The sequence below is a fragment of the Salmo salar genome, chromosome ssa06 (assembly GCF_905237065.1).
Source record: "Salmo salar chromosome ssa06, Ssal_v3.1, whole genome shotgun sequence".
NCBI classification, from domain to species: Eukaryota; Metazoa; Chordata; class Actinopteri; order Salmoniformes; family Salmonidae; genus Salmo; species Salmo salar.
The window spans coordinates 69,626,900-69,771,078 of record NC_059447.1 but is presented as its reverse complement, the minus strand read 5'-3'; the positions used below and the strand labels follow the sequence as shown (position 1 = coordinate 69,771,078).

At 42.0% G+C, this 144,179-nt stretch overlaps 4 protein-coding genes and 1 long non-coding RNA gene across 7 annotated transcripts; 3 read left to right on the top strand and 2 right to left on the bottom strand.

Moving 5' to 3' along the window:
• The first annotated feature begins 24,434 nt into the window (after window positions 1-24,434).
• LOC106608022 (uncharacterized) lies at window positions 24,435-28,712 on the top strand. The gene is made up of 6 exons (XR_001329360.2): window positions 24,435-25,232; window positions 25,737-26,079; window positions 26,689-26,742; window positions 26,884-26,964; window positions 27,121-27,195; window positions 27,772-28,712. It is a non-coding gene; the product is annotated as an uncharacterized lncRNA (long non-coding RNA).
• Window positions 28,713-31,861: 3,149 nt separating this feature from the next.
• On the bottom strand, window positions 31,862-44,973 carry acp1 (acid phosphatase 1). 2 transcript variants are annotated; one of them, XM_014205655.2, is made up of 6 exons: window positions 44,728-44,973; window positions 43,564-43,637; window positions 41,512-41,625; window positions 38,219-38,280; window positions 36,170-36,275; window positions 31,862-32,171 (listed from the first exon to the last, which is right to left on the bottom strand). In XM_014205655.2, exons 1-6 carry the CDS (start codon window positions 44,768-44,770, stop codon window positions 32,094-32,096), a joined length of 477 nt encoding a protein of 158 aa, XP_014061130.1. In that variant the 5' UTR covers window positions 44,771-44,973; the 3' UTR covers window positions 31,862-32,093. The 2 variants fall into 2 exon arrangements, with proteins under 2 accessions (XP_014061130.1, XP_014061132.1); XM_014205657.2 differs by lacking the exon at window positions 41,512-41,625 and adding an exon at window positions 41,335-41,448.
• Window positions 44,974-72,780: 27,807 nt separating this feature from the next.
• fam110c (family with sequence similarity 110 member C) lies at window positions 72,781-75,114 on the top strand. The gene has a single exon (XM_045720947.1). The coding sequence runs from the start codon at window positions 72,974-72,976 to the stop codon at window positions 74,051-74,053; it is 1,080 nt and encodes a 359-aa protein (XP_045576903.1). The 5' UTR covers window positions 72,781-72,973; the 3' UTR covers window positions 74,054-75,114.
• A 15,683-nt stretch (window positions 75,115-90,797) lies between these two features.
• fbxo25 (F-box protein 25) lies at window positions 90,798-118,269 on the top strand. 2 transcript variants are annotated; one of them, NM_001139897.1, is given in 11 exon segments: window positions 90,860-90,910; window positions 91,316-91,450; window positions 103,868-103,971; window positions 104,165-104,200; window positions 104,202-104,214; window positions 104,413-104,503; window positions 104,684-104,777; window positions 105,547-105,731; window positions 107,829-108,011; window positions 108,296-108,439; window positions 117,485-118,266. In NM_001139897.1, coding segments are annotated over 10 exon segments (1,068 nt in total). In that variant the 5' UTR covers window positions 90,860-90,910; window positions 91,316-91,322; the 3' UTR covers window positions 117,575-118,266.
• A 357-nt stretch (window positions 118,270-118,626) lies between these two features.
• On the bottom strand, window positions 118,627-141,804 carry si:ch211-225h24.2 (testis development-related protein). Its single transcript, XM_014205658.2, has 4 exons — window positions 141,394-141,804; window positions 132,066-132,119; window positions 122,189-122,304; window positions 118,627-120,881 (listed from the first exon to the last, which is right to left on the bottom strand). The coding sequence occupies exons 1-4, from the start codon at window positions 141,478-141,480 to the stop codon at window positions 120,452-120,454; spliced, it is 687 nt and encodes a 228-aa protein (XP_014061133.1). The 5' UTR covers window positions 141,481-141,804; the 3' UTR covers window positions 118,627-120,451.
• Window positions 141,805-144,179: the final 2,375 nt, after the last annotated feature.

Sequence of the window (144,179 nt, the reverse complement as noted above, 5' to 3'; positions counted from 1 at the left end):
AGCATATAATGTCACTGTCACGTCCTGGCCAGTATAAGGGTTAATTGTCATTTTAGTTTGGTCAGGACGTGGCAGAGGGTATTTGTTTTATGTGGTTCAGGGTGGTGTGTTAGTTAGGAGGGCGTTTGATTTATTATTTCCGGGTTTTGAGTTATGGTCTATGTTGATGTATTTCTATGTGTAGTCTGGTTGATCTGTTTCTATGTTGAGTTAATTGGGGTGGACTTCCAATTGAAGGCAGCTGTGTGGTGTTGCCTTTGATTGGAAGTCCTATATTAGTTGGGTGTGTTTGTCTGTGTATTTGTGGGAGATTGTTCCGTGTTTAGTGTGTGTAAACCTAACAGGACTGTCAGTGTATCGTGCGTTCATTTTTGTTATTTTGTATGTTCGTTTTGGAATTTATTAAAAGTTCAAAATGAACCATCTCAACTCTGCTGCATATTGGTCCTCATTTTCCGATGATGATTTCGCTATATCGTCCTCCGACGAAGAAATCCCTGACAGTCACAGAAACCAAAACCACAGCTAAATGCAGCACTAACCTTTGATGATCTTCATCAGATGACACTCCTAGGACATTATGTTATACAATACATGCATGTTTTGTTCAATCAAGTTCATATTTATATCAAAAACCAGCTTTTTACATTAGCATGTGACGTTCAGAACTAGCATACCCACCGAACACTTCCGGTGAATTTACTAAATTACTCACGATAAACGTTCACAAAAAACATAACAATTATTTTAAGAATTATAGATACAGAACTCCTTTATGCAATCGCGGTGTCCGATTTTAAAATAGCTTTTCGGTGAAAGCACATTTTGCAATATTCTGAGTAGATAGCCCGGCCATCATGGCTAGCTATTTTGACACCCACCAAGTTTGGCACTCACCAAACTCAGATGTACTATAAGAAAAATTGGATTACCTTTGCTGTTCTTCGTCAGAATGCACTCCCAGGACTTCTACTTCAACAACAAATGTTGGGTTGGTTCCAAATAATCCATAGTTATATCCAAATAGCTGCGTTTGTTCTTGCGTTCCGATTTTGCAGGTTATCAAATACTTGTTCTCCCCACTGTATGTAAACATTATTAAAGTGCCATTATTTAAAGTGGCATTGTTTAAAGTGACTAGTGATCCATTTATTAATGTGTCCAGTGATTGGGTCTCAATGTAGGCAGCAGCCTCTCTGAGTTAGTGATGGCTATTTAACAGTCTGATGTCCTTGAGATAGAAGCTGTTTTCAATCTCTTGGTCCCAGCTTTGATGAACCTGTACTGACCTCATCCCTACCTCGCCTTCTGGATGATAACGGTGTGAACAGGCAGTGGCTCGGGTGATTGTTGTCCTTGATCTTTTTGGCCTTCCTGTGACATTGGGCGCTGTAGGTGTCATAGAGGGCAGGTCATAGAGAGCGATGCGTTGTGCAGACCGCACCACCCTCTGGAGAGCCTTGCTGTTGAGGGCGGTGCAGTTGCCGTACCAGGCGGTGATACAGCCCAACAGGATGCTCTCAATTGTGAGCATCCTGTCGAAGTTGTACTTTAAATATTTTTTACCTAAGTACTATACACCACTGATGTTTTGTATACTCAGTGTATATTTCCACACTATGAGGTTGGAATAATACTGTGAAATTGTGAAAATTACAATAAAGCCCTTTTAGTATAAGAGCTGTTTGAACAGATTGCCTTTGTTGGTGGGATGGAGAGTTTGCTTGTATGGTGACATCACTAATAGTTAATAGACCATTAAGAAAAATAGGTCTAAGCCAAATCAAATGTATTTGTCATATTTTGTAACGGTCGTCGTGAACACAGGACCAAAACGCAGCGGGAATATGAATGCTCATCTTTTTAATATTAAGAAAAGTGAACACTTACAAAATAAACAAAACAACGACTACACAGTTCCATAAGCCAAAGTAGCTATACAGAAAACATCTACCCACAAAACCCAAAGGAAAAACAGGCTGCCTAAGTATGACTCCCGTCGATGAGAATGGGAGTGTGCCCAGCCCTCCTTTGTCTTGATCACATTGAGGGAGAGGTTGTTGTCCTGGCACCACACTGCAGGTCTCTGACCTCCTTCCTATAGGCTGTCTCATCGTTGTCGGTGATCAAGCCTACCACTGTTGTGTTGTCGGCAAAAGGCAGTGCGGAGTGCAATAGAGATTGCGTCATCTGTGGATCTGTTGGGGCGGTATGCGAATTGGAGTGGGTCTAGGGTTAGGGTTAGTATAATGTGTCCCTGAACAAAGGGAGGGTCAAAATCAAAAGTAACAGTCAGTATCTGGTGTGGCCACCTGCTGCATTAAGTACTGCAGTGCATCTCCTCCTCATAGACTGCACCAGATTTGCCAGTTCTTGCTGTGAGATGTTACCCCACTCTTCCACCAAGGCATCTGCAAATTCTCAGACATTTCTGGGGGGAATGGCCCTAGCCCTCACCCTCCGATCCAACAGGTCCCAGACAGGCTCAATGGGATTGAGATCCGGGCTTGGCATTCCTATCTTGCAGGAAATCACACACAGAACGAGCAGTATGGCTGGTGATATTGTCATGCTGGAGGGTCATGTCAGGATGAGCCTGCAGGAAGGGTACCACATGAAGGAGGAGGATGTCTTCCCTGTAACGCACAGCGTTGAGATTGACTGCAATGACAACAAGCTCAGTCCGATGATGCTGTGACACACCACCCCAGACCATGACGGACCCTCCACCTCCAAATCGATCCCGCTCCAGAGTACAGGCTTCGGTGTAACGCTCATTCCTTCAACGATAAACGCGAATCAGACCATCACCCCTGGTCAGACAAAACCGCGACTCGTCAGTGAAGAGCACTTTTTGCCTGTCCTGTCTGGGCCAGCGACGGTGGGTTTGTGCCCATAGGCGACGTTGTTACCGGTGATGTCTGGAGTGGACCTGCCTTACAACAGGCCTACAATCCCTCAGTCCAGCCTCTCTCAGCCTATTGCGGAAATTCTGAGCACTGATGGAGGGATTGTGTGTTCCTGGTGTAACTCGGGCAGTTGTTGTTGCCATCCTCTACCTGTCCTGCAGGTGTGATGTTCGGATGTACGATCCTGTGTAGGTGTTGTTACACGTGGTCTGCCACTGCGAGGACGATCAGCTGTCCGTCCTGTCTCCCTGACGGTACATTTCAACTGTGAGAGATGGAATCTAAAACAAAAATCCAGAAAATCACTTTGTATGATTTTTAAGTAATTCATTTGCATTTTATTGCATGATATAAGTATTTGATACATCAGAAAAGCAGAACTTAATATTTGGTACAGAAACCTTTGTTTGCAATTACAGAGATCATACGTTTCCTGTAGTTCTTGACCAGGTTTGCACACACTGCAGCAGGGATTTTGGCCCACTCCTCCATACAGACCTTCTCCAGATCCTTCAGGTTTTGGGGCTGTCGCTGGGCAATATGGACTTTCAGCTCCCTCCAAAGATTTTCTATTGGGTTCAGGTCTGGAGACTGGCTAGGCCACTCCAGGACCTTGAGATGCTTCTTACGGAGCCACTCCTTAGTTTCCCTGGCTGTGTGTTTCGGGTCGTTGTCATGCTGGAAGACCCAGCCACGACCCATCTTCAATGCTCTTACTGAGGGAAGGAGGTTGTTGGCCAAGATCTCGCGATACATGGCCCCATCCATCCTCCCCTCAATACGGTGCATTCGTCCTGTCCCCTTTGCAGAAAAGCATCCCCAAAGAATGATGTTTCCACCTCCATGCTTCACTGTTGGGATGGTGTTCTTGGGGTTGTACTCATCCTTCTTCTTCCTCCCAACACGGCGAGTGGAGTTTAGACCAAAAAGCTCTATTTTTGTCTCATCAGACCACATGACCTTCTCCCATTCCTCCTCTGGATCATCCAGATGGTCATTGGCAAACTTCAGACGGGCCTGGACATGTGCTGGCTTGAGCAGGGGGACCTTGCGTGCGCTGCAGGATTTTAATCCATGACGGCGTAGTGTGTTACTAATGGTTTTCTTTGAGACTGTGGTCCCAGCTCTCTTCAGGTCATTGACCAGGTCCTGCCGTGTAGTTCTGGGCTGATCTCTCACCTTCCTCATGATCATTGATGCCCCACGAGGTGAGATCTTGCATGGAGCCCAAGACCGAGGGTGATTGACCGTCATCTTGAACTTCTTCCATTTTCTAATAATTGTGCCAACAGTTGTTGCCTTCTCACCAAGCTGCTTGCCTATTGTCCTGTAGCCCATCCCAGCCTTGTGCAGGTCTCCAATTTTATCCCTGATGTCCTTACACAGCTCTCTGGTCTTGGCCATTGTGGAGAGGTTGGAGTCTGTTTGATTGAGTGTGTGGACAGGTGTCTTTTATACAGGTAACGAGTTCAAACAGGTGCAGTTAATACAGGTAATGAGTGAAGAACAGGAGGGCTTCTTAAAGAAAAACTAACAGGTCTGTGAGAGCCGGAATTCTTACTGGTTGGTAGGTGATCAAATACTTATGTCATGCAATAAAATGCAAATTAATTACTTAAAAATCATACAATGTGATTTTCTGGATTTTTAGATTCCGTCTCTCACAGTTGAAGTGTACCTATGATAAAAATGACAGACCTCTACATGCTTTGTAAGTAGGAAAACCTGCAAAATCGGCAGTGTATCAAATACTTGTTTTCCCCACAGTATCTTACTTTACTCATAGCACATGTATATACTGTATTTTAAACCATCTACTGCACCTTCCATATGCCACTCGGCCATTGCTCATCCATATACTTATGTGTACATATTCTCATTCACCCCTTTAGATTTGTGTGTATTTGTCACGTCGTTCGTCGGAAGGAGCGGACCAAAGTGCAGCGTGTATATCATTCCACATATTTTATTGAACTGTGAAACTATGCAAGATACACAAATAAACTAAAGAACAAAAACAACAAACCGTGACGAAGCGGTGCAACATACACTAACTCAAAAACAATCTCCCACAAACCCAGGTGGGAAAAACAACTACTTAAGTATGATCTCCAATTAGAGAAAAGATGACCAGCTGCCTCTAATTGGAGATCATCCCAAAAAAACAACAACATAGAAATACAAAAACTAGAACATAACATAGAAAATCTAAACTAGAAAAAAAACCTGTCACGCCCTGACCTACTCTACCATAGAAAATAACAGCTTTCTATGGTCAGGACGTGACAGTATTACCGTAAATTCCGGACTATAAGTCGCAACTTTTTTCCCAGGCTTTGAACTTCGCGGCTTAAACAATGACGCGGCTAATATATGGATTTTTCCCGCATTCAAATGTTTTTTTACAAAAAAACACATTCTGTGACGTGCTCAGTTTTTTGGCGGCATGAAGCTTTCATTAGACCAATGAAATTGCCGAACGGGTTAAGGTCAAACAACTTTTTTGTTTACTGTTTAGATTAAATTGAGCGCTCTCAAACTTCCCATCATTCTGATTACGGTAGTTATTTTGTCACCCTCATCATGGCAAAGACACGGAGAAATGCATATGATGAGTTGAAGGCGATTGATCTGGCTGTTGGAAAAGGAAATAGAGCCGCTGCACGGGAGCTTAGTCTTAATGAGTCGATGATAAGATGTTGGAAACAGCAGTGTGAGGAATTGACTCAGTGCAAAAAGACAACTAAAGCTTACTGCTAATTTTTTATTTTTTGTTACAAGCCGTGTTTCGTTAAAGCCTATTTATTTTTGTTACAAGCCGTGTTTCGTTAAAGCCTATTTATTTTTGTTAAAAGCCGTGTTTCGTTAAAGCCTGTGTAAAGTTAATTTGTTTCAATGTACCGGTAGGCACCTGCGGCTTATAGACATGTGCGGCTTATTTATGTTCAAAATAATATATATTTTTAAATTCAGTGGGTGCGGCTTATATTCAGGTGCGCTTAATAGTCCGGAAATTACGGTAGGTAGTTGTTGGGGAATTGTGAGATTACTTGTTAAATTTGTGTGCATTAGGTAGTTGTTGGGGTATTGTTAGATTACTTGTTAGATATTACTGCACTGTTTAAACTAAAAGCACAAGCATTTCGCTACACTCACATTAACATCTGCTAACCATTTGTATGTGACCAATACAATTTGATTTGATATGACTTAAGTCGTTTTTGGAGAGATTATTACTTTACTTTACTATTCATATTTTTGACTACTTTTACTCCACTAAAAGTTCCTGAAGAAAATGGTAGTTTTTACTCCCATACATTTTCCCTGACACCAAAAATTACTTGTTACATTTAGAATGCTTAGGCAGGACAGAATTATGGTCCAATTCACGCACCTATCAATATAACACATTGTCATCCCTACTGCCTCTGATCTGGCAGACTCACTAAACTCAAATAAATAGTGTTGGAGTGTTCCCCTGTCTGTCCATAAAAATTTCAAAAATAAACAATCGTGCCATCTGTTTTGCTAAATATAAGGAATTTGATGTATTTACTTTTACTCAAGTATGACAATTAACTACTTTTTTCCACCACTGTACTTAAGTACATTTAAAACCAGATACTTTTAGACTTTTACTCAAGTAGTATTTTACTAGGTGACTTTTACTTTAACTTGAGTCATATTCTCTTAAGGTATCTTTACTTTTACTCAAGTATGACAATTGAGTACCTTTTCCACCATTACAAAACATTAAGGACACCTGCTCTTTCCATGACATAGACGGACCAGGTGAATCCAGGTGAAAGCTATGATCCCTTATTGATTTCACTTGTTGAATCCACTTCAATCAGTGTAGATGAAGGGAAGGAGACAGGTTAAAGAAGGATTTTTGTGCCTTGAGACAATTGAGACTGATTGTCTATGTATGCCATTCAGAGGATGAATGGGCAAGACAAAAGATTTAAGTGCCTTTGAACGGGGTTTGGTAGTAGGTGCCAGGTGCACCGTTTTGTGTCAAGAACTGCAACGCTGCTGGATTTATCACTCTCAACAGTTTTCTGTGTGTATCAAGAATGGTCCACTACCCAAAGGATAATCAGCCAACTAGACACAACTGTGGGAAGCATTGGAGTCAAAATGGGCCAGCATCCCTGTGGAACGCTTTCAACATCTTTTAGATTCCATGCAACTCAATATTAGGAAGGTGATCCTAATGTTTGGTATACTCAGTGTATATAAAACACAGGAATATCATGTTTTTGACTGCACTTGGTCTTTAAAGAAAAATACAATGTAATTAATCTCTTAGTCAGAAAGTGTTCACTCAGCCTGAACGTTGACAGTGATGCTGCTGTATCATATCCCAACTCATCCCTCCCACCAAGCTAGCATTAAGCAATGGCAGAACAAGGAAGTGTTGGCTCAAGCACAAACAGACTGGCACCTAGACAACCCCCAAGCAGTCCATAACATTTGGTTGATATTCATTATTAAAGTACATGCTCATACAAAGGGGAATCATTGTAGTTTTCCACAACAAGTTCTTCCAAACCAGCTTTAATTTGAGGGTATTTTTATCCATATCAAGTGAACCGTTTTGTACATAGTCCCCGCATTTTAGGGCACCAAAAGTATTGGGACAAATTCACTTATGTGTTTATTAAAGTAGTAAAAAGTGTAATATTTGGTCCCATATTCATAGCATGCAATGAGTACATCATGCTTGTGACTCCACAAATGTGTTGGCGCATTTGCTGTTTGATTTGGTCGGTCCAGATTATTTTGTGTCCAATAGAAATGAAATGTAAAATGATACAATACATTATTTACCATTAATTTCTATTGTACACAAAATAATCTGGACCAACCAAATCAAACAACAAATGTGCCAACACATATGTAGAGTCACAAGCTTGATGTAGTCATTGTGTGATAGGAATATTGGACCAAATACAAGAATAAGTGAACTTGTACCAATACTTTTGGTGCCCTAAAATTCTAGGACTATGTACAAAAAGTGCTGTACGTTCTACACGGTTCACCCGATATAAGTGAAACTACACTCAAATTAAAGCCGACAGTCTACACTTTAACCTTATAGTCATCGTTTGATTTCAAATCCCAATTTTTGAAGTATAGAGCCAAAAGAAGAAAAAATGCTTCGCTGTCCCAATAAATATGGAGGGCACTGTATACATATGTGTATTAAAGTCGTCAAAATTTAAGTATTTGGTCCCATATTCATACCACACAATGACTACATCAAGCTTGTGACTCTACACATTTGTTGGATGCATATGCTGTTTGTTTTGGCTGTGTTTCAGATTATTTTCTGCCCAATAGAATAGAATAATGTATTATAATAAGTATTGTCCCAATACTTTTGGAGCTCACTGTATGTTCAAATACTTTCAAACACTTCAGCTGTGCTTGAGTGGGTATGGTAAAATAGAACCAATGGAATAGTCCCAAAAGTGCAAAGTGCATGTACTTGACTCAGGTCTAGATACTGTTCTATATACGGTTCAGGAAGAAACCGTTGTTTGTGACTTCAGCATTCTTCCATAACTGTAGAATCTGGGGGAAGACAGTCAGAGGAATGTTCTTTTTATTGTCATGGTGATTTTGGAGTTGAAATGCAGCGTTGTGGAATGGAATGAAGGGGCTATTTCACTTCTGGCATCTCTCTTGCTCTCTGCTCTCTCTCTTTCTCTTGCTCTGTCTCTTGCTAATTCTTTCTCTCTCCCTCTCTCTCACACACACAAACACAGACACACTTTATCCCCCACTTTGTCGCTTGCTGTTTCCACCCTCTTTATATTCTGTGCCAGTGCTTATTTGGCAACGGCAGCCAAATATTGTACTTGTTGGGGGGCTGAAAGCAGAGCTGGTAAGCCTCCTCAACCTCAACCCTTTAGCAACAGGAGACAGGGGCAAGACAGAGAAACAGTCTGGCCTCTAATCGAGCGATCCAATTCTTCAGAACACACAGTATATAACAGCATCAGACAAAACACACAGGAATCAGGTAAAATAGGTGCTTGGTGCTCACACACATAACTATCGCATAAACATGCTTCCAATGTATGTACGTTTTAGGAAAGGAAGACAGGACTTGACAGGGGTTAAGATATGGTTTGATTTCCAAGGTTATTATCAAATGAGATTTTTATTTACAGTCAATCTGTTAAAAAAAAGGAGAAAAAAAGGAGAAGATACAACTCTGTATTGACTAGAGCAGACTTCTCGTGGACTAAAGATTATTTTTAGACTAGGTAACAGCCTTTCACAACAGACAACTCATTTACTTATAACTCTTGGATTGTCTTAAGCTTTTGCTTGTTTTTTCAGTTTAAGTAAACACCCAAGAGTGTAAACTTCCAAAACTTTTGGACAGGAAGACAAAATGTCCAAAAACCAACAAATCCAGACAGTTGTCTGATTTGTTGCAGGATTGTTTTACTGCACCAATAACCAGTCTCCCCATTCAGCAACCCTTCATTCCTTACTCAGCTCCAACCACTGTCTCCATCTTCCATGCAGATGTGAGAAAAACTTCAAAGACTCGCGTGCAAACACAAAAGATGTCCGCCAATGACTGCGTTCTAATCACGTCTTCTTCATCAAAGCTTGAGGAGGCTCTGACACCTGAGGCTCTGCATGACAGGCAACAATGTTCTGATGACTAACACATCTTAAGATATATTATAAACAGTACAGTCACATAATCATATTTCCATGATCAAAAGATTTAGTCAGTTGATTTTGGGCAGTATGATGAAAAACAATGATGACTGAGTACACATGCCCAATTTCCCAGTATTTGAACGCACAGTATGCTGTATAAAACACCATAAATGAGGTATGTGGTCTGTCTTTTAGCTTTTCGGGTGGAATTTATATCCTTTGAGTTTCTCCGCACCCACTGTGTATTTATCATGAAGCCTAATGGACTCAGTTTTAGCAGAGTCATTTGTCCTCACGTTTGCCAGTTGGGACAAGACAATATTTAGGGGGGAAAGGCTGCCAAGGCTTTCTCACATCCATCTCTCTTTAAAAGCCTCATCATTGTTTTTCTTCGCTCAACACCAATGCTGAATTGAAATCCCTTTCATTCTTGTAAACAAAACGTTTTGTTTAGTCTTTGCGGCCGCCCCAGGTCTCTTAGATGGTAAGTGTCGAGTTGAATTGACAACATGCTGTCCTAACATGTTTCCTTTTTAACTACACGCCTCTGTGTATGTTTCTGCACTTTCCAGGTCACTAAACTAAAGCCGCAAAGCCCTTAATAATGACAGCATCACAGCCTTTGTGTCCTGTGTGCATGCTGATGCTGTCAGTGACTCATACCAGGTGAGTGACTATGTGTGTGTGTGTGTGTGTGTGTGTGTGTGTGTGTGTGTGTGTGTGTGTGTGTGTGTGTGTGTGTGTGTGTGTGTGTTAGGAATTGAAAACTGGTCAAGGTGTGGAGAATTGCTGAATGCAAGAGATAAGATGTAAACTTATACTAAACAAAGATGCGCACAGGGAGACAATCCGCCACCCTCCAGAGAAAAGGGGGGACCTAAATACTCATGTTTGTTGTTTCATCCTTCCGTGCCTAGTTCCAAAGCATTAAATCAAAGCTGAGACCTTGGGGTTAAATAGACTATACATTTGAAACATCTTAATCGCTTAAGGACATCCTTGGATGATTTTATGGCTCAAGGGCCCAGATATCAGTTTCTAAGACCTGCTTTATGGTGACCTCTGGCCTTAGAGAGGGTACCTGGAGGCCAGAATTCCAATAGGGAATAATCATCAGAAAATTATTCTTAACAGTGTGTGTGAGGGGGCCGAGTTCACACAGGTTATAACCAGGAGGTGGTGAGAAAGTATCAGTGAGGACTGGTGTTGACAGGACCACTGAAGACCTCCGGAGTAACTGGTCTGTTAGACAGGTGTGTTATGGAGGTGAGTTAAGCCTTGTTCACATTAGCAGTTTGAAGTGAATCCATTTTTTTTGCATATCCGATTAGAATCTGCTATTTTTCCTGCAGTCTGAACAGCCAAAAAGCACATGGAATTGGACATTTGAAGCCACATTTTAAACCACCTTCGTAGGTGGTTTGAATTCAGATACAAATCTAAGTCCTGGCCATACTACTTGTGTCTGAACAGTTAAATCTGATTAATTTGACCTCAAGTGGTTTTTAGACTGTTGGCATATCTTGTTGCTCGCTAGCGAGCTACTCTGTTGACAGTTTGACAAGAACATGCGGTAGCTAACTACCTTTTTAATTGTTTACAAACAAATTAGTGAATGTGCTAGACAGCTAAACACCTACCTAGCTAGCTAGTTGACCGCTGCAACTAGCCAAAGTTAAACGTTGAATCATCTTATCCTTTGAGGCTTTAAAAGTATTATTAAACTATGATTTTGAACATTCAAAGCAACAGGGAAACATCCATGGCAGGCATTGTTGTCACCTCAGCTTGTGACATAACTTTTGAGTGATAGGAAACACAAGCACCACCACCAATCAGCCTGCACCACTGCACACACCGTTACTATGAAAACTAGCGTAGCCATGTCAGCAAATTACTGCTGTCTGAACACACACAAATCCAATTTGGTCAATTGTAACTTGCTGTTGGGACAGTCAGTATTCCAAAACGGATTTGAAAAACAAAACTGATTTGAGCATTAAGGTCTGCAGTGTGAACAAGCCTTTAGAGAAAGAGAGAGAGCATTAGGTCACATTACTGTGACTTCACTTCTGAAGGAGTGACTGATGGTTAAAACATTAATTTAGATAAACGTCACGATCGTCAAAAGGAGTGGACCAAAGCGCAGCGTGGTAAGTGTTCATCGTAGTATTTATTTACCTCAGAACACTACAAACAAAAGGACCAAACAATGATAACGACCGTCACGTCTTGTCGGCTTAACGAGCAGTACAAAAATAAGATCCCACAACTACAGGTGGGGAAAGGCTGCCTAAGTATGATTCCTAATCAGAGACAACGATAGACAGCTGCCTCTGATTAGGAACCATACTCAGCTCAAAACAAAGAAATAGACACCATAGAATACCCACCCCACACCCTGACCTAACCACATAGAGAAACAAACCCTCTCTTTCAGGTCAGGGCGTGACAATAAAGGAGATAGATATTTATCAAAAGTCTATATTTCACTTTTGACTGGACTAGACTAGATTGAGAATAGAATAGAACGGAATAGAAATCTAGAAACCAACTGGAGAACTGTAAAAAAAAAGACTTATGAAATAAAATCTTAATAATCTCTATTGTTTGCTGTGAAAGGGAGATCTGCTGTGATTGGTCAGACTTTTGTGGTACACACTGGCCTGTGGATTTCCCCATTGCAATTTAGGGAGGTACTCTCTTCACAGCTATTCCCCATATGCCTCTCTGTCATCATTAGAAACAGATAGAGAATCTGTCAGAGGGAAATAGTAAAAACACTTACAGAGAACATAGAGAGAAAGAGAGAGAAAGAGAAAGCGAGAGAGAGAGAGAGAGAGAGAGAAAGAGAGAGAGAGAGAGAGAGAGAGAGAGAGAGACCGCCAACAGAGTGATTACACACACACACACACACACACATTTAGACAAACTGTCAGCCCTTCTCATCAGTTTCTTCTAACAGAGCCGGTCGGTGAGATGGGACCAACTCAAAGCCAGTTCCCATTATATCTTTGTGTTTAGGAAGGATCCTAAACACAAACCTCTGTTTTTGTCATGTAACATTTCCTCTAGATGACATTAATGTTGAAGATTTCTGTTGGGAATAAACCCTTCCAATCCAATGAAGAATAGCCAAGGAGTGTCATCATGCTAATACTGAGGAGCATGTTCTGAATCGGTCCAAGCTAACCGGGATCCTTGGGACGTCCCTACCCCATTGAAGTTGACATTTAAAATGTTTTAGGTAAGAGTTAAGGTTAGGGTTAGGTAAGGTTTCTGGTTATGGTTAAGGTTAAGGTTAGGGTGGTGGTTCAAGTTAGGGTTATAGGTAGGGACGTCCCAAGGAACCCAGATAGCACTTAGAATTCTGAATCCCATCGAGGCATTATGCTAACATGGGGATGATACGACCTTCAATAATAATACAACAGAGAGCTGGGACTGGCTGTATCGACACTACAGAATCATCTCAATCACTGTTCTGTTCTGGTTTCAAAGCGTACTGTCTGGAAACTATTACCTCCTTGAGTGTCATTTTAACTGGCGTTCACTGCTCCAAGTACAAGCCAAATAAAATGAAGCAAAGGATTTGGACTTGGGTTTTGTTTCAAAGAAAAGCAGATACTAGTGGCACGCTTGCGGAGGGAATTATCACCTGTCAAGGTGTAAGCCTGATGAATTTACATCTCAGAAATGACTTCCACTTTACTTTCTGAGAACTTGAACTGTTCACCTTTTATCCCCAGGCCAGCCCTATCTTGGTTTGTGGGCTGCTTGTGTGGGAGAGGGATTGTGTGAGGTTGGTATGGGGGCGTTGAAACAGTGAATAACAGCAGATTTAATTTATCTCGGAGTAAATCGTGCTTTAGACAGGCTGCGGTGGGTTTCGTTGCCTGAAAACAAAGATGTCATGACCGAGTGAAGGCTGGTCTCCACCTCCTAAAGGTAACCCTGTGCCAGAGGTCACCGCAGCCATTACAACGCACACAAATTCCAATTCTACCGACACTTACAGCCACAACACCATCCGTGATATGTGAGCTTGGTCGATTGGAGGAGAGATTGTAATCGCTTCCACATTGATAATCTCCCTTTCTAAAAATCAGTAGCGCCTTTCATTGCACATAAAAATCCCCCAAAAAAGGATGGGCCATGATACTGCATGTGTTTACAGCATGATACTGCATGTGTTTACAGTATGATACTGCATGTGTTTACAGCATGATACTGCATGTGTTTACAGCATGATACTGCGTGTGTTTACAGCATGATACTGTGTGTGTTTACAGCATGATACTGCATGTGTGCATGTGTTTACAGCATGATACTGCGTGTGTTTACAGTATGATACTGCATGTGTGCATGTGTTTACAGCAGGATACTGCATGTGTTTACAGCAGGATACTGCATGTGTTTACACCATGATACTGCGTGTGTTTACAGCAGGATACTGCGTGTGTTTACAGCCTGATACTGCATATGTTTACAGCAGGATACTGCGTGTGTTTACAGCAGGATACTGCATGTGTTTACAGCATGATACTGCGTGTGTTTACAGCAGGATACTGCATATGTTTACAGCAGGATACTGCGTGTGTTTACAGCAGGATACTGCATATGTTTACAGCAGGATACTGCATGTGTTTACAGCAGGATACTGAATATGTTTACAGCAGGATACTGCGTGTGTTTACAGCAGGATACTGCATGTGTTTACAGCATGATACTGCGTGTGTTTACAGCAGGATACTGCATGTGTTTACAGCATGATACTGCATGTGTTTACAGCATGATACTGCGTGTGTTTACAGCATGATACTGCATGTGTTTACAGCAGGATACTGCGTGTGTTTACAGCAGGATATTGCATGTGTTTACAGCATGATACTGCGTGTGTTTACAGCATGACTGTTTGCACAGTTTAATTTGTTCTATTTTGCATATGGTCTAATAAAAAGCATGAGCTGGCGCACACCCAGATACATTTATTTCGCGTAGAGGTACTGACTAACAGTGAATGAACTGTAAGCTACAAAAATAAAGAGTCACACACTCTATATATAAACTCCCAGTAATTTATTGTGTAAAACACCAACGTTTCGGCATCACTGTGCCTTCTTCAGGGTGTTTTGCATATGGAACGCTGTACAGGCTATTGCACATCATATGAAATGTGGTTGTATAAAGTGTTTATCATTTACGCATGTTTCTCCTCAGGCTGCTTCCTTTTTGTTTTACACACTGGCAGAGTTAGTTCTGCATGGTGGATGAGAGAGTCCAAGGCTGGATCCAGACAGGGGGGACTGTGGCTCATGGCATCCAGTCGCCCTAGCCTCCCTTTCAGGTTGCTGAGTCCGGGTTTGTACGAGGACACCAGGGCGCATGTGAAATGCATTAAGGCCAATTCACCCGCATCCTACACTTTCTCTAGCTTTTTCTCTCCCGGTCTCCAAACTCTGATAACAAACATGTGTGTTTAACATGGAAGAAAAGCATTTGTTTCATGTCAAGTTTTTTTGGGGGGGGGGGCGGGGGTTGAAACATGTATTCCATTAATTCCTTATCGGATAGTAGTTAAATATTGATCATTCACTATATCATATTGAGTTTTATCCTTCGACTTCTTGAATTCCTCTCCCAGTGTATTATTCTCCAATATACACTACATGACCAAAAGTATGTGGACATTGTATGCTGTATCGTTAAGATTTCCCATCACTGGAACTAAGGGGCCGAGCCCGAACCATGATAAACAGCCCCAGACCATTATTCCTCCTACACCTAACTTTACAGTTGGCACTATGCATTGGGGCAGGCAGCGTTCACCTGACATCCGCCAAACACGGATTCGTTCGTCGGACTGGCAGATGGTGAAGTGGGATTCATCACTCCAAAGATTGTATTTCCACTGCTCCAGTCCAATGGCAGTGAGCTTTACACCACTCCAGCCAACTCTTGACATTGCACACGGTGATCTTAGGCTTGTGTGTGGCTGCTCGGTCATGGAAACCCATTTCATGAAGCTCCCGATGAACAGTTGTTGTGATGACGTTGCTTCTAGAGGAAGTTTCGAACTCGGTAGTTAGTGTTGCAACCGAGGACAGATGATTTTTACGTGTTTCACCACTCGGAGGTCCCGTTCTGTGAGCTTGTGTGGCCTACCACTTCGCGTTCCTAGACGTTTCCACTTCACAATAACAGCACTTACAGTTGACCGGGGCAGCTCTAGCAGGGCAGACATTTGATGAACTGACTAGTTGGAAAGGTGGCGTCCTATGATGGTGCCACGTAAAAAGTCACTGAGCTCTTCAGTAAGGCCATTCTACTGCCAATGTTTGTCTATGGAGATTCCATGGCCGTGTGCTCGATTTTATACATCTGTCAGGAACGGGTGTAGCTGAAATAGCCAAATCCACAAATTTTAAAGGGGTGTCCACATACGTTTTGTTATGTAGTGTATTAAAGTTAACATTATAAGTACTTATATGATCATACATGGAGAATATTGGATGTGACATTTGCAGCAGTGAAGTATGTCTAGAGAGAACATGCAGGGTCACAAGATTCTACAGTAATACTCAGGACCCAGTTTAAAAAAAGTTATCAATCTGGATTTCACTTATCGGATAGGATTAAATGCATATACATGTAATTAATAGAATGGGAGTCCCCATTCAGGACAATTATTTGTCCGTTGTATTAATACTATTTCTATGCATTTAATCCAATCTGATAAGCGAAATCCAGATAATTTTGAAAAACTGGGCCCAGGTGATTGACTGTTCAAACAGCTAGTCGGTGAGCCCACTACCCCCTACCCTCAGCCTTCACGCACACAGTACCCCTGCACATTGATCTGGTACTGGTACTCCCTGTATATAGCTCCACATTGATCTGGTACTCCCTGTATATAGCTCCATATTGATCTGGTACTGGTACTTCCTGTATATAGCTCCATATTGATCTGGTACTGGTACTTCCTGTATATAGCTTCATTCTTGTGTATTTTATTCCTCTTGTGTTACTATTTTTTTTTTATTGTAATTTTTAAACGCTGCATTGCTGGAAAGGGGTCGTAAAGCAAGCCCATTGTATACGGCACATGCGACAAATACAATTTGATATCTACGAACCTAATCCCTCCCCACCCTCACTACCCACATATATGTGATTCAACTGCTTAAGATGTGAAAAAAATGTACATCAGAGGAAAGTGTAAGAGTGACCGGTGTGCGTGCAAGCACACCACACACACACAAATCAAACTCCTAAATAGCCTGAGATGACAGTGCCAAAGACAAACCCTCCGGAAGAGATACCTTCGAGGAACTTCTTGACCCAAAAGAGAGGGCTTAGTTTCGTTATATATTCAACCAGAGGTGTGGACTCGTGTCTTTCTCATGGCTACCCATGTATTTCCATGGAAATATAACGTTTATTGGAAAGTAATAAATATATAGATATTTTTAAATGCATTCATGATTTGCATAAATGTAATATACTAACTATTACTCTTGTTAAAAATATGAAATGGTATTACATTTGGTGAAGAGCACATTATGACTTGTTTAGGACTCAAAACTCAAAGTTTAGGACTTGAGACTTGACTTCATACTTGATGGTCTTGACTTGAGACTTGACTCGGACTTGCCTGTCTTGACTTGGGACTTGACTTGGGACTTGAGTGCTAAAATTTGAGACTTAATTGTGACTTGTAAAACAATGACTTGGTCCCACCTCTGTATTCAACATCTTCTCTACAACTTCTGTGAGTAACTGAACAGGGTTGATATATATAAAACATTTTGCCTGTGTTTTGAGTGGACATAGCATTGAGTACATGTAAATAAGACCTTTCAACACAAGTCCATATTTTCTTTTCAACATTATTTTCATTTTGTTGGGGAATGTTTTTGCATTCCCCCATCCACGTCCCTGGAGTGAAGAGCACATTTTTTCATTGGCACGTTGGTGTGAACTCTGCAACTGAAAACCTGCAATTTTGCAATCAGGAAACATTTTTCATTTTCTCATCATGAAACAAAGACGCCTCACAGTTTATTGATATTGAATAACACTTTATAAAGTATTAGGACAACTGCATGTTTGACAAGACCAGCGGTATTCTGCGAGAGGATGGGAGCTGAAAGATGAAGCTAATTGGTTGCGATGTATGGTTGTTGGTGTTTTATAGTCTGTTAACCATAAGTACAGAACACACTCAAAGCAGAAACATTTCAGCTCAAAGTATTGGTTTACTCTCATTTCTTCATCTGAAAATTATTGCATGGAACAAATCATATCCAGCACGACTGTGCCATGATTAGACATTATTGTTTTTCACTGGGGACCATAAACAAACAACAAAATCCAGAAACACTCAAGACAAAGTTGCTCGCACTCTGTCTCCAGCTTTTACCCAGCTCATACCATATTTTTATGTGAGAGGCCAGAGGCCCGATGTGACTCAGCTAAAAATTGAAAAACGTACAATCAATATGAAACAATTAAATCTCCTGTAAGACCACAAGAGGGACCAAGTTGGTCGGACAAATAGGGGATTTATTATTAGAGAAAAATCATGTCTCAGTGGTTCCCAAAGTGTTTGTGTTGAGACCCACCAATATCCACTGTCCGGTCCCCTGGAGGGAACAAAATGCAATGAGAGACAGTGGAATTCTGAAGCTGGCAGTGGGAACCATTTGTTCCACCATATAACTGATGAAAATTGAAGAGGTGAAGGGAAAAGAGAGACAGAGATTAAGATACTGGCACAGAAACAAGAAGGGCATGTGTGTGTGAGTGTGTGTGTGAGTAAGTGAGTGAGAGAGAGAGACACAGAGAGAGAGACTGCTGCACCCGGTGTAATGCGGGTCGTCTAATGGGGACCAAGACGCGGCATGTGACGTGCTCATAATTACTTTTATTTAACTCAAAAATCAAACGACCGAAAACAGACCCGTCAGGTGCAACATACACAAAACAGGAAACAACCACCCACAAAACACAGGAAAAAAAAAACACTCCTACTAAATAGGACCTTCAATTAGAGGCAACGAGGAACAGCTGCCTCCAATTGAAGGTCAACCCAAGAAACTTAAACATAGAAATAAACACACTAGAACAATAATAGAAATATACTAACATAGAACATAAACCAAAAACCCCGAAACACATAAAACAAACACCCCCTGCCACGCCCTGACCAAACTACAATAACAAATAACCCCCTTTACTGGTCAGGACATGACACCCGGCCTCACCCTACTAGAATCTGAAGTCAAATGTCTACTGTTTGCTGATGATCTGGTGCTTCTCTCCCCAACCAAGGAGGTCCTACAGCAGCACCTAGATCTTCTGTACAGATTCTGTCAGACCTGGGCCCTGACAGTAAATCTCAGTAAGACAAAAATAATGGTGTTCCAAAAACGGTCCAGTTGCCAGGACCACAAATATAAATTCCATCTAGACACTGTTGACCTAGAGCACACAAAATACTATACATATCTTGGCCTAAACATCAGCACCACAGGTAACTTCCACAAAGCTGTGAATGATCTGAGAGACAAGGCAAGAAGGGCCTTCTATGCCATCAAAAGGAAAATAAAATTTGACATACCAATTAGGATCTGGCTAAAGATACTTCAGTCAGTTATAGAACCTATTGCCTTTTATGGTTGTGAGGTCTATGGTCCGCTCATCAACCAAGAATTCACAAAATGGGACAAACACCAAATTGAGAAACTGCATGCAGAATTCTGCAAAAATATCCTCAGTGTTCAATGTGAAACACCAAATAATGCATGCAGAGCAGAATTAGGCCGATACCCGCTAATTATCAAAATCCAGAAAAGAGACGTTAAATTCTACAACCACCTAAAAGGAAGCGATTCCCAAACCTTCTATAATAAAGCCATCACCTACAGAGAGATGAACTGGAGAAGAGTCCTCTAAGCAAGCTGGTCCTGGGGCTCTGTTCACAAACACAAACATACCCCACAGAGCCCCAGGACAGCAACACAATTAGATGCAACCAAATCATGAAAAAAACTAAAAGATAATTACATTGGAAAGAATTTACAAATTTTTTTGCAAACTAGAATGCTATTTGGCACCAAACAGAGAGTACACAGTGGCAGAATACCTGACCACTATGACTGATCCAAAATTAAGGAAATCTTGACCGTGTACAGACTCAGTGAGCATTGCCTAGCCTTGCTATTGAGAAAGGCCGCCGAAGGCAGTCCTGGCTCTCAAGAGAAGACAGGCTTTGTGCACACTGTCCACAAAATTAGGTGTAAACTGAGCTGCACTTCCTAACCTCCTGCCAAATGTATGACCATATTAGAGACACATATTTCCCTCAGATTACACAGACCCACAAAAATTCTAAAACAAATCCAATTTTGACAAACTCCCATTCCTATTGGGTGAAATACCACAGTGTGCAATCACAGCTGCAAGATTTGTGACCTGTTGCCACAAGAAAAGGGCAACCAAGAACAAACACTATTGTTGTCACGTCCTGACCAGTTAAGGGGTTATTTGTTATTGCAGTTATTGCAGTTATTGCAGGTCAGGACGTGGCAGGGGGTGTTTGTTTTATGTGGTTCGGGGTTTGTTGGGCTATGTTCCTATGTAAGATGGGTGTTTGTTTAGAGTGTTTCGGGATTTGTTGGGCTATGTTCTTGTTAGTTTATTTCTATGTTAGTTCTAGTCTTTCTATTTCTATGTTTAGTTAATGGGGTTGACCTTCAATTGGAAGCAGCTGCTCCTCGTTGCTTCTAATTGAAGGTCTTATTTAAGAGGGGTGTTTTTTTCTATGGGTTTTGTGGGTAGTTGTCTCCTGTTTTGTGTCTGTGTGTCACGTCATAACCAGTAAAGGGGTTATTTGTTCTTATAGTTTGGTCAGGACGTGGCAGGGGGTATTTGTTTTATGTGGTTCAGGGTGTGTTTGTGTATGTGTTCATGTAGAGGAGGTATTTGGTTTATATGGTTCGGGGTGGTTATGTATGTAGAGGGGTATTTGATTTATTAGTCCAGGGTTTTGGTTATTGTTCTATGTTAGTTTAGTTCTATGTTCAGTCTAGTCGTTTGTATTTCTATGTTTAGTTAATTGGTGTTGGGGCCTTCAGTTGGAGGCAGCTGTCTATCGTTGCCTCTGATTGAAGGTCCTATAAATAGGTATGTGTTTGGCATGGGATTTTGTGGGAGATTGTTTCTTGTTTTGCTGTGTGCCTGATGAGAGTGTCCAGTTCGTTTGTTTTTTGTATACGTTGTATGTGTTTTTCCTTCTTCACTCTATAAAAAGATGATGAGTATACATTTTCCCGCTGCGTTTTGGTCTACACCCTACGACACTGTGCACCTGACAGGACTGTTTAGTGTCGTTTGTTTTGTATACGTGTTTTTTTGTTTTTCCTTCTTTTAATAATAAATAAAGAAGATGAGTATACACGTTCCCGCTGCACCTTGGTCCAATCCTTATGACACCCGTGACAATTGTAAATACAACCTTTATTTTCCCTTTTGTACTTTAACTATTTGCACATCATTACAACACTGCATATAGACATATGACATTTGTAATGTCTTTATTCTTTTGTAACTTTTAAGTGTAATGTTTACTGTACATGTTTTTGTTTATTACACTTTTGTTTATCTATTTCACTTGCTTTGGCAATGTAAACATATGTTTCCCATGCCAATAAAGCCCAATAAATTAAAACTGAATTGAGAGATGGCTGGCTGGCCCAAAAACATTTTCACCTAAGCGGAGGACCAAAGCAGGAATTAAGGAGAGATGATGGGATCCAGAAGGAGGAGTGGGAACGGTTATCACAGTAAGAAACCAACATCTGGGGGTTATGGATGATTTTAAGAGAGGATTACTAGTGTGAACAATGAGTGGAAAATGTATGAATAGATAAGATGTAACGAGAGACAGATTGAGAGAGAGCTGTATAGAGGGTGAGGGAGGGAGACAGAGTGTGAGATTGAGAGAGAGATGTATAGAGGGTGAGGGAGGGAGACAGAGTGTGACTGTGATGGAGGGAGGGAGGGAGGGAAAGGCACAGTAACAGCAGTCTGTATTATATCTGAACAGGATTAAGACTGACCAGAAACACATGCAGAGAAGATCTTGTAATGGTTTACAATGGTGTGTACAGCAGTTTGTAATTTGGGATAGGAAATGGGGCTAATATTTAAGATAACAGGCGTACGTGTGGAAAGGGGGAGGAAGACATCCCAAAAGCACACATATGTTTTAGGGTGGATGCCATTCTCCTTCCTGCATTTATCAGAGCTTAAGAGCCCTATTCAATTAAAATGACAGTTTCTTTACTAAGAGGATGAATGTATAACTTTTATCTAGATTAAGTTCTGAATTACTGTTTTGCTTTTGTAACAGTTTCGCTAGCTAGCCATTTCACGCTGGTTACACTCACCCCCCTTTTTACCTCCTCCTTTTCCGCAGCAACCAGTGATCCGGGTCACGGCACCAATGTAACGGTTTTGCTTCCATCCCTCTCCTCACTCCTACCTGGGCTAGAACCAGGGACCCTCTGCACATATTGACAACAGCCACCCTCGAAGTATTGTTACCCATCGCCCTAACGTAACAGTTAGTGGATTCCAAAAGCCAAAATCTTAAAAGTGTCACCAACCCTCACAACTGAAGATATTCCAACATTCCTGATTACGACAACATTGGTTCCTTTGCTGTGGCGCCAAGTGCAGAGGACATCTCATTCATTATTCTGACAAAGAACAGAGAACCATCTCAAATATCACCTTGAGGAAGTAAAAAACCAACTGATGATGGGACACCCTGAGGAGAAAGGTGCATGACAGAGGTATAATGTATAATATCAAATGTATAATATCATCACCCAGAAAGAACACGCACAGCACAGAAAAGGGAGAGGGGAAAAGGGAGAAGAAATTAGAGGCCTCCCCCAAAACCCACCAGACAGAAAATCAGGTGACCAGCAGAGGTCACATATTGTGAGAACAGAGGTTAATCATAGTGATTTAGACATTCAGCATGTTCTGGACATGTAGGTCATCACTCTAAGAGAAGATATAAAAATCATTCATCACTGTGGTATGAGTATAAAAAAAAACATTAGTTCAGAAAGGGAACATTTGTGGGCAAGTAAGGTGAACAATGACTAATCCTCATGTGAATATGTTTGTTCAGGGTGACTAATTCCCAGGGGTGCAACTTTCCTTGGGTTACATTTTTGTCGTCCCCCCCCCCCATTGTTATCGTTGGAATGTGATAAAAATGAGGCAACAGTGTGCTTTAGGACCATGCGGATGCCTCTGGGCGGTCGGGTAGACTGTTTGGAGTGTTAATCAGACTGGATAAAACTTTTTTTTTTACTATGCCCCCCCCACTTCTAAAACCAAAGTTGTGCCCCTGCTAATTCCTATGAGTCAGAAGAATGTTTAAGAGTTTAACCTTAACAGGGTTAAATAGGGTATTTCACTACAGGCAAACACTAGGCTACTTTTATTCATTGAAATTATAGCAGACTGGGACACCAACTGCCTAAATTGACCTCTTTATTCCATCTCTTTATGCATTGACAAAGGCCTTGTGACTGAGACATGGCATGTGGCTGGCTGTATGTGTAGCTTTTACTCCTTATCACTCACTCTTCATCAGGACAGGTAGTTGTCACATTGTGACATATGGTGGGTCTGTCGCCTGGCCAAAAGTTCCAGCGGAATGTGACATGAGATGTGGTGTTATTAGCGGGTATAAGGCATATTTGTGGAGGGGATATGAATACGACATTTTGTTATAGGGAAAGGCACGAGGGCTCACACAGAGAACGGCTAAACGCACTCTTCTTCGGTTGATTGAGTTGACTCGCTGTGGTTGTTGGTGGTGGTAGATACGCCCAGTATGCAAGGTGTTTCAGGATCGCATGAGAGCGTTCAGCGTTTCTGTTTCAACGCCCGCCTTCGTTCATTATAGAGCTCACTCGCTAGTCACAGACTTGATACAGCGTTCACAGCAGTAGATTTTAGTTTTAGTTTAGAACCTATTAACGTTATATATTAATGTTACCTACACGGATGCGCTCTCTATATCAGAACTCTCCTTCCCTCCCTAGTAGATTGATAGCCTGTATCTGTATGCCCAAAGAGATAATACCGGTGTGTGTTAAAGGTATAGTGTTGATGTCATGTCAGTGAGTAAGCTATAGGGATGAAGGCGAACGGAATGGTCACTCAGACATGTTTGATTGATTTACATAGTTAATAATAGGCAGAAAGATTGAAAAAAGTGATAAAATAAGTGAAATATAATAATAACGATATATTATTATACACAACCCTCTAGCCAATTGTATTTTTACACACCAGTCCCCACTCCCTTCTGGTGAAGCAGCAGCTACACTTGAAGGTGCGCACTGCAGGTGAGCGCTATCCTTTCAGCACCACACTGTCCTTACGCACGGCAGTAACATTTAACCTGGGCGTTGCCTTTATCGAAAGACACCAGATGTCGTGTCAATTATCGTTATATAGGCCTGCTATAATTTGAACATCCGATAAACGAAGGAGTCTTGGCAACATTTGTTACTGGCTGTCATGAAGACTCCATAAACACAAATAAAGAGACACATGGGAAAAGTTTCAAACAGGTGAAGGTTTTGCAACAAATTGATAAGTAGGCTATTGGTCATCATCTAACAAATCTCAAATTTCATCCAATAGATTGAAACCAATTATGAGCGTTTAGGGGGAGGCAGGTCAGTGAAACCAAGCCAATTACACAATGAGGCTTTACTTAGATTGAGTTGTACCAACGAAAGTAAACAAAACGAATCTTAAACCGGGCGAATGCTTCAGTTCACTTGTTCCTCTCAGTCCGTTGGTATCTATTATTGAATCGATGTTGGAATTACGCAAATAATATAATAATTACGAAAGATTGTGTCATGGTGGATAATTGTATTGTCTTACAGTGTATTTGTTATTGATTTGTAAAGTGACGAGGTTATTATGAGTATATGCAAGACGAGATGCGGTTATCTGTGAACGTTCACATCGGTCATTTGGAATTTCAGTTCAAGGAAACAATTAAAAAAAGCTTCCTGGTAAGCGCGTATTGCAGATAGGCTATAAGTGGAGTGACGAAAAAGGGAGAGCGCAAAGAAATTGACAAGGCAGAGCGGATGATCGGGAAATTTGAGTGATATTTCCTTTTTACGCCATTCTAATTGAAGACATGGTGATCCTCGAGGGACAGCTCCTTACGTATGAGAGCGAGAATAAAAAGTGAGCGGCACCCTGGCAAACAACCTGAGACTTCATCAAGGCGCACACAGAAGTTAGCCTATAGGCTATATGGAGCAGACCTTTTAATTACTTTTCCATTCTCTCCCATCAAGTCGGTCAAGGAAGGATCAGATGACCGCACTTGCAGCCCAAATACACTTCTTATAAAAACTGATGATTCTCTCCTTTCCTCTGTGGTCGTGTTTTAAATCGTGGAATGGTATGGGGCAGAACGGTGCCGAAGACTGAGTTATCCGGCGCGGTTCAATAGCGTTGACATTAAAACATCGACGGATTTACTGGAGGATATTAGAAACGGAGACAAAACAGGTAATTTCACAGTTTTCCATCGGACTTCTCTCTTTCTCTCTGACACTTTCTCAAGTGCACAGCATTCTGATTAACTATAGCACTTTATTTCATAAAGGCAACATTACTGTCCCATATAAGCATAACTTTTGTAATTTCTATAAGGAATTGTAAGAAAAAGTCTATTTTGTTTGAATAAACAAATATGGATCGATTTGACCAATGAAAGTTGGTTCTTCGCCTGTTGATCTCCTACAGAAAGTAGATATCCTATTTGCTTGCCCCAATGGGTGTGAATAGGCTATATCAAATAAAATACAATTGTATTTCACATGCTTCTTAAGCAACAGGTGTAGACTAACAGTGAAATACTCTGTTTAAGAGGACAGGATATATAGGCATGGTAGATGTGGGGTTATATAATGTATCATTTATGTTGTAGAAATGCTGAAGATAAGAACACAATGTAATGATTCTGTGCGTCAGAGGACTTCATTTGTGACCCCCAAGTCTTAACTCTTGCAGGGGTCTCGTTAAACTCACGGCAGCGTCAGAGAGGGAGATCCCTTTCCTCAGCCTGCGGTAGCAATGAGCGGGCTGTGCAAGCCTGTAGTTATGGGACTCATATTGCTGATCTGCAGTACTACCAGCCACTGTGAGGAGAGCGCGCCAGCCACGGCTCCCACGGACGCGAGGAACGACAAGAGCCTACTCAGGCGGATTGCAGACATAGTGAAGCACGTGGAGGAAAGCCGCGGTGAGAACGGCACGAACGCAGCATCGCAGTCGACTTCTAGGAGAGAATCCCCGGATGAGACAAAACGGGATTTACGAAACCTCAAAACAGATAGTGGCGATCAAATTATTGGTGAGTTCGCACATTGACAGCTGGGCGTTACCATGAACTCCAAAATATGTTGTATAACAGTCTTAAGTGGTGGTGTAAAAAGACCACCACGGAATGTAAAGCGCTATGCGGGTACTGGGTGCACATCGTTCAAATATGTTATGCCTTGGGAATTTAGAAGTTGCTGAATCTTAAGAAAGTGATTTACATTTGACATTTTAGTCATTTAGCAGCAGTGGCGGTTCTAGACCATTTCAACTGGGGGGGCCAAGCTGGGGCCAGTTGTACTGTTAGAGGGGCCAGTTACATTAGACGTTATTGTTGTCATATCGTTTTCTTCACTGCATTGCAGGCATTAGCAGGCAAAATACCATGTTCATAATCATTAGTGGTCTGCATTGCCACTGTCTAATAACGAATGTAAAAAAAGAAAGATAGCAAAAATGTGTTATGTAAAAATTATTTCATACTCCACATTTAGGGGGGCCACAAGGGGTCCAAAATTGTTGTCACAGGGGCACTGCCCCCCGAACCGCCCCTGTTTAGCAGATGCTCTTATCCAGAGCGACTTACAGTTAGTAACACTTTGATCTCCTGTTCTGACCCCCTGCCTTCTTTTTTGTCTTTCAGAAATATTTCCTAGAGATCTCAGAAAGAAAGAAAAGTTTTTAAAACACTTAACAGGTGAGATATACATCATATGATGTGTGTGTGTGAGAGAGATTTGAGTGCGGTGGGTCAAGATGTAAAGGACAAGAAAGGGAGAGAAAGGTGATAGTAGTTGGTCTGCTCTGCTTTAATTCAAAGGCTTTCTCTGTCCCTCAGGTCCTCTGTATTTCAATCCCAAATGCAGGAAGCACGTATACAGACTATATCACAACACCAGAGACTGCACGATACCTGCATGTAAGTTCCTCAACCTCTTCATATGACAAAGAGTACATTTTCCCTGGATTTAAAGCAGTGTTTATAGGCATGTCACATGTGTTATGTATAAGGGGAGGCCTAGTACTGTCTCCCAGGCATTCATTCATCCCTCTATTTCTTTTCTTTCCTTTTAAGACTTCAAAAGATGCGCACGGCTTCTCACACGCTTAGCAGGGAGCCCACGATGTACAGAAGGGTAGCAGAAATCAAGTAAGTGTGCATACAATTTTTTAAAGAGTTTTTCCTAGTCAGGTCACATGGTCTGGAAGAGAGCAGGGCCCTAAGTATTGTGTATGTTTGTTTATGGCTGAGGTCCTTGTCTATTCAGGGAAACTAACAACAGTCTAATGGGCTTCACACAGGTCAAACAGAAAGTGTTAATCAAATACACCTGTTACATGTATAATAATATGCATTGTTAAACCTGGCACAAATCAATGGTACTTTTCCCACATAAAAAATACTTGTTGCAAAGTGAAATGTGACCTAAAACACCTGGCCAAGGTAACCCGCACCTCACATGGTTTCAATTTACTGTGTAGAGTCATAGCATTAAGTTGAAAGGAAGAAGTTAAGTAATGTTAAAATGTCTTTCTCAGCCTTATAGGTAGATCTAATCAGTGCCATGCACAGTGTCCACACACTTTTTGGCGCACAGCATGAAATGCAGATCTGTAACAAATCATGTTTCTTTCTCCATTTTTCATGGTACTTTTGGAGAGGAAAGAATTTCCGGGCGCTGCCAAGTACGAGAGAGCACTAAATTTCACTTCCTCTCTCTCGCAGGTTGAAGCCAAACCAGAGCTGTCCAGAAGAGAGAGCCCTGAAAAAAAGTGCCTTAGACAACAACAGGGAAACCAAACAAACTCGAACCAGTCACGTCCGCCATTACGCAGTGTCCGTCACCAGAGTTCACTATTTTACAAAGGCATGGATTACCACCCACAGGCCTCCCTGGACCCTACACAGTCTGTGGTCACTGCGGGTCTTGACAAGAGACTATACAGAAGATACAGGCGAAGGGAAAAAATGGCAGCAACCACAGATTTCGTGGTTATTATTGTCCTGCTGGCTGGACAAACTCTACTTTCTTCTTTCTTTCTTGGTTTTTACCAAAAGAGAAAAGGGATTGCTTTTGTTTGTTTTTAACCCCCCCCCCCCCCCCCCAAAAAACCCCCAACAACAATTGAAATCAATCAAATCTTTTGGTTGGGTTGCGACGTGCCTTTTTAGGTTGTATTTATGTTGTGGTTCGGCGTCATATCTTTGTCAGCAGTACTACCTATTAGTGGATAAAAGGCTATCTCGGACATTCTCTCACCTACCTGTGACCACACTGAAACATATGATTAAATTATTAACTGCATGACAATATCCTTGCCTTTTTATGTCTTTGTAAGACATGTATTAAAACAAGAGACACTATATATTAGGCACTGGTTGCAGTCAGAAGTTGTGTGTAAGAAGAAACCCTCCTGTGAGTCTGAGTGTGGTAGTGTGGTACATAGTATATTTATATATTCAAGTTGTCATATGTTTTCCTCTGTATACAGTATGTATAAACATTCTAACCTGAGTGCAATATGTACATATTGTAAAAAGCATAAAAGGAATCCACATAACGACCATAAATTAAAGTGTTTGACGTATATTAACTTGGTGTTAAAAAATATATATCAAAAACATGAAATATATTTAAATAAATTATAAGATTGGTACAAATATGAGCGGCCTCTCTCTGTTGTTTCTTAAAGTACGTGGTGTTGTTCATCACTGACTATACCAGGCAATATGATTCAATTGGAATCTATAGGAATCCAGTAGGTTGCACAGGTATCTGGCTTCCTCACAGTTCTAGATTAATACACTGAACTAAAATATAAATGCAACATGTAAAGTGTTGGTCCCATGTTTCATGAGCTGAAATAAAAGATTACAGAAATTGTTGTGCACAGATTTGTTTACTGTTAGTGTGCATTTTCTCCTTTGCCAAGATAATCCATCCACTTGACAGGTGCGGCATATCAAGAAGCTGATTAAACAGCATGATCATTACACAGGTACACCTTGTGCTGGGGACAATACAAGTTAAAAATGTGCAGTGTTGTCACACAACACAATGCAACAGATGCCTCAGGTTTTTAGGGAATTGGCATGCTGACTGCAGGAATGTCCACCAGAGCTCTTGCCAGAGAATTGAACTTTAATTTCTCAACCATACACCGCCTCCAACATCGTTTTACAGAAATTGGCAGCATGTCCGACTGGCCTCAAAACCGCAGACCACCTGTAACCACGCCAGCCCAGGACCTCTACATCCCACTCCTTCACCTGCGGGATCTTCTGAGACCAGCCACCCGGACAGCTGAAGAAACTGTGGGTTTGCACAAACAAAGGATTTCTGCACAAACTGTCAAACCGTCTCAGTGAAGCTCATCTGCGTGCTCGTCGTCCTTGACATGACTGCAGTTTAGCGTCATAACTGACTTCAGAGGGCAAATACTCACCTTCGATGGCCACTGGCACGCTGGAGAAGTGTGCTCTTCACGGATGAATCCCAGTTTGAACTGTACCGGGCAGATGGCAAGACACCGTGTATGGCGCCATGTGGGCGAGCGGTTTGCTGACGTCAACGTTGTGAACAGAGTGCCCCATGAGGGCGGTAGGGTTATGGTATGGGCAGGCATAAGCTACGGACAATGAATGCAATTGCATTTTATCTATGGCAATTTGAATGCACAGTGATACCGTGACGAGATCCTGAGGCCCATTGTCGTGCCATTCATCCGCCACCATCGCCTCATGTTTCAGCATGATAATGCACAGCCCCATCTGTACACAGTTCATGGAAGCTGAAAATGGCCCAGTTCTTCCATGGCCTGCATACTCTCCAGACATGTCACCAATTGAGCATGTTGGGATGCTGTGGTTCGACATGTACGCCAGCGTGTTCCAGTTCCCGCCAATATCTAGCAACTTCGCACAGCCATTGAAGAGGAGTGGGGGGGAAAAATCCACAGTCCACAATCAACAGCCTGATCAACTCTATGCGAAGGAGATGTGTCACGCTGCGTGAGGCAAATGGTGGTCACACCCGATACTGACTGTTTTTCTGATCCATGCCCCTACCTTTTTTTTAAGGGATCTGTGACCAAAGATGCATATCTGTATTCCCAGTCATGTGAAATCCATTGGCCTAAGAATTTATTTTAATTGACTGATTTCCCTATATGAACTGTAACATATTAAAATCTTTGAAATGTTTGCATGTTGCATTTATATTTTTGTTCACTGTAGATTAAAAGACAAATAAAACACGTTTGCAAAGTCAGTTATCTAAAATTCACATTACGTATTGTAATAGTAATGGACAATGAGCATTAAAGGGATACTTTGGGATTTTGGCAATGAGGGCCTTTATCTACTTCCCCAAAGTCAGATGAACTTGTGGATACTATTTTTATGTCTCCGTGTCCAGTATGAAGGAAGTAAGAGGTAGTTTCACAAGCCAATGCTAACTAGCATTAGCATGCGAGTTCATCTGACTCTGGGAAATTAAAGGGCCTCATTGTCAAAATCCCAAAGTATCCCTTTAAAGCCAAGTAGTTTTTGCTTAATGAGCATTGAGTGAACTTGCCGTCTGGGAAAATGTATTCTGTCAATGGAAGTTCTCTTTACCTAAGAGAGAGTAAATATTTGTCTGAAAATGTCTATTTGTTTAAGTTCAAATGACAAACCAACCAAACAATCAACCATTTGTTGTATTGCAGGATTTATGCGTTGTGGATCCCATTCCCCCGTGCCAACATATGTTTGTACAAGCTAGCAGGCAAAGTGATCAACCCTAATCAACCCTAAGTTTTTTCTCAGCCTGATACTAGTAAGAGTCCTACTCAATCAAAATCAGACACTCAACTTTAGATTAATTCAAATACTCTCTTGTGCAATGCTGAATAAATAATTCACCATGCTTTGGCTTTACCCTAGTATGACAAACTTCTGCTTGCTGGTTTGGATTGAGCACAGTCCTAAGAGGACAGACTGGACCACACTAGCAGAGAACAGTGTGTGGAGGGACATTCCTTTGGTCGTTCCACTCAAACACGATATATCAATGCCTTCATCTACTTCCTCTGGTTTATTATGTATTACCGCTCCCAATTTCTGTCAATCACAGCCTAGGAACTACATCCACAGTGATATACACCTGAAAACGTACAATTCAGGGTTTATGTTCACGGGCAGCATTCTGCACTACCTTGGGCTGCCATGGTTTAGGATTTTAATCATCTTTGACATAAGGAGGAATATGTGCAGGTTCAAATCAGACATAATGGTGGAGGTGCCAGTGGTAAGATAAAGAGGCTAAGTAGCATCATTAGTTAGTTATGAGAACAAATCATTGCAGACTATTTTAGTCCTCTCATCTCTCTAAAATACCAATAGCTGAACTACAATAATTACACTCATTAAAGTGATTTTATAGGTTTTGTTTTATCAAAGCCCTGATGTTCGAAGTAGGATGTCATGGGAGGAGTACAAATGGAAGAAGAACTCAAAATTAAAAAAAACATTGTGACATGAAAGTAACTAACTAAACCCTTGTCAAATACCCAACAAGATTATCATTTGGGCAAGCATTAACTTTGACCCTGGTCTCAACCTTTAACCCTGCCCTCTGAACCCTAAAATGTCTGGTCATGCCATAATGCATCCATATTAATCTCTATAAACGTTGATGGCTATGTTAGACTAGATTAGACTAACAATTTACAAGATGTAAAAGAGAGAGAAATAAGATGAAGAGAAAGAATAATGCATTGTTAGTTCTGTTGAGTATGTATTGTTTATTTGAAGAGACCAGACAATCTGCAAATTCCTCCAAAAAAGCATTTTATTTAGGACACAGTAAACCGTTCATTTTACCGACATATTGTAGATTATGTGACAATCAACTGATTGCTACACCATATTGATGGGAACTACTGTTGGTGTGACCTGGCAGATGTGTATTGTAACTGCACAACTATGGCCGATAAGGGAGGATCGTTTCTTTACTATCAGTCTAGTATTTGGGTGGATGTTCACCGGTCAGATCTTGGGTCTGGTTACGAGTTGTTTTCCAAAAACACTTTGCAGCATCTCACACATTGTTCGTACACATTTTCAAAGTCTTCCTCATGCCCCTATAAAAACAGAAAAAAAGGGAAATCAATGAATTTTGCCCCAAAATATTGTATGAATAAAAGTTATATACATTTTTGCTTTTCAGAAAGCTATAAAATAAAATTTGATGTGTTCTTAAAATATTGTTTTTATAAGGCATCAAAATAAAACTGCAGGAAAGAGCCTTTTCCTTGAACAATGAAGCAGTTCATCATTCTCCAAATCGGAATCAGAAAGCCTCTAGTTACGAGCTCAATCATTTCCCAACCCAGTAGAATATACAGCTGACATTGGATAGGGGGTTTCTTCATTGACGTTTTCCCCCCCAAAACCCACACAATTCTGGCCAGTTGGCTCTTGTGATTAAATTAGGCAATAATAGAGAAGAAAACAGCCCAAGACAACTTTCCAGGCCCACCATAAATAACGTTACACCTTTCAGAGACCTGTGACACCAATCCAAAGTGCCAAAAGGGCATGTCTTATCCTTTGAAATGTTCAGCTTTTTCCTTTAGAAACCTTAGAAAGCACATTCCTCTTAACTTCTCTCTCTCTCGTGTTGAGTGGCAAACTCATTTAAAACTGAAATTTACACTGTGTGAATAGTAATGTTAAAACATGAAGAGACTCTTTCCAGAAAAATATACAAAACAGAGAAGCAATAAAAAAAACAACAATAGATGTAATATCTGTCCACATGCATTGGTGAAACACAGACAGTCCATTGTAGACTCTTAAAGCGATGATCTCATATTCATAAACAATAATATCTGTAACAACCAGGGAAGATGCCCGATAACTCAGTCTATGCATGACAGCGGCATGTAACCCTAATTTTAAAAAGTTCATCCAAAAATGAAAGATATTTTCTTTCCTCAGAAATGGTCTAGGAGTAGAGCGCACATGCCGTTTTGTAATACGTTTTAAAGTGTTTTTTACTTGTTCAGGCCATTGTAAACGGTAAAAACAGTCTGAAAAATTGTATTGTTTTTTTATAACGGACTGCTCGTTTTATACCATACTGGAACTAAAATCAAAAGCAGAAACGTTCAGAAATGAGTCCCTGTACAAAATGTACTTGGACACATTTGACAGTTAGCCTTTTAATATACTCCTTCGCTGGCAGGAGAACAGCCAACCACACCTGAAGGCTCTTAAAACACCCACCCAGTTCCTCCACCCCCTTCAACCCCCAAACCCAGTCTCTGATCCAAACAAAAAGGCTCCAAACTAAGTCTTTGGAACCCCATTCAGCTACGCCCTCCTCAGAGCTTGTCATCGGCTCTAAGGTTGGACTGAGAAACTCGTGTCTCAATTTATCAAAAAAACTGAGCCATCTGGCTCTCGTCCTTTACTGTGCTTCTCTGCCATGCGTTGTGGCGACGGATGACGGACCACAGCCCAGCGCTGTCAACACGCCAAAATATTTATTTACGCGCCTCTGAAACCATGTTTAAGGCTAAGCTCCCTCTGGCTACCACATACTCACAGCTGGTGTTAAAGGTCCAATGCAGACATTTTTATCTCAATATCAAATCATTTCTGGGTAACAATTAGATACCTTACTGTGACTGGTTCTAATTGAAATGATCAAAAAGAAACAAAAATAGCTTCTTAGCAAAGAGTAATTTCTCAAGCAAGAATTTTGCTAGGACTGTTGTAGTGGTCTAAGTGGGGAGGGTAAAACGGAACATTTGCTGTTATTGGCAAAGAGATTTAGAACTCTTATTGGTCTATTAACTAATTTACTGCCTGGTGAAGCCAAAACTCCATCCCACCAAAACAGGCTGAAATTCCAGGCTTTTTCTTTTTTTTTCAAACAGCTCTTACACTAAAAGGGTATTATCATTATCACAATATTTTTACAACCTCAGTGTGGAAATATATATAAAACATAGGAAAATCACATTTTTGACAGCACTGGGATTTTAACACACAGGGACAGACAGCCACAAAGAGGGACACACATGATTGAACCAGAGTGCACACAGACACTTTATTTTGGTCAACCACAACCGTCGCAACATTAATACTTTACCGTCATTATTCAATCAAAAGGGATTTTTCCTGAAACCCTAATAGAAACATCTCAATTACCCACACATGACATTATGCGATCAGAGGTCTACCCGCAACATGCATGTCCCTAGTCAAGACCACACAACAAATTCATTCATTTATTATTGTAACAAGAATATAGGACAGAGGATATGATTTATATAGCATTCCTCATCAAACCAAACATGCAGTTTGCCTGCATTTTCACATTCCTGAAACATTTCCCTCCTTTTTTCTAATTATCTTCCTCCGCAACCAACAACAGAGACTGTAGTAGACCAACAACAGAGACTGTAGTAGACCAACAACAGAGACTGTAGTAGACCAACAACAGAGACTGTAGTAGACCAACAACAGAGACTGTAGTAGACCAACAACAGAGACTGTAGTAGACCAACAACAGAGACTGTAGTAGACCAACAACTGGACTTCAATTATCAAACTAACTGCCCTTCTTCTCCCCCAGTATCAGTCACCCCCCCTCCCTACCTCGCTCATCACATCCATGTAAAATTCTATTTACTCTGCACAAACAAACCGGCCTCCACTTCCGATGCCATTTGGCAGGACTTACGAATGCATAGGAAGCATTTAAAGCTGGGAAAAGTTAACAAAGCCATTAAACATGTAGTGAGATGGTAAAGGAGGTGCTGCAGAGAGACTTGAGGACACAGGACATTAGTGATGGGGGACAAAAATCGATAGTTACAGTACCAGTCAAAAGTTTGGACATACCTACTCATTCCAGGGTTTTTCTTGTCTCATTGTTCTGTTGAAAAACAGATGATAGTCCCACTAAGCGCAAACCAGATGGGATGGCGTATCGCTGCAGAATGCTGTTTCCATGTGTCATTTCATAGTTTTGATGTCTTCACCATTATTCTACAATGTAGAAAATAGTCAAAATAAAGAAAAACCCTTGAATGAGTAGGTGTCCAAACTTGTGACTGGTACTGTACATATCAGGATATTATTTTTGACGATATATCGTATCATTTTGACAATTTTGCAATATTATTTTTGCGCTAGTTGGCTGTAACTGCACCAAAACTCCAGTATTTTTCCTTCATAGCTTGTTCTCCATCTTTTTAAGTAGGGAGACAATTCGTTTTTAACAGTTTTATTTCCATAACTGATCAAAACTTTCTCATGGCTCTCTTGTCCCTCTGCAGCAGACATATGGTGAGCAATAATGTTTGGAACATCAAATTGCAATAAAATCAAATTATCGAATCACAATACATATAGAATTGTGAAAATCACAATATATATCATATCGGCACCAAGGTATCGTGATAATATGGTATCGTAATAATATCGTATCTGGGGACATGAGAGGAAGACAAGATCTTGCTACTGGTTTCCCATCAGAAACCAATTGTTCCATACAGTGGTTTTAACTGGGGATGGTTTAAAAAAATAAAACATTTTACTAGGCAAGTTAGTTAAAAACAAATTCTTATTTACAATGACGGCCTACCCCGGCCAATCCCGGACGACGCTGGGCCAATTGTGCACCGCCCTATGGGACTCCCAATCAAGGCCGGATGTGATACAGCCTGGAATTGAACCAGGGACTGTTAAAAACGAATTGTACTGAGATGCAGTGCCTTAGAGCGCTGCGCCACTCGGGAGCCCAGAGTGAGGCTTAGGCATAGATAGTGCTGGTGTGAGGACACAAGGACTCTCTGAATTATGGGAGTTAACATGGAAACTTACCCTGTAGAGAACAGGACATTGTTCTACTGAATGTGTTACCTTATCTCGCTGTAAGTGTATGGATTCATGTAGCCTACAGTACTTTAGAATAATGTTGGTGGGTTAAGCCATATGCAGTCATGTTTCTTTTTTATTCACAAGGCGAGCAGCAGAATCAGTTTTTTTGTCTAAACCTAGTAACCCAGTTGTGATAGGGCCCCTGAATACTGGTGGGAAAACACTGTCAGTGCAGTAGACTTACGTAGTATGGGTCTTTGATGATCAGTTGTTTCTCTGGGTCGTACGAGCCCAGCAGCTCAATCTTGGCTTTGCTGTTTTTCACAGAGTTTGCCTTCTTTTTCAGGTCACTGTAAAGAGAGAGAAAAGTCAGAGACTGTTAGGATTTGTTCCTGTGACAATACTAAAATCAAATACCACCAGTGCTATTTTGGACCAAATATCTGACAGACTTTTACAAATGTAACCACCCATTTGATAGAGCAACTTTTATTGTGCTATAAATGGCCATCTGTCCATAACAAATGGAACCAAATAAAAAAAGGTTTAATAAGTCTTAGACAGCCATTTTGTTGGGTTTGGTGTTTCTGTGACACGCAAGAGCCTATCACAGAGAATACATCTATTCTATTCCAAGTCTTCTAAATGGCTTACTGTGGTATACACTATCAGTGCGCAACAAGTCGAACTCTGAAACCAAATATCAATAGATGAGAATGTATTTGTGACTAAATCATTTTGACAGTTACTAGAACAGTTACTTAAAGGCTACACAACTTCTTCAAACAAGTCCTCACAATCCAACTGTGGAGATGAGTCTTTTATTGACCCAACTGGTTTCTTTTATTTTGATGCTTGGGTAATTGGGCTTATAAATCCAACAATACACTCAGACAGTAATAAAAGCAGCTAGAAAGGATCCATGCACCATGCCTGGCCGTAAACCAGACCACAGGGGTTTAGAAATGCAGCGGATGGATATTAAAAAAACTATTACTAACCCAGGCACTAAAACGAAGCGGTTGCCAGGTCCTTCCCATTGTAAGTAGTGTAATGGCTCAAATGAGATGGCCAGCCATACTGCTTGGACCGAGAGGGGACTGACTCCCCCACAGTGAGGGTATGGGGCCAAGCTGGGAAGCTTCCAATACTGGGAATGGGACTCAAAACAGGGAACTACCGCCCCACTGCCACCTCCCGTGCCTAACCCTGTGGTAGAGCAGCGGCCCCCTGACGCTTTCATGGGGGGGGGGGGTTAAGGTGAGTTGTATAGCACTGCATTGTAAATGTAGAATGCAGCGGAGCTGAAAGGGCTCCTGGTTCCCACTGACTAAACTGAAATGTAAGTAAAGCACTATAATCCAACATAAAACATGTAAAAACTAACTGCTGATGATTAATTAGGTCATTGGTAATAATTGGCGGGGAGTTAAGGTTAATCCCTTTCTCTCGCTAGCCAACCAGAGAGAAACAGAATGGAGGAAGAAAAGGGAAAAGTCGCCCCCAAACAGAAAAGACGAGGCATCCAAAGACCTCAGTAAGCTGCTTACAGACCGCACTGCCTTAGGCATGTGATCTCTAAATGATCCCTGAACGTTCAAAGTAGCAAGAAATATCCCTCCCCCTGCCCAGGCTTCACATGCAAACAGCTTAGGGACACTCACTTGTTAGACTTTACCCCTACACTTTACATAGACCTTGAGGTGTACATGTCTGCCTGTATGTCACATCTGCATCTGTGTGTGTGTACACAGTATACTTCTCCACAATCACTAAGGCGTCCCCCTACCAGGGAAAGCCTAACTTTAGAATACAGATAATGACATTTTGAAAGGACAACAGCCATCACCAAGTTCCTGATATAAAGTTGGATCTGACAATTACCTCGTTCCTATTGTACTTTTATTGCTCGGTCTGTTCTGTCTATCTCAATATCCCGGGTCATTTCTACACTCCGCATAAGCTCTTCTCTGACTTAGTTTGTGACCCCGGTAATCATGTTTGGGTAAGTGCCATAGGGTCATAGAACAAGTAAACCCCAAGGATGTTACTTACTTAAACATTTTTATTTTTACTCCAATAAATAATTTTGAATGGCAGCCCAGAATAGAATAGACTTGTGATGTCATGGCACAGAACACTGTTCTGTGAGTCAGAGTATCTGTGCAGATGTTGCAAATTGTGTTCACCCCCCCCTTGAACAAAGGAAGCAGACCGAGCACACACACACACATATAGACGCATGGACACACACATGCACTCACACACGAACATAGGGTTAAGATGCATATACCTCAAATTGCTCTCATCCATGCACAGAATGTAGTCAAATGACATAAAATCCTCCTTTGTCACCTAGAAGAAAAAAAAACACATAAGACAAAATGTTAACATTGGTACTGGTGTGTGTTGACAACACAAGACTGGATGCTGTGCATTCTCTATAAAGTTTAACTGTCAGGCACTAGGCCCTATATAACTTCTGCCTGGTATATATGTTCCATTACAGTGGTAAAGACCTCTCCCTAGTTCTCGTTGAGTCAAATTGAGAGGTTCCAGAGAACTCAGAGAGAGAAGAGGAAGGAGAAAGAGAGGGAGAGCGAGATGGAGAGGAGCGGTGTCTGGGTCCCTCCATGTTCAGGGTTATGAAAGGGATCAAAGCAGTACATCTTCAAGTACAGGGCATTCGGAAAGTATTCAGACCCTTTGACTTTTTCCACATTTTGTTACGTTACAGCCTTATTCTCAAATTGATTAAATTAATACTTTTGCTCAATCTACACTAAATACCCCATAATGACAAAGCGTAAACCGGTTTTAAAAAGTTTGCAAATTTATAAAAAATATAAAACACTTATTTACATAAGTATTCAGACCCTTTGCTATGAGACTTGAAATTGAGCTCAGGTGCATCCGGTTTTGGCATCATCCCTACGGTGAAGCATGGTGGTGGCAGCATCATGCTGTGGGGATGTTTTTCAGTGGCAGGGATTGTGAGACTAGTCAGGATCGAGGGAAAGATGAACGGAGCAAAGTACAGAGAGATCCTTGATGAAAACCTGCTCCAGAGCGCTCAGAACCGAAGGCGAAGGTTCGCCTTCCAACAGGACAACGAACCTAAGCACACAACCAAGACAATGCAGGAGTGGCTTCGAGACAAGTCTCTGAATGTCCTTGAGTGGCCCAGCCAGAGCCCGGACTTCAACCCGATCTAACATTCTGGAGAGACCTGAACATAGCTGTGCAATGACGCTCCCCATCCAACCTTACAGAGCTTGAGAGGATCTGCAGAGAAGAATGGGAGAAACCCCACAAATACAGGTGTGCCAAGCTTGTAGCATCATAACCAAGAACACTTGGGTCTGTAATCGCTGCTATACGTGCTTCAACAAAGTACTGAGTAAAGGGTCTGAATACTTATGTAAATGAAATATGTTTTTATATTTGTAATGCATTTTCACAAATTTCTGAAAACCAGTTTTTGCGTTGTCATTATGGGGTAGTGTGTGTGGATTGATGAGAAGAAGAAAAAACGAATTTAATCCATTTTACAATAAGGCTGAACGTAACAAAATGTGGGGAAAAAATCAAGGGATCTGAATACTTTCTGAATGCACTGTATGTGAATCTTGTTGTGCAACACTTACTCAGCAGCCATGACTCAGGAGAGAGTGAGGCCATGCCTCAATTATGGTTTGAAAGGGTTTCTAGGGTGGGACTTGGGAATGGAGAGGTTAAAAGAGTGAAGAGAAAGAAGTAGAGGGAGTAAAGACAGAGAGAAAGAGAGAAAGAGCAATTTACATGTAAGCTCGCCAAAACTTGACCATTCCAGATTTGTATAACAAGAGTATATAATAACTAGGTGTTGTGTATGTAGTATTTGTATTGATCCAAAAACCCTTGCAAAATCAAAGTTAAGTTGGCAAAATGTCAAATTCCATCCACTACTATTTCAACTCTAGTTCCCCGCTTGGGCTTTACAGCGCAAACACACACACACAATATTTGTCTTCTCCCTTTGCAATAATCTCTGGCCAAAATCCTCACGTGAACCCCCTCCACAATGCAGCGATAGAGCCTGGTTGGATTTCTGGAATTTTTGACTGACAGTCAGGGAGGCTGTTATATGAGGAACGGGTAGGAGGGGAGAGATATAAGGAGAAATAAGGGAGAACGAGGACCCGGTCTGAGGTCAGACAGATAAAAAGTTCAGAAACCGTGTGGAGTTGTTGAGTTATTGTATGACTCCTGGTGTGCAGTGAGTGGAGCAGGGAACTATCTGCTAACAAGAGCTCAGTCTAAAGCTACAGTAAGTCAAATGTGGTGATGGGAATTGGGATGACACCCAGACCGAAAAAATTATGCTTGATTCTGACAATTTGCATTCAGGGCAAAAAATCATATCGCTTCAAACCCCTTGCAGGGCCCCCTCCAATCAATTATCTGGGATTTCCAGTGTTAAGACTAAAATAACTTACTCTTTCTCTGTGACGATGCATTTATGGATTCATTAACTCAATAAAAAATAATAATAATAGTCCCCATTCTATCCCCTTGCCGTTGTCTCTCAATAAAACAAACAAAACTCACGTTTTTGATTAAACAGAGCCCCCTCTGTCTCCAAACAGTATTTTCTGAGGCAAGCCGAGACATTACATTAGAGGCAAGAAACAGTGAGTTAAAGTTCACTGAAATTAGCAGGGAACGGGGGGAACAGAGAGCGAGAGAGAAACTCAGAGCTTATCAAAGTTCATTGCGTGGAGACATGGGTGGCTCAGAGCCAGGGCAGCGTTGAGCTCCCATCCCTAATTTGTGGAGATTAGAACGGGGTTGGCCTCTGTCCGTTATGAGAGACAAACCAACATGACGGCAGCTCCCCTTCCCAGCATTGGGTCAGGGAGGGCACCAGAGAGCTGGCAGGAGAGACAGGGAGAGCTGGAAAAACTTTGGAGAGAAAAAGACCAGCAAAACATGAGGCCCACTAACACAGTTGGCAAATATGGTTGGGGTGAAATCCATTTCAATTCCAGTCAATTAAAAAAGTAAACCAAATTACACATTTTCCAAAATGAAAAGGGTTGACAAGAATTGGAATTTCAGTGTACTTCCTAAATTGACTGGAATTGAAATGGAATGAACCCCAAGCTTGTCTCTTTCAATACACTGAGTAGATTTGGAGAGCCTAGATACCAGACTTCATAACATCTTGGTGTGATTTAACAGCGTCTATAAGGATGCAATACTAAGCATTGGCAATAAAAGTTAGTACTGTTAGGAAAGTCATTGTGCTCGAGTGTTTATTCATGGGATTTAGCCTAATACATCCAACTCACACACACACACTATCCATGCCACACACATTTGTATACAGTCTCCAAAGGACCCCAGGGTGACTGATGTATCATATACCTGTCGGGCCCTGTGTTTTGTTTCAATGCCATGTGTCCTCAGGCAGGCCAGACCACGGGCGTCCGGGGAGCTGCCTGTATTCCAGTCAGTCGTGGCACCACTGTCTATGACCCACTGCAACAACAGAGAACACAGGAGCTAGCTAGCTAATAGGAAGGATAAAGGGGTTGGTCGTACCTGCCTGGCTACATGCCTCATGGGCACCCCGTGTTTCTTCATGCAGGCTTGACCACGGTGGTCTGGAGGGTTGCCTATCTCATAGGTGGAGGTGGCAGCACTGTCTATCCTCCACTATGCAGAGCAGGAGAACAGCAACAACAAAGCAAAATGTATTCATATGCAAACAATGACTCAGCACATGCAGCACATTAGAGCAATCTAATAATAGGTTGATAGATTTCAGTCTAATTTGTTTGTTTCCTTAGCCTATACTGTTAAAAATGCATCTCCATCTCTAGAAGCAGAAGACTGCAGAGCTGGTCATCTCCGTATACCCGTCGCAAGACCCACTGGTTGATGCTGATTTGCAAAACCCTCTTAGGCCTCACACCCCCCTATCTGAGATATCTACTGCAGTCCTCATCCTCCACATACAACACCCGTTCTGCCAGTCACATTCTGTTAAAGGTCCCCAAAGCACATACATCCCTGGGTCGCTCCTCTTTTCAGCTCACTGCAGCTAGCGACTGGAACAAGCTGCAACAAACACTCAAACTGGACAGTTTTATCTCAATCTCTTCATTCAAAGACTCAATCATGGACACTCTGACAGTTGTGGCTGCTTCGCGTGATGTATTGTCTCTACCTTCTTGCTCTTTGTGCTGTTGTCTGTGTCCAATAATGTCTGTACCGTTTTGTGCTGCAACCATGTTGTGCTGCTGCCATTTTGTTGTCATGTTGTGTTACTGACATGCTGTGTTGTTGTCTTAGGTCTCTTGTTTATGTAGTGTTGTCTCTCTTGTTGTGATGTGTGTTTTGCCCTATATTTGTATTTAATTCATTTTTATTTTGAATCCCAGCCCCCGTCCCCGCTGGAGGCCTTTTGGTAGGCCGTCATTGTAAATAAGAATTTTTCCTGAACCTTTCCCAAATATCCCAGGTTTTTCAGAAATCCCATTTTGAGAATTCCCTCCCTGCTTATTACCTTCCGGAATTCTCTAACTGGTATTTCTGAGAAAAAAACGGGGAACTTTGGGAACATTTTTCAGAAATACCAGTAGGAGGATTCCTTAAACAGAAGAGAATAAGCAGCCTCAAAATGGGATTTCTGAAAAACCTGGTACATTTTCTGGAATTCTGCTAAACTCCTCCCTGGGAAAGGCGGTCATCAGTAGATGTGAATGGTCTCACTCCCCCCTATCTGAGATATCTACTGCAGCCCTCATCCTCCACATACAACACCCGTTCTGCCAGTCACATTCTGTTAAAGGTCCCCAAAGCACACACATCCCTGGGTCGCTCCTCTTTTCAGCTCACTGCAGCTAGCGACTGGAACAAGCTGCAACAAACACTCAAACTGGACCGTTTTATCTCAATCGCTTCATTCAAAGACTCAATCATGGACACGGTTACTAACGGTTGTGGCTGCTTTGCGTGATTTATTGTTGTCTCTACCTTCTTGCCCTTTGTTTTGTTGACTTTACCCAATAAATGTTTGTACCATGTTTTTGTGCTACAACCATGTTGTTGCCATGTTGTGTTGCTACCATGCTGTTGTCATGTTTTGCTGTTATGTTGTCGTCTTAGGTCTCTCTTTATGTACTGTTGTGTCTTTCTTGTTGTGATGTGTGTTTTGTCCTATATTTATATTGTATTTATTTTTTTAATCCCAGCCCCCGTCCCTGCAGGAGGCCTTTTGGTAGGCCGTCATTGTAAAAAAGAATTTGTTCTTAACTGACTTGCCTAGTTAAATAACGGTTTTATTTAATATATATATATATATATATATATATATATTAAAAAAAAAATATATATATATATATATATTTTTTTTTATATATATATCAAAAAAATGTTTTAAACAGTTTGGAATATGATGCAGTAGGGGAACAAATCTTTATCAATGAAAAGAGTACAGTAGCTCAACAAACGCACAACATATGTGGAGCAAAGTCTTCACAAAACAAGTTATCAAATATTTGCATTACTTCAACGCAGTACTTCTATGTAACAGAGCTGTCAATATGTTCCTGTGAAGATCTACCCACACATATACATTTAAGCCTTTACCTTGTCAACAACACCAGCATCTGTCGCCATTTTCCTGAAGACGGCTTCGGCGATGGGGGACCTGCAAATGTTCCCTGTTAAAAAAAAAGACATAATAAGCTGACTATCATTAGAGTGCTTGGCTAAATTAGGTCACGCTGCTTGCTTCACCAGTACCACTTCCTCCTAACTCAGCTCATACCGAGGCTCGAACTTGGGGCCTCTGCCTCGCAAACGCATATGACCGCCCTCCTGAAGGGTCTTACACAGTTGAGCCACAGAAAAGTTAGCTATTTGGCAGCGCTAGTGGAGATACCCATCTGCGACACTTGCATCAGCAAAAACGGATTATCTCACAATATCCCTTGGAGTCTTGGCTAATATCTACCCTATATTTCTGAATGAAAAATAATAACTGAACTTGTTGAGACCCAAGTGAGTCAACTACAGTGTTTGAATTGTGGTATTACAGGGCAATGTTTGACATTATGCAATCTGAACAATGGAACATCGTTGAAATGAAATCTCCAATTAACAGTTCAATATAACATATTGGAAACATGTGAAACTTTTGATAGCTGGCTGTTGACTACAAAATGAATTCCCATCATCACCTTAGCCTGCCTGGCTATGGCACAAGATCTTCGTACATAATTTTACATTGGACTCTACTGTCCAAAGGTCTTAGGCCGTGGTAGAATCATTGAGCAACCTTTTCATTGCCTTTGCATTTCAGATAAGGAGAATCTGGTGATATATTAGCAAGGGATATTAGGCAAGTTTGATGAGTAGTCACTAGTTTTTCAGAGGAAGATGTGAAAGAAATGTGTGGCCCAACTGCATGAACTAATGGACAGATTCCAAATTAAGTCATGGCAGTTAATGTAAGGTTTTGGTATTGCAAGTTGGATACAGAAATTGATAGCTAGCTAACTAACTACAATAGCGGTTGCAATAGCTATTGTACCAACGTTTTCAATGGTTTAGCTAGCTAGTTACACAGTAACTACTGGAGCTAGCATAGCATAGCACCCGTTAGCATCACTTGCCATTCATGTACACACGGCAGTCAGTTCCAAGTGTATAGCAATTTTTTTTTAAATGTATTATCACCTTGACACACCATTGACTCGTTATGTGCATGAAATCACAGAGACTATGGGTTTTTTCTTGGTCGTTTCTTACCCAGACACACGAACAGAACAGATTTTCCACTGCTGGCTGCCATTTTGCTTTTAGGGTCTTACGTCAGTATCACTCGATTTTTGGCTAGAAGGGATACAGTTTATGTCAGAATTGATATTTCGGAACAGGTTAGGAGAATTTACGCGGCAGGTTAGGATACTTTACGTAGCAGTTTGAGATAATTGGGTTAAGGTCAGAAAAATAGTTCGGGTTAAAATCAACTTTTGACGTTAATTTGACATGGCTAGATGGGATACATCCTATGTTCACATCACTGGCACGTTCTTCTTCTTCTTTTTCGTGTAGTTTTCAGGCAGACAAGACGCTTTGTCGCATATTGCTGGCTTTTACAGGTTGGAGTGTGAATTTCACATTTGTTCACAAAAAAAGGGAAAAGGAGAATGGGAAAAATGCATTGCACCACCATCTAAACCTACTGTACATACAGTTGAAGTCGGAAGCTTGCATACTCTTAGGTTGGAGTCATTAAAACTCGTTTTTCAACCACTCCACAAATTTCTTCTTAACAAACTATAGTTTTGGCAAGTCGGTTAGGACATCTATTTTGTGCATGGCGCAAGTAATATTTCCAACAATTGTTTACAGACAGATTATTTCACTTATAATTCACTGCATCACTATTCCAGTGAGTCAGAAGTTTACATACACTAAGTTGACTGTGACTTTAAACAGCTTGGAAAATTCCAGAAAATGATGTCATGGCTTTAGAAGCTTCTGATAGGCTAATTTACATAATTTGAGTCAATTGGGGGTGTACCTGTGGATGTATTTCAAGGCCTACCTTCAAACTCAATGCCTCTTTGCTTGATATCATAGGAAATCAGCCAAGACCTCAGAAGAAAAAAATTGTAGACCTCCACAAGTCTGGTTCATCCTTGGGAGCAATTTCCAAATGCCTGAAGGTACCACGTTCATCTGTACAAACAATAGTACGCAAGTATAAACACCATGGGACCATGCAGCTGTCATACCGCTCAGGAAGGAGACGCGTTCTGTCTCCTAGAGATGAACGTACTTTGGTGCTAAAAGTGCAAATCAATCCCAGAACAACAGTAAAGGACCTTGTGAAGATGCTGGAGGAAACCGGTACAAAAGTATCTATATCCACAGTAAAACAGTATGTGTCCAAAGAAAAAATAACTATATATTAATGTACATACCTCAATTGGGCCGACCAACCAGTGCTCCCACACATTGGCTAACCGGGCTATCTGCATTGTGTCCCGCCACCCACCACCCGCCAACCCCTCTTTTACACTACTGCTACTCTCTGTTTATCATATATGCATAGTCACTTTAACCATATGTACATACTACCTCAATCAGCCTGACTAACCGGTGTCTGTATGTAGCCTCGCTACTGTATATAGCCTGTCTTTTTACTGTTTTATTTCTTTACTTACCTATTGTTCACCTAATACCTTTTTAGCACTATTGGATAGAGCCTGTAAGTAAGCATTTCACTGTAAGGTCTACACCTGTTGTATTTGGCACACGTGACAAATAAACTTTGATTTGAAATGTATATACACTGAACAAAAATATAAAGTGTTGGCCTATTGTCTTATCAGCTGAAATAAAAGATCCCAGAAATGTTCCATACGCACCAAAAGCTTAGTTCTCTCACATTTTGTGCACAGATTTGTTTACATTCTTGATAGTGAGATTTTTCTCCTTTGCCAAGATAATCCATCCAACTGACATGTGTGGCATATCAAATAGCTGATTTAAACAGCATGATCATTGCACAGGTGCACCTTGTGCTGGGGACAATAAAAGGCCACTCTGAAATGTACAGTTTTGTCACACAACACAATGCCACAGATGTCTTAAGTTTTAATGGAGCGTGCAATTGGCATGCTGACTGCAGGAATGTCCACCAGAGCTGTTGCCAGAGAATTTAATGTTAATTTCTCTACCATAAGCCGCCTCCAACGTCATTTTAGAGAATTTGTCAGTACGTCCAACCGGCCTCACAACCGCAGATCCGTGTGTGTGCGAGCGGTTTACTGATGTCAACATTGTGAACAGAGTGCCACATGGTGGCGGTAGGGTTATGGTATGGGCAGGCATAAGCTACGGACAACGAACACAATTGTCTTTTATCAATGGCAATTTGAAGGCACAGAGATACAGTGACGAGATCCTGAGGCTCATGGTCGTGCCATTCATCCGCCACCATCACTTCATGTTCCAGCATGATAATGCACGGCCCTATGTCACAAGGATCTGTACACAATTCCTGGAAGTTGAAAATGCCCCAGTTCTTCCATGCCCTGCATACTCACCAGACATGTCACCAATTGAGCATGTTCGAGATGCTCTGGATCGACGTGTATGACGGCGTGTTCCAGTTCCCACAATATCTAGCAACTTTGCGCAGCCATTGAAGAGGAATGGGACAACATTCCACATGCCACAATCAACAGCCTGATCAACTATGCGAAGGAGATGTGTCACTCTGCATGAAGCAAATGGTGGTCACACCAGATACTGTCTGGTTTTCTGATCGGCGCTCCTACTTAAAAAAAAAAAGGTATCTGTGACCAGCGGATGCAAATCTGTATTCCCAGTCATGGGAAATCCATAGATTAGGGTCTAATTCATTTATTTCTATTTACTTATATGAACTGTAACTCATTCAAATTGTTGCATGTTGTGTTATATTTTTGTTCAGTATATGTGTAAAAAAATTACACATGTTACCGAGCCAATGAAAGCCCTGATTGGTTAGCTCTTTGTCTGTTGGCAAGATTAGGGATATTTACACAGTGTTCTCAACACACATTTGACATATTTAGTTACACAGTAAATATTATTCAACATGTCCTCACCTGGGTTTTGAACTCACCTCTTGGTTCATGGTACTCTGAACTTCCTGCTACACCACAATGTCAGGTATCAATTCATCTGAGTATTTTCATCATTTAAAAAAAACTACTTATTTCAGCAGTTGTATGATGTTGGTGGGGTATATTAGCCTGTTTTAATGACAAGACACAACTTTATTAGTCCCCACGAGATGGAAATGTGTCTTCTGCTTTTAACACACACGCTGTGCAGTGCCCAATGAACAGTTTAGCGGGATAAGTTCGTTAACCCTGGCACTTGAGGCTGGATGCCAGCTACCCTCCAGTTGCTGGCTCACTCCTCACCAATTCCTCCCCACCTGTCAGTACTGGTATTTGAATCACTATGTTCAATAAAATATTTTCTTGAATGTACTTAACAGACCCGAGATTTACTTCAAAATGCATTAACCCTATTGCTTACACCTACAATATCAAGTTGTTTCAGATTTACACAATTGCCTAGGAAGGAGGGTTTATGGTTTCTTCTGGACAGGGCCTAACTATATTGTCCCAATAAGCACATTCCCTAGAGATATCCCATATTGGGACAGTAGTTAGGGCATTTGTCATTGGTGCTGGTGGCCTGGTTTCTAGACCCGTTAGGAGAGTCACCTTACTCTCACTGCCAGAATGTGTTGTCACTGAAAAATGCTGTTGCCTGCAACTGTGAGACAGCTGGTTAAAACAATGTACAGTAAGTGTATATTTTGCGTTTGTGAAATTATTTTGATGTGACATGAAAGTAAAGGGCTTTATGTTTATAGAACAGTGTGGCAATTGAGAATCGATTCCCGTTTAGATGGAGTATTTGGCTGTTTTGGCAGCCAGAGCCAGTCTACCTCTGAACATAATATATGAAGTCCTTGGATGTTAAGGAGTAAAGGTAGGCTCCTTAACTCTTAGAAAACTGGACACATTAATGTTCTTGCAACATGCCATGAAGTATTTCTAGAACATTCATATTGCATATTTTGAGAACATGGCAACCATGTTCTGAATATGTTTGGTGGTTTGTTCATGGAATATTCTCCTAACCCTCAGAAAACTGGACACAATGTTCTTGCAACGTCTGATAAAACGCATCTAGAACATTCATGTTGTATATTCTGAGAACATTGTAACCACGTTCTAGATAGGATAACATTGCCTTAATGTCAAGCAGAACCTAACTCTAACACCAAAACATAATAACAAATGTTCTCAGAAGGTTTTTGCTAAAATAGATTTAATGTTCCACTAACAAACTGAAAACTGGACACTCAAACATTAGGGGAACATTATGGGTGTAACGGTCGTCGTATGAAAGGGACCAAGGCGCAGCGGGTTGAGTGCTCATTTTAACTTTTCATTTAGAACACTGAAAACACAAAACAAGAAAACGCACAGTAATGCAGGCTACACACAGCAATGCACAAACAACTTCCCACAAAGGGACAGGCGAAACAGGGCTACCTAAGTACGACTCTCAATCAGCAACAACGATGTACAGCTGTTCCTGATTGAGAGCCATACCAGGCCAACACAAAGAAATACACAACATAGAAATACAAAACAAGAACATTTCCCAAAAACCCCGGAACACAAATCAAACACCCCTCTTACAGGACGTGACAGTACCCCCCTCCCCCCAAAGGTGCAGACCCCGGATGCACCTCACAAAAATAAACACAAAATAAACCCCCCAAACTAAAGGGAGGGAGGCTGCCATCACCGACGGTTCCCGTGCTACACCCCCCCCTCCCCAATCCTCCTACTGTGAAGGTGGCTCAGGCTCTGGCCTTAGTCCACAAACCTAACCTGTCCACCCCCGCTGAATACCTCTGGCTGAGGCATGTTGCTGTAGACCTCGGGCTGAGGCATGTCGCTGTAGACCTCGGGCTGAAGGGCGACTCTGGGAGCTTTGGACTATGGGCCGTCTCACTCGGTTCCGGACTGTGGGCCGTCTCTGGACGGAGGCTCTGGACGGGGCACTGTCGTCGGAGGCTCTGGACGGGGCACTGTCGTCGGAGGCTCTGGACGGGGACTGCGCACTGAAAGCCTGATGCGTGGGGCTGGCTTTGGAGGTACCAGACTGGAGACACGCACCCCAAGGCTAGTGCGAGGAGCGGGAACACGACGAGTTGGACTGGGCTGATGCACTGTAGGCCTGGTGCTGGCTTTGGATGTGCCAGACTGGAAACACGCACCTCAGGGCTAGTGCGAGGAGCAGGAACAGGACGAGTTGGACTGGGCTGACGCACTGGAGGCCTGGTGCATGGTGCTGGCTTTGGATGTGCCAGACTGTAAACACACACCTCAGGGCTAGTGCAAGGAGCAGGAACAGGACGAGTTGGACTGAGCTGACGCACTGGAGGCCTGGTGCTGGCTTAAAAGACGCCAGACTGGATACACGCACATCAGGGCTAGTGCGAGGAGCGGGAACAGGATACACTGGGCCGTGAAGGCGCACTGGCTGTCTTGAGCGCAGTACTGGTACCACCCTTACTGGCTGGATGCCCTCTTCCCCCTGGCAAATGCGGGGCGCTGGCACCGCGCACACCGGCCTGTGAATGCTCGGCCTCGACGCCGTGCGCATCACCCCATAGCACGGGGCCTGACCAGTAACAAGCTGCCGCCGATAAGCACGGGGAGTTGGCTTGGGGCTTAACCCTGGCCCAGCCAAACTACTCGTGTGCCACCCCAATTTTTTTTTATTGGGGCTGCCTCTCATGCATCCTACGTTGGGCCCGCTCTTCGCTCCACTTTCGCCGTTCCTCCCTCGCTGTCTCCACCTGTTTCCATGGCAGGGTCTTGTCCCCTGCCATTACCTCCTCCCATGTCCAAAATGTCCTCCACTGCCTTCTCTCCCTGGCCCAAGATCCTTCCTCTTCCTGGGCACGCTACTTGGTCCGTTGGTGGTGGGAAGTTCTGTAACGGTCATCGTATGGAAGGGACCAAGGCGCAGCGGGTTGAGTGCTCATTTTAACTTTTAATTTAGAACACTGAAACCACAAAACAAGAAACCACACGAACGCACAGCAATGCACAAACAACTTCCCACAAAGGGACAGGCGAAACAGGGCTACCTAAGTACGACTCTCAATCAGCAACAACGATGTACAGTTCCTGATTGAGAGCCATACCAGGCCAACACAAAGAAATACACAACATAGAAAACCATAGAAATACAAAACAAGAACATTACCCAAAAACCCCGGAACACATAAATCAAACACCCCTCTTACATAAATACATATCCCATTAAACCCCGAACCACATAAAACAAAATACCCCCTGCCACGTCCTGACCAAACTACAATAACCAATAACCCCTTATACTGGTCAGGATGTGACAATGGGTAACATTACAAAAATGCATAGGCCCACACGCTTGGCAGTCAGGCAGGTAGCCTAGCGATTAGTGCGCAAGGCCAGTAACCGAAAGGTTGCTGGTTCGAATACCCGAGCTGATAAGGTGAAAAACCTGTCGATGTGTCCTTGAGCAAGGCACTTAACCCTAATTTGCTCCAGGGGCTGTAGGTATGCTGTCATTGTAAATAAGAATTTGTTCTTAACTGACTTGCTTAGTTAAATAAAAACTGGGGAGCCAGGCCCAGCCAATCAGAATTCATTTTTCCCCACAAAAGGACTTTATTACAGACAGAAATACTCCTCAGCACCCCAGTCAGACATTTCCAAGATCCTAGTTCCGACTAGCACGTGAACACGGTATGTGTGCTATTCTTTCTGCCTCAAGTTATCCTCCCACCTCCCAATATGCTTCTGGCTCCTTATGTCAATGTCACTTTCACTGGGTTGGAAAATATCATGCCTGATTGAAAATCTAGGAAATCCTGCTTGCTGTCACCCGCGGGTGTGCTCGTGTTTCTGCAAATAAAGAGGCGCGCTCTTTTCCAGCGATATTATTGTCATTTATGTTTATCCTAACCTGCTGCGTAAGTTCTTCTAACCTGCTATGAAAAGTCAGTATCCCGTCTAGATAAAACCAGTTTAGCCCGGGGTGGTGCTAGGTGTATATACACTGAGTATACAAAACATTAAGAACACCTTCCTAATATTGAGTTGCACCCCCCCTTTTGCCCTCGGAACAGCCTCGATTCATTGGGGCATGGACTCTATAAGGTGTCAAGCGTTCTACAGGGATACTGTCCCATCTTGACTCCAATACTTCCCACAGTCGTGTCAAGTTGGTTGGATGGCCTTTTGGTGGTGGTCTATTCTTGATACACACGGGAAACTTTTGCGCGTGAAAAACCCAGCAGCATCGCAGTTCTTGAAACAAACCGGTGCGGCTAGTCACCTACTACCATACTCGTTCAACAGCACTTCAATCTTATGTCTTGCCGATTCACCCTCTGAATGGCACACATACACAATCCATGTCTTAAATGTCTCAAGGTTAAAAATTCTTCTTTAACCTGTCTCCTCCACTTCATCTGATTGAAGTGGATTTAACAAGTAAGATTAATAAGGGATCATAGCTTTCACCTGGATGTACCTGGTCAGTCTATGTCATGGAAAGAGCAGGTGTTCTTAATGTTTCATTTACTCAATGTATACCTGTGTAATTATATTACTATGTAATCTGTAATTTGTACATTTTGTTTGAGATCATCTATGCGGGTAGGCAGCCCGTTGACCACAGTGCCTGCAGCCTGATTGTAGGGCAGAACCACTTTGAATTCATTTGAAGGTTTGATTTAGATTTTTGACCCTGTTTGACTGTTTTGTGAGTCAATTATTGTCATTTTTGCCAGCCTTTTAATTATTACATACCCCTCCTACCACTACTTCTAGCCTACCTAATAAGTATTAACATTTTTGCACCTTAGGCTATATTGGCCTTCCGTCCCAAGGTGGAAGTGGTGAACGAGATTAGCTTTTTTATTGAATTCATCAACATTTTGTAGGTAAATAAAGTAAATGTAATGTGATGCTCAGAAAAGAGAGAATGTTGCTGCACCTGTTGTGGTTCTGAGTGCCGAGATTACACCTGTTGCACCTTCTAGTGGACAGAGTGGACAGGATATCAACTCAGTGAAATAAGAGGATATTACAGATGTAGGATCTTAACTTGACTGCCCTGTTGCAGGAGATTTAAAAAATGTGTACTGTATTTGAGGTTTAAAAAGGCTTCCGAAGTCTGTTATTTCCACTTTAAAAATTATAACTTGATTTTCCCTTAAGAAAAATGTACCAACCCCTAAATAAATGTCAATTAATTAAAATCGACATAATAATTCACATGTCCTGTTGCTGCAGGATTATTTTCCTGCTGTAGCAAACTGGCTCAAATTAAGATCCTAGATCTGTAACTAGCCCTTTTTTATTCAAGTCAAATCTATTTACAAACCAACCCAAATATTTTCAGTATGACTCAATCAAAAGTCACAGTGTTAAATGTTGATAGTGATAACAGAGGTGACTGAATTTGGTCAGTAGTAAAGAATGTGTTCAATAATGCATTTCCTGTGGCTGACTTTTGACTCGGTTCTATCCCAAGAATGTACTGTGAAGGAGTATAGGCCAGCCTACCTTTACTCCTTAACGTCCAAGGACTTTATATACTGCTCAAAAAAATAAAGGGAACACTTAAACAACACATCCTAGATCTGAATGAAAGAAATAATCTTACATAGTTGAATGTGCTGACAACAAAATCACACAAAAATAATCAATCGAAATCCAATTTATCAACCCATGGAGGTCTGGATTTGGAGTCACACTCAAAATTAAAGTGGAAAACCACACTACAGACTGATCCAACTTTGATGTAATGTCCTTAAAACAAGTCAAAATTAGGCTCAGTAGTGTGTGTGGCCTCCACGTGCCTGTATGACCTCCCTACAACGCCTGGGCATGCTCCTGATGAAGTGGCGGATGGTCTCTTGAGGGACCTCCCCCTAGACCTGAACTAAAGAATTCGCCAACTCCTGGACAGTCTGTGGTGCAACGTGGCGTTGGTGGATGGAGCGAGACATGATGTCCCAGATGTGCTCAATTGGATTCAGGTCTAGGGAACGAGCGGGCCAGTCCATAGCATCAATGCCTTCCTCTTGCAGGAACTGCTGACACACTCCAGCCACATGAGGTCTAGCATTGTCTTGCATTAGGAGGAACCCAGGGCCAACCGCACCAGCATATGGTCTCACAAGGGGTCTGAGGATCTCATCTCGGTACCTAATGGCAGTCAGGCTACCTCTGGCGAGCACATGGAGGGCTGTGCAGCCCCCCAAAGAAATGCCACCCCACACCATGACTGACCCACCGCCAAACCGGTCATGCTGGAGGATGTTGCAGGCAGCAGAACGTTCTCCACGGCATCTCCAGACTCTGTTACATCTGTCACGTGCTCAGTGTGAACCTGCTTTCATCTGTGAAGAGCACAGGGCGCCAGTGGCGAATTTGCCAATCTTGGTGTTCTCTGGCAAATGCCAAACGTCCTGCACGGTGTTGGGCTGTAAGCACAACCCCCCCCTGTGGACGTCGGGCCCTCATACCACCCTCATGGAGTCTGTTTCTGACCGTTTGAGCAGACACATGCACATTTGTGGCCTGCTGGAGGTAATTTTGCAGGGCTCTGGCAGTGCTTCTCCTGCTCCTCCTTGCACAAAGGCGGAGGTAGCGGTCCTGCTGCTGGGTTGTTGCCCTCCTACGGCCTCCTCCACGTCTCCGGATGTACTGGCCTGTCTCCTGGTAGCGCCTCCATGCTCTGGACACTACACTGACAGACACAGCAAACCTTCTTGCCACAGCTCGCATTGATGTGCCATCCTGGATGAGCTGCACTACCTGAGCCCCTTGTGTGGGTTGTAGACTCCGTCTCATACTACCACTAGAGTGAAAGCACCGCCAGCATTCAAAAGTGACCAAAACATCAGCCAGAAAGCATAGGAACTGAGAAGTGGTCTGTGGTCCCCACCTGCAGAACCACTCCTTTAATGGGGGTGTCTTGCTAATTGCCTATAATTTCCACCTGTTGTCTATTCCATTTGCACAACAGCATGTGAAATTTATTGTCAATCAGTGTTGCTTCCTAAGTGGACAGTTTGATTTCACAGAAGTGTAATTGACTTGGAGTTACATTGTGTTGTTTAAGTGTTGCCTTTATTTTTTTGAGTAGTGTATATTATGTTCAGAGGTAGACTGAACGTGAATCGATTCGCAATTGTAATACGGTTCTAGAAACATAAAGCCCTTTAATTTCATATCACATCAAAATAATTTCCCACAAGCAAAATATACACTTACTGTAGACAGTTTTAACTGGTTTTGACACCGTTGCAGTCGACAGTCTTTTTCATTTACAGCACTTTCCTGGCGTCCTTCTTCTGTTACACATAGGTGTTCGGAGCATACTAGATAGATAATTAGCACTGGTGGGTGCCTCTGTCTCCCATCTGTCTTCCGTAAACAAGCAATGTAACATGGAAATATGGCCGTTTGGGAAAACTAACCCTATAAAGGTGTGTAGTAATTTAGTATTTTGTTTTTTGAAGAAAACAAATCTCGTGATATGAAAGTTAAGTTCCAAATATTTCCAAAACCGTATCGCAAGCGAGGCGTATTGATTTTTAGACAGAGCTTCAGGACACTGTCGGAGTGTTGGGGTGCTGCCCTCAGCCGGCAGCCATTTTTGTGAATAGACGTAAATGTTTAACATTGTAAGGCGTGGGTGTTGGTAGATGAGGAATCAAATGCAGGAGAACAGCGATTCGGTGAATGGGCTTTAATAGGCTTCCAAACAAAACGACAGCCAACCCAAACAACGCACAGAGCGCACAACAAAGCAAAGTGCCCCAAACACACGGGACAAAACAGCTTGCGCAAACATACGCACCACTGAAGAATGTGCAACAAACCGCGTGTAATCACGCACAGCATACAATGGGAAAAATAATCCCGCACAAAGAGCAGGCGGGCCTGCTGGCTAATAGCCCAACTAAAAACAGGTGCGCCTAATAACGAAAAGGGGGGAAAACAAAAAGGGAATCAGTAGCAGCTAGTAGGCCGGTGACGACGACCGCCGAGCGCCACCCGAGCAGGAGGGGGGGCCACCTTCGGTAGGAGTCGTGACAAACATTACCATCTATGAATGGGCAAACTTGGTTCATGACCCAATAGTAAGAGTGAGTCACTAAGTGATTATTCATATTCTATTGATAGATTAGTAGGAGTATATCCCACTTCTCAAGAAAATAAGAAAATGTTGCCAATCTAGTCTGGATGCTTTACATTTTCACATGTAAAGAACCTTGTATAGGCCTACAGTAGGGTCAGAATGGTCAGCGAGAACAAATCATCTTTTGTCACCTCCTATGAGTCTTGTTCAGCCAGTCTTGTTCAGCCAGGCTCCTTTCCTCTAAAAATCCATGTTTGCAAATATGAATCCAGTTTAAACACATTCCAGATCCATACATGACGTCTAGCTCAAGCACGGACCAATCCCACTCTTCTCCTCAGGTTCACCTCAGATTGAAATCTCCTTTAGTATACCTTTTATTGTCCTATTTTTAACGGCACTATATTTCCCTGAAAAGTTATGCTTGCTTGAGGTACAGTATGAACTATGAAATCGGTATGAACCACTTGTAGTGTCCGCGGACTACAGGTTGAAAACCACTGCCATAGGCTGTACTTTGCCTGCCGTCCCAACGAGATGAGCTTTTCATACCCAAAGGTAGGCTATTATATTGAATTCCTCAACGTTTTGTAGATAGAGTAAATGTAACGTGATGTTCAGACAAGAAAGACTGTTGCTCTGAGGTACAGTAGGAACTATGCAGGTCACAAGGAAGTTCTGAGAAAGTCCTGACTGAGTAAGGAATTTATTTCAACAGGCTGTTGTTCTTCTGGCTGTTGTACAACCTGTTTACCATGAGCTTTCCTCTCACATGCAGATTAGGCCTATAGGCCTACTCTGTGTTGTTCCCCACACACTTATAACTGTCAGATAAAAAACTAAGAGCTCTGATTTCTGAGGAGTGACTTTTCCAAACTCTCTCTGACTCTGATACTCCATCAGGGAGTTGGACCGATTCTGAGTACAATGACCAGAATGGTTTTCAAGTCTTGTAATTGGTTGTCATGAGGTTCTACTAGACAAATGGACTATCTTTAGGGCTCTGTGATTGGTTGAGGCCATTGGGGATCTCACATTACCTCGTTTCTACCAGGCAGTCTTGTTCTGTTTGGAGAGCGAGAAATACAGCATCAGAGCCAGGGTGAGTCAACCATTTCTGAGGCTGTGCAGAAAACCAATACTCAGTGATTCATGTCATGCTGCTTTGGAGAGCCACACATGCAAGAATCTTAATGGATAAAAGTAAATATGTGCATATTTTTAAAGGGATGTTTGGCTCTTGTTGAGAATTAGGTTCACAGCTTCTCTCCCTGACAGGATTTGGCCCTGTCTGACTCGGGCCAGTCTTTTTTCAACACGGTTTAAATTTGATATACTTTGATTCGAACAAGGGAAAATAAAACCGGAAATAGACCCATAACTCAAGCTGCCCTTTGGTAATTTTTACAAAAAAAATACACTGTATTTCCCATTTGTACTGGTTCACATAGACCAGCATTATCTTTTTCATGTTGTTTTAGAGCGCTCAGAGGTTCATGTGGGAGAATACATTAAGGGATCGGTTGAGCTAACCTAGGCTAATGTGACTAGCATGAGGTTGTAAGTAACAAGAACATTTCCCAGGACATAGACATATCTGATATTGGCAGAAAGCCTAAATTCTTGTTAATCTAACTGCACTGTCCAATTTACAGTAGCTATTACAGTGAAATAATACCATGCTATTGTTTGAGGAGAGTGCACAATTTTGAACATGAAAAGTTATTAATAAACAAATTAGGCACATTTGGGCAGTCTTGATACAATTTATTTTACAGAAATGCAATGGTTCATTCGATCGTTCTAAAACGTTAGACAAACACTGATGCCATCTAGCGGCCAAAATCTTTATTGCACCTGGGCTGGAATAATACATTATGGCCTTTCTCTTGCATTTCAAAGATGAGGGTACAACAACAAAAATATTTTACCAGATCTATTGTGTTATATTCTACTACATTCCTTTCACATTTCCATAAACTTAAGTGTTTCCTTTCAAATGGTACCAAGAATATGCAAACCCTTGTTTCAGGGCCTGAGCTACAGGCAGTTAGATTTGGGTATGTCATTTTAGGAGAACATTTTAAAAAGGGGCTACTCCTTAAGAGGTTTTAATCTATAATGGTATTAATAAAACTCTAAGAACATAAATCTGAATTATCATAATTAGACATTTCATCACTTTTTTTTAATTTGACCAGGTGTTCATCCATCAGTTTGTCTATTCAAGTGGAATAAAGACAAGATGTGTTCTTTCCACATATCTATCTTCCAATGGCCTATGCCAGCCATGCGAAGACTATTACGGTTGGCACTGATCTGTAGATTTCCTCAGCACATTCAAGTAATTATTGTTCAAGTGCATGATAGTGATAGCTACCTCACTAAATTAGCTATCTCCGGGACGTGGGCTGATTCACTGCAAAAAAAATTAAGTGTACTCTTGTCTGCCTGAAATGACAGCCATTTTGAAAGGGAGAGTTACTCTCTTAGTTGATATTTGCTAAAGCAACAAAAGCCAAACTACATTTTAAAAAACGATCCTCTAATCCGGTGTTTGGACTACAATGATTGGAGGGCAACAGGTAGTCAGAAGTCATTATTGACATTGTGCAATTGTCCTGGGGCATTTTTGTGTGAAAATGCATTGTAAAGCCAAAAAGAAATGTTAAAAGGTATGTTTTGCAACTTCTTACTTTGTTTTGCTACCGTAGACCTAAAAGAAGAAACATATAACCATTTTAAAACGACTGCACCTTACATTTCAACCGTTTTTTGGACGATTGTGTTGTTTTGCGTACATGCTCTTAAATTATTCCACTGATGATGTTATTAGTTGACAATTAGTGTAAGAAGATAAACAGTGTTTATCAGCTGCTGAGTGACAAGGAAGTGACCTTAGGCCTGTTAATTAGTGCTGTATGCATAACGGCTCATTAAAGATGGGTTACACGCAAAGATGCCTGTAGCAATTACATCTTGTAATTTGTGAGACGGTTTTAATGAATGACTCAAAGGGGTTCATTCATGTCTTAGAGAGTGCTGTTAATTGTTGTGAATGAATCACTAAAACCACAATTAATAGATGATGCACACAGACAGTAGCACATTAAAGGGTAGAATGTATTTATATATCAAGCAGGTAGAGATATGATATGAATTGCAAAAAATATAATGTTCCAGGTCAGGAGGAGAGAAGTTGTTTGGGTTGATAGACTAATGTTTGTGCTCATGACCTTACTCTACCCCTGTCTCTTTCACTCTGCCCCTGTCTCTTTCTCTCTACCCCTGTCTCTTTCTCTCTACTCCTGTCTCTTTCTCTCTACTCCTGTCTCTTTCTCTCTACCCCTGTCTCTTTCTCTCTACTCCTGTCTCTTTCGCTCTACCCGTCTCTTTCTCTCTACCCCTGTCTCTTTCTCTCTACTCCTGTCTCTTTCGCTCTACCCGTCTCTTTCTCTCTACCCCTGTCTCTTTCTATCTACCCCTGTCTCTTTCTCTCTAAACCTGTCTCTTTCTCTCTACCCCTGTCTATCTACCCCTTTCTCTCTACCCCTGTCTCTTTCTATCAACCCCTGTCTCTTTCTCTCTACCCCTGTCTCTTTCTCTCTACCCCTGTCTCTTTCTCTCTACCCCTGTCTCTTTCTCTCTACCCCTGTCTCTTTCTCTCTACCCCTGTCTCTTTCTCTCTACCCCTGTCTCTTTCTCTCTACTCCTGTCTCTTTCTATCTACCCCTGTCTCTTTCTCTCTACCCCTGTCTCTTTCTCTCTACTCCTGTCTCTTTCTATCTACCCCTGTCTCTTTCTCTCTACTCCTGTCTCTTTCGCTCTACCCGTCTCTTTCTATCTACCCCTGTCTCTTTCTATCTACCCCTGTCTCTTTCTATCTACCCCTGTCTCTTTCTCTCTACCCCTGTCTCTTTCTCTCTACCCCTGTCTCTTTCTCTCTACCCCTGTCTCTTTCTCTCTACCCCTGTCTCTTTCTCTCTACCCCTGTCTCTTTCTCTCTACCCCTGTCTCTTTCTATCTACCCCTGTCTCTTTCTCTCTAAACCTGTCTCTTTCTCTCTACCCCTGTCTATCTACCCCTTTCTCTCTACCCCTGTCTCTTTCTATCAACCCCTGTCTCTTTCTCTCTACCCCTGTCTCTTTCTATCTACCCCTGTCTCTTTCTATCTACCCCTGTCTCTTTCTCTCTACCCCTGTCTCTTTCTCTCTACCCCTGTCTCTTTCGCTCTACCCCTGTCTCTTTCGCTCTACCCCTGTCTCTTTCTCTCTACCCCTATATCTCTACCCCACCCCTGTCTCTTTCTCTCTACCCCTTTCTCTCTACCCCACCCCACCCCTGTCTCTTTCTCACTACCCCTGTCTCTTTCTCTCTACCCCTGTCTATCTACCCCTTTCTCTTTCTCTCTACCCCTGTCTCTTTCTATCTACCCCCGTCTCTTTCTATCTACCCCCGTCTCTTTCGCTCTACCCCCGTCTCTTTCGCTCTACCCCCGTCACTTTCTCTCTACCCCCGTCTCTTTCGCTCTACCCCCGTCTCTTTCTCTCTACCCCGTCACTTTCTCTCTACCCCGTCTCTTTCTCTCTACCCCCGTCTCTTTCGCTCTACCCCTGTCACTTTCTCTCTACCCCTGTCACTTTCTCTCTACCCCCGTCTCTTTCTCTCTACCCCGTCACTTTCTCTCTACCCCCGTCTCTTTCTCTCTACCCCCGTCTCTTTCGCTCTACCCCCGTCACTTTCTCTCTACCCCTGTCACTTTCTCTCTACCCCTGTCTCTTTCTCTCTACCCCTGTCTCTTTCTCTCTACCCCCGTCTCTTTCGCTCTACCCCCGTCTCTTTCGCTCTACCCCCGTCTCTTTCGCTCTACCCCCGTCTCTTTCGCTCTACCCCCGTCTCTTTCGCTCTACCCCCGTCTCTTTCGCTCTACCCCCGTCTCTTTCGCTCTACCCCCGTCACTTTCGCTCTACCCCCGTCTCTTTCTCTCTACCCCCATCTCTTTCGCTCTACCCCCGTCTCTTTCGCTCTACCCCCGTCTCTTTCGCTCTACCCCCATCTCTTTCGCTCTACCCCCGTCTCTTTCGCTCTACCCCCGTCTCTTTCGCTCTACCCCCGTCTCTTTCGCTCTACCCCCGTCACTTTCTCTCTACCCCTGTCTCTTTCTATCAACCCCTGTCTCTTTCGCTCTACCCGTCTCATTCGCTCTACCCCTGTCTCATTCGCTCTACCCCTGTCTCTCCACCCCTGTCTCTTTCTCTCTAACCCTGTCTCTTTCTCTCTAAACCTGTCTATCTACCCTGTCTATCTACCCTGTCTATCTACCCCTTTCTCTCTACCCCTGTCTCTTTCTCTCTAAACCTGCCTCTTTCTCTCTACCCCTGTCTCTTTCGCTCTACCCCTGTCTCTTTCGCTCTACCCCTGTCTCTTTCGCTCTACCCCTGTCTCTTTCGCTCCACCCCTGTCTCTTTCTCTCTCTACCCCTGTCTCTTTCTCTCTCTACCCCTGTCTCTTTCTCTCTCTACCCCTGTCTCTTTCTCTCTACCCCCGTCTCTTTCGCTCTACCCCTGTCTCTTTCTATCAACCCCTGTCTCTTTCGCTCTACCCGTCTCATTCGCTCTACCCCTGTCTCATTCGCTCTACCCCTGTCTCTCCACCCCTGTCTCTTTCGCTCTACCCCTGTCTCTTTCGCTCTACCCCTGTCTCTCCACCCCTGTCTCTTTCGCTCTACCCCTGTCTCTTTCGCTCTACCGCTGTCTATCTACCCCTTTCTATCTACCCCTTTCTATCTACCCCTGTCTCTTTCTATCTACCCCTGTCTCTTTCTATCTACCCCTGTCTCTTTCTATCTACCCGCTGTCTCTTTCTATCTACCGCTGTCTCTTTCTATCTACCGCTGTCTCTTTCTATCTACCCCTGTCTCTTTCTACATTATATATCCGTCTTGCCTCTATTTCTCATCTCTCCCTCTCTCACCATTAAGCTATTCTTGCTCATAATCACAAACAGACCTCAGAAATCTCTATTTCATGAATCAGAGACTACAATGTGAGCCAGTCTATGGCGCGTGCCAAGACTGCTATTATAGTGGGCTCCCATGCTGACAGGCCATATGGAGGGGGAGTGGTGGTTGGCCCAGGGTGTGTGCCGGGGTCGTCTCGGTGTGCCACCCATTTTCCTTTCACCAATATAACACACCAGTGAGCTTGTGTGTCTGAATCTGTTGAATTCTTTGGACCCCTGTCCCCAAACTATTATGAGATCCAGAATGAGAGAGAGACGGAAAGAGAGGAAGAGAGAGCGTGTTAAAGGGAAAGGTGGACGGGCGTATAATCGGTTTGAATAGATACTTGTCACATCTGGATTTCACATTTAAGACACATCTGAGCCAAGGATCTGCTCAGGGTTCAGCAGACTGTTTCTGTACTTTGGCGCAGGTCACCCAACAAAGTCGGACCATCAGACATGATGTTCAATCCCCTTTATTTATTTAGGATACGCTCACACTGCAACACATCCCTCATATGTTGTATTCACCCCTAAAAGTATTTTCTGTATATATATATCTATTGGCCTAAGACAGTGCCAATGAGTGATACATGGGATCTTGTTTTTTCTTTAGGCCTTTCTTTTGAGATTTGTCAAATGTATTAACTGGAAGGATCTTCAGGAAAATATTGCCACGTACTGAACTTTAGTGGCTGTTGTGCAACAAAAATATTAATTTCCAAAGAGATGAATCCCCAAAAGCCTGAATAAAACACTTTTCAATTTTCTTTTGTGTTCCAAATGCCCCCCTATTGTGTCCAAGATCCTCTATCATGTGAACCACATGTAAATCTATAGGCTTATGTCTCCTCGTGGCATGATAAATGGTTGACATACCAAGCCTAACAAAAATCTTATGGGGGGGAAGGATACGTTTGATTGATTGGTTATCATTTCCACTGACAGCACATCTGTGTGAGGAGGCAAGTTTAACTACATAGAGCCCATTATTATGGGGTGGTCTTATTACCAGTTTTTAGATTGGCAAGGAGGATGATGCTGTGGTTTGAGCTGCCTCCCTGCAACACACTCAATATCCCTTTCTGGGCATCTTCTCTCCAATGGCACACGCTCATGTGGAATGTGCTTGGCTCCGCCAGTGTTAGCCGAGTGGCTAACCTCTCATCTTCTCTAGATTTCCAGGTTTTTTTTAATGTTTTATAGGACATTGTTAAGTTACAGTAGATTATGGACAGTTTTCGCTCACTAAAGCTTTGTTTTTCTCCACAGGTTGTCTGGAATTTGAGCTGGTTTGTGGCTTTGCCATTGGTATAGAACCAACCCTGTTAACTTATGTTGGGAGAGAAAGTGAGACATTTAATTTAGTTTTGCAAACATAAATAGGTTGAATACTACAGTAATTACCAACCAAAATATCTGTACAACTGAGTTTCCTGTGAAATCTAATTTCAGTAAATTGGGAGCTTGATGTGGATTCATGGGCTTATTCAGTAGCGAGATAACATTACACACAGTGTTCAAATATTTAAAATGATAGTAAAAACAGCATATGCTACATATCACAATCTCTCTATTGAAGAATACATTTTATATCAAAAAGAGAAGCCAGGAGAATATAGAACCATCTGGCTGTCAACACAAAGCCAAGAAACAACGTTATCCTTTTTTTATTATTAGAAATGAAAGTGGATGTTATTATTTTATTCACAATCACTGGATTCTAACTCTGTAATGCACTAGATGGAATGTGTGTGTATGTATGTGTGTGTGTGAGCATCTATGGAGTCTCTGGCCATCTAATTCCACAGTTAACTACTAAAACAACATTCAAAGAGTAATAGATTAAAGCCTTGTTATGAGGAGGCCCATGTGAGAAATCACACACTTCATTGCTGTACATTGTCCTTGCCAAGGACTACATGTTCTTGGGGATTTCTTCAGGACAAGGTCATTATTCATGGGGAAAGTGAGGATACAGTACAGAGGAACACCAAAAACCTCCAATGAATAGTGAGAGTGAGGCTCTACAAGCCAAGACAGCCAATCAAGGGAAAGGGTGACTGTAATTGGAACCAATCAACTGCTAGCTAGAACATGTAGTACAAGTCAATAGACTTTGAGAAAACAATTATTTTAAATTAATTTTCTCTAATTGAATGAGTTGAATGAAATAACACCTTTACTTTTTTGATTGATTCCTCTCAATGACCCTGTGTGCAAACTGAGCAGGCAGCAATTTTGTAACAGGCTGTTACAACAATGACCTAATGCAAAATATACAGTAAGCAGTTTATTATCGAAAGAAAATAGGACAAATATGTGTCATCCCTAATGTTGCTCTTGGGAAGGTATTCCGTCAGGTGAACAGCAAACAAACATTACAGCCTGGCCATCATCAGATAATGTATTTCAACTAATCATAATGCAACAACACATTAATGGTTTTCAAACTATGCTAACCATGAACATGCTGCCATCTACTGTTTTGACTGTTAATTCAAGTCTGACAGCCTATATCTCCAGCTTGACTCACACATACACATGTTTGTGGTTAAATTGATTGAATCCATGTTTTCAATTACAGGAGGGTGAAAGAGTTTTTGTCTCCTTAACATAATGGATGTAATAGTGGATGTAAATGCCAATTTCCTTTTAAATGTCATTTTATTAAGTCCAGTCATTACTTTTAGAGGGTGAAAGCAGGATTTATCACTCAGGGTATCTGCGCACAGTGCTTTACTAGGCCTGTTTGTGTACCCACATAGGTCAGAGGTTAAACAAGCAAGGAAATCAAAACGTAACAGTGATTCCTGGAATACTTACTGTACATTACAAAATGAGTGAATCGTGTTCAGTTTTGATTACATTTTACATCCAGGTTCTGGCGTGAATAGGATTATAAACTCAAACCATACAAATACAGACAAAGAAACACACGCACTACAAACACACACACAGAGTTTCCAGATCTCCATAGGGAGTGCATTAAGGTTTACTGGCATCAAACAGACGTTCACTGGAATGGGTCAACGCCCAGTGAAAGAGAGCCAGAAAGAAGAACTCAATCTTGTCTAACAAGGGAGTGCTGAAATTCATTGGGGGGTTAGTCAGTCTGTTAGGTGGCTCCCTCCTGGACTCATTTGTTTTGACCTCAACAATGTTCCCATCGTATCATGGTGAGGTTTTGACCTCTAGGAGGGATGTGCTGGGAAGAGAAATGACCGATAGATGACCCGTCAGAACTATGCACTATTGTTGTACAGTACTCAGTAGTGGTGCGTGGGTAAAATCACTAGGGAAGTCAAGCCAGTAAAAAAGCCATATTACAACCGATGTTGTGATAATTGCATTGTTTGCCCTATAACGCATTCGTTCATATGCCACCGTGATATACAATAAGGCAGAGACAACAAAAAGACAAGTCACACAGTGGAGGAACAAATTCAACTACACATATGTCTGTTTCATCACAAAACCGGAAAGCAACATCTGTCCAGTGAAGTCCACAAAGCAAATATTTCATACCAACAGTTAAATCATCTGTAGCATGGTCAAGTTAATGTTTTCCACAGTTTACTAAACAACTACTGATTTAGAACCACAGAGTTACCACAAGTCAGCACAAAGACAGCAGGAGCCCTGCCTTCGCTGTTCCAGCACAATTTACACTTAAACATTTAAACATCATCAAATCAACAAGGCTATATATGCTTAGTGTAATACACTGAAAATAAACTTAAGTGATACCAAAACAATTTAGTCCAATCAACGTTGCTAAATATCATGTGGCTGTCCATGGTATTGATTTTTGTATGTGCGTTTTTGTTGTCATAGGCTACCTAGCTAAAATGCTTGCTAGCCTGACTTCCTCGCATGGGCAACAATGAACCAGCTAATTTATCTAGCTAGCTCGCTAGTTAATGTGAGCCTACTAGGCTACCTCTAGGCTACATATTGAACTTCAATTGTCTCAGGCCAGTGGCACAACATATTCATTTATGGTTCAGATCAGAATCGGCATCATAATCATTGGCCTGTACAGAGAATTAAGTCCAAATCCCCATCTCCATCCATGGCTTAGGAAAGGGCCGATTTAGCAAGCTAGCTACTGCAGGACATCAACACAAGCAGACCAGAAACAGATAAGTTTTTCTGAAAATGACGTGATTTGATTGGTATGCAGTCGAATCCAAACTGGCCTCCCTTGGGGGGCGTTTTGCTGCAACCCAGGGACAACTGATTGGCTAATTATGTTTTATTTCTTGTATCAAGGGAGACAAATGCTCGCTGGCATCAATCAATCAAATGCTACAGTGGCAACATGTTATTTCTTTAGAGTCTCAGTATGTATTATGACACAAGATAATGGGAAAACATGCATAGGCCTATGACATGAACGTTGTGTTCATCTAGAAAACATACTGTTTTACTGCAATAGAAATACCTGTCATTAAATCTAGGCCTTTACTACTAGTGAACAGTAACTTTATTATAATATTTGGCCATCAAATTGTCATTGCATATTGTAACAAAGAGACTGTGTCAAAGTCCCAAGCTGTGATCTTGTCAACCAATAACAACAGGTTAAGGAAAGTTCCAGAGAGCTCTAGAGTTCATCAGCCCTTGACTTCCGATTTCGGGTGTGGGGGATGGGTGGTAGGGTGGGCTGGGAGGTGGTGCAGTCACCAGCAGGGGACTTCCTAACACAGGCTTCCTTATGTATTGTTACAGATAGAGAATTGTACAATGCAGGTCCATGGACAACTCTGCTAGGGGAGCTTCAGAGACGTGTCTGTGGATTTCACCCCCAGGAGGTCAAATTAATGAGGCTTAGAAGCTTAAACAACATGTATTCTCTTTTCTGATTTACTGGAATTAGATACCATACTGTAGTGTTGTCTCTGTATTCCCCCGCCCCTATATTTGAAGCACGACTCTACCAGGGGACCTGCTGGGCCAGCACCTACAGTTCTGCCAGCGCCTGCTTCTGGGTCTGGGTTCAGACTACTCCATTGAGGACTGCATTCAACTTGTCAATGCTAAATATAAACTTCTTTGTCACAACATTTTCCTCAACTACAATAGCTCTGCCGCAATGATAGAACACCTATTCAGATAATCCTTTTGACAGGGGACTTGGTTACCTCTGTTCATTGTGACTAGGAGTTTTTTTTAAATATATTTTGCAGTTCAAAAGGCAAAGGTTTTGGGGGCTCTCATGTGACTGCAGCAAGAACAAACTTAACTTGGCAAGGAAGCCTGCTCGGGTAAATTAAATGCAGGCTAACTTGTCAAAGGCTTGGTTTGTGGCCTCCCGAGTGGCGCAGCAGTCTAAGGCACTGCATTACAGTGCTAAAGGTGTCACTACAAACCTGGGTTCAATCCCTGGCTTTATCACAACCAGCTGTGATTGGGAGTCCTGTAGGGTGCCGCACAATTGGTAGAGCATCATCTGTGATAGGGGAGGGTTTGGCTGTGGGAGGGCTTTACTTGGCTCGTGGTGGGCTGGGTTCCTGCAGGCTGACCTCAGTCGTTAGTTGAACAGTGTTTCCTCTGACACATTGGTGTGGCTGGCAGGCGGGTGTTAAGAAGTGTGGTTTGGGGGTCATGTTTTGGAGGACGCGTGCCTCCCGAGCCCGTTGGGGAGTTGCAGTGATGAGACAACATTGAAATTGTGGTGATTTTTTTTTTGCAAATCTGGGTTTGTATTGATCTGTGTCTAACAGTATAACCTTAAATAATCTTCATGCAACTACATATTTTTAAACACACAAATTGTTCGTAGCCCAGCCAAGTTATCTACAACCTCTGTGAGTGCCTCAACCCATCCTCTGACCTCTGTGAGTCTGATATTGTGCCTACTACATCTTGCACTGTTGTCATGTTAGAACTAATACCTAGAACTTACAGTGCCTTTGGAATGTATTCAGACCCCTTGTTGTTTTCCACACTTTGTTAAATTACAGTCTTATTCTAAAATGTATTAAACATATTTTTTCCCTCATCAATCTACACACAACCTAGAATGACAAAGCAAAAAACGTTTTTTAGAAATATCTGCTAATTTACAGATGGAAAAATTACATTTACATAAGTTTTCAGACCCTTTACTCAGTATTTTGTTGAAGCACCTTTGGCAGCGATTACAGCCTTGAGTCTTCTTGGGTATGGCGCTACAAGCTTGGCACACCTGCATTTGAGGACTTTCTCCCATTCTTCTCTGCAGACCCTCTCAAGCTCTGTCTATAATGGCACAAGGCGAGACCCAGATGCAGACATGAGAGGCAGATGGTTTGAGTCTTGATATTTATTAAACAATCCAAAAGGGGTAGGCAAGAGAATGGTTGTGGACAGGCAAAAGGTCAAAACCAGTCCAGGAGGTACTCAAGGTCAGGGCAGGCAGAATGGTCAGGCAGGCAGGTACAGAGTCCAGAAAACAAGCAAGGGTCAACAAAACAAAAACAAAAATCGGGAGGACTAGCAAAAGAGAATAGAAGTACGGGGAAAACGCTGGTTGACTTGAAAAACGAACAAGACGAACTGGCACAGAGAGACAGGAAACACAGGGATACAATACACCAGGGATAATCAATGACACCTGGAGACGGTGGAGACAATCACAAGACAGGTGAAACAGATCAGGGTGTGACACTGTCAGGTTGGATGGGTAGTGTCTATGCTAGGTAAAGCTCCGCCTTCTCAGCTCACTGGTCACGATAACAGCCCGTAGCACGCGCTCCAGCAGGTATATCTCACTGGTCATCCCCAAAGCCAACACCTGCTTTGGCCGCCTTTCCTTCCAGTTCTCTGCTGCCAGTGACTGGAACGAATTGCAAAAATCGCTGAAGCAGGAGACTTACATTTCCCTCACTAACTTTAAACATCAGCTATCTGAGCAGCTAACCGATGGCTGCAGCTGTACATAGTCCATCTGTAAATAGCCCACGCAATCTACCTACCTCATCCCCATATTGTTTTTATTTAGTTTGCTGCTCTTTTGCACACCAATATCACTACTTACACACCATCATCTGCTTATCATCATCTGCTCATCTATCACTCCAGTGTTAATCTGCTAAATTGTAATTACTTTGCTACTATGGCCTATTTATTGCCTTACCTCCTCATGCCATTTGCACACACTGTATATAGACTTTCTTTTTTTTTCTATTGTGTTATTGACTGTACGCTTGTTTATTCCATGTGTAACTCTGTGTGGTTGTTTCTGTCGCACTGCTTTGCTTTCTTGGCCAGGTCACAGTTGTAAATGAGAACTTGTTCTCAACTGGGCTACCTGGTTAAATAAAGGTGAAATAAAAAAAATAGTGTCGCTGCACAGCTATGTTCAGGTCTCTCCAGAGATGTTCGATCAGGTTCAAGTCCGGGCTCTGGCTGGCCCACTCAAGGACATTCAGAGACTTGTCCCGAAGCCACTCTTGCATTGTCTTGGCTATGTGCTTAGGGTCATTGTCCTGTTTGAAGGTGTACCTTTGGCCCAATGTGAGGTCCTGAGTGCTCTGGAGCAGGTTTTCATCAAGGATCTCTCTGTATTTTGCTCCGTTCATCTTTGCATTGATCCTGACTAGTCTCCCAGTCCCTGCCGCTTAAACACATCCCCACAGCATGATGCTGCCACCACCATGCTTCACCGTAGGGATGGTGCCAGGTTTCCCCCAGATGTGATGCTTGGCATTCAGGCCAAAGAGTTCAAGCTTGGTTGCCTTTCGACAAACTCCAAGCGGGCTATCATGTGCCTTTTACTGAGGAGTGGCTTCCATCTTGCCACTCTACGATAAAGGCCTGATTGGTGGACTGCTGCAGTGAAGATTGTCCAGCGCCACAGAGGAACTCTAGAGCACTGTCAGAGTGACCATCAGGTTCTTTGTTACTTCCCTGACCAAGGCCCTTCTCCCCCGATTGCTCAGTTTGGCTGGGCAGCCAGCTCTAGGAAGAGTCTTGGTGGTTCTAAGCTTCTTCCATTTAAGAATGATGGAGGCCACTGTGTTCTTTGGGACCTTCAATGCTGCAGAAATGTTTTGGTACCCTTCCCCAGATCTGTGCCTCGACAAAATCCTGTCTCGGAACTCTACTGACAATTCCTTCGACCTCATGGTTTGGTTTTTGCTCTGACATGCACTGTCAACTGCGGGACCTTATATAGACAGGTGTGTGCCTTTCCAAATCACGTCCAATCAATTGCATTTATCATAGGTGGACTCCAATCAAGTTGTAGAAACATCTCAAGAATGATCAATGGAAACAGGATGCACGTGAGCTCAATTTCGAGTCTCATAGCAAAGGGTCTGAATACTTATGTAAATAAGGTATTTCTGTTTTTATTTTTTATACATTTGCAAAAAAATTCAAAAAACCTGTTTTTGCTTTGTCATTGTGGGTTATTGTGTGTAGATTGCTGATGGAAAATTATTTTTTTAACCTATTTTAGGGTAAGGCTTTAATGTAACAAATTGTGGGAAAAGACGAGGGGTCTGAATACTTTCTTAAGGCACTGTACATCAATCAAAAAATGATGGAGAAAGAAAATTGTCAGTATTCATATCAACATTTTTCTGTATTTCCTCCATTTCAGCACGATGTGCCTAGAAAGCCTAGAAAATTTAAAATAAAATAAAAATAAATAAAAAGCCTGTTCGTGTAAATATTATATAGCTTAACCTGTCAATAGGGGGCGGCAGGTAGCCTAGTGGTTAGAGCATTGGACTAGGAACCGAAAAGTTGCAAGATCAAATCCTTGAGCTGACATGGTAAAAATCTGTCATTCTTCCCCTGAACAAGGCAGTTAACCCACTGTTCCTAGGTCGTCATTAAGAACAAATTCTTATTTTCAACTGACTTGCCTAGTTAAATAAAGGTAAAATAAAAATAGCTTTTTTGATTACATATATTTGTTTTTAATACTGTTTACTCATAAATCATTTTCATATTAGGTTATATAATAATCAGCCATTTGCCCTTTCTACCGGCCCCTCTCCAGCCCTGCTACGGGCCTCTGGGAAGACCACCTCACCTTTCTCCCAGACCCCCTCTGCTACAACCTTTGTGAAGACCACCACTGTCTCTGCTGTCTCTCAGCGCACCACCAGCTCTGGTAGAGCTTCTGTAAGTGCTCTCCTCTGCTATAGCCTTGAAGAGGAACCTCAGTACATAACACACTGTCATTTCTTAACTAATAGCATTACATCCATTAAAACAGGGCAGAAACAAAACTATGTGTCAGTGTTTCGATGAAGATATTGTAATCATATTCATTTATTTTTGTCTCGTTTTGCATTCTGTTGTCTTTTTCATTTTCAGGAGAGCTAATTGGTGTGTGGACTATCTGCTCAGGCAGACTGAGAAGGCTATGCAGGACATGGACCCTGACTCGGAGGAGACTGATTTTGAGGACTATGCAATGGACCCCACAGTTGGTAGTCTTCTGGATGACGTCACCACCACTACTGCTGACTTCTCTGCTGCAATCCCCACCCAGGCTTCTCCCACTACAGTCCAACCTGCTTCCTCCAGTGCCAAGTCTGCTGCTACCAGTACCTGGCCTACTTCACCCATAGCCCAGTCTGCTGCCAGTCATCTACACCCATGCAAAAAACTTGATTGGTTTGATCAGTGGCAACTCATCACTAGTTTCCATATAGACTCTGCTGTACTCCAGCCCTTTTTATCTTTCTAAAATGAGGGTCTTGATTCAATCAGATCGAGCGTTACCCCACGGTTGCTCTCGTGTGTCACAAACCACTCCCTTCCTTCCCACTTGGCACACACTGGTTGAATCAACGTTGTGTCCACATAAATTCAATTAAATTACGTAGAACCAACGTGGAAGAGACATTGAATTGAGGTCTGTGCCCAGTGGGTTATTATTCCTACCGAGTTAGAAGTTGAAAACGATGATATGGGGGGGAATTTAAACCTGTCAATCTAGGGCCTATAGCCTACAACAGAACATCACGTCTTCATGTGTTTGAACTTGTAACATGGCTGCAGGAACTTCGAATGCTGCATGGGATTTTCCGGATATAAAGTTAGGTGGTTTCATTGCATCCAATGGCAGTGTAGGTGATAACATTTTCACAGAAAGAGTGAAATTGCTTTCAACACCTCATGCTCATTTGCATTGCATAGCAGTGGGGGCGGTAAAGCAGAGGCATCCTATTAGAAGAGTTGGAGGCCTGGCTTTCAGTGTGTGAATGTCATTACAGTTAAAGTGTTATGTTTTAATATTATCAAGCTTATACCTGTACTCTGCCAGCACTGAATCCAAAATTATATTTGTATAAGTGCATGTGATACGAAAGACCATGGAAAGGTTTCCATTGTCGAGATTGCTACCATTTGGTTACAATATTGTAGCCAGTAAATGTGAAAATCTTATGTAAAGAATGTATTTGGTAAATCGTGAAATTAGTTAATGTTATGGAACCAACTTAATATCTTTATTTACAGTAAATGTATCTAATTGCTTGTAAACCAATTAAAGACATTTGGATAGGTAACGCCAAAGTGAAAAAAATCTACTTTTATTTGTTTTGTTTTTATTTATTTAACCGTTATTTAACTAGGCAAGTCAGTTAAGAACAAATTCTTATTTACAATGACGGCCTACCAAAAGGCAAAAGGTCTCCTGCAGGGATGGGGGCTGGGATTAAAAATACATTAAAAAAATATTTAAAAAAATGGATTGTACTAACATTAAATATTAGTTTGTATTTATGTTGTTTGTTAGGTTTAACCAAATGGGAAAGCAAGTTGAGTGTTGAAAGAAATAGGTTGCAACATGAAATATAGATTTGTTAATAATAAAATATAACAGTGGCATTTAATCATAAATTTGGTTTCAACAAATGTAGTTATTTTTTGTTGTTGAGAAAACCTAACTTACTTACTTGTAACCAGTTTAAAAAAAATTGGGGGGTAGATATCAAAAACTCTGGTGATGATCAGGTGTACTTTGCATACCACTTGTTTGGTTCAACCTGGTCTTGCGCAAGACGGGATGTGGTTGTGTAATGTGTTTAAGCAGAAAGGTGAACACACCCGCTTTAGTACGTGCTTGGACAAGACACGAGCTTGCTTGTACAGTAGAACATTTAATTGTTCTTACTTCGAGCTTCTGGACATTTGGGCACTGCGCAAACATGGATTGGCAACGCGGGACCCCTTTACATTCTGAGTACAGTTTTGGAATGCCAGCTAGCGTAGTGTTTTGAAAGCAAAAACCAACAATATGACTAACAAAGGTGTAGATGCCACTAGAATTTTGGAGAAGGGTCCGGAATACCTTCGGAAACAGATGGAACTGGAGAGCGAGGAGACGGGACGCATGAGCGCAGTGGAGATGCTTGCCGCAAGTAAAAAACAGTATGTCAAAAGTCAACAGGTGGTCAACTCGATACAGGTGCCAGTGGTTAGTTTTGGATCTTCCTCTGTTAGTAGTAACGGATCGTCTAACCGGAGCTCCAACTGGAACTGTAGGAACAGTGGGAGGAATTCGCCTGCGGGTACAAGCAGTGTGCAAGGAGGGCCTTCACCGCCGGAGGACAAAAATGTGGTGCATCGGACGAGCTCCAAAAGAAGAGACTCACTTTTACTGTACCGACAGAAATGTGAACTTGTGAAAGGATCGACGCGTGAGAAAAATAAACTGAATTTGGGGCGCAGGTTGTTGCTCAGCTCTCTGGATAAGGCAAGTTTACTACCTGAGGCATCAGGTAAGGAATGTGAGGCAGAGGAATGGAATACCAAATTTACGACACCCGAAGGACTTGCTAAGGAATGTGATTCAAAGGCTGGCTATTTGAAACCCATACAGCCAGAAACACAATCTCTATCCACAGATGAAGAATGGACGGACATAAGAAGCCCGGTACCAAAAGGGTCCCCAGGTGTGATGCAGAGACCCACTCACAAAAGAGTAGCGGAAGTTCAGAGGAGGACTCGCAAAGGGGTCGGCCGTTCTCACTCTGACATCAGCTCAAGATATTCCAAAAACTTTGCCGACTTTGATGCCTTCTTCAAATACTGCGGACTGAATGGCGAAGTCATAGAGTCCCTGGGCAAAGAAAACTTTTCCGTATGTTCGGATGAACTTGCCAATAAAATCCGAAGCGTCAGCATCTCGACGTCAGATGACGGGTTCACACGGAATAGTGGAGAGGACAGTAACGAAGGATTACTGGAAGAGGAGATGCATGAAACTGTTCGACAGGGGACATCGGTCATTGAGCGCAATGCCAGGATTATAAAGTGGCTGTACAGCTGTAAAAATGCCAAAGAGTCTGGGAAGAAATTACGAGATCTAAACTGACATTTCTGTATTCAACGCCTACATATAGGCTGATTTAGCTGTGTAGGCCTCTCTATTAGGCCTGCCTATAGGCTGCCTGTTTTAGGCCTACAACATAACCTTAGCTATTCCTTACCCACTAACATGTTAAGCTGCGTCTGCCTCTGAAATGCATCATTATTTCAAGCCAAGCAATTGACATAAATATATCTGTTAGACTACTGACTGCCAAGTTGTCTACCAGAGTCTAACAGATGGATACTACATGACATTCCTGGCCTTGAGGAATGGAAAAGCCAGTGTAGGCCCCATCACACAATGTTTTCTTGGCTATTGCAGGTTATGTGTTTGTGTGTGTTTGTTTTACTATCCTTGTGGGGACCAGAAGTCCTCACAAGGATAGTAAAATAAGGACAATTCCGACAAGTGGGGAAATGTTGCTAGTTCCCACAAGGAAAAAGGCAATTTTAGACTTAGGTGTTTGGGTTACAATTAGGGTTGGAGGTTAGGGAAAATATGATTTTGAATGAGAATCAATTGTTTGGTCCCTACAAGGATAGTAAAACAAACGTGTGTGTGATTTCACTGATCACTACTTTGCTGATAAAACACGTTTATTGGTTGTGTGTGAACGCTTATGTGTTAGTACAAATGTTACAAGTCCAAATAGTCAACCAAGAGAATCTGTGAGGTCTATCTTTGGACTATAGGTTTTAATGCTGTTCTTTTTATAGACATTACCTGTATTTCTGGTGGAAATAGACCTTTGTACAGTATGTGTTCTTATGTCATTTAAACCGTTAACCTCTTCCGGATTGTAATTTCATGAACAGTTCTATTGGAATGCCAAAGCACATCTAGTTATTGCCACATTGTAGAATCATTAAACAGGTCAATCAATACTGGGCATAAATATCTCTGGTACAGATTAAATGGATGGTTTCAGGGGTTTTATAATTGTCTGAGCCCGAGGCAACCTGAACAAAAGTTTCTTGTCTCTAGGGCAGGTAGTCATGAAGCAGCCATGAGTGCACCTGGTAATTTGAAAATGTATTAGGTTAAAGGTCAATGATTGAATGTAACTGAATATCTCTTCCTTTTTTTCTTGCACATTCCACCACTACCACTCGTCTCTATGTCACTCCCTCTCTGTTCTCCCCTCAACCCTACCTTCTTCACTCCCTGTAATTACAGCTCACAGGCAGTAACATGACAGGAAGAAAAGTGAGGGGGAGAGAGAGAACACAGAATCACACAGTCACCTACTCATGTGTGTATATGGATTATACATTCTTCATACACATGTCCATCTGTTAACACACACATCCCACTGGGCACAAGCTGGTTGAATCAACGTTGTTTCAATGTAATTTGTCAATGTATTGTGACGTGGAATCTATGTGGAAAATACATTTGATTTGAAAACAATAATCAACGTTAACTGTTGTTTTGAGGGTGAAATTTCAACCACAGAATGATGTCATCATGGTAACCAATTTTTAACATAGACAAACCTTGTATTAAATATGTTGAAGTTGTACATTTGAAACAACGTCAGATCTTCAACATTATATCCACTATCAAAAAACAATAGGCTGAGCAGTCCCTCCTACTGGAGAATTGAGCTATCTACATCTATCCATTATGTCCCCCCTCCAGGGTTTTAAGCAAGCCCTGCCTTTGATATTTGTCAGCAACTACTACCAATGTGCTATCGTGAGAATGATTATTGAGATATCTCTTAATAAGCGGGCGACAGGCAGCTTAGCGGTTAAGAAAGTTGGGCCAGAAACTGAAAGGTTGCTGGTTCGAATACACCAGGTGAAAACTGTTGATGTGCCCTTAAGCAAGGCACTTAACCCTAACTGCTCTGATAAGTCACTTAGTCTGCTAAAGGACTAAAATGTAAATGTTGTGACTAGATTCACTGTTGCTATCAAAGACATTCTAAAGGGAAGGCTTAACAGAGCAAATGAAGTGTAAGCAGACTTTACAAATTATCCAGTATATCATCAATGATACTATTTAGGCCTATATAATGTAACATTTGCAAAGTCATCAACAGCTCTTGTTTTAAATTTAACCCCAGGGTTCAACAAAAAATATACAATACATATACAGTGCATTTGGAAAGTATTCAGACCCCTTGACTTTTTCCACATTTTTGTTACGTTACAGCCTTATTCTAAAGGAATTCAATCGTTTTTTTTCCTCATCAATCTACGCACAATACCACATAATGACCAAGCAAAAACAGGGTTAGACATTTTAGCAAATGTATTACAAATGAAAAATAACACATTTACATATCACATTTACCCTTTTCTTAGTACTTTGTTGAAACACCCAAGATCTCTAGCTGGGCCACTCAAGGACATTCAGAGACTTGTCCCGAAGTCACTCCTGCGTTGTCAAGCGGGCTGTCATGTGCCTTTGTGCCTGTGGCTCAGTTGGTAGAGCATGGTGTGTGTAACGCCAGGGTTGTGGGTTCGATTCCCCCGGGGGGCCAGTACAAAAAAAAAAAAAAAAAATGCATGAAATGGTATGGATAAGAGTTTCTACTAAAATGTAAAATGTAAATGTTTTAGCTTTGTCAGAGTGACCATCGGGTTCTTGCTCACCTCCCTCCCAGGCTACCAATTCCATAAAGAGTCTTGGTGGTACCAAACGTCCTCCAGGCCACTGTGTTCTTGGGTACCTTCAATGCTGCAGAAATGTTTTGGTACCCTTCCCCATATCTGTGCCTCGACAAAATCCTGTCTCGGAACTCTACGGACAATTCCTTCGATCTCATGGCTTGGTTTTTGTTCTGACATGCACTGTCAACTGTGGGACCTTATATAGACAGGTGTGTGCCTTTCCAAATCATGTCCAATCAATTGAATTTACCACAGGTGGACTCCAATCAAGTTGTAGAAACAGCTCAAGGATGATAAATAGAAACAGGATGCACCTGAGCTCAATTTCGAGTCTCATAGCAAACAGTCTGAATACTTATGTAAATAAGCTATTTCTGTTTTTATTGTAATACATTTGCTAACATTTCGAAAAACCGGTTTCGTTTTTTAATTATGGTGTATTGTGTGTAGATTGATGAAGATTTAATTTAATTTAATCAATTTTAGAATAAGGCTGTAATGTGGAAAAGATCAAGGGGTTTGAATACTTTCCGAATGCACTGTAAGCCTAGGGTTTTCATGCTTTGATTGATGTCAAATGTAATCTTCATGTTAATAATGAATATTTTGGATTCAGATCTCCATTTCAACCAAAAATCTAAGTTAAAGAATAGGACTAAATCAATCAAACTTTATTTAAAGTGCTGTTAAAGTTTGATTTGATTTATTCCTATTCTTTAACTTAGATTTTTGGTTGAAATGGAGAATCCAACATATCAATTATTATTATTATTATGTAAACAAACTGGAATTAAAGTCAGACTAAGTCAGTGGCACATAATATACATCTTCTTCATATGTTGATATTTGGTTGCGTTGACAACCAAACACAATTCAATATAACTTTTGCAATTCAGTAAACAGCTTATTAACTTGTCGACAATTTAACAAATAATATGTTGGATTCACGGTCTCCAGCTAAACCAAAAATAAAAGTTAAAGAATAGAATTAGGCCAGTGGTTCAGATGAAACTATCCAAGCATTAGATACATCTCCTTTAAATGCTGAAATTTGGTTGTTGTAAACCTAGTGATAACACATTGGGAATTTAAAAAACTTCTGTCTTTTTGAGTGAGTGAATAAAGGTTTAAATCGTATTAACGTCTTATCAACGTCTCAACCAAAAATGACACACATTTTCACTTTAAAATTATAAGGTGTGCCCAGGGGGATGTTATTACACACGTTTATTTGCCAAATGTCCTAATCAGGCCATCACTAACGCCCCCTCCAGTCACAAATGTGCTGTTTCCTGTCTATTGTAGGCAGGTACACACTTTTCAGCCTCACCTATGTTATGGGCACACCCATGTCTCCTCCAGGGTTCCCTAGAAGGGGCTGACAGCAGCACAGGGACAAGTATCATCCTGCCTCTACACTCCCAAGCATTCAGAGGACTGCAACACCACTGTAAAAACCAATCCCACTTCCCTCCACTGTACCCGCACCCCACCATACCCGTCTGTACATTATGCCCTGAATCTATTCTACCACGCCCAGAAATCTGCTCCTTTTATTCTCTGTCCCCAACGCACTAGACGACCGGATTTGATAGCTTTTAGCCGTACTCTCATCCTACTCCTCCTCTGTTCCCCGGGTGATGTGGAGGTAAACCCAGGCCCTGCGTGTCCCCAGACACTCATTTGTTGACTTCTGTAACCGGAAAAGCCTTGGTTTCATGCATGTTAACATCAGAAGCCTCTTCCCTAAGTTTGTTTTACTCACTGCTTTAGCACACTCCGCAAACCCTGATGTCCTTGCCGTTACTGAATCCTGGCTTAGGAAGGCCAATAAAAATTCTGAGATTTCCATACCCAACTACAACATTTTCTGTCAAGCTAGAACTGCCAAAGGGGGAGGAGTTGCAATCTACTACAGAGATAGCCTGCAAAGTTCTGTCATACTTTCCAGGTCTATGCCCAAACAGTTCGAGCTTCTAATTTAAAAAATTCTCTCCAGAAATAAGTCTCTCACTGTTGCCACCTGTTATAGACCCCCCTCAGCTCCCAGCTGTGTGCTGGACACCGTATGTGAATTTATTGCCCCCCCATCTATCTTCAGAGTTTGTTCTGTTAGGTGACCTAAACTGGGATATGCTTAACACCCCGGCAGTCCTACAATCTAAGCTTGATGCCCTCAATCTCACACAAATTATCAAGGAACCCACCAGGTACAACCCTAAATCCATAAACATGGGCACCCTAATAGATATTATCCTGACCAACTTGCCCTCCAAATACACCTCTGCTGTTTTCAATCAGGATCTCAGCGATCACTGCCTCATTGCCTTCATCCGCTATGGGTCCACGGTCAAACGACCACCCCTTATTACTGTCAAACGCTCCCTTAAACACTTCTGCAAGCAGGCCTTTTTAATCGACCTGGCCCGGGTATCCTGGAAGGATATTGACCTCATCCCGTCAGTCGAGGATGCCTGGTCATTCTTTAAAAGTAATTTCCTCACCATCTTAAATAAGCATGCCCCTTTCAAAAAATGTAGAAGAGGGTGACACTCTAGACCCAAACTGTTATAGACCTATATCCATCCTGCCGTGCCTTTCTAAAGTCTTCGAAAGCCAAGATAATAAACAGATCACTGACCATTTCGAATCCCACCGTACCTTCTCTGCTGTGCAATCCGGTTTCCGAGCTGGTCACGGGTACACCTCAGCCCCGCTCAAGGTACTTGTCATAGGCGTCGTAAGGATTGGACCAAGGCGCAGCGGGTAAAGTGCTCATCTTCCTAATTTATTTAAAGAAAACACTTAAGCAAAATAAACAAAAGACGATAACAGTTCCATAAGGCTCCCAGGCTATACAGAAAATAATCACCCACAAAACACAAGTGAAACAAACACAACTAAATATGGCCTCCAATTAGAGACAACGACAACCAGCTGACTCTAATTGGAGGTCATTGCCAAAAACCCAACATAGAAATAGAAAACTAGATTTAAACATAGAAATAGAAAACATAGAAGCTAAACCAAAAACACCGAAACACACAAAACAAACACCCCCTGCCATGCCCTGACCAAACTACAATGACAAATAACCCCTTTTACTGGTCAGGACGTGACAGTACCCCCCCCAAGGTGCAGACCCCGAATGCACCTCAAAAACAAAAACCCCACAAAAACAACCCCAAACTTAAAGGGAGGGAAGGGAGGGAAACGACGGTCCCTGTGCTACACCCCCCCTTCCCAATCGGAGGTGGCTCTGGCCCTGGGCGTAGCTCCCGTTCAGAAGACTCTAGGCTGGGGAGTGTCGCTGGAGCCTCCTGGCTGAGGAGCATCGCTGGAGTCTTCTGGATGAGGAGTGTCGCTGGAGGCTTCGGGCTGAGGAGCGTCGCTGGAGGCTCCTGGCTGAGGAGTGTCGCTGGAGGCTCCGGGCTGAGGGGCGTCGCTGGAAACTCGGGGCTGAGGAGCGTCGCTGGAGTCTCAGGGCTGAGGAGCGTCGCTGGAGGCTCAGGGCTGAGGAGCATCGCTGGAGGCCTCCTGCGTGGAGCTGGGACCGGTCTCCCTGGACTGGGGAGACTTACAGGAGATTGGGTGCGCAGAGCGGGCACGGGGCACACTGGGCCGTGGAGGCACACCGGCGGTCTGGAACTCAGGGCTGGCACACCCCGTCCTGCCTGAGTGGTCACTGTAGCCCGGCACGGGCGGAGCGCTGGCACAGGGCGAACTGGGCTGTGCTGGAGAGTGAGGGCTGCCGTGCATAGAGCAGGCGCAGGGTAAGCTGGTGGACCGAGGAGACGCACTGGTGGTCTGGAACTCAGGGCTGGCACACCCCGTCCTGGCTGAGTGGTCACTGTAGCCTGGCATGGGCGGAGCGCTGGCACAGGGTGAACTGGGCTGTACTGGAGAGTGAGGGCTGCCGTGCGTAGAGCAGGCACAGGGTAAGCTGGACCGAGGAGACGCACTGGTGGCCAGATGCGCTGCGCCGGCGCACTTCTCCCTGGCTGCCGGCCAACTCTCTCCCCGTGTGCCCCCCCCCCAAAAAATGTTTTGCGGCTGCCTCTCGCACTTGCCTTTGGGCCTATAAAGCGCCTCATAATAGCGCCGCTCTGTCTTTGCTGCCTCCAGTTCCTCCTTCGGTCGCCGGTACTCCGCAGCCTGCCTCCAGGGTCCCTTTCCGTCTAAAATCTCCTCCCATGACCACGACTCCAAATATTTCTCCTGCTGCTCCTTCTTCCGCTGCTTGGTCCTTTTTTGGTGGGTGGTTCTGTCATAGGCGTCGTAAGGATTGGACCAAGGCGCAGCGGGTAAAGTGCTCATCTTCTTAATTTATTTAAAGAAAACACTTAAAGAAAATAAACAAACGACAATAACAGTTCCATAAGACTCCCAGGCTATACAGAAAATAACCATCCACAAAACACAAGTGAAACAAACACCACTAAATATGGCCTCCAATTAGAGACAACGGCAACCAGCTGCCTCTAATTGGAGGTCATTGCCAAAAACCCAACATAGAAATAGAAAACTAGATTTAAACATAGAAATAGAAAACATAGAAGCTAAACCAAAAACACCAAAACACACAAAACAAACACCCCCTGCCACGCCCTGACCAAACTACAATGACAAATAACCCCTTTTACTGGTCAGGATGTGACAGTACTAAACGATATCATAACCACCATCGATAAAAGACAGTACTGTGCAGCCGTCTTCATCGACCTGGCCAAGGCTTTTGACTCTGTTAATCACCGTATTCTTATCGGCAGACTCAACAGCCTTGCTTTCTCAATGATTGCATCACCTGGTTCACCAACTACTTCTCAGACAGAGTTCAGTGTGTCAAATCGGAGGGCCTGTTCTCCGGACCTCTGGCAGTCTCTATGGGGGTACCACAGGGTTCAATTCTCGGGCCGACTCTTTTCTCTGTATATATCAACAATGTCGCTCTTGCTGCGGGTGATTCCCTGATCCACCTCTACGCAGACGACACCATTCTGTATACATCTGGCCCTTCTTTGGACAATGTGTTAACTAACCTCCAAACAAGCTTCAATGCCATACAACACTCCTTCTGTGGCCTCCAACTGCTCTTACACGCTAGTAAAACCAAATGCATGCTTTTCAACCATTCGCTGCCCACACCCGCCCGCCCAGCTAGCATCACTACTCTGGACGGCTCTGACTTAGAATATGTGGACAACTACAAATACCTAGGTGTCTGACTGGACTGTAAACTCTCCTTCCAGACTCATATTAAACATCTTCAATCCAAAATTAAATCTATAATCGGCTTCCTATTTCGCAACAAAGCCTCCTTCACTCACACCGCCAAACATACCCTCGTAAAACTGACTATCCTACCGATCCTTGACTTCGGCGATGTCATTTACAAAATAGCTTCCAATACTCTACTCAACAAACTGGATGCAGTCTATCACAGTGCCATCCGTTTTGTCACCAAAGCCCCTTACACCACCTACCACTGCGACCTGTATGCTCTAGTCGGCTGGCCCTCGCTACAAATTCGTCGCCAGACCCACTGGCTCCAGGTCATCTATAAGTCTATGCTAGGTAAAGCACCGCCTTATCTCAGCTCACTGGTCATGAAAACTACTTGGTTGTAAAAATCGCTGAAGCTGGAGACTTATATTTCACTCACTAACTTTAAACATCAGCTATCTGAGCAGCTAACCGATCGCTGCAGCTGTACATAGCCCATCTGGAAATAGCCCCCCAATCTACCTACCTAATCTCCATATTGTTTTTATTTACTTTTCTGCTCTTTTGCACACCAGTATTTCTACTTGCACATCATAATCTGCTCATCTATCACTCCAGTGTTAATTTGCTAAATTGTAATTACTCCGCTACTATGGCCTATTTATTGTCTTACCTCCTCACGCCATTTGCACACACTGTATATAGAGTTTCTTTTTTTCTATTGTGTTATTGACTGTACTCTTGTTTATTCCATGTGTAACTCTGTGTTGTTGTTTGTGTCGCACTGCTTTGCTTTATCTTGGCCAGGTCGCAGGTGTAAATGAGAACTTGTTCTCAACTAGCCTACCTGGTTAAATATTATTTTTTTTTTTTTTTAAGAATCCAGTTTAGAGCAGAGGCAGCACATTGCTACTAGTAGCAGCCTGTATGTGGTTTGATGTACATTTGAAGGTAGCCCCTAGGAGGCAGCATCAAATTGGAACTGGGCCTTGCTCTCCATAACAAACCTAAACGATGTATGTGGCCAATGTCTTTCTTACTGTATGAGCTGCTTATCTGCTTGAAGTTAGTTCTCATGATACATCCAATAGTAATATCTTATTTAAGAAAATCTGACTAAAACGAGATCAAAATAAATATATATATATATTATGTGAATTGCATCAGGGCATTCTTGCAGTCCAGTGTAGAGTGTTACTCACTCTGTGGAAGTGTCCTGCTTGTGATCTGCTTCTCTGTCTGTCTGTCTGTCTGTCTGTCTGTCTGTCTGTCTGTCTGTCTGTCTGTCTGTCTGTCTGTCTGTCTGTCTGTCTGTCTGTCTGTCTGTCTGTCTGTCTGTCTGTCTGTCTGTCTGTCTGTCTGTCTGTCTGTCTGTCTGTCTCTCTCTCTCACACACACACACACACACACACACACACACACACACACACACACACACACACACACACACACACACACACACACACAGATAGGGCCTTTCTTTTATGGATTTAAAAAGGCCCGGTGTTTGCATGTGCGTGTGCTGACACCTAAAAAAAAGAGACAATGCTGATGTAGTTCATCAAAATATTTATTGATCTAAATGTGCAGTAGAACAATAATACACTTAATTCTGCAGCAATGAGTCTTAGACAGTCCCGGACGATGCCATAGGGTGGTACTGTGGTGTCATGTCAGAAGTCAACTCCCACTCGCAATGGGTCCTAGTGCTGTCTGATGTCTGGCAGCACTCTTCACCAAAGCTTACCAGCTTTTGTCCACTTTATTGACCTGGTAGAAGTTTGTAGCTGAATCCCAAACGTACCTTAGGGAAGTAAACACCTACTTACTATTGGAGTAGCCTGGTCCCAGAACTGTTTGTGCTCTTGTCAACTCCAATGATGTCATTGTCAAGTGAGCCAAACATGCTTGGAATGACATTGAGAGACAAGGAGCTGGCATGATAACATAAACAGACACTTAGGCTACTGTTGGAGACCCACATGAGAGTGAGTCTGCCCAGACAGTCGCAAACTGGCTGTTCATAATGTTAGGACGATGTAGTCATCTAAGCACAATGACGCAATCTACTGTGGCGTTTTGCTGTCGTCACATTGATACATGTTTCGTCATCATAATCGTTTAATTTACTTGACATAAAATGTTCACGTCCACAAACAAGAACACATAATTTAAAGCTACTTAACTATAGCTTCACCAATGGTTACTAATTATTGTCAAATAAAAACATTCAGAAAGTATTCAGACCCCTTCCCTTTTTCCAAATAAAACAAATTCTCAACAATCTACACACAATACCCCGTCATGACAAAGCGAAAACACGTTTTTAGAATTGTTAGCAAATGTATTAAAAATAAAAAACAGAAATACCTTATTTACATAAGTATTAGGACCCTTTGCTATGAGACTGAAATTTGAACTCAGGTGCATCCTGATCCCATTGATCATCCTTGAGATATTTCTACAACTTGATTGGAGTCCACCTGTGGTAAGTTCAATTGACTGGACATGATTTGGAAAGGCACACACCTGTCTGTATAAGGTCCCACAGTTGACAGTGCATGTCAGAGCAAAAGCCATGAGGTCGAAAAAATTGTCTGTAGAGCTCCGAGACAGGATTGTGTCGAGGCACAGATCTGGGGAAGGGTACCAAAAAATGTCTGCAGCATTGAACACAGTGGCCTCCATCATTCTTAAATGGAAGTTTGGAACCACCAAGACTCTTCCTAGAGCTGGCCGCCCAGCCAAACTGAGCAATCGGGGGAGAAGGGCCTTGGTCAGGGAGGGGACCAAGAACCCAATGCTCACTCTGACAGAGCTCCAGAGTTCATCTGTGGCGATGGGAGAACATTTCAGGCCTTTATGGTAGAGTGGCCTGACGGAAGCCACTCCTCAGTAAAAGGCACATGACAGCCTGCTTGGAGTTTGTCAAAAGGCACCTAAAGGACTCTCAGACCATGAGAAACAACATTCTCTGGTCTGATGAAACCAAGATTGAACTCTTTGGCCTGAATGCAAAGTGTCACATCTGGACGAAATCTGGCTCCATCCCTACGATGAAGCATGGTGGTGGCAGCATCATGATGTGGGGATGTTTTTTCAACGCAGTGACTGGGAGACTAGTCAGGATTGAGGGAAAGATAAACGGAGCAAAGTACAGAGAGATCCTTAATGAAAACCTGCTCCAGAGCGCTCAGGAATTCAGACTGGGGCAAAGGGTCACTTTCCAACAGGACAACAACCCTAAGTACACAGCCAAGACAACGCAGGAGTGGCTTCGGGACAAGTCTCTGAATATCCTTGAGTGGCCCAGCCAGAGCCTGGACTTGAACCTGATCGAACATCACTGGAGAGACCTGAAAATAGCTGTGGAGCAACGCTCCCCATCCAACCTGTCAGAGCCTGAGAGTATCTGCATAGAAGAATAGGAGAAAATCCCCAAATACAGATTTGCCAAGTTTGTAGCATCATACCCAAGAAGACTCGAGGCTGTAATCGCTGCCAAATGTGCTTCAACAAAGTCTTGAGCAAAGGGTCTGAATACTTATGTAAATGTTGTATTTCCGTTTTTTGTTGTTGAAATTTGCAAAAAATATTAAAAACCTGTTTTTGCTTTGTCATTATGGGGTATTGTGTGTAGATTGATGAGGGGAAAATACTATTTAATCCATGTTAGAATAAGGCTGTAATGTAACAAAATTTGGAAAAAGTCAAAGGATCTGAATACTTTCCGAATGCACTGTAGCTGTCAAGCTGTTATTTTCATCCTATAGCTTACATTGGCTAGTTGTAATGGTTGGTAGGTTACTCAGAGTGAAAGATGCATTTGAAACAAAAGCCCAATGATGAGTGAGTGACACGAACTGTCCCACTTGGCAGCATTGTGCATGATGCTATTGTTTGGTGACATCTCGCAGGTCCCCCCATAACCCCCTACCCTCCCATGTCCTGTGTGTCCCATGCCCGTGTCCCCTTCACAGATGCTGAGCCCACATAATGAGTCACTGTCCTCAGTGTTCACAAGCTGATGCTTCAAGACAACTCAGAACCGCCAAGTTCAAATTTGTGTACGTTTTTCTTTCGTAGAGCTTCCAATTGGTTGAGTCTGATACTTTCCAAGTTGGTTCCATCAAGACAACTCGGAAACCTGGGACTTCAGAGTTGAAATTTGGGTACGTTGTTTTGTGTAGAACTTCCTATTGGTTGATTCTGATACTTTTCAAGTGGGAAACTTGGAGCTCATATTTCTTCAACGATTTTCCAAGTTAGATGCTGAGTTCAAGACCACTGGGAACTTGGAACTCTTCCGACATCCGATATATGACTTTGTTCAATGGTGCTTTCAAGACAACAAAGAACCTCAGAGTTAAAATGTGAATATGTTTTTTGCGTAGAGCTTCCTATTGGTTGATTCTGATACCTTCCAAGTGGAGAAGAAGTAGTACTGTAGTAGTAGAATGTATTTGTTTCTCGCAGTCATAGACCGAATTATACAGCAATTTACAATCATAACACAAATCATAAATCATTTTCAAATAGTAAAATCCTAAACTAGCAAATCACTTTTAAGATAATACAATATTAAAATATGCAATATACACAGAGTGAACAAATCATTAATAACACCTTCCTAATATTGAACGCACTGAAGTCAGATGTCAGAAGAGTTCCAAGTTCCCAATATTAAAATATACAATATACACTGAGTGAACAAATCATTAATAACACCTTCCTAATATTGAGTTGCACACATGATCCGTGTCTCAAGGTTTAAAAATCCTTCTTCAACATATTTCTTCTCCTTCATCTACACTTATTGAAGTGGATTTAAAAATTGACCATAGCTTTCATCTGGTCAGTCTATGTCTCTGACCTGAAGATCACTGACGTCACGATTTGACCTATTTTCTTTTCGAGTTCACAGTTGTCTTGAAAACATCAACAAATTCCAGAGTTTCTCGAGTTCCGAGTTGTCTTGAACACAGCATCTGTCTATCCAAAGCCTCTCTCCGCACACAGGTTGACAATTCGAGACCTTCGACTGTAAGGTTCTATCTGCGCAAAGCATAGTTCTGAGATTGACGTTTTCATATCCCAGATCTCAGAACAGTTTTTTTGTGAATTATCATTTCTTAAGCCAATAAGATCCTCAACTTAGCTACCTAAAGTGCAGAGTTTCAAAATCCTAAGACATTTATAAATCAGTCTTTACGTTTTTTGTTTATGTTTAATTGTCACATACACCGGATAATTGCAGTGAAATGTGGGGGTGCAATGGCAGATATAATCTTATGGCTCAGAAATGTCAATCTGGGTTCAGCCATAACCCACTAGGCACACAGTGGTTGAATCAACGTTGTTTCCACGTCATTGTTAAGGTCTGGGTGTAGCTGGTGCAGAGGAGTCAGGCGCAGGACAGCAGAGATGAGTAATAAAAGTAACTTTACTCAAAATTACCAAATACATGTAGTAATACCAAGCCCACACAAAAGGACCGAAATACATAAAACAAACACGCACAGAAACCATGGGGAAAACAGAGGGTTAAATAATGAACATGTAATTGGGGAATTGAAACCAGGTGTGTAAAAACAAAGACAAAACAAATGGAAAATGAAAAGTGGATCGGTGATGGCTAGAAGGCCGGTGACGTCGACCGCCGAACGCCGCCCGAACAAGGAGAGGGACCGACTTCGGCTGAAGTCGTGACAGTCATTTCAATTAAATTACGTAGAACCAATTTGGGATTATTCTTAATTCCATTCCTTTACTTTACATTTGTGTGTCTTGTGTGTGTATTGTTGTGAAATTGTTAGGTATTACTTGTTAGATATTACTGCACTGTTGGAGCTAGAAACACAAGCATTTCACTACACCCACAATAACATCTGCTAAACATGTGTATGTGACCAATAAGATTTGATTTGATTTGAATAGATGTTGAGTTGACATCTGTGCCCAATGGGAAAGATCTATCTGGCACAGAATGTTTAATCATTTAATGATGAAATAATGAGAATACTATTCCTTCTTTTTAATCACGTCATCAAATATATTAATTAATGTTCATCAAACATTAGTTAAAACGATAGTTCCTTAAAATGACAAACAGTGGTGTAGTGGAGGGTATGCGCAGGTATATGCCATATATACCCACTTATTTTTCAGGGGCATTGCGTATACTCACTTCTTAATCCCCACGATGCGTATCAAATCAGTGTAGTGGAGGTATACGCGTATCAATTAATAAGGCTGATGGAATAGATCAGAACGTTTTGCTTAAAATGTTGATAAACTATCATTTCTTCATATTTTAGGTGCAGCAATGTGCACATGGTGGTAGGCCTACGCGTGAATGTTCCAAAATGCAATTTGCGGCACAACACATGCAAGGGGTTTCATGGACAGATATGAAAACATCTGTTAGAAATTTAGAAAGAGGGGAGATTTAAAGATGTAAAAACTATCCTGCATTGCATATTGACTAGGATAATGCCAATAGATGCTAGACAATGAAAAAAAAGTTTTAAAAAAAACAATAGAACAGGAGAATGTACACTACCAGTCAAAAGTTTAAGAACACCTACTCCTTCAAAGGTTTTTCTTTATTTTTACAATTTTTTACATTGTAGAATTCTAGTGAAGACCTCAAAACTATGAAACAACACATATGGAATCATAAAGTAACCAAAAAGGTGTTTAAAAAAATCTAAATATAGTAGCCACCCTTTGCCTTGATGACGGCTTTGCACACTTGGCGTTCTCTCAACCAGCTTCACCTGCAATGCTTTTCCAACAGTCTTGAAGGAGTTCCCACATATGCTGAGCACTTGTTGGCTGCTTTTCCTTCACTCTGCGGTCCGACTCATCCCAAACCATCTCAATTTGGTTGAGGTCGGTGATTGTGGAGGCCAAGTCATCTGATGCAGCACTCCATCACTTACATTCTTGGTAAAATAGCCCTTACACCGCCTGGAAGTGTGTTGGGTCATTGTCATGTTGAAAAACAAATGATAGTCTCACTAAGCCCAAACCAGATGGGATGGCGTATCGCTGTAGAATGCTGTGGTAGCCTTGCTGGTTAAGTGTGCCTTGAATTCTAAATAAATCACAGACAGTGTCACCAGCAAAGCCCCCCCACACCATAACACCTCCTCCTCCATGCTTTATGGTGGGAAATACACATACAGAGATTATCCGTTCACCCACACCGCATCTCACCAAGACATGGCGGTTGGAACCAAAAATCTCCAATTTGGACACCAGACCAAAGGACAGATTTCCACCGGTCTAATGTCCATTGCTCGTGTTTCTTGGCCCAAGCAAGTCTCTTATTCTTATTGGTGTCCTTTAGTAATGGTTTCTTTGCAGCAATTTGACCATGAAGGCCTGATTCACACAGTCTCCTCTGAACAGTTGATGTTGAGATGTGTCTCTTACTAGGCAGCATAGCCTAGTGGTTAGAGTGTTGGACTAGTAACCGAAAGGTTGCAAGATTGAATCCCCGAGCTGACAAGGTACAAATCTGTTATTCTGCACCTGAACAAGGCAGTTAACCCACAGTTCCTAGGCTGTCATTGAAAATAAGAATTTGTTTTTAACAGACTTGCCTAGTTAAATAAATAAAATAAAACTTGAACTCTGTGAAGCATTTATTTGGGCTGCAATTTCTGAGTCTGGTAACTCTAATGAACTTATCCTCTGCAGCAGAGGTAATTCTGTGTCTTCCTTTCCTGTGGCGGTCCTCATGAGAGCCAGTTTCCTCATAGCTCTAGATGTTTTTTTTTTTAAAGAAACTTTTCCAGATGGACTGACCTTCATGTCTTAAAATAATGATTGACTGTCTTTTCTCTTTGCTTATTTGATTTGAGCTGTTCTTGCCATAATATGGACTTGGTCTTTAACCAAATAGTGCTGTGTTCTGTATACCAACCCTACCTTGTCACAACACAACTGATTCGCTCAAACGCATTAAGGAAAGAAATTCAACAAGTTAACTTTTAACAATGCACACCGGTTAATTAAAATGCATTCCAGGTGACTACCTCATGAAGCTGCTTGAGAGAATGCCAAGAGTATGCAAAGCTGTCCTCAAGGCAAAAGGTGGCTACTTTAAAGAATCACAAATATAAAATATATTTTGATTTGTTTAACACTTTTTTGGTTTCTATAAGATTCCATGTGTTATTTCATTATTTTGATGTCTTCACTATTATTCTAAAATGTCGAAAATAGTCCTAATAAATAAAAAGCCTTGAATGAGTAGCTGTGTCCACACTCTTGACTGGTACTGTATGTAAATAAGGTATTTCTGTTTTTTATTTACATTTTTAAATTTATTTTTTCATCCATTTTAGAATAAGGCTGTAAAGTAACAAAATGTGGAAAAGTCAAGGCGTCTGAATACTTTCCGAATGCACTGTATATCACCTTACATACAATTATTTTTGATTGACAACCCAGAATTGTGTGATTGGATTGCTGATATAAGCATATAGCACCAAGTTAAAAGGTGTTTGCGCAGATATAACTTTCTGATTTAAAATTGTTTTATTGTCAATGTACTTTTTTAAAACCAAAATGTCAGATCGAACCTTATAGTCCCAAAGTCACGATTTGTAACTGGGATATCATGTCAGAGCTAAATAGCCTATAGTGGTATCAAAATATTAAATGTCTTAGAGCGAAGTCAACCCATACCGTTCAGTTTAGCAAGTTCGGCATTATATCCCTTCCCCATATCCAAACCAATACACTCCGGTAACATGTGCGAGGTTTCTATCACGTGTAGAAAAATGTCTTAGCAAAACACAGTAGATAAAAAAGCTAATGATTGACAACAGTGACAGCCAATCAGCGATATAATTCCGGGTAGCAACAAGATAAAGAAAGTCAACACGTCCAATCACAGAAAGGCAGGAGGCGTGTCACATTCCACTGTACGATATGTTTACTTCCGTCAATATTTCCAGAGGAAAGCTGCGTTTCTCAATACAACAACCTAATCACTCTCTAAGTAAGTTTGGTTTGATTGTTTTATTGGGAATATATATGTTTAACTAAGAAACACAAAAATCCTCTGTCTCTATAGTCTGTTCATCGTTTTCCGGATAATCAGTTTGCGAGCTAGCTGTCATTTGCGCTACATTTTCTAACTCGGCTCAACCAGAGAACTGTGCTTGACAGATATCTGCAGTAGTAGTCAGTATTTAACAATGACTTTATCTTTATTGTACATTCGACAGTGTTGACAACTGATGTTGATTTTGTTTTACTAGAAGTCGCTAGCTACAAAATGTAATCTCTCCTCACAGCGATTTATTTTCATCGTGGCAATACAACAATACACACACAGGTACTGTAACTAACTAGCAGCTAGCTAGCTACACAAACAGAAAATATCTCCTTGCACACTCCCCAGGTGAAGGATGCCTTTCTTGGGCCAGGACTGGAGGTCGCCAGGATGGAGCTGGATCAAGACCGAGGATGGCTGGAAGAGGATCGAGTTCTATGGAAATGAATTGAGGGACAACAACAACGGAATAGACTTGGAAGAGTAAGTGCCGTTTACGTACGTGTCCTCATCGCTCTTAATAATTCACCTATTGGTATATACATACATACAGTACCAGTCAAAATTTTGGACACACGAACTCATTCAAGGGTTTTTCTTTATTTTGACTATGTTCTACATTGTAGAATACTAGTGAAGACATCAAAACTATGAAATAACACATGGAGTCATGTAGTAACCGAAAAAGTGTTAAACAAATCAAATTATATTTTAGATTCTTCAAAGTAGCCTTTCTTTGCCTTGATAACAGCTTTGCACGCTCTTGGCATTCTCTCAACCAGCAACACCTGGAATGCTTTTCCAACAGTCTTGAAGGAGTTCCCATATATGCTGAGCACCTGTTTCCTGCTTTTTCTTCACTCTGCGGTCCAACTCATCCAAAACCATTTCAATTGGGTTGAAGTCGGGTGATTGTGGAGGCCTGTTCATCTGATGCAGTGCTTTGATGCAGCACCCCTGATGCAGGGCTCTAGCATCTCAGTGCTAGAGGTGTCACTACAGACCCTGGTTCGATTCCAGGCTGTATCACAACCGGCCGTGATTGGGAGTCCAACAGGGTGGTGCAAAATTGGCCCTGCGTCGTTACTGTTTGGCCGGAGTAGGCCGTTATTGTAAATAATAATTTGTTCTACAAATTAACTTTTAACAAGGCACACATGCTAATTGGAATGCATTCCAGGGAACTCCTTCAAGACTGTTGGAAACGCAATCCAGGTGAAGCTGTTTGAGAGAATGCCAAGAGTGTGGAAAGTTGTCATAAAGGCAAAGGGTGGCTACTTTGAAGAATCTCAAATATAAAATATATTTTGATTTGTTTAACACTTTCCTTTTTTTTGGTTACTACATGATTCCATATGTGTTATTTCATAGTTTTGATGTCTTTGATATTATTCTACAATGTAGAAAATCGTCCAAATGAAGAAGAACCCTTGAATGAGTAGGTGTCCAAACTTTTGACTGGTACTGTGTATATATACTACTCTGCCTGTTTCTCATGAGTTGCTGTATGCTTGAGTTGATTTGTAGAACACACAAGGTATGCCACCTTTAAAAAAATAAATTAAAAAAATGCATAATAACGTTCATACAATCATACACATGTCAGTAATATAATTTTTGGCTCCATTGCAGATGAGAACTATACAATGAATCAACTGATGCTCACATGCTTGAAATGATCCCCATTAAAAGCCCTGTGTCATGTAAATATCATCACACAAATAAAAAATCCTCAAAATAATAGATTGAGCTTTTTCACACTGTGGTCATATTTACATGACATGCTGCACCATCTATGATATTGTCTTGTATTAGCTGTTATGTACAGTCAGGCAGCACCTGGTAGCCTTTCTGTATGAACAATCTACCATTGTCACTCCCCACACTCTATTTCACCATTTGGATATTTTTTTTCCATTGAAAAACAGGGTTTTGAGCAGAGATATAGTCTGCCATTTATAACTGATCTAATGGCTTTCCTCACTGAAACGTGTGCAGTGGTGGGAAAAGTAGCAAAGTGTCATACATGTACTTGAGTAAAAGTAAAGATACCTTTGTAAAATAAAATGATTCAAGTGAAAGTCACCCAGTAAAATGTTACTTGAGTAAAAGTATTTGGTTTTAAATATAGTTAAGTTTCAAAAGTAAATGTAATCGCTAAAATATACTTAAGTATCAAAGATGAGTATATATCATTACAAATTCCTTATATTAAGCAACCCATTCGGCACAATTGTCTTTTATTATTTTTTTTACATTTAAGGATAGCCAGGGGTACACTTCAACACTCAGACAATTTACCAATGAAGCATTTGTGTTTAGTGAGTCTACCAGATCATAGGCAGTAGGGATGACCATGGATGTTCTCTTGATAAGTGTGTGAATTATATAATGTTCCTGTCCTGCTAAGCATTCAAAATGTAAGGAGTACTTTTTGGTGTTAGGGAAAATGTAAGGAGTAAAACGTTCATTATTTTCTTTAGGTGTGTAGTGGAGTAAAAGTTGTACAAAATATGAATAGTAAGTACAAATACCCCAAAAAACTACTTAAGTCCTTTGAACGTGTGCGCGTGCGTGGTAAGGAAATGGGGATGCCTAGTCAGCTGTAGAACTGAGTGCATTCAGCTGAAATGTGTCTTCTGCAGCAACATTAGAGTTGGAAACTTTCCAGTAAATTTCAGAAATTTTCCTGGAAATTTTCCATGGGAAGTTAAGCCCTGGAATTTTGCTTAAATTCATCAAAAGTTAGCTTATAACAGTTAACCTTTTTTGTGGGATACGCATAAGGCAATTCTAGGTCTTGTGGCATATTTTGGTTAAACTATCCTCAATTCAATGGAATTGCAACCCTCTACATGCACAGTGCATTCTTCCATCACATGTGCAGTGCACTCTTCCATCATATGTACAGTGCATTCTTCCATCACATGTACAGTGCATTCTTCCATCACATGTACAGTGCACTCATCCATCACATGTACAGTGTACTCTTCCATCATATGTACAGCTGATTCTCAGGATCTTGCACACTAATGAGATGCTATTGAGTCCACAATATTACACTGCCTGAGCCAAGGACTACATGCTTTCTGGTAAGTTTTGATTACAATACTGGGTGGGGTGAATATATTTTATTTGACATACATGATTTTTTGTTAACTGGTAAATAGCACAGCACAGTATGTTTTAAATCATTTTTAACTTGTTAACAATTTCTGCTAGTTAGTTTTTGGTACCATATGGGTTTTAGCTTGTATGAGCCTGCTAACCGAGTGTAAATTCACCTGTTTCCATACATGTTTCATTTAAAAAAAATGTATCTTACAAAGGAGTTGATTTAATCTAACTGCTAAACTATTTATCTGTACATGGAGTTGTATTTAAAAAAAAAATATTTAACTCATTTTTTCCCGAATCTTTACAGGAAAATGCCACGGGCACCATCTGATGTGTGGAGACATTTCAATGCAGCTAATGTAGAAGGAAAAGCTGTGCACATTTGCATAAACTGTGCCAAATCAAATGTGAAGAATGCAACAAAGATGCAGAATCATCTGGCCGTGTGCATAAATTTCCCTCAGCGCTCACAACAAGCAACCTCTGACAAAAGTCCCTCTACTTCTATTGGAGGTGAAAATTATGACTCAGACACCTTATCGATAGAAACAGCTCATGGTCCTCCTGGAATCAGAAGTTTTTTTGACTCAATGGAGGAACGTAGTCAGAGAAATGCTGATGAATGTCTTGTTCGAGCTGAGTATGCAACTGGTTCATATCTGATGCTCACAGGCAATGTGTATTGGAAGAGATTTCTGAATGTTCTTTGCACAGAATACACCCCTCCACCCAGACATGCTTTATCTACTCATTTGCTTGATGCAGAGTTCAGTGTTCAAGTGAAGGTCAAGCAAGTCATAGAGAAAGTAGACTGTATTGCAATCATCTCTGATGGGTGGTCGAATGTTCATGGGCAAAGAATAATTAACTACATCTCCACCCCTCAACCAGTATTCTACAAGGGACAACAGACACACCAATCTCTCCATTGCAGATGAGCTGAAGGCAGTCATCAATGACCTTGGACCACAGAATGTATTTGCACTGGTGACAGACAATGCTGCGAACATGAAGGCTGCTTGGTCTAAAGTGGAGGAGTCCTACCCTCACATCACACCCATTGGCTGTGCTGCTCATGCATTGAATCTGCTCCTCAAGAACATAATGGCACTGAAAACAGTGGGTACCCAACCATTTCCTTGGCTCTCTTGTAGAGTGTATGTGGAGGGTCATCAAGTTGTAGCAGCAATCTACCTCACCAAGCAAAGTGAGAAGAATAAGAGCACCACATTGAAGCTGCCCAGCAACACCCGTTGGGGTGGTGTTGTCATCATGTTTGACAGTCTCCTGGAGGGGAAGGAGTCTCCAAAAAATGGCCATATCACAGTCTGCCGATATGGACAGCCCCATCAAGAGGATCCTCCTGGGTGATGTATTTTGGGAGAGTGGTCAGCAGCCTGAAACCTATAGCCGTAGCCATAGCACGGATTGAGGGAGACAATGCCATCCTGTCTGATGTTAAGACTCTGCTTGCAGATGTAAGAGAAGAAATCTGTACTGCCCTACCCACTTCACTGTTGCTCCAAGCAGAGGAAACTGCAGTTCTGAAATAAACCAAAAATCATGAAGACTTCTGCCTGAAGCCCATACACACCGCAGCGTACATGTTGGACCCCAAGTATGCTGGCAAGAGCAGAGTTCAGCGATCAACAAGGCCGTTGGTGTCATCACTACAATGTTTTGCCACCTTGGCCTGGATGAGGGCAAGGTTCTTGGCAGTCTGGCGAGGTACACTTCCAAGCAAGGGCTTTGGGATGGAGATGCAATATGGCAGTCTTGCAAACATATCTCATCAGCCACCTGGTGGAAGGGACTTTGTGGGTCTGAGGCTCTTTCCCCCGTTGCCTCCATCCTCCAAATCCCACCAACATCAGCCGCCTCAGAGCGCAACTGGTCCTTGTTTCGGAACACACACACCAAAGCACGCAACAGGCTGACCAATACAAGGGTTGAAAAATTGGTGGCCATCCGGGAAAATGTTTGGCTTTTTGAGCCTGACAACGAGCCATCCTCAAGGTTGGAAAGTGACAGTGAAGATGAGGCCTCCGATTCTGATGTTCAAGAGGTGGACATTGAGGAGGTCCAGGGAGAAGACATGGAAGACAACCGAAGCTTTAGTTTCTCCACTATCATTTTACAGATGTATGTTGATAACGTTTTTGGTAGATGCGATGGATCATTGGGATCATTCAATATTCCCTTTCTTTTGTTGTTCAGTGAAATCCTCCCATGTGAAGAGTCAACTCATTTAATTGAAGTTGAATTCGTAACTAAATTGTTTTTGAAAAATTTCTATTGGAAGGATTTAATCATTTGCAATCATGTCTACTTATGATAAGGTAAAAGGTTTATGTTTCTGTCTCCATATGATATGGTAAATATATCCAATGCAAAAAACATCTACATTTAAATGGTATTAATATTAATTTCCACCTCCTGAATATTCCCCAAAATGTGCAACCTTAATCAACATCCACAGTGCCCGGGGAAGAGTGGGTTATCTGCCTTACAGATTTTTACCTCGTCAGCTTGGGGATTCGGTCTAGCAACCTTTCTGTTACTGGCCTAACGCTCTAACCACCTGCCCAGTTAGTCTTTCACTGTGTGTTGTTAAACTCTAATTACATATTTGTTTGACCCAAGGTATAGAGGGTCATGGATCCATGATCTAATTTTTAACATTTTTTTTATTTATTTAACCTATATTTAACTAGGCAAGTCAGTTAAGAACAAATTCTTATTTACAATGACAGCCTACCCCGGACAAACCCGGACGACGCTGGGCCAATTGTGCACCGCACTATGGGACTCCCAATCACAGCCGGTTGTGATACAGCCTGGAATTGAACCAGGGTCTGTAGTGACGCCTCTAGCACTGAGATGCAGTGCCTTAGACCACTGCACCAGTCAGGAGCCCATTCATGACAGAAGTCACAGAACAGAACCTAGGAAAGACTGCTCTCTTCTTTCCGATCAGCTGATGCTTTTATTTAATGGTCTACTGTTCATTTAGAATGTCTTTTAATGGCTCCCGGGACATGGAATATTATAAAATGAAACACAGCTGAATAATTAATAATTAGAATGTTCTTGTTTTTTTTTTATAGCTTTTATTTATACATTCAACCCCTATTCTCTTTGATCTCCTTGCTGAAGGGAATAAGGGATTATTTTGACTAAAGTCTTTGAAGCTTATATTTCATTATTGAATGTCAGTAATTTATTTGCAAATCATTATCAAAGTTTATTGGTCGCGTACACATAATTGCAGATGTTATCACAGGTGCAGAAAAATGCGTGAGTTTCTAGCTCCAACAGTGCAGTAATACCAAGCAATACCTTGACATATCCCTATGGGTTATATGGCTGTTATACCTTATTGTATTTCTGTTTTATTTTTAGTTTATCAATTTAGTTCAGTTTCCCAGAACATTTTTCAGTGAGACTGAAATAGAACTCATGAAAATGTATGGTGGATATTGCACTCTGTCATGGTTCTCTGTCATAGTTGCTGTGCTGGAGTCTTTCCCAGCAGGCTTTGCTCAAGGCTTTGACTCTGGTGATAAGGATCACGGGACATGACCCTCTCCTTGGCCACCTGTACTTATGCACCAGCTGTTACTCCTTTACTGGTGAAACCTCACAATGTTCACATTGATGCATACCTTTATGCTCAGGATAAACAGAGAAAGGGAATTGGTGGTAGTAGGTTTTTCTTGTAGCCTATCTGTATGGAATCACATGATATAACAAATGCATCCCAGTTAGTGTTGAGATCAGTTGGACTGAGAGAGTAACTTTGTCAGTGACCCTATGAGGAAGTGTTCATGTTCTCAGCCCATGAAACAGGAAACATCAGTCGGAAGTGCTGTTTTAGATTATAAAAGAGGCACAGTAAACTCGTGAAATACTGTCAAGAGATTACGGTAAGTCACGGTAGAACGGATCCAGTTAGAAATCATCAAATGTATTTATATAGCCCTTCTTACATCAGCTGATATCTCAAAGTGCTGTACAGAAACCCAGCCTAAAACCCCAAACAGCAAGCAATGCAGGTGTAGAAGCACGGTGGCTAGGAAAAACTCCCTAGAAAGGCCAAAACCTAGGAAGAAACCTAGAGAGGAACCAGGCTATGAGGGGTGGCCAGTCCTCTTCTGGCTGTGCCGGGTGGAGATTATAACAGAACATGGCCAAGATGTTCAAATGTTCATAAATGGCCAGCATGGTCAAATAATAATAATCACAGTTGTAGAGGGTGTAACAAGTCAGCACCTCAAGAGTAAATGTCAGTTGGCTTTTCATAGCCGATCATTGAGAGTATCTCTACCGCTCCTGCTGTCTCTAGAGAGTTGAAAACAGCAGGTCTGGGACAGGTAACACGTCCGGTGAACAGGTCAGGGTTCCATAGCCGCAGGCAGAACAGTTGAAACTGGAGCAGCAGCACGACCAGGTGGACTGGGGACAGCAAGGAGTCATCATGTCAGGTAGTCCTGAGGCATGGTCCTAGGGCTCAGGTCCTCCGAGAGAGAAAGAGAGAATTAGAGAGAGCATACTTAAATTCACACAGGACACCGGATAAGACAGGAGAAATACTCCAGATATAACAGACTGAACCTAGCCCCCCGACAAGTAAACTACTGCAGCATAAATACTGGAGGCTGAGACAGGAGGGGTCAGGAGACACTGTGGCCCCATCCGACGATACCCCCAGACAGGGCCAAACAGGAAGGATATAACCCCACCCACTTTGCCAAAGCACAGCCCCCACACCACTAGAGGGATATCTTCAACCACCAACTTACCATCCTGAGACAAGGCCGAGTATAGCCCACAAAGATCTCCGCCATGGCACAACCCAACGGGGGGCGCCAACCCAGACAGGAAGACCACGTCAGTGACTCAACCCACTCAAGTGACGCACCCCTCCTAGGGACAGTATGGAAGAACACCAATAAGCCAGTGACTCAGCCCCTGTAATAGGGTTAGAGGCAGAGAATCCCAGTGGAGAGAGGGGAACCGGCCAGGCAGAGACAGCAAGGGCGGTTCATTGCTCCAGAGCCTTTCCGTTCACCTTCACACTCCTGGGCCAGACTACACTCAATCATAGGACCCACTGAAGAGATAAGTCTTCAGTCAAGACTTAAAGGTTGAGACCGAGTCATAAAAATGGAGCTCTATAGGAGAAAGCCCTGCCTCCAGCTGTTTGCTTAGAAATTCTAGGGACAATTAGGAGGCCTGCGTCTTGTGACCGTAGCGTACGTGTAGGTATGTACGGCAGGACCAAATCGGAAAGATGGGTAGGAGCAAGCCCATGTAATGCTTTGTAGGTTAGCAGTAAAACCTTGAAATCAGCCCTTGCATTAACAGGAAGCCAGTGTATGGAGGCTAACACTGGAGTAATATGATCACATTTTTTGGTTCTAGTCAGGATTCTAGCAGCCGTATTTAGCACTAACTGAAGTTTATTTAGTGCTTTATCCAGGTAGCCGGAAAGTAGAGCATTGCAGTAGTCCAACCTAGAAGTAACAAATGCATGGATTAATTTTTCTGCATCATTTGTGGACAGAAAGTTTCTGATTTTTGCAATGTTACGTAGATGGAAAAAAGCTGCCCTTGAAACAGTCTTGATATGTTCTTCAAAAGAGAGATCAGGGTCCAGAGTAACGCCGAGGTCCTTCAGTTTTATTTGAGACGACTATACAACCATCAAGATTAATTGTCAGATTTAACAGAAGATCTCTTTGTTTCTTGGGACCTAGAACTAGCATCTCTGTTTTGTCCGAGTTTAAAAGTAGAAAGTTTGCATCCATCCACTTCCTTATGTCTGAAACACAGGCTTCTAGCGAGGGCAATTTTGGGGCTTCACCATGTTTCATTGAAATGTACAGCTGTGTGTCATCCGCATAGCAGTGAAATTTAACATTATGTTTTCGAATGACATCCCCAAGAGGTAAAATATATAGTGAAAACAATAGTGGTCCTAAAACGGAACCTTGAGGAACACTGAAATTTACAGTTGATTTGTCAGAGGACAAACCATTCACAGAGACAAACTGATATCTTTCCGACAGATAAGATCTAAACCAGGCCAGAACTTGTCCGTGTAGACCAATTTTGGTTTCCAATCTCTCCAAAAGAATGTGGTGATCGATGGTATCAAAAGCACAAGCCATAACCTGTTCTTATTTTCATACTAAGAGAGACCTCATTCAGGAAGTGATTTCCATTCCATGGTTAGCACCTGTCATCACCAGGGCATCATGGCAAGGCAATTTAATGATGGGGTTGTTGAAGCAAGACTCAGAGTAAAGTGAGTAGGTCACCTAATAAAACAGATCCAGCTGGTGAAGATGTGCCGTAGGATGACGGTAAACTGAGCGAGTAGGAAAGATCTGTGTGTGTGTTATCATCAGTGTGGGTTAAGGACAGAGTGTTTTTAAACAGATGTGTCTGGTTCCTGTTTCTCCCACAGCCTGTCAGACAATAAGTGTGAGTACTGATAATAGTTGTTTGTGACTGATTGTCTGAGGGAACTGACTCCATACCCCCTAGCCGCAGAAGGATACCCAAACGTGTCTAGTTTCTCTCAGTTTCCGTCCCCAGCTATGCAACCTGTGGAGAATTGTATTGTGAAATAGACATGACTGGCAGATTCATAAGTCAGTAGGGGAGAGTGGGGTATTTGGAGCCGTTTAAAAAAATATATATATACATTTTTTACATTCATCTTCACTACGTCAAGAGAAATATAGTTTTCGTTCTAACAAAGATATCTACATATATTTCAGGATGTTGTGGATCCCTGGAAATAATCCGCATTAATGTAAACAGCTTGTCCAAAAAAAGTGGTCTCATCTCTTGGCACAACTTATACTGGGTGTGGGGTAGCCTAAATTGAGTATAGGGACAGTGTAAGTTGAGGTAAAAAAAAATCCACATCTACACATTTCTGTACTGAATGAAATATTAACACCCTCTATCTCACATCTGTTCTGACATGTGGTTCAATTTTAACATTCACTAGCGAACCTATTGAATAAAGTTGCCTGGAATTTTTCTACCCTCCTCTCTCTGTCAGGTTTTGTGGCTGATTCATATTTATGGATTGCTATAATTGGGTGCATGGGTTTGACCCTGCATCATATTGCCATATAAAGAGATGTAGAAGGATGTACTATGCAGGGAGTTATTGTGTTCATCAAATCAGCATGGCGTTTTATGTTATAGCAGTGGCTACAAACAAGTTATTTTTGTCTGTCTCTTTCTCTTGTCTGTTAAAGTAGTGTTTTGGGCGGTCTTTGACTTCTCTCAGCAGGAGTGCTGGCTTGTTATCTGCAGGAAACATGTTCTGTTGTGGACTGTGGTGGTAGTGAATGATGAGGCTTTTAGACCAGGGGTTTTCCCATTCAGAGCTAGCTCTATCTAACGCCTGTGGTGCTCCAGTCTGGTGCTCCAGTCTAGACAAACAAAACCGATTTGGAAAAATAATAATCTTCTATTTTGACTGAGGTACTGGATGGCCAACTCTAGATTTGGCAGAGTATTAAATCTCATTGTTATGATTTGCTACATGTTTTTTAATGTGGTGATGCAGTCGCTATTTATCTCAGATGGTTATAATAGTATAGGCTAGTCGCTGAGTACCTTTTTTTTATGATGTCATCAAATCTAGAGTTGGCCATCCAGTACCTCACAGTACAACAGTTGACAATAAACATCCTACAAATACCTCACAGAAAAACAGACAATGACATTGCACCACACAATAACCGATGACATAATTTCCTCTCAGTGACTATCCTCCAAAAAACATCCCGGCTCAAAGGCCAATAACATCATACAGTAGTACCCCCCCCCCATCGTAGCCATTGACTGCTAAACAAACACTCCCACAGACAGACAGACATCATTATGACTGCTATTGTACTGATCCAAGTCCAACACAGTAGTTCAGCTCTCTCTCAGCCATTGATCTGGTATTTAGCTGATGCCATGTAAAAGGTAAACATCGACTGTCAAAGACCTACATTGACTGTACAGAGTATATTTCGAGTAGTTTGAGAGCCACATTGCTCTGTTCCTCTTGTCTGAGGGTTTTTGTTTTTCCTTCTCTGTCCAGGCATGCTGCAGTGAGAATCCTTTGTAAAATGTTAGGTTATTGCATTCCTGACCTCTAATTCCCTGTTACTGATTGGTGTGTGTGTGTGCACGTTCGTGCGTGCATGCATTAAGCAGTGGGACCATTGCATAAAACGGCCTGAATTAGCCTCCAGCCTAGATAAGCTGCATGTGTCACACGCAAAAAACTTTGATCCACACCAATGCATTGCTTCATCTCCAGCCCCCTACCTGTGGTCAGTCTGTGTGGATCTGAGACAGGCTGGAGGGAGAGTCTCAGAGCTCTGCTCCCGAGATGGTCACGTGATAAGACTGAGCACATGGATTACTAATGCATGGAGAACATCAGTGGACCACTCACTTTGATCTAGCAGCCAGTCCTCATTAAACCTGCTGATTGTCTGTGTAGAGAGAGAACGCCACACCCATAGAGATCAGAGCAAGGTAATGGTCAATGATGTTCCAGATGCACTATGTTCAGATAACAGTAGCAACAACATAAAACCATGTCGGAGCAACAACATGGACTAGGGGTTAAAGAGGTAGTTCACCCAAATTTAATCTGGGAAATAGTTTTTACAGTCTTTAAAATATATTTCAAAAACCTGACTGATATAGCCAATACATTTCCCTGTGTTACAGGTATGCTGTTGGACTGAGGATGAAAGCCTGTTGCCAGATATTTTAAATGTAATGAAGTCCACTGAAAGTAATGAAAGCTCTGCTGATACAAAGAGGGCAAACCAATCTCTGTCAAGGGCAAGAACAGAAGTTTTATTTATTTAACCTATTTATTTTCAGTTCATTCCTTTGGCCTTCGTGGCAGTGCAGGAAGATTATCATATGGTCTGAGTTGGGCTAAAAAGTGCATTCATAATTTGTGTTTTAGTATACTGGAGCCCTCAGAGATACTGGCCTCGAGTCATACTTTCACAAACCTGTTTGAAGATGTAATCTGAAATTTGTCAGAGTACTGAAACGTCCCCTAAGGATGGCCCCAACACAAGTATCACTATGAATTGTAGCCATGAACGCAAAACAAGACATACTCTGCATCTCCACCCTACAGGCAGCCGTGTAGCCACGGGTGCACACGGAACATAGACCTAAACAGGACTGTAGGAAGTTGATAGTTGCGATATAATCTGGGTTTTGAGATTAGCTGCCTATGATAGGAAGTTGATTTGCTGCTAGATATCTTATGCTTGCCTCAATTATACAATGACAGTGATACAACCTCATGGATACAAGCTGCTATCTCTGACCTATTGGCATACAGCCATATACACACCCTGGCATTAATGCAAATCAGAGATTTTCGGAAATCTGAAGTTAGTGTTTGTCCCAAAGTGGTTTCCGAGATAGAGATTAGCAGATCTTGTCCAGCATTAGAGCTGATGTTATGGTCAGAAAATAGTCCCTGACCTTCTCCATGAGTCTTTCTGAGAAACAAGAGGTCAGCCAGGTCAGGTCAGGGCTGTGCCAGTCTTAATCACCTCAGAGGGGTAGTCAGGCAGTCATCTGGGCATGGCCAGGCTGTGTGCTTCTGCAGCGTGGACAGCCACTTAGTTTGTTACATAAATACACTGACGTCCACCATGCCACCGCTCATAAACAATGCTATTAACTCACTCCTTTCATGTCTACCTTGTCTTTCTGAAACAGACTCTGCGATGAAAACAAAGAGAATCTGTTTACTGGAAATGTGTGCGAGGTAGTCGCCAAAAAGAGGAAAAAAGACTTCTACAACAACAACACCAAATCACAGTGTGAGTAGCACTGACCACATCCATTTTATTCCCATTAAAGGTCTTTGGGGGGAAAAGGCCAACCACAAGAGCTGTTAGGAATGCTAGCCAACTAATATGAGGTTTGGCAACCGTGGTTTAACAAAACAGTTCTGATAAATAGCAAAGTAAATCTCTCTCTCTCTTTGACTCTTTATTTTCTCTCTTTTCCCAGTTGTTTACCAGGAGAAGTGGATCTATGTTCAGAAGGAGAGCACAAGAGAGGTGAGGAAAGTTTAGGTCAACTGCACCATATAACTGTGTGACCCAAGACCTGGAATGTGGATACACTGTTTATGCAAAATTTAATGGACAGTAAATAATACTGAGAATGTCCACTAGATTTTATTTATTGCCCATTCTACTCTTTACCATACATGGTATGTGTTTTGGTAATTAAGTTTGTGTGTTATTACCTTAGAGACATGGATACTGCACACTAGGGGAAGCCTTCAACCGTCTAGATTTTTCCAGTGCCACTCAGGACATCCAGAGATTTACCTATGTGGCAAAAGTAAGCTGCTGGCTAACTATCTGAATTATAAGCATGATTTAACTTGATCACTAAAACTGCGTGTATCAATTCTACTGGATATGTGTTGATACTAGTCCTTGGTTTGTGTCCTGTCCTCTCACTCTTTTACTTCTCTCTCTCTCACCCCCTCTCTCTCTCTCTCTCTCTCCCTCTGTGCAGCTCCTCCAGCTCATAGCCAGGTCTCAGCTGCCGTCCCTAAGTGGAGCAGCTCAGAAGAACTACTTCAACGTGCTGGAGAAGATTGTACGGAAGGGTGAGAGAGACAGAGAGGGATATGTCCTCATCATGCTGTACCTCCCTGGTCTGTACTCAATGGCCTGTCAGAATAACACCGTGTAACCACAGCACATTGCCTAATGGCACAGCCCCTGGTTTTAGCTCTGAGCCATACTTACATTAGTGTTGGCACTGCTCCCTGGTTGGAGAAGTGAAATGCAGCCTCATGCTTTCTCTGAGAACACACGTCTCTCTGTCCTCAATTCTATGCCCTCAAACTGACAGTCTAATACTGGGTTTCTTGGTATTGTTTGGTCTCATCAGTGTGGTAGTAGAACCGGTCCCACTGCTGCTGTGTCAGTGATTGTCCCGCCACTAAACCACACAGCTGTAGTGCCCCATCATTACTGAGCTGCTGTTGCCGGGCGGATCAAAGGAGCCATCAGATCTAAGCTTTATGTCACACAACCACACGCCTCAGGAAGGAAAACATGAATTAGCTGCAGTATATAAAGACCTATTTTGCTTTGGCTTCATGCATGCCTTGAGAGTACAGTATGTTCTTCAAATGGTGGTTTTGCTTTGGGACTAATGGCAAAATGCCTCAACTTTTGATAAAGATTTTAAAGGTTTATTTTTATTTTTTTAAATTTTATTATTGAATTTTTGACTATGTTTCTTCCATTACAAAAAACATAACATTTATCTCTCGAGAGACCTGGTATGAACGACAGTGAATGTTGACGTAGTTATATGGTGGGTTTTTTTACACTGTTTTAATGTCTTTGTTCTTTCTTTGTGTCCAGTTCTGGAGGACCATCATAACCCTCGCCTTATCAAGGAGCTGCTGCAGGACCTGAGCTCCACCCTGTGCATCCTGACCCGGGGCATGGGCAAGTCTGTCCTGGTGGGCAACATCAACATCTGGGTCTGCAGGCTGGAGACCATCCTCAACTGGCAGCAGCAGCTCAACAACCTGCAGATACCCAAGGTAGAGTATGGGGGGGTGGGTCCTTTTTAAACAGATGATTATGGACCTAAAAGCCCTCACACCTAATAGTTCAGCCATGGCTCTATAAGGGAAGGCTTCTACTGACCTGGGTACAGTCCCCACACGCTTCAAGATGGCCACCATTGTTCCTGTACCCAAGAAGGCAAATGTAACTGAACTAAATGACTCGCCCCGTAGCACTCACCTCTGTCATTATAAAGTGCTTTGAGAGACTAGTCAAGGATCATATCACCTCTACCTTACCTTCCACCCTAGACCCACTTCAATTTGCTTACCGCCCCAATAGATCCACAGACGATGCAATCGCCATCACTCTGCACACTGCCCTATCCCATCTAGACAAGAGGAATACCTATGTAGGAATGCTGTTTATTGACTATAGCTCAGCATTCAACACCATAGTACCCTCCAAGCTCATCATTAAGCTTGGTGCCTTGGGTCTGAACCCCGCCCTGTGCAACTGGGTCCTGGACTTCCTGACGGGCCGCCCCCAGGTGGTGAAGGTAGGAAACATCACCTCCACTCCGCTGATCCTCAATACTGGGGCCCCACAAGGGTGCGTGCTCAGCCCCCTCCTGTACTCCCTGTTCACCCATGACTGCGGTGCCAAGCACGCATCCAACTCGATCATCAAGTTTGCAGACGACACAACAGTAGTGGGCTTGATTACCAACGATGATGAGACAGGCTACAGGGAGGAGGTGAAGGCCCTGGGAGTGTGGTGCCTGGAAAACAACCTCTCACTCAACGTCAACAAAACAAAGGAGATGATCGGGTGGTGCGGTCTGGCCAACGCATCACCGGGGCCAAACTACGCGCCCTCCAGGACTCCTACAGCACCCAATGTCACAGGAAGGCCAAAAAGATCATCAAGGACATCAACCACCCGAGCCACTGCCTGTTCACACCGTTATCATCCAGAAGGCGAGGTCAGTACAGGTGTATCAAAGCTGGGACCGGGAGACTGAAACAGCTCCTATCTCAAGGCCATCAGACTGTTAAACAGCCATCACTAGCACATTAGAGACTGCTGCCTATAGACATAGACTAGGAATCACTGGCCACTTTAAGGAATGGAACACTAGTCACTTTGATAATGTTTACATATCTTGCATTACTCATCTCATATGTATATATTGTATTCTATACTATTCTATGGTATCTCATTCACTTAATAATGTTTACATATCTTGCATTACCCATCTCATATGTATATATTGTATTCTATACTATTCTATGGTATCTCATTCACTTAATAATGTTTACATATCTTGCATTACCCATCTCATATGTATATATTGTATTCTATACTATTCTATGGTATCTCATTCACTTAATAATGTTTACATATCTTGCATTACCCATCTCATGTGTATATACTGTTTTCTATACTATTCTACTGTATCTTAGTCCGTTCCGCATTGAAATTGCTCGTCCATATGTATATAGTCTTAATTCATTCCTACTTAGATTTGTGTGTATTGGGTATATGTTGTGTAATTTGTTAGATATTACTTGTTATATATTACTGCACTGTCGGAGCTAGAAGCAGAAGCATTACGCTACACCTGCAATAACATCTGCTAATTACGTGTATGTGACCAATAACATCTGCTAATTACGTGTATGTGACCAATAACATCTGCTAATTACGTGTATGTGACCAATAACATCTGCTAATTACGTGTATGTGACCAATAAGATTTGATATGATTTGGCACGGTGACAGTGTTCAGTCATCGGGTCCTCTCAGTGTTGTATTGTGTAGTGGAATGCTGCAGCCCCAGCCAGCCTGGGATAACCTTAACTAGGTGTCAATCTGGTTCTGCTTTAGCCAACTCTTGTGTTGATGTTTGGCTGAATCCGAATCAGACTGGCTAGGCTTCAGAGATAGACTGGTTCATTTTCTGTCTCATTATCAAGGTGGTTAATGTGTTTGCTTTGTAAAAAGTTGTAACTTCTGTACTTAGACATGTGTGCCGTCTGTTTAGTTTCAAGAGACAAGAGAAATTGACCTGGTAGTTATGTGACAGTCTTGCCATAGTTTCAACATATACATATCGCCCCCCCCCCCAGCAACTGTCCAATGGGATGACGCTGCGTGACCTGCCGCTAGACATGCAGAACAACATCCTGTACAAGTTCTCCGACGCCTGTGACATCATCAACCTGGGACAGGCCACGCCCACTCTTCACATGCTCAGTGAGGACCGGCGCCTGTGGAAGAAGCTGTGCCAGTTTCACTTTGCAGAGAAACAGGTAGAAGTCACTGGGTATCTAAACATGGCATTCAATGTAATCAGTGTCACAAACTGCTTGAATACAGGGTCATGTTCAGTGAGTAGTACACAGTGACCACCAGAGTGCAGTGTTGTCACATTTACTATAAGGGAGGCATTCTACATAAGGTCTATGGAGTTGAACATGAAATGGTGGTCATTTAGAAAATAACTCTGGAATTACCCTTCAGAGTTACCTTAGCATCTCTTTCTTTCCCCCTGGTGTCAATCGTGTTTTCTCGTCGTGTGTGTGTGTGTGTGTAGTTCTGCAGGCATCTGATCTTGTCAGAGAGGGGCCATGTGGACTGGAAGGTCATGTACTTCACCCTACAGAAATACTACCCCAAGAGAGAGCAGTACGGAGACACACTGCACTTCTGCAGACACTGTAGCATCCTCTTCTGGAAGGTAAGAACAAGAAGACACACTAGACAACATGACAGCATCTCAAATGGCACCCTATTCCCTACAGTGCCATTTCGGACGCGTTATATGGGTTCCATAGCTGCATGTCAGGGGGGACTCCCATAATACATATGCCTATTTTTAGGTTGATATTAATAATAGATTTATTAAGCATTTTTCCAAGTTCGTAATGTGCTTATTAGCAAGAAAGAAAAGTAAACCTAAAATGTTAAATAAAGTGGAGAGTGAGTTTTTGAGTCCTAGCCAGGAGAAATCTTTGTATGTGATGTCATGGTGACCTTTGGCTGTGTTTATGGAGTTTGGGGTCAGCTCAGGACTGTGATTTGCCCATTAATAGACGGTAGCGCATTTGCGTCGGTTCACAAATGTTTCTGCCGTAAGAAGGAAATGCCCCGACTATCTGTGTTAATATGCCTCACTTGTGATACGGTTTTGGAAACATTTGGAACTTGACTTTCATATCAGCGAGAAATTATTTTTCAAATCCAAAAGATTCACTTACTGTATGCTGTTTTAGCACAGTTGCACATGACTGTGTTGTGAATAATGCATGCATGCTCACAATGGAAATGTGAGCGCAAGGTGGGAGGATGTCGTACGTCAGCTGGAGGATGTTATTGTGCTAAAACTGCGTACAGTAAGTATCTTTAGTATTTGAAAGATTCTTTCTCGCTGATATGAATGTAAAGTTCCAAAAGTTTCCAAAACTGTATCGCCAGCAAGGATTATTCATGTGTCTGGGTCTTTCTATGAACAATGTGTGACATTGGGATCAACATTTCAAAATCGTATGAAACAAAAATCAAAAGGATTTTCATGTAGTTTCATGTGTTCTTCGAGGAATAAAAGTGAATATATGCAAATTGGCCCATAACTCCACCTATACAACAACATATCAATCAATCAAATGTATTTATAAAGCCCTTTTTACATCAGCAGATGTCACAAAGTGCTATACAGAAACCCAGCCTAAAACCACAAACTGCAAGCAGTGCAGATGTAGAAGCACGGTGGCTAGGAAAAACTCCCTAGAAAGACAGGAACTTTGGAAGAAACCTAGAGAGGAACCAGGCTCTGAGGGGTGGCCAGTCCTCTTCTGGCTGGGCCGGGTGGAGATTATAAGAGTACATGGCCATTTAAGGCCAGATTGTTCTTCAAGATGTTCAAACGTTCATAGATGACCAGCAGGGTCAAATAATAATCAGTGGTTGTAGAGGGTGCAACAGGTCAGCACCTCCAAGAGTAAATGTCAGTTGGCTTTTCATAGCCGAGCATTCAGAGGTCAAGACAGCCGGTCCAGGACAAGGCAGCACGTCCGGTGAACAGCTCAGTGTTCCTTAGCCGCAGGCAGAACAGTTGAAACTGGAGCAGCAGTATGACCAGGTGGACTGGGGACAGCCAGGAGTCATCAGGCCAGGTAGTCCTGAGGCATGATCCTGGTGCTCCGGTCTCTCCTGGAGGAGAGAGAGAGCAAGAGAGAATTAGAGGGCGCATACTTAAATTCACACAGGACACCAGATGTGCCCGGAGAATTACACCAGATATAACAGACTGACCCTGGCCCCCCCAGAACGTGGACTATTGCAGTATAGATACTGGAGACAGAGACTGGTGGGTCGTGGGACACTGTGGCCCTGTCCGACGATACCCCCGGACAGGACCAACCAGGCAGGATATAACCCCACCCACTTTCCAGAAGCACAGCCCCCACACCACTAGGGGGATATCAACAGACCGCCAACTTACTACCCTGAGACAAGGCTGAGTATAGTCCACGAAGATCTCCTCCACACCACTAGAGGGCCCCCTACCTCCTGTCTCACCATCTCTTTGCCTTTTGCTCTATCCTCCCATCTTTCACAGCAGATCTGTCTTCCAGATCAACTTCATCACTTGTGTTGTCTAGACCCCTCCTACCTCCCGTCTCTGCTCTTCATCTCTGCTGTATGCCTCCTTTATTCCCCCTTTCACAACAGATCTGTCTGAGGGGGCATTCTGGGCAGGCAATAACAAATCTCTTCCGGCTCTGTTTTTAACAGGGGGTTGGCGTCTCCCCCTCACCTTCCCACTCCACAGCCCACATGAATCACATTAGTTCTCAATGGATGTGCCCTGCCTGATGCCTGAAAGGTGCTGGATGGCAGGTCAGAGCACAGGTGATGGCACACAGCTATGGCTAGCCTATCAGCCACTAGAGCACATTCGGTGGTTTTGGGGTGTCTGACAAGTAGCGATTTTTCTTTCTCACTTGATGTCAAAGTGCTCAGTTGGTAGAGCATGGTGTTTGCAACGCCAGGGTTGTGGGTTCGATTCCCACGGGGGGCCAGCACAGAAAAAAAAATGTATGAAATGTATGCATTCACTACTGTAAGTCGCTCTGGATAAGAGCGTCTGCTAAATGACTAAAATAAAAAATAAAAAATAAAAAAAATATCAACAGACCACCAACTTACTACCCTGAGACAAGGCTGAGTATAGTCCACAAAGATCTCCTCCACACCACTAGAGGGATATCAACAGACCACCAACTTACTACCCTGAGACAAGGCTGAGAATAGTCCACGAAGATCTCCTCCACCGCACGAGCCTGAGGGGGCAGAAACCCGGACAGAAAGATCACGTCAGTGACTCAACCCACTCAAGTGACGCACCCCTCCTAGGGACGGCATGGAAGAGCACCAGTAAGCCAGTGACTCAGCCCCTGTAATAGGGTCCGAGGCAGAGAATCCCAGTGGAGAGAGGGGAGCCGGCCAGGCAGAGACGGCAAGTGCCTTTCCGTTCACCTTCACACTCCTGGGCCAGACTACACTCAATCATAGGACCTACTGAAGAGATGAGTCTTCAGTAATGACTTGAAGGTTGAGACCGAGTCTGCGTCTCTCACATGGATAGGCAGACCATTCCATAAAAATGGAGCTCTACATCCTTTAAGCAGGGTTCTTACACCTATTAGCGAGTCAAATTCAAGGACTTTCAGAGACATTTTCAAGAACTTAATGGTACTTTTTTAAAGAACCTCAATGTTATACAATTGTTTAATGTGTATATAACTGTACATATAGGTCCTAATATAACCCCCCCACGCACACAATAAAAAGTGTCCCAAAAAAGTAGGCCATTACTACTTTAATAATAATTATTTCTTTGAGTTTTTGGGCCTTGCCAATGCATTGATATTGAAAGTATTTTTACCTAACAGAATGTGAGAATGTGGACATTTCCTGACTAAATAGATCGGATGCATGCATGGAGATTTGTATGTGCCAGATGTAGGCACATGTAATAAAGTCATGAATAGCGGTAGCATTAATCTCACCATCGCTGTTTTTGTCATGAGTAAGTGACCGAAAACCAGGTCTCTTTTACAGTGTAGTAATTTAGTAGACTCTTATCCAGAACGACTTACAGGAGCAATTTGATTTGATTTTAATTGCAGAATTTTCACCTAGTCAGCTCTGGGATTGAAACCTGCAACCTTTCGGTAACTGGTCCAATGCTCTTAACTGCTAGGCTACCTGCTGCCCTTTTTCTTTTCTTCTTTCTTTTTCTGGAAGAATTTATATAGAAAGACTAGTTGAATCCAACATTAGATGTTGTCGTCCTAATAAAAGTAAAAACATTTAGGCACTCACTACTGTAAGTCACTCAGGATAAAAGTGTCTGCTAAATGACTAAAATGTAAGTAATAATCATGGGTAGTTACAAGGGAGCAGGAGAACTTATAAATTGGCTACAATAATTCCAATACCTTTTCAAGCACAAAATTGAGGATATATAAAAAAATAAATCCAAGGTAGGCCTATTCCAGTACTTGAATTTATGAGCAACAAATTCAAGTTCAAGTAGGCTACTTCAAGCCCCTTGTATTGTTTTTAAAATTGCAGTTCTAACATGGAAAACAAAATGTATTTGACATGTTATTTCATTACCAGATCTTAATATGATCTGGTAATGAAATAACATGTCAAATACAATATTGTGAATAAGTCCAGTAGGTTATGTAATTTGTTGTCATTATATCCAGAATAATTAATAGGAATACCGTTGGTGTTGCGCAATAGTCTATTCTACACAATTGCACACAGTAGACTCTGTCTCTAAGCCCAGGAACAAAAATATATGAAAACACGAACTCATTGCCTTTTTGCTTTCTCTGTTAAATCTAACGAGACCCTGCTGAAAATCAAGCAGACAATGATAGATGGTAAACATCAATTCGCTAGGGATATTAGATCCAACTGTCTTCACCGGTGTAACCAATGAGATGCCAAAATATTCTTCATTCCTTGCAAACACCTTTTTTTACAGCACTTGGGCTATTGTTGCATCGCATGCGCCATCACAGCTGTTTGTCACTTGACTGTTATTCGGAAAATTCCTTCCTGGATCAGTAGATGTGTGAAAATATCACAGCGTAACTAATCAGCTGGATGGACACCAAATGAGCATCTAACAAGTAGTATGCATAATTATTGCAGAAGCACATTAATGATCGTATCGATTTTAAGTATAAAGGTAAGGTGGCTCTTTTTGTTAGAAGCATTTGATTTTGAAATGCATACATCATTTTCGATTTGTGTGCCCATAAACTGTTTTCACCCCTTAACATGAGACACTAAATGTTACGTACTTTCACATTTCTGAGATCTCTACAAAAAACTGTCTGACAGCTAGGTCCAGGATCCTTACAGGGTTCAAGTACAATGTCTAATTTAACTGATTTAATGATTAACATATGATATAACGACAGCTTACACTGCCATAAATGCAAGGAGAGAAGTAAGTTGTCACACGATTTTGGACAAATCCGTCAAGACGCCAACCATGATTAAGGGTTAAACATAGGTTGGCTATATAGCTATGACCCCCCCCCCCCATATCTTAATGTAATGACATGAGAGAAAAAACATATCCTCACTGGTACCCTAGTTTATAGAAAGACCCTTCTAAGCGTTAAAACGGAGCGTCGGGATTGTAGTCCACATGGAGCCAACTGTGGTCCATATACATTCACCTTAGAACCCTAGGGATGGCTGTATGCCCCCATTGGGTTCTCAAGAGCTGGACAGGGATGTACTGTGAGGAAAATGTACAGCCAAAACAATCTTTATCAGTAATGTGTAGTCACAACCACCCCCAAATAGAATAGTCTCTCTGTGTATTGAGACTTTTGTTTATGCACTTTTTAAATAAATACATTCTCAACTTATGCTATTAGAAGTGATTCATCATTTGGGTGGAGAAAACCAGCCTCTTTTCCAGAACCAACAAACTGCTTAACTGCCCCTCTCCTTTTTGCTAGCAGCATATAACTCTAGCACATTCCTCTCACCTCAGCCCTTAGTAATTTTCATGATTTGTTTTTTTTATTCATTTTTTTAAAGTCATTCGAAAGCCAGATGTTTTAGGCTAAATTATAGTGAAGCAAGTCAATTCTGGTCTTCATATATACTGAACAAAAATATAAACGCAACATGTAAAGTGTTTGTCCCATGATTCATGAGCTGAAATAAAAGGTCCCAGTAATGTTCCATATGCACAAAATATTATTTCTCTCAAATTATGTGCACAAATTTGTTTATCCCTGTTAGTGAGCATTTTTCCATTGCCAAGATAATCCATCCACCTGACAGGTGTGGCATATCAAGAAGCTGATTTAAACAGCATGGTCATTACACAGGTGCACCTTGTGCTGGGGGGAAATAAAATGCCACTCTAAAATGTGCACAGGGAGTGTGCAATTGGGATGCTGACTGCAGGAATGTCCACCAGAGCTATTGCCAGGGAATTGTATGTTAATGTATCTACCATAAGCTGCCTCCAATGTCGTTTTAGAGATTTTGGCAGTATGTCCAACTGGCCCCACAACCGAAGACCACATGTAACCATGCCAGCCCAGGACCTCCACATCCGGCTTCTTCACCTGCGGGATCATCTGAGATGTGGGGGTGCTGAGGAGTGTTTCTGTCTGTGATAAAGCACTTGTTTGGGGAAAAACTCAATTCTGATTGGCGAGGCCTGGCTCCCAAATGGGTGGGCCTATGCTCTCCCAGGCCCATCCATGGCTGTGCCCCTGCCCATTCATGTGAAATCCATAGATTTCACATTAATTTATTTAAATGTATTTCCTTATATGAACTGTAACTCAGTAAAATCATTGTTTCATGTTGCGTTTATTTTTGTTCTGTATATTTTATTAGTAAATCTAGCTCTTTTTGCCCTTCGTGATTCAACTCGACCATTTAAATTGTGATGTAGAGCCACCTTGAGAAAGTTGCTCTAGTCACCTCAAGGGAGGGGAGGGGTTTGGTATGAGGTCCTAATCCAGGCACTTGTCATCTCCCGTCTGGATTACTGCAACTCGCTGTTGGCTGGGCTCCCTGCCTGTGCCATTAAACCCCTACAACTCATCCAGAACGCCGCAGCCCGTCTGGTGTTCAACCTTCCCAAGTTCTCTCACGTCACCCCGCTCCTCCACTCTCTCCACTGGCTTCCAGTTGAAGCTCGCATCCGCTACAAGACCATGGTGATTGCCTACGGAGCTGTGAAGGGAACGGCACCTCCATACCTTCAGGCTCTGATCAGGCCCTACACCCAAACAAGGGCACTGCGTTCATCCACCACTGGCCTGCTGGCCCCCCTACCTCTGCGGAAGCACAGTTCCCGCTCAGCCCAGTCAAAACTGTTCGCTGCTCTGGCACCCCAATGGTGGAACAAGCTCCCTCACGACGCCAGGACAGCGGAGTCAATCACCACCTTCCGGAGACACCTGAAACCCCACCTCTTTAAGGAATACCTAGGATAGGATAAAGTAATCCTTCTACCCCCCCCTTAAAAGATTTAGATGCACTATTGTAAAGTGGTTGTTCCACTGGATATCATAAGGTGAATGCACCAATTTGTAAGTCGCTCTGGATAAGAGCGTCCGCTAAATGACTTAAATGTAATGTAATGTATGAAACACACCCCCTTCTAGATGTGCTGGGTGGTACCAACTCAAGGCTCACTATAAAAGTAGGTGAACACGTGCCATATTTTGCAATGGTCTTGGTAAGTGGAGTGTGACAATATATTTTGCATGATGCTTCCATGACTACTGATGGTACACAAAATTCAAAAGGCAGTAATGCACATTTCCGCAGATGACCAAATTCAATGTTTTTAGACTGGTCATCTTGCACATGTGTGATTTTACAAAGAAAGCCTACAGGTTTTTCTATGAGGATTATACGTTTATATTCATAGCTCCATCCATCGCAACAAAAAATAGATGCCAATGATGGTGATGTCAACTTGCATTTTTTTCCCAACTGCTATGACTGATTGGTGGCACGGTCTGCGAAGACACTTGGCTCATAGTTTAATGGTTGGGTGTTCTAATCACACAGGGCAGATATCCTTTATTTACAATATTCGTCCCATACCCATGCATTTTTTCATTCTGAAAAGTGAAAGCATCCCTGTGAGAGGGGTTGCCCTTGTAGTAGTTGTAGGTTTTTATACAGTACCCAAGACCAATCTGAGTTAATTTGACAATTGGAAAAAGAGCTACTGTGTAAATACTGCAATGCGGGTTGGATTGAATTGAATCCCTAATTTTCATTTTCAAGGTGATTGCACTTTTCTTCCCAAAACAATACCGCACTAAATGTAAGTCCACATTTCAAATATTGTTTTTGCGACCCATGAGGGATTTTAATTTACACCGCAAGTGGCAATAGATGTCAGGAACTCTGTGCCTTACCACTGAGATAAATATCCAGAGATATTTGTTCACGGTGCACATCATTTTCTTATCAGAGTGTGCCAGTGGATTGGTAAGTATGCATTAGTGAGAAAATGTGGGGATCAGGTACAACTATGTTTACCTACCCACCCAGAACTTCTCACCTGAATGCATTTTTTTTATTTGAAGGGGTGGGAAAATGCTGACATTGGGGTTGAGTTACCCTTTTAAAAACCTTCTCAGTTGAACCCAGAACATGAATAATTTAAGTTTTCTACACTATAAATGGACTATTCCCTGGGGATCTACAGGTTTAGAATGTTGGTTGGGCTTTAGTTGGCTTTAGTTTGCTAACGTTAATGCTTATGACTGTGCTAATCCTGAACCTAAGGAGGAAACTAATCTGTGAAACCAGACAAATTATTCACATGCGGCTCAAAGATCAATGAATGAACTGACTAACCCTCATTGACAGAATTTACCTATTTTCTTTATAAGAAACCGACCACCCATTGCATTCAAAAGCATGGGTTATATAGCAAGGTTGTTAATGACTATTATGAATATTTGTTTCACCTTTATAGCCCCACTTATGATTCTCATAAATAGAAGGACTGGTCACACCATTGCTATTAAGACTCAAATGTGTGAGCAGACTGAGCACATATGAGTACATCACCTTGCCAGCTCCTGTCACCACTAACTAGTGGTATGATGCAGTGCTAAACTAAACAACCTGAGTATTGTTCTGGGCTCCTCCTGCAAGTACTGTAACTCTCCTAAATTTAGAGCAAAGTGCCTTCTATTTCCCCTCTCTCCTCTGGCATCGTAGATTGACCCCTCTTTCCTCTCAGTGCCAACCAAGGCTTTGTTAGAACCAGACAGCCTCCCATCCTTCTGTTTCTAATCTTTTAACCTTTCTGCATCCCTCTCCATCCCTCTCTTGTTCCTTACTTCCTGCCTCTCTTCCTGACTCCCCCTGTACTTGTCCCTGACCCCTAAAGGACTGCCACCTGGCCTTATTATTCAAGGTACTTTCCTTCCCATCATGTCTGACTCTCTGGCCACCATTTTGTTTTCTGTTGTCCTGGTGATGAATTATGTTTTAGACTCGGCTTGTTGTCACTCGTCTTCTGGTTTGTTATGCATTTTTGCTTTTGAAAATGACTAAGGTTGTGAATTTATTTAATTTGAGAAAATGTTGACTGTGTTTTAGGCACTGTTGTCCTGTCTGACATGGAACTCGTATGAATGTGTGATGCTACAGTATAGTAACAACGGCTCTCCCTCCTGTCTCCTAGGACTCTGGACATCCTTGTACAGCCAATGATCCTGACAACTGCCTCGTGCCTGTTTCACCTCAGCACTTCATAGACCTCTTCAAATTCTAGACCTCCTTTTGATACTCCAGACCAGGAGAGGGGCGACTTTTAACCCCTCCTCGCCTTGCCTGTCCTCACCGTGTATAGTGTGTGTGTATAAAACAAAGGGCTCAGAGGAAGAAGACGTGTTTTGTTGTTTCATATTTTTCTGCATATTTTTGACTCAACAGAGAGAAAAAGAAGAGATGATATTACGTTTTTGAGTGTGAGGCATGGATGGCATTAAAGAGAACTGCAGTGCTCATTATTGACACCTTGTTGGGAAATAACAACTGATTATTCCATGTGATGGCTTGGTGGCCATTTTAGGCCAGTTTGCCATTTTTTTTGTTTTTTTGTTTCCTTGGTAACATAATGTATGTCCAATGTAGTTGTAGGTCTCTGTTTATGTACAGTATATCTCCTGTGTATTTTCGCCCTGCATATTTGAGGTGTCAACACTAAAAATAAATGTACATGTTTGCTGTAACAATTACTTTTTACGATACACCTTTTGTCAGAAGAACTTTCAAGTAGACAGTAAAAAAATGAAATGTAAACATGACTTTATGGGGGGGGTTTGTAATATTGCTTTAACATTCCAACTGATATGTAACTTATAGTTGGCTACTCTTGTTGGTATTATCATTCATTTCCTGGGATAGAAGCGATCTAATTATAAAAAATATTAAAGGCGTTCATGGCTGTGGTTGCTATGGGAATCATCTGACCTTTTTCCTTTTAAAATCCACTATAATATGACATAGACCCTTAACATCCAGGCAGATCACAGCAGCACAGGAGACTGAGCAGAGTATGTTCGACAACATTCACATGAACCCTCCGTCTGAGGTTAAGGCCATGCATAGAGCATTCATAACTGGAGTCCTAAACAGTCATGACAGCCAATGTAAGCTAGTTGGCTAGCAAGCGGCTAGGCTGTATGAAGGAGAGTGTTCCTGCATGTTTCTCCACATTGTAAACTATTCTGTTGTTGAAGTCCGGCACAGTAAATCTGACCGTGCATTTACCTAGGAGTGAACACAATGACACCTTGTTGAAATAAGCAGATCCAGACAATCCAGGCAGGGCAGGTCTTTATTCTTCTGAACAAATGTGACCCTACTTTTTAGTAAATACAGAAGCTCTAACAGCCATCGTCGGCAAGGAACCTGTATCTGTGCACAAACGTGGCTGTGGAAAAAGGGACTAAGTAGAATTTGAAAATAAAGGCACATATTTAAATGAAAGGATTGTCCAAGTCTAACCACCTACAAGTGGAAAGCCTGATTCTGTTTGGAATTAAAATATACATTTGCAATCACACACAAAACAATCAGTGTTTTTGCTATGAAAATGAAATAAAATGATTCTTCAATAACTCACTGCTATCCTATTAAAGCACCAACACACACATTTACACAGGCACATACAACAGCAGATCTCATGTTAACAATGTCTGTTGAATTAGTTTCTGTCACAGTCCCAAAAGCACCTCGGCTACTGGCAAAATTGTTGGAAACCATGAAAACTGGAATACAGGAAGTTTCTCATGGTCATGAATGAGAAGGGAGGGGTGTGGCTAGATGGTATACAGCTATGGTAAAAAAGTTGTATTTTCTAGTCGTGCCGGGAGTTTTTGCATTTTAGCTAACCCTAACCCTTTTCCTAACCTTAACCTAAATTATCCTAACCTGCTCCTGCTGTGTAAGTTCTCGTAGCCTGCTACAAAAAGTACATTCTGTCTGTAGCTGAAAACCATTTAGTCAAAACCAGGGAGGGGTGCCGCAGTGATGCATGCTGGGATTGCCCATCACATCATTTGATCCTCATAGTGAGCTTGGACTAGTAGTAGTCTATTCCAATATGGTGAGCAGAGAAGCATGCCACAACACATACTGTAGAGAAAGGCACATCATGGCATTTTGTCTAATTGGGGAAACAGCACACAGACTGCATGCAGAAAATGGCGCTCAGTCCTCTTATTGCATGGAAAATGTTTCTTATCATCATTAGATTTGACTGTACAGTATTCATGACACTCCAGTGGACCGCCATTTGCTGGGCTTGTAACAACATTTGGATAATATCATTCATTAACAATACTCCAGATTCAGCAGCCTATATTCACAAACACACATTCGCACTTATGGTTCAGAGCCTGGAAGGCTTATTACACGTTATTGGACAAAGCATTTTAAGCCTTTTAGCTATGCTTATTAGGAGCTAAGACTTCTGACACATTCCTCTCCCAATAGACATTTACTGCAGGGCCAGGGAGGGCAAACAGCATGGGAAACGTATCATTAAATAAGGCCTACAGTAGCATAGTTGGTCTTGTTCTCAAACTACACTCTAGCATAAAACATGAATGCCTATGTTACAATACAAAATCTATTTTGGAAATCATTCTCTTGGCTTGATAATATAAAATGGTCAAAGGCCAGTGGATAGCACAGTTTAAGATAGTGTAAGGCCTTCATGTGATTGCTTTTTTACTTTCCAACCTCTTATCTATGACATCCTTTTCAAGATGGTGACCCTTTTCTCTACACTGCCAAATGAGTCCACTCAGATCAACCTAGCATAAAGTGTTCCCAGGCTCAATGTCTCTGCAACATTAAAACACCACAATTTCAACACAGTCAACAATAATAGATTTTAATGACCTTGTCTGCTTTGTAAGTTCATCTGCTTATGTTGTGGAGTGAACAGTCATAGGGATATATGGGCTGTGTTCATCTATGCTGTACGGAAAAGTCAGGACTGCACTCAGAATGTCAATGGAGGAATACAAAATCAGTTCTTTATGCAGCACAGAGACAGACAGGCATGTCTTTTTCCCTCCTCTTAATTTGAGGAAAGAGGTGAGGGGCAGGGATTGCTGGCAGGTAAGGGGTAGAGCTTTTATTTAAACCCCTCCCATGTCTCCGAAACACTCCCTCGGCTCCGCCTCCTGATTCCGGCCAGCTTGCCTTTGGCGCGGGCCGTCCACCTGACGGCCGTGGAATCCCGTGATTCTGACAGGTTGGCGTAGTGCGACGAGTCTTCCTCTAGACCCAGACCTGTCCAGGAGGGCAGCCCCAGCGGGAGCCCCAGGGCCTGGGGGAAGGACACAGGCGAGTCCCTGGTCCCACTCTGAGCCTCCATTGCCTCCTCGGTGGGTGTCTCGGTTTGGTCGGGCAACTGCGGCGGCTCCCAGCCCTCCAGCTTGTCCAGTTTCCTGGTGGGCGTGATCTGCCTCATCGTCATGGTGACGCTGTCCCAGAAGCAGTGGCCCTTCTCTGTGATTGGCTTGTTCTTCTCCTTCCCTTCCTCCTTGTCCTTCTTGTGGGACCTTGATCAAAGACAGAGAGAGGGGAGGATGAAGAGGACTATGAGTACAAAAAGCAGTAAGAACATACTAAAATACATGTATCATTGTTCCTTGAAGTCCAATGTAGTTGTGTGGGCATGGTACTCCCCTGCCCACATCCTAAATACACTGTTAGAAAAAAGGTGCTATCTTGAACCTAAAAGGGTTCTTTGGCTGTCCCCATAGGAGAACCCTTTGAAGAACTATTTTTGGTTCCAGGTAGAACCCTTTACACAGAGGGTTCTACATGGAAGACAAGAGTGTTCTACCTGGAACCAAAAAAGGTTCTCCTATTGGGACAACCGAAGAACCCTTTTTTCTAAGCGTGTAGAACATGCAGGATACTAGGACATGAGGGTGTGGGATGGTAAAGTAGACATTTTTTACCCCTACTTTATATTTACAGCTCTGCTTATCCAGTAGAAGTATGCATGACAACGGGGCATCCTAAGCCCCCACACCTACTCCTTTAGAAACATGTCTTCCCCTCCCCCTCACTTCCCCTACTGCGTCGGTAGGACATTAAAGTAGGAGTGTGGTGCGTTCCCCATTGAGAAGGGCATTGTATAGGGATACCAGAGGTATTGTACTTCTGCCACTGAATGATGATTTACCCTCCATACATTCCACTACCCTGTGGAGACAGGATGTTGACGTGAGCCAGTGAATGCAGCCCTGTCTAGTATCTAACATGACATGAGCCATTGAACATAGCCCCATTTAACATGAAATGACCCATGTTGTATAGCATTGCTCAAACTCAACCCTGTGTCATCCTCACATGAACACTGCCTAGTGCCTAGTGTCAGTCTGCCATACTACCTTGGATGTCTCTCTGTGTTCTGGCAGACTGTCTGTCTCGCTATCGGACTCTCTCTCTTTGTCTGTCTGTCTGTCTGTCTGTCTGTCTGTCTGTCTGTCTGTCTGTCTGTCTGTCTGTCTGTCTGTCTGTCTGTCTGTCTGTCTGTTCAGGAGGCTCTATCCAGGATTAGGTGGTTTTGGGAGAGCAGCAGCGCCAGCAGAGCTTACTGTAGGCCTCACCTTCTCAGAGAGGTCAAAGGAGACAGGACATTCATCTCACTGAAGGAGGGAAGACAGACTGCTCACCTCGCCCTCTCCCTCTGAGCCCAAATAAATGTTCTATGGGGCCAGTCCTATTGCACCTTGTAGCTAATTGGGGAAATAAGAGTTATAGTGGGGCTAGAGGTTGTAAAAGTATGACATACGAATACTTGCATGCACTTTATGTTATATGTCATGATGGTAGTACAGTATATGATCAATCTCACCCTCTGCGGTCGGCCAGTGTGACCCCTGTCAGTAGGAAGTGCTCGTCATCCTGAGAAGAAAACATCTTCTTATCCCTCCTCTCCTTCTTGGACTTGACTTTCTTCACTTTCACCTCCTGGGAGACCCAAACAAACAGAGCACCACTGTAAACTAGAGCCCGACCTATATGTTTTTGGGGTCCGATACAGATGAAACTTTTTTGGAGTGGGGGGGGCAAAACTTACCGATACCGATATATCTGCCAATATACTGTTTACATCAGCAAAATTAAAACGTGTCATTCTTCCTCACTGAATTCTCATAAATTGCCATCCAAAATAGCAATTTTCCAATAACTATGCTTCAACTGTTGATTTCATACATTGTGACAATGACACATCATGAAAATGGCCGCAAACGTTCAGATTAGCATGAGATTCCCTTTTTCATTTATAGGTGGAGTTATCGGACGATGCCGATATAGCACTAAAAGGTCAATATCTGTGAACCGATATATCGGTCGGGCTCTACTGTAAACACGACTGTAAATCCTAAATAGGTTTTCATAAGCTCTAGAATGATCATCAGAACAGTTCTATGGTGTTTTATGACTATTGACTTCCACCACCAGAACAGTCTGTTTTTAAGTGAAGAGATTAACTCAAATGAATGGATTGAATGGAGATTGAATACAGGTATTGGTCATTTATGTGTAAAATGGGGTAACAGTTACAGCTTGGTCATCTCGGCTCCAGCCCTGGCACTGAGGAGAGAGAGAGTGGGGGGAGAGAGAGGGTGAAAGAAAGAGAGAGCAGTCACTACTCGCTTGGCTGGTCAGTACATTCCAGTAGAATACCCTCCCACTCATCTGTCACATCGGAATTCCAGCCTTATTATTTTCAAATAATGTCCTATAAATCTAGGCTATTTGAAACTATTTTCAAATGTTTCCAAATACATTATAAATACGCCTAGGACCAAACGGACATGGGTTCAAGTGCATGGAGCATTTAAATATTTGAAAACTGTATTTGTGTATGAGTATTTTCAAATACATGACAATACTTTCCAAATGTATTTCCAAATACATTCCATTATTCAACTACTTGTATTTTCAAAGAAATTGTGTCCAAATACTTACATTGAAATGTGAAAGTAACTGAAATACTTAAAATAGTATTTGAACGCAGGTTTGCTATCCGCACAGGGAACGCCCATCCTGATCCCGGCCCTTTAGCAGTAGTTGGCTCATGTCCCTCTTTTTGTTCTTGTCCCACTTTATTCCAATGTCAAATATCAAGGTCATATCATTTACACCAACTCACATCTGACCTGTTCTTTTAACATTAGTACATTCCTGCCATTTCTGATAAATATTCAGGATACTCGTAATAGACGTATTATTTGGACTCCAAATTATCTGTACCCTCATAACGTTTGAGGTTACCTGTCAACAAGCCACTGTGTAAGAGGCTGTTTCTATGGAACTAAAACACACACACACCCACCCTTTTCCTTGTTGTTCTGGAACACAGGACAGAGAACACAGGACAACACAAACAAACAGAAGTCTGCAGACTAAAGAAGCCAACCAAAATATAAACAGAAACACAAAGGGCCATGAAAGCTCTTATAATCCCAGATCGTTGAACCCAGAGACCTCAATTTACTAAAGGCAGGGTCCTATTTGCCCTCTTTGCAGTGAAGTAGGCAACAGACAGGCACACTCTCCACAATGCCACACACACACAGACATGAGCCCTCTACCACTGCATAGTTGGCTGCACCCCTCCACACTATATCCTCTGCTCAATTCACACACACGCACGCACACACGCACACACAATGTTATTCTGAGAACCACATAACATTCTGAGAACCACATAACATTCTGAGCGTTTCAAACATGATACATTTTTTGAAAGATGAGAAACAGCCCTTTAAAATGATATGACATGCAATAAATAGTGGTAATCAGTTAACCCATCAGAGTCTAAGCCCTGTCTAAGCACGGAAGGGGTTCTACTAAGCTATGTGTAATCATTTTAAGATGGTCATACCAAGGATCATTTACCTATTTGATTTAGAATTTTAAGACCCCTTGAAGTATCAAAAAAAATATATACACTACCGTTCAAAAGTTTGGGGTCACTTAGAAATGTCCTTGTTTTTTAAAGAAAAGCACATTTTTTGTCCATTAAAATAACATCAAATTGATCAGAAATACAGTGTAGAGATTGTTAATGTTGTAAATTACTATTGTAGTTGGAAACGGCTGATTTTTGGCAGCTTCATTAAATAGTATCTGCAAAACAGCAGTATTAACGTCAACAGTGAAGAGGTGACTCTGGGGTTCTGGCCTTCTAGGTATATTTGCAAAGAAAAAGCTATATCTCAGGCTGTCCAATAAAAAGAAAAGATTAAGATGGGCAAAAGAACACAGACACTGGACAGAGGAACTCTGCCTAGAAGGCCAGCATCCCGGAGTCACCTCTTCACTGTTGACGTTGAGACGTGTTTTGTGGGTACTATTTAATGAAGCTGCCAGTTGAGGACTTGTGAGGTGTCTGTTTCTCAAACTAGACACTCTAATGTACTTGTCCTCTTGCTCAGTTGTGCACCGGGGCCTCCCACTCCTCTTTCTATTCTGGTTAGAGCCAGTTTGCGTTGTTTTGTGAAGGGAGTAGTACACAGTGTTGTACGAGATCTTCAGTTTCTTGTCAATTTCTCGCATGGAATAGCCTTCATTTCTCAGAACAAGAATAGACTGATGAGTTTCAGAAGAAAGTTATTTGTTTCTGGCCATTTTGAGCCTGTAATCGAACCCTCAAATGCTAATGCTCCAGATACTCAACTAGTCTAAAGAAAGCCAGTTGTATTGCTTCTTTAATCAGAACAACAGTTTTCAGCTGTGCTAACATAATTGCAAAAGGGTTTTCTAATGAAACTTGGATTAGCTAAAACAACGTGCCATTGGAACACAGGAGTGATGGTTGCTGATAATGGGCATCTGTACGCCTACGTAGATGTCTACACTGTATTTTTGATCAATTTCATGTTATTTTAATGGACAAAAAAAATGTGCTTTATTTTCAAAAACAAGGACATTTCTAAGTGACCACAAACTTTTGAACAGTAGTGTATATTTTTGACCTTACTGCTATTAGCCCATAGAAATGCATTGAATAACATGTCTCATGGTCTGACAAACACCGCTCTAGCTCTGTTGCTTTTCACCGCAGATGCGGAAGTGCAACATAGGTGGATGTGGTGGATTGAGACTCATCCAATGCAAAAAACAGATATATCTGATATCTCCACGGGGGAAATCAAATTAGCATAAAACAAAAATCCCCATTAAAATCTGTCAGTTTAAGCTAGAGATATCCGTTTTCTGAATTGGGTGCATCTCATCGACCTTATGGGGTTAAGAAAAAACACCTGTGAAAATGTGCATCTTATACGCTTTTTTCCAAACAAGATGGAGAAAACAGAGAGTATCAGGTCTTCCTTATTTTGTAAGGATTGGTAATCGGAAATCAGAATAGTAATACCTTTTACTGTGAATGAATTAGAGCAGCTTTAGTGAATGGTGGTATTTTTTTCACAAAGGTCTGAGAGCTGACAGTCCACCACAGTCTCCAAGAGCGAGAGAGAGAAATAGTATTTTAAAAACATACACCTAATTTATATATAGGCCTAATAGCAGGGCTGCAAGTTAGCCGAAAAAATTATTGTGGGGGTACACTGGTTACACTAATTAAACATAGATTACAAGAAAACTGTAGGCTACAGGGCATTCGGAATGTATTCAGACCCCTTGACTTTTCCACATTTTGTTACGTTACAGCCTTATTCTAAAATGGATTAAATAAAAAAAAGCATCAATCTACACACAATACCCCATAATATCAAAGTGAAAACAGGTTTCAATTTTTTTGCAGATTTATACAAAATTACAAACTGTAAAAAATTATTTACATAAATATTCAGACCCTTTTCTAGGAGACTCAAAAATTAGCTCAGGTGCATCCTGTTTCCATTGATCATCCTTGAGATGTTTCTACAACTTGATTGGAGTCCACCTGTGATAAATTCAATTGATTGGACATGAATTGGAAAGGCACACACCTGTCTATATAAGGTCCCACAGTTGACTGTGCATGTCAGAGCAAAAACCAAGCCATGAGGTCGAAGGAATTGTCTGTAGAGCTCCGAGATAGGATTGTGTCGAGAAACAGATGTGGGGAAGGGTACCAAAAAATGTATGCAGCATTGAAGGTCCCCAAGAACACAGTGGCCTCCATCGTTCTTAAATGGAAAATGTGTAGAACCACCAAGACTCTTCCTAGAGTTGGCCGCCCATCCCAAAATGAGCAATCGGGGGAGAAGGGCCTTAGTCAGGGTGGTGACCAAGAACCTGATGGTCACTCTGACAGAGCTCCAGAATTCCTCTGTGGAGATGGAAGAACCTTTCAGAAGAACAACCATCTCTGCAGCACTCCACCAATCAGGCCTTTATGGTAGAGTGGCCAGACGGAAGCCGTGACAGAGGTACGTGACAGTCCGCTTGGAGTTTGCAAAAAAGCACCTTAAAGGACTCTCAGACCATGAAACCAAGATTGAACTCTTTGGCCTGAATGCCAAGCGTCACGCGTGGTGTTGGCAGCATCATGCTGTGGGGATGTTTATCAGTGGCAGGGACTGGGAGACTAGTCAGGTTCGAGGGAAAGATGACCGGAGCAAAGTACAGAGAGATCCTTGATGAAAATCTGCTCCAGAGCGCTCAGGACCTCAGACTGGGGAGAAGATTCACCTTCCAACAGGACAACAACCCTAAGCACACAGCCAAGACAACGCAGGAGTAGCATCGGGAAAAGTCTCTGAATGTCTTTGAGTGGCCCAGCCAGAGCCCGGACTTGAACCCAATCTAACATCTCTGGAGAGACCCGAAAATAGCTGTGTAGCAATGCTCCCCATCAAACCTGACAGAGCTTGAGAGGATCTGCAGAGAAGAATGGGAGAAACTCCCCAAATACAGGTGTGCCAAGCTTGTAGTGTTATACCCAAGAAGACTCAAGGCTGTAATCGCTGCCAAAGGTGCTTCAACAAAGTACTGAGTAAAGGGTCTGAATACTTAGGTAAATGTGATATTTAAGCCATCTGATTCGATGAAAGATGGCGTTGAATTTGTCTTTCTGCCCATAATTTCATTTAAAGTACTCAAGTACTTTGAAGAATCTAATTTGTTTAACACTTTTTTGGTTACTGCATGATTCCATATGTGTTATTTCATAGTTTTGATGTCTTCACTACTTTACTTTTTTGAAGTGTGGGCTGTACCCTACTTTTAAATTGTTTCCAATATACTACATTTCCAAAAGCTAGTGGATTCATGTGTATCAAATCAAGCCCTTTTATGTATACTACATGATTCCATATGTGTTATTTCATAGTTTTGATGTCTTCACTATTAGTCTACAATGTAGAAAATAGTAAAAATAAAGAAAAACCCTTGAATGAGTAGGTATGTCCAAACTTTTGACTGGTACTATAAATAAAGTATTTATGTTTTTTTATTTTGAATACATTGGCAAACATTTCTAAAAACCTGTTTTCGCTTTGTCATTATGGGGTATTGTGTGTAGATTGATGAGGGGAAAAAATGTATTCAATCTATTTTAGAATAAGGCTGTAAAGTAACAAAATGTGGGAAAAGTATTTCTGAATGCACTGTATGTGTACAGTACAGTACAGTACTGTAACTGATAAATGCACACACACACACTAGATGTTCATGCTTTTAAATGTATGTAAATTGTAAAGTATTTTGTCTGTAATGTCTTTTTCGTTATGTGTCGGACCCCAGTAAGACTAGCTGTCGTCATTGGCGTCAGCTAATGGGAATCCTAATCAATTCAAATGTAATTCCATACCATCTCTCTCTCTCCCTCTCCCCCCAAGGCTGTTCTGTTATTTATTGGTGTAGTCTCTCCCTGTGTTGTCTGGTGTAAACTGTGGATCAGGTTTACTACAGTCCAAATCCATGCAGCAACACTGAGACCAGCAGCGACGCCAAAGCTTTGACCCTGACCCAGGTATGCAGCTGTGTGTGTGTGTGTGTGTGTGCGCGTGTACCATAGTATACAGTAAGCTACTCAGCGATCTCCTTAACCTTCACCTCCAGGACACCAAAGCCAGCGTAGCCGCAACAGCCCAGTGTAATCTCCATGCAGCCCAGCAAGCAGGCTATTCACCTCACTAAGCTCTCTGTGTGTGAGATGGCAACTTTTCCCTCCATGCCACACAGAACAATGGACGTCTTATTGGAAAGAATTTCTTTCATCCATAACTTAGTATTACTGCAGTCTGCATGATCAAATGGGTATACATCAAGTTCTACAATTTAATATGTTGTTTTTTTACCATACAAAGTAATGAAGGCATTATACTGAAGTCTATAACTCTGTCTAAGCATAAAACTGACCCATGCTTTTGGCGATTCTAATCATGGCTTTCAATGCGGACAATTCTTGCTATTTTCAGCTTTGCTTTGTTTCACACCGATTATTCTCCAACAAATCCTGACTCCTCGAAAGAATGTTCGGCTTCCTTCCCCCTCGTACCAACCCAGCCGTCCCCCATCCTCACTTACAAGCAGGTTATGAAATACCACCACTTCTTGTCCACTGATTTAAACAGCTACAGTAACAGTTAGCACAGCTCCCTGGGGTATCTACACACAAACACGTCATGGTTAGGAAGTATTGTGGTTTAGCAAATTGTACACATTCCAGCAGCATCTCGTCAAAACAGGTTATGAAATACCCCATGAGATCATATACACACACACACACACACACACACACACACACACACACACACACACACACACACACACACACACACACACACACACACACACACACACACATACACACACACATACACACACACACACACACACACACACACTAGGGGAGAGAAACAAACCTTTGTTGACAGAAACAACAACGGACACCTGTTTATCGTACCACAACAAACCGATAACAAAAGCTAAGACACAAAAACACACCAAACACACATACACAGACCTAATAACATCACCCCAAACAGATATGAAGGTGACCTGGGCTGAGAAACAGAGCAGAGACACTGAGGGCTGGGCTGAGGGATGATGAGGGTTGAAGGTGGAGGTGGACGGATATCCACTGTGTCATAAAATCTGGCCACAGTGGATGGGGGTTGAGGGGGTGTGATACAAGGGTATGATGTGTACGTACATTCCCCTACGTATTTATTTGGACAGTGAAGCTACAACTAGGGCTGTTACGGTGACCATTTTACCGCCACACCGGCGGTCATGAGTCATGACGGCAGTCAAATTCCATGTGACCGTTTAGTCACGGTAATTAGGCTTCTCCAAGCTCTGATGCTGCTGATGGTCATTAGTAGCCTACCAAACTTGATAACTGTCTGGTACTCAGCACTCTATTCTCCCTCTAATTACTCTGACATCAATGCAAATGTAATCAAAAATATAATCAAACACTTCATGAGAGCCCACGAGCTCATGTTGCACAACATTTCTATAGGCTATGCAATTGCGTGAGAAAACACAGCGATGGCCTCTATTAAAAAGAGGAGGATCCCATCAGCTTTCTATAGGCTTTCAATATTTATTTCTCAACTTTCCTAATATTAAGCACATTGCTTCTCTTTAAAACAGGATTTCAGCCTACCTGGCTGGCATAAAAATTAACCACGGGAAAAGCGTCCTCTGTTCGCTATTTATGTGCATAAATAACATGTATTTTTTCCCCGCTCCTGTTTCGAGACAGTGGCATGATAATGGTTCATTCTATATCAAAACAAATTTAACACATACAGTATATTATTTACTATATGTAAAGACAAGATTAAATCAAGAACAGTCTAATGGGTGACAATATTAGCCTATCACTTGTGAATGATATATTATCATTTGTGAATGATGCCCAGCTTGTGTGCAGTGAGAAACAGTGCATGCCTTTTTTTGCAACTTTTTCAAATCATCATCTATTCTGTTCATGTAGCCTAGCCCATAAGGTGTGTATATCAACTAAAGTGGCCAAATAACTTTGCAAAATTAAGCACATTAATCCGCTTTACAACAGGTGAAGAGCCTATCTGGCATCCATATGCAGTGCGTGAGTTTCAAGTTTGGGGAAGATCATTTTCACCATAAAAATGCACCTTCATAATAAAAGCATTACATACATAATCACATTTGCAGTCACTTTTGAGAATGGTGTTTTCCCGCTAATTGATTGCATTTTGGAACATTCAGCCTTATAGCCTACTGCCGTGTGTGTATTGCTGTGCTTATAATGTGAAGAAATAGCCTAACAGTTTATCAACATGTTAAGCTAAAAGTTCTGATCTGTTGCATCAGCCTCATTGCTTAAAAATGTTTTTTTGATGCTAGTGGTTGTATTAATTTGGGATCTATCGCATCCCACAACTGTCCCAGACTATGTTTGGAATATTTATTTATCGCACAGAATAGGTTCACTTTTGTACTATGGGGGATAGTACATTGACATAGGCTTTATCAAGTGCTTATCAAATTGTGAATGAGAGACTGATGAAGTGTGTGCAGCCTGTGCAAAGAACAAAGCACAGCTCATTGCCTTTCATGCAATTTTTTTCAAATTAGAGTCGCATAATGCAGCCTTAGAATGTATTAAAAATCAAAACATATAGCCCAACGTTTGTATCACAAATAAGTTATATAAATAACTCTAAATTAAGCATATAGGAGGACCTGTTTCTTTGTTAACCGCTCAACACAGAATAGTTGCATGTGCGTGCACTCCCTCAAATCATTTGGAGAAAATATAATTTATATTTTATTCAGCTATGTTCAATTGTATTCTTCATACTATAAAATAATATAAAATAATGTCTCGGAATTCTAACCAAATCTTGTCTGCTAAATGAACTAGTGTAGCCCACAGCCATATGGCATAGCCAGAAAGGGCCTAACAGTACAACTCAGAGTATGCTATTCTGTTCTAGTATGTTTCTGAACACTTCTACATTCATGTGGATTCTACCATGATTACGGATAATCATGAATGAATCGCGATTGGGTTAGCATGTCTTGAAGGTATGGTATTTATGACACTAACTTTCTCACTCATCATTATTCATGATTCATTCATGATTATCCGAAATCGTGGTAGCATCCACATTAACGTAGATGTGTTCAGAAACATACTGTATTATATTCTTATTTACAATAAAAGCGACTCAAAAATGGCACAATGCATTGGTGACCATTAATTTCAAGTGGGCACAACATAACCTGAAACACAACCAAAACAAATTGCAAATGCGTCCAACAAGTTTGTAGAGTCACAAGCTTGATGTAGTCATTGAATGCTAGGAATATGGGACCAAATACTAAACTTTTGACTAAATTTAATACACTATAAATTAATTTGTCCTTCAAATGGGGGGACTAGATACATTTAATTTGAAAATGGTAAAACATATGAAAATACCCTCAAATAAAAGCTGACATTCTGTACTGTTGCCTCATATAAAACATTTGATCTCAAATCCAAAATGATGAAATATAGTTTTTGATTCATTGTCCAGATAAGGGGGAGGGATATAGGAAAGTAGGAATGAAAAGGGGTTGAGGTTGACACAGAGGGTTTAGGGCTAGATACTGGAGGTGTGTGGGGTTGTGGGAATGATATGAAGATAAGGGGGAGGGATATAGGAAAGTAGGAATGAAAAGGGGTTGAGGTTGACACATAGAGGGTCTAGGGCTAGATACGGGAGGTGTGTGGGGTTGAGATGGAGTAACTAAATAGTTGTGGTGTTTGGAGGGATTGGGCTGTTTACCTTGGATACAGGGCTCACTGCTTCTTCCTCATCCTCCCCCTCTGGGTCCTTATCCTGAAAAGCAACAAACAGCAGGGTCAGTAACCAGAGGCAACACACACACACACACACACACACACACACACACACACACACACACACACACACACACACACACACACACACACACACACACACACACACACACACACACACACACACACACACACACACACACACACACACACACACACACACACACACACACAGAGTTAACTAAAGAGATATAACATACACATAGTACACTGAGTGGAACATCATACAGCATACCCAGCCCTATACAGCATACTCAGCCCTATACAGCATACTCAGCCCTATACAGCATGCTCAGCCCTATTACTCTGGTCCCTGAGGCTAACAGCCACAAACTACATCTCAGAGTACATCTCCTACACTACTCCCCCCCCCCCACACACACACACACACATAAACACACTGTTGTAGACATGTTCACACATAGACACACACAGGAGCTGAGTCTAGAGGAGTGTGTGCAGGCCTTCCTGTAAGGCAGAGGTATTTATGGAACAGTAACATCAACACTGCCTCAGGGGGGAGAGGAAGGCCTCAGATCTCTCCCTTTACTCAGAGAACAGAGAGACCACCTAGGGGAAGTGACACAGGAGAGGATATAGACGACAAATAGGGGTCCTCTGTTCTGCTCTATAACATGTATCAGTCTGGACTTAAAAATAGATATGGTGATTGATAATAGTCATTTACATTGATAGAGTGTGAATGTTGCATTATCAAAGTTGCACTGTAAATCTTGTAGATAATATATTTTTTGGTTTTACATGGCTGCCCCTGAGGACAGCTGACTGTGTTGTGTGTGAGGTAAATGATTGGGTTTTGGCAGTGGGGTGGGAGTGAGGTGGTGGTTTGACGTGTCAGGGCAGAGCCTTCTGGGACACAGCCACCTAAACAGATCAAAGACACCACAGTCACAACAGGCCCAGTCTAATTACTACTATTTATGGATGCAGAAAGCATTAACGACACACAGACAGAGAAGAGAGGGAAAGGAGGGGAGAGAAAGATGAGAGGTAGATGGACAGAGAGAGGGGGGAGGGGAGGGAGACAGAGGAAGAAAGAGAGAGTGAGACGTTGAAAGATGACAGAGACAGAGAGGGAGAGAGAGGGGAGGGGACAGAAGAAAGAGAGTGAGACGTAGAAAGATGACAGAGGGCGAGAGAGAGAAAGAGGGAGAGAAAGAGGGAGAGATCGAGTGAGAGAGGAAAAGAGCAGAAGGAGAAATAGAGGGAGAATGCTGTGATTAAGTAAAAATGTCCCAACAACAGGAGAGAGGCAGAGAGAGGTTGGTTGCCCTCCTCAGGGCTTTAATCTCTATCTATCTGCATCTCGCTCGCTCTGTGTCTCTATCTCTTTAGGTGTTTGAAGCTTCCATTTTTGGCACTGAGGTGTTTGATGAAAGCCAGATATCCAGGCGAATACACATACAACTGATTTTAGCACTGCAAGTTCAGAAAGTCACCTGTGATGATTTAGAGGCATCAGTCAAGATAAATGCTCTTACAATCCTTCACATCACTAAAATAATCAACATCATATTGCAATAGGGAACACATTACTGCAATATGACAAAGATTTTTTTCTGTTTGTATCATGGCATGATTATTATATTTGTATAATTGGGGCCTGCGGGGCAGAGGCAGTGTTTGATCCTCCACAGCAGGATTAGCTCTCCTCTCCTTTATTTTCCTCCACCGTTCATGATTAAATGAGTAGAGGTGAAGTCCTCTGAAGTCAGCATTTAGATTCAAAATCTGGTAATCCTGCTTCACAGGGAGCAGTATTACAGTGGTATTACAGTAGTATTAAAGCAGTATGATAGTTCATACACTCAGTGCCCTGCAAACACTACCCCCCCCCCTCCTCTCTCACTCCGGTGAACCTTCCTCCCACAGTAACATCACAGAGACAGTCAGGACTAGGAGGATCTTGTTGCGAGGAGAGTGGAGAGAAAGCAAGCTGTAGCATGGCCCCGGAGCCCTAGAGCGCGGTGTAGAAAGAAGATATTAACTTCCATTCTATTCTTTCTCCTTCTTACCCCCTAAACACTCTCTCCCTGTCTACAAATAGTTGTCTCTCCTTCTTTAATGCCTCTCTCACTTTTTCTCTACCTCCTTTCTCTCTACCTCCGTTCTCTCTACCTTCTTTCTGTCTCTTACTGAGTGCATCTCTCACTCTCTCCCTCTCTCTCTCCTTGCATCTGCCCTTCCCTCCCTTCCTCTCTCTGGGTGAGGCAGATCTGCCACCTGGCCCTCTCCCAATAGAACCTGTTTTGCCCAGGGACCTAAACTGAAGGAAGGAAAAAACCTCTTCTCAGAGAAAATAAAGAACAGAACATTCAGAGACTCTCGTCAGACCTTGTTCTGATAACCATTTTTCCCTGATACGAGGGGAGAAAGCTTCTGTAAGAACATTTTATGATTAGACCTCTGACCCCGGATGCACTTTAATGCCATGCATGGCTTCATGAGGAGACCTCCCTGATTACTTTCCCAGGCCCCAGGGATAGGTTATAACTAAACCTGGACTGGGATCAGTTTTACTCATAACATTCACCATCTGGAATGATAACATAAAACTAACCCTGAATCAGTTCTTATGGGTAACCTCCACATATAGACTTTCCCAGGGCAGCATCAGGGACCACCCAATAAGGCAGGGGCCATGATTTTCCTTTGGTGATTTACAATATTTAACAGACTCATGTGAGAGTGTTGGCTAACCGTTTCTCTCCACACGATCAATCCCACATTAGAGAACACTAAGGTTGATGTTAGAACAAGTAGTGTAAATATGCCCCTGATGGTTAGAAAGCTTGGACACTGTTTTGGGAAAGCAGAAATGCCCTCTAAAGATAAGCCTTCAGATAGTGTACATCAGTGGAGCCTCCTCAGAGGAAGAATGGGAGGACCATCCTCCTCAGTGAATTTCATAAAAATTTCAATTTTAAAACATTAAAAAAGTTAGCCTTTTTAGATAAAACTATACTACATATAATCACATCACCAAATAACTGATGAAAACACTATTTTGCAAAGGAATACAGTAGTCTCAGCAGCACTCTGTAGGGTAGCACCATGGTGTAGCCAGAGGACCGCTAGCTTCCGTCCTCCTCTTGGTACATTAACTTCAATACAAAACCTAAGAGGCTCTTGGTTCTCACCCCCTTCCATAGACATACACAGTAATTATGACCATTTCCGGAGGACGTCCTCCAGCCTATCAGAGCTCTTTCAGCATGAACTGACATGTTGTCCACCCAATCAAAGGATCAGAGAATTAATCTAGTACTGGAAGCATAAACTACAGCTAGCTAGCACTTCAGTGTATACAATGGGGTGAGTAGTTGACTCAAAGAGAGAGAAAGACAATAGTTGAACAGTTTTGAACAAATTAATTTATTCTAAAATGAAGAACAATCAAGAGAGAAATAGAGAGAGAGAGATTATCATTTTTTCACTTTCAGTTTCACTTACTTAGCCTACTGAAACACCCTGCTCAAACAGAGGGGTGCTATGTTAGCTAGCTGGCTATGACTTTCCAACACAACACTGGAACTCTTCCAAGTCAAGGTGAGCTTTAAGTATTACTAATTTATTGCCACCGGGGCCCGTGGGTGTAACTGTTTACTGACTGTACACAAACATTGCTGCATGATTGTAGCGGGCTTACTAATGCTTTAGTTATATTATCTATGCTGACTATGACGTTACTTTAATGGTGACAATGATGTAGGCTGTGTGTAGCGGTTTGGCTTGTAACGTTTTTTTTTCGCCTGGTCACATACAACTGATATGTTGTGCATTGAATTCCACAAGCAAAGTGAAGAGAAGGAATACAACTATGAAAGTTAACTCTGTTTAAGCGTGATCAGGGGTGTACTCATTCCGCCGATTCTGTTGAAAAACGTTTCTTAAACGGAACAGTGCAGTATTGGCCTCATCCTCACCGTAATAGGCCCTGAGTGTGTGTATGTGAGAAAGGGGATGTTCTCTCCTATCTGGGGCTCTCTCCCTGTCCCCAGCAGCCTGACAGAGGCCAGCTGCTTGGGCAAATATGGGGGGTAGGAGGACCTCTTAGGCCCCACAAATGCTGCTGGTACTCACCTGGTAAATAGGCTAGATAGGAGCAGAGTGTGTCTGCATGTGTGTGTGTGTGTGTGTGTGTGTGTGTGTGTGTGTGTGTGTGTGTGTGTGTGTGTGTGTGTGTGTGTGTGTGAGGCAGTTTTGTTTAAGGGAATCTTAACTGAGCAGCTGATGTGCTAATTTATTTTTGTGTGTGAGGATCTGCTTATCTGTTCTTATCCGTTGTTTTCCATAACAGAGGGCTGACTCCATAGCTTCAGATTTGACCCCTAGAACACTTTCCATGCCAGTGTACAGATGTAGGATCTTATTTTGATACCCCTGTTGCAGGAGAACTTTCCTACAAAGCAGGAAATTAAAAACGTGTAGTGTATTTGAGGTTTAAAAAGGCTTCTGAAGTTTGTAATTTCCACTTCGACATTTCAGACATGATTGCCATTACAAAAAATTTTAGCAGCCCCTACAAAAATGTCTATTAATTATAATCCACATTTCCTGTTGCTGCAGGATTATTTTCCTGATATAGCAAACTGGCTCAAATTAAGATCGACACCTGTATGATGATATTGAAGCTAGTGTAGGCTACAATTAAACTCCATGTTGTCACGCCCTGGCCATAGAGAGGGTTTTATTCTCTATTTTGGTTAGGCCAGGGTGTGACTACGGTGGGCATTCTATGTCCTTTTTTATATGTTTTGTATTTCTTTGTTTTGGCCTGATATGGCTCTCAATCAGGGACAGCTGTACATCGTTGTCGCTGATTGGGAGCCATACTTAGGTAGCCTGTTTTCCTTTGGGTTTTGTGGGTGGTTAATTTTTGTTTTGTATTACTTACCTGGCAGAACTGTTTGGCTGTTGTTATTGGTTTCTTTGTTTCAGTGTTCAGATCAAAATAAATACATGATGAGCACTAACCACGCTGCGGCTTGGTCTACTCCTTCAGACGGCCGTTACATATGTAATTCATGTCAAGGAACCATATCAATAGTTAAAAAGGATTATGAAAAGGACTGCACTGAGATACATTTCTTCATGCTGGAAGAAGGACATGCTTGACAGATATTGCATGACGTCAATTGAACACATTTTCACGTTCAATCAATTGGCTACACTGTAAAGGGGTTGCCATGAATTTGACAGTATCTTACTGGCAGCTCTCGCTGGCGAAAGTTTGGATACACCTACTCATTCAAGGGTTTTTCTTTATTTTTACTATTTTCTACATTGTAGACTAATAGTGAAGACATCAAAACTATGAAATAACACATATGGAATCATGTAGTATACATAAAAGGGCTTGATTTGATACACCTGTCAGTAACGGGTGTGGCTGAAATAGATGAATGTACTAACTTTTGGAAATGTAGTATATTGGAAACAATTTAAAGTAGGCTACAGCCCACACTTCAATGCAAAGGACGAATTGTTGCTCAATATTTAGTTTTTCAATAGATTATTGGGTTTCTATGTTCTGCCTTGGTATTGGCTCAGATTAAATAGGAGTGTGACATCATTGCCTATCGCACAGCAATACTGTCGCCTACCCATACGGTCAAATATTTGACATAAGCTACCAGTCTATTTACTTTATTGGCAGAATGTTTACATGTTTTGCAGTAATTTATGCTATATCTGGCAAAGGACTGTGACAGAAAGAGAAAACAACTGCAAATAGTTGTGGACCTGTTAATTCAACAATGTTTTGCATTGACTTTCCCCCCAACCTAAATATGCTGGACTGCCCACGAATTCGGAAACATTGTCTAGGCTAATAACAAATCAAAATTACAGTAGGCTACATAGTAGCATACATACAGTACCAGTCAAAAGTGTGGACACACCTACTCATTCAAGGGTTTGCCATTAATGAGACGAGTGAAAATCAAGTGCTTTACTTTTGGAATCTAAACAATTAGACATAAGAATATATTTCCTATTTATTTGTATAACCATTGCAGAATATGTTCCTCACCTTTTCTGTTCATGATGTGTTCATATTCCTGAAGTAGCCATACAACAAATTACCATGTGCATCTCTCTTTTAATTGGGCCTATGTAATAGATAGGCTATGTATTTCAATTTTTGTTGTATGTGATCCAATAGGCAGCGCGGTTTATTGCCTACAGACACATTTAACAGGTGAACATCAAGACAGTTGATATTTTACTTTGAAGTACAGTACCAGTCAAAAGTTTGGACCCTCTTATTCATTCAAGGGTTTTTCTTTCTTTTTACTATTTTCTACATTGTAGAATAATTGTGATGACATCAAAACTATGAAATAACACATATGGAATCATGTAGTAACTAAAAAAGTGTTAAAGAAATCTAAATATAATTTATATTTTAGATTCTTCAAAGTAGCCACCTTTGCCTTGATGACAGCTTTGCACTCTTGGCATTCTCTCAACCATCTTCACCTGGAATGTTTTTCCAACAGTCTTGAAGGAGTTCCCACATATGCTGAGCACTTGTTGGCTGCTTTTCCTTCACTCTGCGGTCCAACTCAACCGAGATCATCTCAATTGGGTTGAGGTTGGATGATTGTGGAGGCCAAGTCATCTGTTGCAGGACTGCATCACTCTCCTCCAAACATTAATAAGCATATTAATGAATATTTGGTGTTTTATTATATATATTATTTTGCACTTTTACCCCTTTTTCTCCACAATTTCGTGACATCCAATTGGTAGTTACAGTCTTGTCCCATCGCTGCAGAGAGAGAGAGAGAGAGAGAGAGAGGCGAAGGTCGAGAGCCATGCACCCTCCGAAACAGGACCCTGCCACGCCGCACTGCTTCTTGACACACTGCTCGCTTAATCCTGAAGCCAGCCACACTAATGTGTCAGAGGAAACACTGTCCAACTGGCAACCGAAGTCAGCTTGCAGATGCCCGACCCGCCACAAGGAGTTGCTAGAGCGCGAAGGGACGAGGAAATCCTCCCCTAACCCGGACGACGCTCGGCCAATTGGGCGCCGCCTCATGGGTCTCCCGGTCACGGCTGGCTGTGACACAGCCTGGGATCGAACCCGCCTGCAATGACTTAGACCACTGTGTCACTCGGGAGGTGAATCTTTGTTGTTTTATATTACTTGCACTATTATAGGCCTTAACAAAGGCTTCTAAACTGGCAGCGACTACAGGACCAAACAGACAAAAAGGACAAAATGTTAAAATGCTCAACCATTTTAGACTTGCTGCCACTCCAATCTATCCCCTATACATTTTACATTTCATGGGGCACTATAACCACATAGGAGCTAAATTGGTAGATCATTCTCTCATAAGGGAGCAACAAATATAGACTCTAACAAGGCACGCCTCAAAATATGTTAATAAGCTAGAAACAACAATACCACGCACCCAGTAGTGGTCAAAAAGTTTTTGGTGCTCCAAAGATATGGTACGGTACTGTATTCTGTGGGGTGGAATTACAGCACCATTCGAAATACAGTAATTTCCACACAATGCACCATCATTTACAGTATGCTTCAATAAAACTTTTTGTACAATTGGACAGCTTCAGTGATGCACTTAAGGGTTGCATATATGACTAAAGTGTATTGAAATCCACACTCCCCTTACGTATTTATTTGGACAGTGAAGCTCAAACCTTTCATTTGGCTCTTTACTCCAGCATTTTGCATTTGCGATAAAATGTTTTTTATGAGGCAACATATTTTCATATATACTTTTTGGGGGGGTATGCTATTTATGCTTCTGTAACTTTCTCACTTATCATTATTCACAATTAATTCATGATAATCCATAATCATTATCTGTAACCACCTTTAAGAATCGTTTTGCAACAGAATCGGCGGAATCACCAGCACACACAATTCACTTTCATCGCAGCCATCATCACTTTGTATAATTTCTTCTCCTTCTCTCACCATTTCACTTTGCTTGCATTCCTCTCTGTTTGAGTCAGGTTGTTGAGTAGGCTAAATGATCTGCATTCACTAGCTAAGTAAGTGAAAGGTAAACTAAGAAGGAGAAGAAAAAAAAATACAACAAAATATAGCTAGCTCTCCCTCTCTGCATTTTTGAAGAAATGTATTTCTTTGCTTGGTAGCCGTGTAGGTTAAGTCTAACATTTTTGTTGCATCTAGCCATTATTCTAGCTTTCTACAATGATCATGAAATTATTTGAAATTATTAAATGATTTGCCCGAGACAGAAATTAATTTTCTCAAAACTGTTCAACTATTGTCTTTCTCTCTCTTTCAGTCAACTACTCAACCACACTTATGCACTGCAGTGCTAGCTAGCTGTAGCGTATGCTTTCAGTACTATATTCATTCTCTGATCCTTTGATTGGATGGACAACATGACAGTTCATGCTGCAAGAGCTCTGATAGGTTGGAGGACGTCCTCCAGAAGTCATAATAATTACTATGTAAGTCTATTGAAGGGATTGAGAACCATCAACCTCCTAGGTTTTGAATTGAAGACACTGTACCCAGAGGAGGACAGAAAATAGCTGTCCTCATTTTACTTTTTCTGGAATTCACTGAGTAGGATGATCCTTCCCTTCCTCCTCTGAGGAGCCTCCACTGATCCACATTAACATAGAAGTGTTCAGAAACATATTATATTCTTATTTACAATAAAAGTGACTCCAAAATGACACAATAGGCCAACATTATTTGCCATTCATTTCTACTGGGCACAAAATAATACTGAACACAACCAAAACAAACTATCTAGAGTCAGTCACAAGCTTGATGTAGTCATTGCGTGCTAGGAATATGGGACCAAATAATACACTTTCGACTAAATGTAATACTCTTTAGACATCTTCAAATGGGAGGACTACATACATAAAGTGCATTCATTTCTAAACGGTAAAACAGATATGTACGAGAATATACCCTCTAAAGGTGACATTCTTTACTATTGCCTCATATAAAACATTTGATCTCAAATCCAAAATTCTGGAGTATATAGCCAACCTAGTTATTATTCCGATAACAAATCAAATATTTAGGGCTGTGCTCTGTGTGTGTTTCAGGGACAAATTATTTGGACTAGGCCTCAGATCTAACTGTTGATCATAAGCACACGAGACGAAAACACCGGCTAAAACAGCTAAGTGAACCACTGCATCCTATGTGCGCTATAATCCCTCTACTTTATTTGTGCCAGCTGCTTGGCTGCTCTCCTTACCTTGTAAGTGTGTTGATGATGCCAGGATATTTCGTCCTCCTCCGACGCATAGTCCACCAACACTTTGCTTTTGCTTTTCTTGAACATCTTTCCAAATTTCTCTTTAATCAAATTGGACGCGCGCACATCAAAACGCAGCGAAGAGTTCGTTCTGTCAAACTTGGCTGCGTCTGCCGCTTCCAGGCCGAGTCAATTTTTCCCGTTTCTCGAGAGATCGCAAGTAAGCACCACCGCTGTGGTTACTACAACAGATCTTGGAGCCTTTCCATGAAAACAGATTTTTAGGCAAGCGACTTTATGCAGCGCCAAACTCCAGTTCAAAGACGTTTTGGTGTAGGCCTATTTGATGTAGCCTGTCTGTTTGCGGAATCTCGACCACCACCTGGATCTCCTCCCACGTCGCTCCTCCCATATCCCCCCACATGAGTCCCGTTTTATGGTTGCCATGGTACTTTGAGGAGTGTTGTATTTTCCACCTTTGAAGTCACTGGGCTGAGATTAGGCAGAAGTGTTGGAACTTTTTCTAAAGTTAAAACTAGGATTTGTAGAAATCTTTTATGGCAGTGCTTCTGAAACCTTACATTTAGATTCAAACCAACCAACCATTATATGCATTCATGCAATGATTTGGGAGCTTTAGGACTGATTTGGTAATGAATTGGGCATTGTGCCTTGGCTTAGTAGCCCATAGGCCTAGTTGAACAAATGAGGTGTCAAGACAGCACACAATGTTTTCCAACTCAGTGGACTATGCCCTACCATCTCTTGAACTAATTTGAATGTAAATGTAATATGCAAATACTTCTCATCATCTCAGAGATTATGTTCTGTGTTATCAGGGGTAGTGGTGGGGGGCAGGTTGCATCACAATCATCCCTATTGGAAGATCAATAGATGTAAGGAAATGCAAATAAACCAACAAAAACAATGTGATTTCATGACTCATCATAATAGCCTATATGTAACTCAGAAAAACAATTGGAGTTCTGTTCAGTGGTGTGAGTATGCATGAAACCGGGCAGCTCTGATTAAAGTTAGCCTTGTGGTTTAACAGAGCGGTCAAAAAGCAGGGCTCCTGCTACTTTTCACCCCCCCCCTCTTCCATCCCTCCCTCCTCTCTGAATAAAGAAAGCCTGAGGCCTCGGGAACAAATTGCACATTATGTTGCTGACTGGTCCCTAAAATAGCCTTGCTAACACTGTTCACCTGATCCTCAGGATCTGGATACATTTCTATGGCTGCAACTTCACCGCTAAATCAATTAGGATTGTAAGATTGTTGAATAACTATAACAATTAGGGTTTCAGAGTTTCTGCATCCTCTTTTAGATGTACCTCTAAACAATGTATGTTGTTCCTTTGACACACTCTACTAGGGATCTGTGATGGTATAGCATGTGGAATTCACATCTAAAGCAACTAAAATGTTTGATCACTTGTGTACATTATGGAAGCAACTTTCTGGATGTTGTTTGGTCTTTACAGGAAGAGGTACTGTGTAGGTTGAGGAATTCCCTGAAAGTGGTGTATTGAGAGTTGTCGTTATCTGGTCATGCGTGCGTGCGTGGATTAATGGAAGTGCTTTCAAACCATACATGCAATCTTAACCTCTGACACTAACTTTAACCCCCCTCGTCCTAACCTTAGCCCTAGATTAGGAACAAATAGCTCATGCGCTTGCTCAATGCCTTAGCTCTGACGACATCCCCACTTTTGTGAGTTCTGTATGGCAAGCTGGTGATGTGTTGTACTGTAAGTGAGGGTTAATGTCCAATCATTAAGGTCAGTGCCTCGCCTACAAGGTGGTGTGTCCATAACAAGAGTGACCTATTAAATGAGGTAGATCATTTTTATTGACCTATCACTGTGGGTCACAATAAGAGCAAGTTGCCATAAATTAACATTTCCAGGAGTTGTATACATATGTAAATGAGGGTTTAGTGTTTCCCTTGGACATGACCCAACTGGCCACTTGTAGAACAAGTGTCCATAATCGTCATCAGACAGTAGGCTAATTGTTTAATCGTCTCTGTCCATTGACAATGACGACTTTGTCAAAGGTCAGAGTTCTCACACCCCACCCACACTCAATGGCCTACTCTCACTCCATCCACTGGGAAGATCCCTGTATTGTGTGTGTGTGTGTGTGTGTGTGTGTGTGTGTGTGTGTGTGTGTGTGTGTGTGTGTGTGTGTGTGTGTGTGTGTGTGTGTGTGTGCGTGTGTGTGCGTGTGCGCGTGTGCGTGTGCGCGTGTGTGTGTGCGCGTGTGTGTGTGTGGACGTGTTTAACTATACTTGTATCGACCAGAAGTCCCCACAAGAACAGTAAACTGAATTTCTTTTTAACCAACTGGGGACATTTTGTTAGTCCCCCCAAGTTCAAATGCTATTTCTAGTGGGTTAAGTGTTAAAGTGAGAATTATTGTTAGGGTTAAAATTAGGTTTAGGGTTAGGAGCTAGGGTTAGGGTCTTTAGGGTCTTTAGCCAAGACCTGGAAGGACAGTCACTATGATGCACTCTCACAACTGAGTAGGATCAAGTTCAAAACCCTTTTCCTTTTATTTTAAAACGTTTTCCCCTCCTCCTCAAGTCAAAACCATCCATTCGTCATAATAACCGCAGGAGAAGGTCACAGAGAGATACTGCTGTTGTTGATTCTCTCAAGGGTTTTCCTCCTGCTCTCTCTCTCCCTCTCAGAGTCTCTGGCTCCCAACAATGGCTGTGTTTGTGAGGGGTGTTTGTCAAAGCAGATTGTTAGTGGCAGGCTCCTTAAAGAGTACCAAATAAA

What these genes read in the sequence shown, in the direction of transcription:
- fbxo25 (XM_014205566.1), top strand. Translation starts at nt 91,323, where the DNA reads ATGCCTTTCTTGGGCCAGGACTGGAGGTCGCCAGGATGGAGCTGGATC. An exon ending in GGAGAAGATTGTACGGAAGG is followed by an intron (nt 104,778 to 105,546) that starts GTGAGAGAGACA and finishes CTTTGTGTCCAG; the next exon opens with TTCTGGAGGACCATCATAAC. An exon ending in GTAGCATCCTCTTCTGGAAG is followed by an intron (nt 108,440 to 117,484) that starts GTAAGAACAAGA and finishes CCTGTCTCCTAG; the next exon opens with GACTCTGGACATCCTTGTAC.
- fam110c (XM_045720947.1), top strand. Translation starts at nt 72,974, where the DNA reads ATGACTAACAAAGGTGTAGATGCCACTAGAATTTTGGAGAAGGGTCCG.
- si:ch211-225h24.2 (XM_014205658.2), bottom strand. Translation starts at nt 141,480, where the DNA reads ATGTTCAAGAAAAGCAAAAGCAAAGTGTTGGTGGACTATGCGTCGGAG. An exon ending in ATCATCAACACACTTACAAG is followed by an intron (nt 132,120 to 141,393) that starts GTAAGGAGAGCA and finishes GTTGCTTTTCAG; the next exon opens with GATAAGGACCCAGAGGGGGA. An exon ending in CAGTGAGCCCTGTATCCAAG is followed by an intron (nt 122,305 to 132,065) that starts GTAAACAGCCCA and finishes TGGGTCTCCCAG; the next exon opens with GAGGTGAAAGTGAAGAAAGT.
- acp1 (XM_014205655.2), bottom strand. Translation starts at nt 44,770, where the DNA reads ATGGCAGCCAGCAGTGGAAAATCTGTTCTGTTCGTGTGTCTGG. An exon ending in TGTTCTGTTCGTGTGTCTGG is followed by an intron (nt 43,638 to 44,727) that starts GTAAGAAACGAC and finishes TTTTTTTAACAG; the next exon opens with GGAACATTTGCAGGTCCCCC. An exon ending in ATGCTGGTGTTGTTGACAAG is followed by an intron (nt 41,626 to 43,563) that starts GTAAAGGCTTAA and finishes TGCTCTGCATAG; the next exon opens with TGGAGGATAGACAGTGCTGC.